Source organism: Suricata suricatta, chromosome 2 (genome assembly GCF_006229205.1).
Source record: "Suricata suricatta isolate VVHF042 chromosome 2, meerkat_22Aug2017_6uvM2_HiC, whole genome shotgun sequence".
Taxonomy (NCBI): Eukaryota; Metazoa; Chordata; class Mammalia; order Carnivora; family Herpestidae; genus Suricata; species Suricata suricatta.
Genome location: NC_043701.1, coordinates 47,551,816 through 47,695,994, shown reverse-complemented (window position 1 = coordinate 47,695,994; position 144,179 = coordinate 47,551,816). Strand labels below are relative to the sequence as shown.

Below are 144,179 nucleotides of genomic sequence, written 5' to 3'. Positions count from 1 at the left end.
GTCTAACATCTCCGTTCCCACCCCCCCACTCCTTGCCTACAGCCAAGGCAAGGCATGCTTTGCAATCCCTTTAATTAACAGTTTGTTTTTATTTTTCAATATTTGGTGGTCGATTTAGTTTAAGGTCCTCGGGGAATTTACACGGATTAAACAAGAGCCGCTGGCACGTGGAGAGTGTTTGGGCAGAGTTCCCTTCCTCTCTCTTTTTAATTGGTAGCTGCACAATCTGTAACAAGGTGAGTCTAATTCCATTCTGCTGAGAGAGGAAGAAAGTTTTATCTTTATTATCCTTCCAAGAATATCTAGCAAATTGGCAGGGTTGGGTTTTTTTTTTTTTCTTAATAAAATGAAAAGGAGAAAAAGCCCAGTTTCTGTCTGTTTCTGAAGAATCACCATGTGTGGGCATCAAATGAGGGCATTTGATGGCTGTGATGTGTCTCTTTCATTCAAACCCTGCCCTGCTGCAGAGCCCGATGCTGCTACCTGTTCTACCCAGTCCAGCCCGGGTTGGCTGTCCCTTCTCCCCCCATCCCAAAGCCAGCTTGGTCCTGCTCCACTTGGCAGTGGGTAATACCGTCTCCCCTCCGGCCACTCCGAGAAGCCTCCAGTCAGTTCTCTGCTTCCCAGCACCTCCTCCATAAAAAGTTTCCTCACCTACTGGACCAACTATCTGCTTTGGGGGCATCCCTCAAGCTTCACCTCCTCCATGAAGCTCTCCCTAACACAAACTCACAAGATTTCTTTTCTGTGAATTCCATGCAATCCTTCACCGTTGAGCATAATTAGCCAGGTGTGACCACAGCAGCAGGGACAGCAAGCTTCAAGCTGTCGTAGACACAGACTGTGGGTGCACTGTTAAAACTACTTTTACATATCCCCAATTCTTTTATACCGGTCCGTTGAAAAGCAACTAGATACAGCCTTAATGGAAGGCAATTTGGTAGTATGAATCAAAAAACTTAATATTTTGTCAGCCCTTTGACCCACCAATTATACCTCTAGGAAAATATCCCCAGGAAAAAAACACGTGGGAAGGAATGCTCATAAGAATTACTTATTACTTCTAAAACTTGGAAACAATCCAAATGTCCAACTATAGAAAATGGCTAAATAAATTATAGAGCAGTTATACAGTGGACTAGTCTGGGGTCATTACAAATACGATATAATAATACTTAATGACAGGGAAGGTTATTCAGGGTTGTATTGTTAAATTTTTAAAAAGGCTTCAAATTAATGGCAAATTTACTTTTAATCATCTAGCTGAAGTTTAGAAGATCTGGAAAGATAAACAGACAAGTCATAAAATTAAAAGGCAGAGATTCCTTGATGCTCCCTTCTCCACACATTAGACAATAATTTTTAGGGGCGCCTGGGTGGCTCAGTTGGTTGAGCATCTGACTTTGGGTCACAGTTCGTGAGCCTGAGCCCCGTGTCGGGCTCTGTGCCAACAGCTCAGAGCCTGGAGCCTGCTTCGGATTCTGTGTCTCCCTCTCTCTCTGCCCTCCTCAACTCGTGTTCTCCTTCTCTCTATAAAAAATAAACAGTAAAAAAATTTTAAGATACAGATAAGCAAAATAAAAATTAACCAGATTGCTTCCACCACTTACAACCACAGTTAACATTTTGACGGACACGCCCTGTCTTTTCAATGTGTGTGCACGGGCACATGGGGCTGATTGCGTGTATCACCGATACACGTTACACTGTGCATCTTTGTGACTATAATATACATCTTTGACTTATCAAACTCTAATTTTTCTCTGTATTTTACACTGATTTGATAATACAAAAACCTTAGTACATTAATGTACCCCTGCTCCCCCTTTCCTGAATTTACATGACATTCTTGCCATGCATTTTAATTCTATACGTATTATAAATTCCATGAAGCGTATCACAATCAAGTTTATGTTTCCTACATAAACTACATTGCTCTCATTTCCTCATTTCCAGTGCTCTTTCCCTTATTTCTTATTTCCTCTGCTCTTTATTCCTTTCTTCATCTCTTGTTTCCATGAGATCACTTTCCTTCTCTGTAAAGAACACTCTTTACTTACTTCCTTTTGTACATGTGTGCTGGTGACATGTCCATCAATTTTTGGCTGACAAGTTTTTATTTCCCCTTCATTTTTGAAGGATATTTTCACTGAGAATAGGATTCTAAGGTGGCAGTGACTTTTTTCTTACCAATTCTATGAAAATATTTTGAATAGTTTTACTCTTATGTGCCTAGTTCTGGGGTTTGTTTTGTTCTGTTTTGTTTATTATTCCTGCTTGGAGTTTGTAGTGATTCTTGAATCTGTGGCTTGATCATCTTTCATCAGTTTTTCCAAGTTCCCAGCTACTATCCTTTTAATGTTGCTTCTGCCCAGTTTTTCTCCTCTACTTTTGTGATTCTAATTAGGCATTATGTTAGATTTTCTCATAGAATATCTGTGTCTCTTATTCTTTCTTCTGGTTTGTTTGTTTAAATCAAAATAAATAAATAAACAAACATAAAAATATAAAAAACAAAATACCATTTCAAATATTTTTTCGTGATCTGTCAGTTCACTAATTTTCTATTCGGCTCTAATCTTCTAGTAAGCCCACCCAATGAGTTCTTCATTAGGGTTGCTGAAATATTCAGTTCTAGTTTTCTTTTGATTTTTCTCTGCCAAAATTCTCACTTTTATCTTTTATATCTTTGAACATATCAAACATGGTTATAGTAAAGTCTTTCTTAATATCTCCATGGTCTGGATTCCCTGGAGGTGTGTTTCTTTTAATTTATATTTGTATATTTTCTTCCCTCGAGTGCCTGGTTATTTTTGATTGAGAGCCTGAAACTGGGTAAGAAAAATTGTAGAAAAATTTGAAGTTTAAGATGATGTTATTCCACTGGGGTACCCGGTGGCTTAGTTAGTCGAATGTCCGAGTCTTGATTTCAGCTCAGGTTATGATCCCGGGGTCATGGGCTCGAGTCCCGCATAGGGCTCTGCACTGATTGTGAAGCCTGTTTAAGATTCTCTCTCCCCACTCCTCTGCCCCTCCCCCGACTTGTCCACTTGTGCTGTCTCTCTCTCTCTCTCTCTCTCTCTGAAAAAAAAAGTTGCTGTTATTCCTTCAGAAAGGATTTATCTTTGCCTCTGGATGATAACTAGGGATATCAGATATCTATAATCCTGTTAATCCAAATCCATGAGAGGATTTGAAGCTGGGTTTCGGACTGTTTGAGACTTAGTTTACTTCTGGTCATCTTTACTCCCAGGATACAGATATTTAAGGGTATCATCCAAATTATTGAAGACTTACTGGGCTCTCTTACCCGAAGAACCGTTAAGACTCCAATTTTTGCCTCCCTATGCCTTTCAAGAGTAGCAGAGCCCTGTTTAGCTTCTTGACCTCTCATCCATTTCTTCTGCATTTAGCAGAAGTGACCCTTGGGCACCTGGGTGGCTCAGTCGGTTAAGCGGCCAGCTTCGGCTCAGGTCATGATCTCACGGTTCATTCGAGCCGTGCGTCGGACTCTCTGCTGACAGCTAGCTCAGAGCCTGGAGCCTGCTTTGGATTCTGTATCTCCCTCTCTCTCTCTGGCCCTCCCCTGCTCACGCTCTCTCTGTCTCTCAAAAATAAAAAAAAAAATAAAATAAAAAAAAAGGAAGTGACCCTTAGACCACTGAGTTTCCTTCCATTGCTCTGGGTTCTATCTTCTTCCAAGTCTTACCTGGTCATTCTTTCCTGCCTTATTAGCTCTCTAATGTCTTCAGGCAGATTTTTACAAATGATTTTGTCCAGCTTTTCTAATTGCCCTCAACAAGTATGGTGATCCACATTTCCTAGTATGCCACTGCTGAAAGTAGAAATCTGATGCCCATTATGAAACTCCATTTCTAGAGGACTCCTCTATTTTTTACCCATGTTATTGGATAAATAATGGTCACTGTCCATTTCTTATCATTATTATTGAATTGGTTGTTCTTTGTTTCTTTGCATCTAAGAGAGCGACCAACAAAAGGGGCAGAAAATTACTCCTGTCTGGGATGGATGTAGTGGTAGATAAATGTTCGAGGATTTTTTCTTCTCTAGTTCATCTACTTTCCCCCACTTTCCTGGTCAGAAACCGATCTGTGCTATTGCCTGGCAAGCCAAGGCCCCAGGACAGACCACACTATCTCTTCCTCCCTGAGGTCTGATTCGAGGGGCAAAAGCCTGTAGTGACCCAGGACTACTGTTCTAATTCTAATGCATTGCGGCTGTGAAGAAGAAGGAAAACACAGTCTGCAATTCCACACAGCAAATCCCCGGGAAATAAAGCTGAAGCATCCGCAAGATAATATTTTAATTTGCCTTTGCCTGCGTCTCATTTGTATTGGTGAGAGTTGCAGCTCCCAGCCCCGTTGCTGTCAGCGACATACACAGTTTTGTTGGTAGTGCTGAATTTCCCAGCTACCACAAAGAGGATCTAATGTTTCTTTTTCAAAGGTCAAGTCTATCACAGTTATTATTTTCCTGTTTGAGCTCATTTTAAGAACAGCCTTTGGAAGGAGGGAGGACGAGGTGGCATTCTATAGCAGTATGTCCCTCTCCAGGGCTCCTGATGAACAGAAGTGGAGGCTGGGAGGTGGTCTTCCAAGAGGCAGCAATGCCAGCGACCTCAGGGCACCGAGCTTCTTGGGCTCTGGCTTCCTAGAAAGTATCAGAAGCAAGGGCTACTGATACTTGTGCCCCATAAAGCCTGCATGAGCTAGTGACATTCAGACACCCGACTGACTGGTATGTGCCATAGAACATTTCGAGAACAGGGGGTGTCTAAGTCTGTCAGAGAGGGCTCCGTTCTAGTCCTATCACATCCCCTCCATCTTTCTATGCAAGGCAGACCCTCCAGGCTCCAAGTGCACATGGATGTACCATCTCCCCACCTTGGCTTGCACAGGATTTTTAAAACACTACCCCCCACCCCAGGCGAGTTCTTGGTAGCTCTTCCTCCACCCTGACTTGCCTTCCACACCCAGGAGATCTAAAGTAAAGGATCCAGGAGAGTGAACTTTAGAAACTCAATTCCATTTAAATCACCTTTAATGAATTCTTAGGGCTGAGGTTATAGGAAATATCCAGGGCAATTTCTGAAATGCCAATAGTCTTAAAATACAGTAACCTCAAGATGTCTGTCATATGCTTTTTTGGGGGAAAAAATGATCCATGTTTATGAATCCATTTTAGACAAATAAATAAACAACACATTTACATATAATGAAATTATGGCATATACATTTAAAAAATCTGAAAGGACATACAAGATGCTGTTAATAAAATTAGGAAGGGAGGACTTAGTTTTTTTACTTTACATACTTTGTTTTTTGTGGGGGTTTTTATATTTTACATTTCTTAAGTAATCTTTATGCCCAATGTGGGACTTGAACTTACAACCCCAAGATCAATAGTCACATGTTCTACTGTCTAAACCAGGCAAGTGCCCCTGTATACTTTTTCTTTTTTCTTACAAGTAAGACTTAGTTTTTACTAAAGACTAAAAAATCTTTAAGTAGAGGCTCTAGAAGAGTTTTATGAAAAATAAAATTATAAGATATACTGGAATGTTCAGAATTTTAAGTTAGATTTAAAATTCTGTTCTGCCCTTTTGCAGTGCTGGTGGGAATGCAAACTGGTGCAGCCACTCTGGAAAAGTGGAGGTTCCTCAAAAAATAAAAAAATAAAACTGCCCTAAGGTCCAGCAATTGTACTACTAGGAATTTATCCAAAGGATACAAAATGCCAATTCAAAGGGGCACATGCACCCCAATGTGTATAGCAGCACTATCGACAATAGCCAAAGTATGGAAAGTGCCCAAATGTCCTTTGACGGATGAATGGATAAAGAAGATCTACCAGCAGTCAAAAAGAATGAAATCTTGACATTTGCAACAACATGGATGGAACTAGAGTGTATTATGCTAAGCGAAATAAGTCAGTCAGAGAAAGACAAATATCATATGATTTCACTCCTATGTGGAATTTAAGATACAAAATGGATGAACATAAGGGAAGAGAAGAAAAAATAATATAAAAACAGGGAGACAAACCATAAGAGACTCTTCAATAAGAGACTCATAGAACAAACTGAGGGTTGCTGGCGGGATGTTTAGTGGGGAGATGGGGTAAAGGGGTGAGGGACATTAAGGAGGTGCTTGTTGGGATGAGCACTGGGTGTTATATGTAAGTGATGATTTACTAAATTCTATTCCTGACATTATTATTACACTATATGTTAACTAACTTGGATTTAAATTTAAACAATATACACAAAATTCTGTTCTGTAATGGATTCATTTTTCACTCCTTGCACATATTTTTGAAAATCATAGTACTTAGCATTTTATCACTAGGTGATTTTTAGAGTTAAAACAGATTGGGTTGGGAAACGGAATTGAGAGCAGGAAAGAACCATGAAAAAAAAACCAAAATGCTAGAAGACAAGGTCCTGTGCTTAAATTTAATTAATTTATTCATCTTATCTATCCATTCATCCATCCATCCATCAATTCTCTTATTGAATATATACTCACTAGATACTACGTGTAGGAGCCTATGCTAAGTAGGATAAAGAGATTCAGGGGATAAAGAGATTTTTAAAAATTACTCCTACTGGTAAGAGGTTTATAACCTACCAGATTGCACTGTCATGGCCCTAAAATATTTGTAGTGAGTTGTGGACATAGTAATGCCCTTCCCAGGTGCTCTTTCAACAAAAGATCTGTTGTACCAGCTGCTGGGAGCATTAGGCAGGCAGCCTTCAGTTGTCAGCCCCTTTGGGGATTGCCTCAGCTCCAGAGACCCGTCTCACCCAAGGTCTGGCCCATTCCCAGGTGGCCAACATCCAATAACCAGTTGATGCAGGAGTATAAAAGCCCAGAAATCTTAGCCCAACTCAGGAGCACTGTGAGGTCACATGCTGGTTCCAGAGCTCCCTGTGGAACTGGCTGATCTATTGCTGGGCCTGCATCACTGCTTGGCTTCTCGCTGTGTCCACTAGACCCCCTCCCCATGTTCTGCAAGGGTTGATACAAAAGGCACCCCCAAATGAATAGTCTACACACTAAACTCATCTCAATGTCTGCTTCCTAGGAAACCCAACCTGAGACACACTAGACCTTGAAAATCTAATGTTTACAAAAATGCTAGAATAAGTCAGGTTCATCTACTTCTTGGCATTAGTCTAGCCAGGATATAGAAGCATTAGACTTGGCATTAGTGATAGCACAGGGGTTGGCCTTTTAAAGGGCCAGTGAAGGGCCAGATAGTAGGGCTTTGCTGACACATAAAATTCCTGTTGCATATTCTTCCCTGTGTGTGCATATGTGTGTGTGAGTTCACAGCACTTTAAAATGTAAAGCTCATTTTTTTTTTTAGGTTTATTTATTTTGAGAGAGAAAGAGCACACAGGGGAGGGGCAGAGAGAGAGGGAGACGGAATCTCAAGCAGACTCTGCTGCAAGCATAGAGTCTGACACGGGGCCCGAACCCACAAAACAGTGAGATCATGACCTGAGCCGACACCAAGAGTTGGACACTTAACTGACTGAGCCAGCCAGATATCTCTATGAAGACCATTCTTAGCTCACTGGCAGTAGAAAAACAGGCTGCAGGCCAATAGGCTGTAGTTTACTGATCCTGGTGTAGAGTATGAAGTAGATTTGTCCATGGGTCTTTCATATTTCTACACAGCTAGCAAAGCAGAGCTGCTGAATGACACTGTTCCATACTACCTTTTTAAAGGATTTTGTAATGTATTACAGCCTCTGAAGACAGAATATCTTTTTCCGTAAAAGAGCTTAGGCATGCTTTCTGCTCACTGCAAAAGATTCAGGTCCTCTAATCTTAGGGTTCCTTTCCTGTAACTCGACCCACTACATGTACAAGTGTCAACTGGCCCTCTTCATGTTGCCCTGTGGGGATTAAGGTTCAGGAAACTGGTACAAGATTGCTTCTCAGCCTTTTGGCTAAGATCAAGTGAGGAAACTGGTACAAGAAAATGTTGATACTCTGGCTATTGCTATTCTATACACAAAAAACCAACAAACCTTTGTCTCTGACTCCGGAGTATCACGTCTATGGCCAGCCACCATGAAATTGTGGTAGGCTCATTTGTTAGCCTGCAAGTAGAATAAAACTGCAGACCCTTCACAGTTCTTGATATCTGGGGTTCAGATTCTTTCTCCATCACTAATAGGCTGTGTGATGCTGAGCAAGTTGGACAACTTCTCTGAGCCTATTTTCTTGTCTGTAGAACAGGTATGGTGATGCCAATAACAGCCTCTGTCTCACAGGGCTCCTGTGAGGATCACATTAGGTAAAAGAGCCCCTCCATAATATATTATAAAAGCTTGATAAAAAGGAGCTCTCTTAATTATTATTAAGGATTATTAGGTGGCCTAATTCCCAGGAAGGCTCAGAGATAGGGATGGGGACCATATCGGGGGACTGACTACTCAAAAACTCTTAACAGATGACTGCATGTCAGGCCTGCCCCCTTGCACAGACTCTGCAATGTCTTCCAAGCAAGTTGCATTTCCTTCCCAGTTCATGTGACAGCAACTGAGCCTCAAAGTGTGGCCACCAGACCTGCAGCTGAAGCATCACCAGAGAATGAATCAGAAATGCAAATTCCTGGCCTCAACCCAGAACTTCTCCATTGGAAATTTAGGGGTGGGACCCAGCGGTTGGTTTTAACAAACCCTCCAGGTGATGGGGATGCAGCTAAAACTTGAGCACCACTGCCTCAGAGCATCCGACTCCTCCCTGTCAAATATCAGTTCTGCCTCGCAGCCAGAACTCACTCACACCCACCAGAGCCCCAACGGTCCTGAGATTTCCAATGAGCTACTGTGCCTTTCAGGTGAATTTCACCGCTTCTGTGTAATTCAGACACCATCCAATGACATGTTCTTTTTTTTTTTTTAATGTTTGCTTATTTTTGAGAGAGAGACAGAGACTGAGCAGGGGAGGGGCAAAAAGAGAGGGAGACAGAATCTGAAGCAGGCTTCAGACTCTGAGCTGCCAGCACAGAGCAAGATGTGGGGCTTGAACCCACGAACCGTGCGATCATGACCTGAGCTGAAGTGGGATACTTAACTAATTGAGCCATCCAGGCGCTCCTCCAATGACATATTCGAAGCACAAAATTAAAGAATCATACATGCTTCAAGGTCAAGGGCTTCCTGTGAGCAGACAACAAACTCAGGCTTGAACAGGTGTAAACCTCTAGGTACTCATTTTTCCCCCTTTGAAAGCTCATTAACAAACTTCTCCATGTGTTATTATGAGAGATAGCCCAGGCCCCTTTGGTAAATATAAAAATCTCAAAACTTTTCTGAAAATGTTTGAATTATAAAGATCTTGACTTAAATAACAAAATTTAAAAAAAACACGTGTTATTTGTAAAATGTAGGGCTGTAAATACACAGAAAAGAAATACTTTACTTAAAGTGCCAAGTGTCTCTCTACTGCCAATTAAAGAAATGGAGGGCCTGGGAGGTTGGCACAATGCCTGAGAGACCAGCAGCTAATTGGTGGCATCGGGGGCTCCCACCAGTGTCTGCTGGACCCTGAGGCCTGTGTTCTCCGTGCAAGGTCCTAGCTGTTCCTTTGTTAGCCGGTCTCCAGCCAGGCTGAACTAGAATCACCTGGAGAAGCTTTAACAAATATGGCTGCCCAGGCCACACCCCAGACTAATTCAGTAAGCAACCCCAGTGATGGGTCTGGGCATACACATTAAAAAAAAAAGAAAATCTCCTCATGTGGTTCTCATGCGCAGAAGAGTGCCCTTTCCCTGGTGTGAGGGCTCTTGGCAAAGCCTGTTCCTTCTAGGCCTCCTCGTCTTGCGCCCTTCAGCCGATGGGGGTGGGTGTGGAGGGGGCTCACAGGAGCCAGGGTCTGCTTCTGCTCTTCCCCACGCTCACAGCCAGCTCACTGGCTTCCTAGGTGTCTGGGAAGCTGCCAGTCCTGGGTCTGCCTGCTCTGGCCGCTGGCCCTGGAACAGAAGACTCGTGTCCCTCCACTGCTGATGGCACTCTTAGACTGGCACTTGCGGGAACACCGTGTGGCTTAATATGTCTGCCAAGAAGGTGATCAGTAAAAATAGAACCTGCCCAAGAAGAGAAAGAGCAGGGATGCCCATGGTGGAGGCTGGAGGGCTGGAGGCTTATGGTTAGAGAGAGGCCCCATCTGGGCTTCTTTCCAGGTCTCCTCTGGAACCAGAGCCGCCACCCTGGGTCCGGTACAGTTATTCTCCTCTTGGTGCCAAGGGGGGCTGAGTGGTGGGCTCCTGGCCGACTGTGGGGCCACACTTATTCAAGCGCTGATTATCTAGCAGGGCTCCTGGGCTGCTCCCTCCTCCATCTCCTCTACAGCCCACCTTTTGGTCATTTCGCTGCTCATTAGCACCTCCTCCAGAAGGTGACCTGGTTAGGGGGAGGAGGTGAAACTCAAACCCAGCAATTCTCTGGCCTGTTTGCAGCTCTTATAAAGGCCTTGATGAACGAGCAGGTTAATGCGGTTGGCTAAACCTGGAGCCTCTGGCATCCCCATCGTCGGAGGGCTTGGCATTTACTGGGCACCTACTGTAATCACCAGAGCAGCAACTGAAGGCTGGTGTGGTGCTCAGGAGTTAGAGAAGCTCTGCAGAAGACGTGAAGCCAGGGGCGCCTGGGTGGCTCAGTTGGTTAAGAGTCTGGCTTCAGCTCAGGTCATGATCTCACTGTTTGTGGGTTTGAGCCCCGCATTCAGCTCTGTGCTGACAGCTCAAAGCCTGGAGCCTGCTTCAGTTTCTGTATCTCCCCCTCTCTCTAACCCTCCCCTGCTCCTGCTGTCTCTCTCTCTCTGTCTCTCAAAAATAAATTAAAAAAAAAAAAAGATGTGAAGCCAGGAGGTCCTCCAGTCTGTGAGGTGGGCACATTCTTGTTGTATTTTACAAATGCAGAAGCTGAGGCTGCGACAGATGAGTGACTATTCAAGACCACACGAACCACAGCAAGTCTACCAGGAATGTGAATTACGACAGAAGTCAGAATCAGAAGTCTCTGATTTTCTACCTGACACACTCAGCATGAGGTTTTCAAGTCTCCATTCTCAAGGGACTTCTGACCCAAACTGAAAGGAATGGCATTTTTCTTTCCCTAGAGAGACAGAGAGAGCAGGGAAGGGGGTAGAGGGAGAAAGAGAGAGAATCCCAAACAGGCTCCACGTTCGCCAGAGAGCCCGACTAGGGGTTTCAATCCCATGACCCCGGGATCATGACCTGACCTGAAATCAAGAATCAGACGCTTAACTGGCTGAGCCACCCAGGTGCCCCTGGAATGGCATCTTTGAATTAAAAAAAAAAAAAGAAAAAAGAAAAGCAAACCACAAAAACAAAAGGGGAAGTGGCATGTAAGAGTCACTGAGAGGAGGAGAGCCCCCACCAGGTGGGAGAATGAAGAGGGGTCCTGCGGGAGGGGGGCATGGGCAGACCAAGGGTGCACCTGGAAAGGGGTCAGTGACCATCAGTGGAGACCGGAAGCAGGGGCCGGAGTGGTGGGGCCGGACAGAGTCAGGAAGGGGCGAGGGACTTGGGCTGGGCCGTGCAGTGGAAGTACAGTGCAGTGAAAATACCCGGCTTGTGACTGTGCTCCATGAAAGCCAAAGTGGAAACCTGTGTGGGGTAGGCCTGAGGGGGGGGGGGGGGCGTCGCCATAACCCAGGCTGAGCCAGGAGGGAGAAAGTGGCAGGAAAGGGGGGCCTGGCTGGCAGAGAGAAGGCACGCAAACCAAATCATCCCCTTTCCAGAGCTGTAACCGACGCTCGGCTGCGCCAGTAAAACAAGGCCATGAGGCTCCCATAATGTTAGGTTACCTTGTTGCAGCATCGGATGATTTGTTTTCGGTCCCCAGACGGCTGAGATATCTTCTCTGGATTCACAATTTTTCCTAGAAATACTCAAACTCTTACAATTCTTAAAGATGTTAAATCCTTCCATATTAATGTTTAAGCACTCATATTTTCTCTAGCAATTTCTTCCAGGCTTCATGAACTCAGCTGTGCATTGGGCTCTTTGAAGAGAAGTGAGGGCGTGTTTTCTAAATAATCCCCCAGCAAACGTCAGCCAGTGGGGCCTTCTCTGCCCAGGCTCCCACGTACGTAGTTCTGCATCTTAACGTGGGTAAGTCTCTAAAACTGGCCCACAGAACGCCTTAAAATGAATGTTCCGTTCCCCACACCCACCTCTCCTTTTTTCCTACCCTGGAATAGGTCTGGCAATAAATGAATTTAGAAACACTTTCTATTTCCTTGGCTCAAACTGACATTGGCTTTGGGAAGTGCTTTTTCCCAAGTGTATTCAGAATTTCATGCTGCGGTTCTTATAAGCTGTGATGAGATTTATGAGTGGCCAGGAACCTGTCTCGGGGCTCTCTGCCTGCTTGCCAATTCAAGGGCAGCCTTCATGCAGACCACTTGCCCATCCCTGCCCCTGGCTGACCCAAGAGCCCAGTCCATAGGCTGGCCAGTGATCTATGGGCGCCTGGGAGAAAACAGTGTATTGGGCCAGATTCTAGTTCCTGGATATGATGGGAGGGGCCCATGATGGGCCAAGTAGAAGCCAAGGTTATGAGGCAGCAGTAGCAAGGGGTGGCTTGTCCCTGGTGCTGCCTCTGACCTTGCTTTCAGATTCCAGATCAGGTCCATGTACATCCCTTCAGTAAACCCTCTGCTTCTTGAGGTGCCCCTAGTCTTTTGTTGTTTTGCTCCCAAAGAACATCTGTTCAAACTAAAAACTTGCCAATAATACCCTTACACAGCATGAGCCATGCTCAGCTCTGAGCTCTTCCCAGATCTCAACGTGAGACAGAATTCTCTGGCAAGCCTGTGATTCTGCAGATCCTGATTCAGCAGGTCTGCACTGGGGCTGAGATTCTGAATTTCTGTCCTGCTCCTGCGTAACGATGCCACTCCTGTTGGTCCCCAGCCCACAAAAGCAAGAGGATGGGGGACCGCTGTTACATGAAAAGAAAGAAAAACCTAAACCAAACAAACCAACCCAAACTAGGTTTCCAACCTGTCCCAAAGATAGGCAGTAGAGAGGCTAAACTGGCCATCCTTTCTAGCTCTTTTCCTTTCTATGGCATTTAGAACAGAGGTGTAGGTGGTCAAAATTGAAAAACTAAAGGGGCCGCATGGGTAGCTCAGTTGGTTAAGCATTCAACTTTGGCTCAGGTCATGATGGCAGTTTGTAGCTTCAAACCCCACGTAGGACTCCGTGCTGACAGCTCAGAGCTTGGAGCCTGCTTTGGATTCTGTATCTCCCTCTTTCTCTGCCCCTCCCCTGCTCACATTCTCCTTCTTTCTCGAAAAAAACAAAACAAACAAACAAACAAAAAGATTGGCTTAAAAATTTTTTTAACTAAAAAAACCTGAAAAACTAAAAATACACACATACATGCATACATACATACACAGATGCAACAATATAAGGCCAAAACCAAACCAAAACAAAACAAAAAACCTCACATGACCAAGGGCCTCTGAAGTTTCAGGACACTGTAAAGTCTTAAGGCAGTCTGCCTTCTTTAATGTCTTTGAAAACACAACTCTTGGGTTTTTAAATAAATCTGTCCTCTGGACTCAATAAATCCACTCATTTTGCTAACCAGATTGGTTCTAAATAACTTCTACGACTTACACAAACGTAGATTTCACTAGAAGGCGGTATGATGGAATTCGGTAGTCATTCTCAACTCAGCAGGTATGTTTCCTCCTGCGCGGTTTCCAGCAATGCTTTCTGTCTCTGCGGACATCTGCCGGAAGCAAAGCCCCCGCCTCTTGACTGAATGTAAGTGCTATCACATCATTTTCCTTCCTGCACACCCTCTTCAGACACCAGAAAAGCCCCACTGAGACAGAGGTTGCAGTGAGATGTATAAGGTAAAAGGAAGACAAGGGGTACCTTACTACAAATCTGAAAGCCAACCCTGGATCTGGCGTAAAAAATTTTTTTTCTGTCTTTTATTTATTTTTGAGAGATAGGGAGAGACAGCACAAGCAGAGGAGGGTCAGAGAGAGAGAGGGAGACACAGAATCCGAAACAGGCTCCAGGTTCTGAGCTAGGTGTCAGCACAGAGCCTGACGTGGGGCTCGAACCCACGAACCGTGAGATCATGACCTGAGCCAAAGCCAGATGCTTAACCTACTGAGCGACCCAGGCACCCCCCTGGATCTGGTTCAATGAAATTCAAAAGCATAGAGTATAAAGATGAGCTCTAAAAATATCCAGTAGGCTGCACACTCACTCATCTTGAAAAAAAAAAAAAAAGGTTTTGCCTCAGTGGTGGTGTTATCATGTAGGTCAAAATCTTGGGCAATGGCTCCTTTAGTCCATTACAACTTGTGAGCATTTACTGCCTGTGATAAACTGGAAGCAAGACCATGAGCATTTAGTGCTTCAGGTAGGGTGATCACAGCTTTCTGAACTGTAAATTACTTTAGCAACTACTCTGGACTAAAGGAAAAGGATGAAACAGAAGACTCAGGCTTAGAGGACCACACTTTACTCTTTCTCTACCCTGGTGCTTATCTGCATGGGACACTTAGGAAAAAGCAGGCTCTATACCATCCCCCGTCCTTTCCCTGACCAGCCTTTTTAGTTGTATCTTGAGTAAATCTCAAAGCTCCCTGCTAGTCATGCAATAGATATGAACACAACTCAACATGATGATAGACAGGTGCTATTGGAGGGCTAACTGCCTCATTTCATGTAATCACATTTTTTAAATGTTTCTCTTGGGAGCACCTGGGTGGCTCAGTTGGTTGGGCATATGACTTTGGCTCAGGTCATGATCTTGCGGTTTGTGACTTGGGACCCCGCGTCAGGCTCTGTGCTGACAACTCAGAGCCTGGAGCCTGCTTCAGATTCTGTGTGTCCTTCTCTCCCTGCACCTCCCCCACTCATGCTCTGTCTCTCTCTCTCTCTCTCTCTCAAAAACTAATAGACACTAAAAAATGTTTTTAAATGTTTCTCTTGGCCTTACTAATCTACCTCTTCATTATTCAACCAACTTGCTGCATCAATCAACAACAGCATCTTTAATCAAAAAGGTGAATACAAGGGTAAATGCTTTAAAACCCCACTAAGGCCATGAAAATGATGCCATCTATACAAATCAGACCATTCGTATCTGAGCCATAAAATAATTTTAAAGATAATCACACTGATCAGTTCCTCTGAATTCAAAATCAACATATATAGCACACAGGTTTCTTAAAGAGACAGCAGGACAAAATACTTGAAAGCAGAACTCACTTTAAAAAAAAAAAGATTTTTATTTTTACGTAATCTCTACATCCAACCTGGGGCTCGAATTTACAACCCCAAGATCAAGAGTCACATATTGTTCCAACAGAGCCAGCCAGGCACCCCAGAACTCACACCCCTACATTCTCATTTAATTCTCGTTATAGCTCTCTGGGTTGCTTTTCCATTTTAGAGATAAGAAAACTTAAGCTTCGTGAATAGTTTGCTAACTCTTGACAAGGCTGGTATGCAAATATGAGTATTCCAAAGCCCCGCCCCCCCCTCGTCTTCCCAGATACTAGCCAGGCAATGGCAGTCCCCCATCACCTCTCCTCCCACACTCCCGACCCCTGTCTTCTCCTGGTGCGCACAGCAGCTCTATTTACCTCCCATGGCTCTATTATGCTAGCATCAGGTTTGGTTGCTTGTAAACAACCATTTATATTCCCTCCCTAACAGTGAGGAGGGCTACTGGTGGCTAGAAGCAAGGATGGATAGATAACTTTCACTGGTCATGCAATGCCTCCATTGACAATTTAACACAGGGAACATTCTGGGGTTCCAAGCATTTGGATAGCTCCTCTTCCACTTCCAAAGCCAAACCTCATCACCAGCAGACTCCAGTCTTGGCAAAAAGCTGGAAAGAGCTTGATAAGGAGACCAAGGCCCAGAAGAGGAACTGAACCACTTGTTACTACACTAAAACAAAGATGAATGAGTACACTTGTAAATATATCTCTATGTGTTTAGTTATAAATGTTTTGTTATTTCTTTACGATGCATTCCTAGGAATGAAATGCTGGGCCAAACAGTTTACTCTGTGGCCAACGCTGTACCATGCACAGCATACAGGCTGGTTTTTTTGAAGCCTTTCAATACCTCCATGAAGTAGGTACTGTTATCCCCATCCTAGAATGAGAAAACAGGGGGCGCCTGGGTAGCTCGGTAGGTTAAACATCCATCTCTTGATTTTGGCTCAGGTCATGATCTCACAGTTCATGAAATCAAGCCTGGTGCCGGGTTGTGCGCTGATGGCTCAGAGCCTGCTTGGGATTCTTTCTCTCTCTCCCTCTGCCCTTCCCCCACTCAAGCTCAGTCTCTCAAAATAAATCAATAAACTTAAAAAAAAAACCTATCTCATATACAAAAACCCAGGAAACCAAGATGAAGCAAACTTCTGGCTTCCCACTACAATGGTTTCCTACGTTCTCTAAGCTTGGTTAATATAAGCAGCATTTCACTGCAACAGGCTTGTGACTCTGGTCACAGACCTCACCTGCCAGCATGCAGCCATGGCCACTGAGATGGGAACATTTATTGAATATCTACTCTATGTCTAGAGCCTGAGCTAGGAGCTTCACAGGTGTACCTGGGACCTTTCCGGATGCCTTGGAATTGGCCTTGGGGGCCATAACAACAGGGGCTAAATGTTCTTGGTTTCTAGCTCAAGAAAGCTTCCAGCTGCTGGGGCCAGATACCATCCATATTGCCTCACCCCAGCCTGCCTAAGAACTGGCAAGTTCTCAGGAAAGTGAAACAGCCCGGATTCCCACTCTTGTGTGTTGATGCAGCTGCCGCCATGTGCCAAGAGGACCCAGATTGCAGCCTTCTTGTCAATGCCCACCTAGGGGGCTCCTCCAGGCAAGCATGCCAGCCGGGAAGAGGTCCTCGGGTATCTTCCCATATGGAAGCTATGAGAGATGTGGAAAAGGATAAGCTGGAGGGAGATCTCCCCATTAAGAAAGAATGGAATGGGGGGTCAGGGAGGGGAACTGCAAGGCCCTCCAAGGCCTCACCCATGTTCCCTTGAAAGACCCAGGATTCACGTGTCTCAGCTTTCCTAAGGAGTACACTTGTCTTACTTGGTCACACATGGATTTTACTAGAAATCTCTACCAAGCAGTCTGCACAAGCAGGCAACCCAGCATGGCCCCCTCTTCTTCCTCAGCCTAATCAAATCCATCTGGAGAAACAAAGGGCATGGCCTCCCTTTACGCCCCCATCCATCTGAATTACCTGGACAGGACCTGGAGTTCTGCCCAAGTCAGTATGAAATCAGGTCCAGCCTCTCTGCTAACACTTACCAGACAGAGCTGGACCCTTGTTTTTTTCTGAGTGGAATGTATTCAAGGTGACATTTATAGGAGTGTGCTGACTGGATATCGCTTCTAGGAAGCCGTCCAAGGCTGAGGTCCTTGGTCTTGACAAGGCAGGACACAAAGGCTGAAGGTTGGTTATTCAAACCCAAGTTCCCAACTGAGCAACTTAGTGTCTCCAATGTTTACAGTGCTTAAGAATATCTCTCCCAAGCATAACGATGCGGCAGCAAGCCAAAGACATAGACCACCGTCCACTCCCAACTCCCTGCATTTTGGCAAGGTCAGAGTTGAAAACTTCCTATATCGTCTCATTTTCTTTAGAAACTGCTCCTTTTCAAAGTTACCCTCTGTCTCTACTGAACTGCTCCTCTCGTTCTCTATTGAGTCATCAGAGGAAGCTAAGGTTTTGATATTCTCTTTCCTCCAAAATTTACCAAAAAAAAGGAGCTATTCCTGATCACTGACATCAAATTGATCACGGACTATTTTGAAAATCAAAAATAAAAGTGGAATTCTATTGATCAGAGGGCTTTTTTTCCTCTCTCTCCCCCTAGATACACTGATCTTGCCATCTCTCAAGCACATGGCTGCTAACTAGGGAGAATTTCAGAACATGCACTTACCCTGGCCCATTTCCTTCCCTCTATGGCTCCCATTTCTCTACACTGGTAGCTTTGGATGGTAGGCTCCTCGAAGGCAGGGCCTTCATCTGCCTTGAGCGCTGAGGGAGGCCCGGCCCAAAGAACACAACCCAGCTCCAAGGAGGTCCTCCATAAACATCTGTAGATGCATAAATATTTGCGGTCTGAGCCTGCAGTTGCATGTTACGCCTTTATTATAATTTGGATTAATCCTCCTTTAACTCTCAAATAACAGAGAAAGGGAAGAAACTAATTTGAAACTCATAACCTATTTCCTTCATTATGTCTTTCACCACTTAGAGCAAGCAAAACAAGTCTTAGGTCATCATTTTCCCATTAGTTGAGGACAGCAAGGATTCATTTTATATGAATATTCTTTCCCTTTCCCACAAAATAATTACCTACGATTTCCAGCTAGGGGGAAAAAAAACCAAAACCACAGTGTCATTTCCAACCTGGAAACGGCATTGCTCATTAAGGTTGAAAAAGTGACTGGGGTTTGCTGAATCCTATGCAAATCAGTCCTGATGAGCCCTTAACTAATCTGTTTACAAACCAGACCTGCTAGACAGGCCTCAGTGATTTTCTATCAAAGCCAAGCACTGCTCTTTATGGACATCTGGCTGTCCCTGAATGGGCAGTTTAAACATAGACCCTTTCCTTCAAAGTAAGATCAAAGGCTTTATTACTCCTAAATGAGAGCATTATTTCCACTTACTACCTTCTTGTTTGCAATTTGTGTTTATTAACAGCACTGTCTCAGGTTTACTTTGAATTACTAGTTTCTGAAAACAGGATGGCAGTTTTATGGACCACAGTGTACATTTGAGGAGATTATGTAGCATATAATACATAGAATGGCCCATCAGCTAGGACATTTGGCAAAGAAAATTCTCTGCAAAAATGACAATACCTGACCATGCAGAATTTTTTGATTTTATGATTTTTTTTTTTAAGGAGAGGAAGCCATCTAGCATAACAGGGCTAACACAAGAAAAGATTCCCCAACTTTGAAGAGCTGGAGATTAGATAACTCTTCGACCGCCTTGAGGAGAGTTTTCTTTGAAGTTTTATTTCTCCTGAAGAGAGCGAGTACGTAGAGTTGCATGGTGGACAACTGTTCCAGGAGAAGCACAACGAGGTGTTTCCAGAAAGGAATAAGCAGATTGTTTTCAAAAACAGAAGCTCCAGCATGTGACTGGGGCCCTTCACTGAACCCCCCTCTCAGAGCCCCGCAGCCAGCAGCCTCCTGGGGCCCGTGTGAGGGTGGACAGAGGTGCCCGCCCTTCCTGGTCCTTACACGGAGATGGAGACAGAGCCCTGTCCTTCACTCCCACCCTCCTATTCAGCTGAGGGGGATGATGCTGCCAAGAAAATTGCATCGGTTAAGATTTGTGGTGACACAGGTGTGTACACGTTGGAGGGTGTCGCCGACCTATGGAAGGAGCCAGACTGAACTGCTTTGAGTGCAGGGCAATGCAGGGAACACCCAACCTCGGAAGGGGCAGGTTTTAATGTCCCTAGCTGGCCAGCCAGAAATTAAATGGCATGGCCAGCAAGGGCCATAATCAGGATCGAGCCACTGCTCAAAGTCATCTCGCTTTTTAATAGTTTTTGTTGTTGTTGTTGACACTGAGGCAAGCATAAATTCACAATGATAAAAACACATTTGTCAGAACCCCATGGTCAGATCCCTAACCGGCCCAAAATGAGTTGGGCTGAGAGCGGTAAGCCCGACGACAGGGAAAACTAACTCTATCGTAAATCTCTCCTTAAAAGTCTCTTCCAGCTTATCACCTTCTACGCGTCCTTGATGGCCCAGTTCTACCACCATTAACATTGGGGAATAAAAAAATAAGTAATCAGAGAATATGATATATTAAACACGAAGTCAAGAATGCATTCCTGCACAAACAGTTATCAGAAATGGGGTGTGGAGGCTGGAGACATAAGACATTCAGACTACAAAGACACAAGCACCAAAAAATTTGCAGCTGGTACACATTTTGAGTCCTAGAACTCTGGAGGGGCGGAGTCGTAAGCAGTAGCTCATAACATATGGGCTCAGGGAACACGGATAGTGTGCCTGTGATACTAGTTGAGGCAGAGAATATAAGTCTCTCCTGTGCTCCAGCCGCGTGCTTTCTCCGCCCTTCCAGGGTAGTGTGTAGACGCCTGCGGCGCGTGTTAATGTTCCAGCTTGACACTCCTTTGTCTAAAACGTGGACCTGGCATCTCTGAGACAAAGGGTCAGCTCTAGGCCAAAGTAAGAGCCAAATAAACGAGTTAGGAGTTAACTAGGGGAGCATACTTATATTAGCACAAATAAGCTATCAGGGCTCCCTGGTCATCTTGGCTCATTAAAGGGACAAAACTAAATCAAGCAAGGGGAATGAATCATGTTTGGCACTTATAGAGAGCAGACCTGGGGTCAGGGTGAAGGTCATTAAGAGGAGGAGAGAGACAGGGATTAAAGCTACATTTGCTCTTTAGAATCTTTAGAGATCAGAACTCTGATGTGAAATTTCTGGGAAAGGCCTCAAATAGTCTAAAATTACCATAAGAGATTTCAAATTTGATCCATAAATGGAATGAAAATTAAGTTCAACAGGCCCAAAACAGATGTAAAAGAATAGTGAACTTGATATCATCTGAACTCCGCTCAGAGGGGCTGAGATGCCCCATCTGGAGGAGGATTAACTCTTTCGAGGCCCAAGCTATCTCTTAGTGGTGGCAGGAACAGTAATTCACTTCCAAAAGGCTCAGACCATTCATTTTTATAAGGAGTACTGGCAGCAATTATGCCCAGTTTCATATGATTTAATGCGAACATAACGAAGGATTTTTTTTTTAAATTTTCCAGTTTGACAACGTCACTGAGAAGTTCTCAACTCTTAAGATACCGTTTGGTACTGAAGCAATATTTGTTCTAACCTACAATAATCCCAACTCTGAAGCATTTTTAGGCATTTATCATTTTTAATGACTACGGCAAATGCCAAATTTTGTCCTTTTGAAGATAAAATGCTACACTCAAAAAGTCATGGGATTTGCATATACAGCCAGGGCTGGGAAACACACCCCAAACCTGCCCTTTGATTTTACGAGTCTGGCTGTGAGGAAGGTTTCCATCGTCTTTCCCTCTGCCAATGTCATTATTTCACAGAGAGGCCTGCCAACACGCGGCTCGTAGCTAAGCTTGTAGGTCAGGTTTATTCAAGTGGCTCATTCTAGATGAGCTCTCTTGCCGTCTCTTTACCAGGCATGACGGACTATCATTAATAAAAATGTATTGATCTCGGAATCTATTTCGGCTATAAAAAAAAAAACCCTAATAAATGAGATGGCTCTAGGAGCCATAAATAATACCTAACCAGAGAGAGTCCAAAAACTGTCAGAAGCACATGCCTCACATTTTCTTAAAGGCTTAACTAAGAGGAATCAGAATTTGAGACCTAAAACAAACTTTGGAGATCGGTGCGCTGCTCTTGATTTAAAAAGAAGGGAATCGCCCACAGTATCGCAGAGGTTAGTGCTGACCGAGGGCGCTGGTCTCTTGTCTCCTAACCAGGGACAGTTCTGGTGACTGAGACACTTGAAGGCACTCCCTGCAGACTGGTTGCAAAGTGCTTCTGCTTTATTGTATTTTCCTTTTAATTTTCTCAAAGAGCCTAATTCTAGTCCAAATGAAGACGTCTTCATCCCATTTAGGTATTCCTGAATTCTTAAATTAAATACTACCACAATTAAATACTAAAAGGTCATCTTCAATCTCTCAGCCACCAAAGAGAGCCGATGCCATGAGAGACAGTGCCACGTGCGCACTGGCGGGATGGACACGCTAGTTTATGGGTCTGACACCTTGGATGGAACATTACAAATCCCTACAATGTCCTTAAAGTTTCCTCCTCAGTTGAACTGAAAGATGGCTAAGAACCCCAGTCGGGCAGATGACTCCCCATTGGCCGGCCATTTGAGAATGCAGCTGAGGTGGGTAAGAACGTGGGCTGTTTTCCTGGCAGCAGCAGGCTTCTGACAGCAGCCTGGGTAGACCTGAGGCACATGGATAACGCTGGCCCATTCTCTGCTCATGTGTGCCCCTCTCCCTTGCCTCCCGCCCCCCATAGGACATGGACAGGTCACACACATCTCTGACTGCCTGCGGGAAAGTCAAGACCAAAATTCGTGCAATGAGAAAAGTGGCCAAGGAGCTGGCCCAAGACCACTTGGAGTTCACTTAAAGTTGGACTCAGCCGTGGCCGGGCAGGCATACGCTTCATCATCATGATATCAGGTCAACAGGAGAGCAAAAGATTTTCCCAAACATCTAACTGTTCATGGAATACCTTGAATAAGTCAAACCTGCATTATGAAATTCACTGTACACCTCAAGGTCCATGTAGGATGTTATAAAAGATGATGTTTGGAACTGCTGTGCTTCATGAAGGGGGAATGTGTACATGCTTTATGTGCAAGCAAGTTGGTGTTTAAAGTAGATACACAAAGATAGGCGTTGGGTGGCTCAGTTGGCTAAGCATCTGACTTCCGCTCAGGTCATGACCTCACAGTTTGAGTTCAAGTCCTGCATCGGGTAAGCTTGAGCCCCACTTTGGGTGAGCCCTGCTGCTCTCTCTCTCTCTCCCTGCCCCTTCTGGGATTATCTCTTTCTTTCTCCCCCCCACCCCCCGCTCACTTGTGCCCTCTCTCTCAAAAAAAATACATAAACAAAGAGACAAAATATTGCTGCCAAAAATGCATATTTTTCCCCAGAAGTTTCTTTAAACAGTGTAAGCTAATCTTTCAACTAAGAAAACTTTATCAAAGTCTCACATTCTGCAAGACATCTCAGCAACCATGTGGAGCAAACCACATCATCGATAACACAAAGTAAAACAAACCTGACCTGCTGAGGAAGAATTTTTTTAAAAAATGTTTAAAGTTAATTTATTTTGAGAGAGGTGGAGGAGAGGCAGAGAGAGAGAGAGAGAGAGAGTCCCAAGTAGGTTCCATGCTTCCATGCTGTCAGTGCACAGCCCCATTCAGGGATCGATCTCACAAACCATGAGATCATGACCTGAGCTGAAATCAACAATCAGATGCTTAACCAACCGAGCCACCTAAGTTCCTCCTGATGAGGAAGACTCTTTAAGAAAAAAGTTTACGCAGTTAGTTCACAAATGCAACATCATAGCTTCCATGACTCAGCATTCACACAGCCACACGTTAACTCAGCTTTTACTCGATGCAAGGTGCTGAACTCAACACAGGGACTCAAAGCAGATATGACACATTCTGTGCCCTCAAAGAGCTCATGGACTGGTAGGGAAGACAGATAGGCAAACCAGAAAATACAGTGTAACAGAATGAGTCCTATGACACAAGAGAGATCATCAAAGAGCTATCTCTGCAAACAGAAGGGAAGTGACTCAGCCTGAGGTGGCTGAGGAAGATACGGCAGATATCTTTCAGAAGACATGACGCAACCAGGAGTGGAGAAGGGCACGTCTGGTGAAGGCAGTGGTGTGTGCAAAGGTACTGAGGTGTGAGAAATGTGTCATGCTTGAAAAATGGCAAGTGGTTCACAACCTTTGGCACCCAGGGTACCATAAAGAAAGCCAAGGGCAACAATGCTAATGAAGTAACATAGGAGCCAGAGCGTGAAGGGCCGTGAACACCATGCTAATGGATTTTATGCAGGGAAATGACTGGACTGGATTTCAGTCTTAGAAAGATCTCTCTTGTAGTGTCATGAAGGATGAGTTGAAAAACCAAAATGGTGGCCCAGAAACAGTTGGAATCTATTGAGACAGAAAGTTGAATGGTTGCGTCTGGCTGGAGAGGGTGGGGTGAGAACCGTCAATGATGGAAAATGGACACAAGAGATTGGACAAGGTAGTGACAGAAATGTTCTAAAGTTGGATTGTGGTCATGACTGTACAACTCTGCAAACTTTCTAAAAGCCATTGAATTGTACATTTAAAATGACAAGTTTTATTGCATATAAATTATACCTCAGGAAAGCTGTTAGGAGAAACAAAAAAAAGCGGGGGGGCGGGAAACAACTGCAAAGATACTCAAGTATCCTAGACAAGAACCAATGAGCGCCTGACATAGGCATCAGACGTATAGACTTCACTGTGGAGAGCGGATGGAGGGGACAGGGGGCTCAGGGATGGTTCCTGGGAACCTGGATGGGACAGGGACCTGTAGGAGAAGCAGGTCTGCTGGGTGGGAGAGCGGGGAGCTCAGGTTTTGATACACCAAGTTCGAGGTACCTGTGGAACACACATTGGAGCAGTTTCTCCAACTCTGCATCATGGACATTTGGGGCGGGGTAATTTCCATTGCAGGGGCTGCCCTGTGCATTGTAGGATGTTTAGCAATGTCCCTGACATATGCCCACCCACTCAATGCCAGGAGCACCCCACAGTCCCATGACACCCACATATATGCCCATACATTGCCATACGTCCCTCAGAGCAAAATGGCCCCAGTTGAGAACCACTTATGTAGAGACTGTAACTCATGATTTTTTTCCCTTAGTTTTTCTTTTGCATAGAGACGCAATTCACACACCATAAAATTCACCATTTCAAAGTGTACGATTCAGTGGTTTTTAATACATTCACAAAGTCATGCAACCATCACTATCTAATTCCAGAACATTTCCATCACCATCTGGAACAGCAATCACTCCCTATTTCCTGCTCCTCATTAGCCTCTGGAAACCACCCATCTACCTTGGGTCTGGGCATCTGCCTATCCCTCCCATCCCATGCAGAATCATACAGTATGTGGCCTTTGTGTCTTGCTTCTTTTACCTGGCATGGTGTTTCCAAGGTTCATCCATGTCATAGCCTGTGTCAGTACTTCATTCCTTTTTATGGCCACTCTTCCGTGGTCTGGATACGCCACTTTGTTCATGCAGTCGTCAGTTAGGGGGCAGTTGGACTGTCTCTACTTTTTGGCTCTAATGAATAACGCTGCTATGAATATTCGTGTACAAGTTTCTGTGCAGATGTGGTAACTTCATTTCTCTCAAATATTTATCTATACTCAAGTACTGAGTGGAATGGCTGGATCCTGTGGAAACTCTGTGTTTAATTTTTCAAGGAACTGCTGCACTATTTTCCACCACTGTATGGTCCCGGCAGTAATAATGTATGAGTGTTTTCCCTTCTCCACGTGCTCGCCAACACCTGTGATGGTCCTTCGCTCAGATTTTTTTTTTTGTTTCAAGTTTCCAAGGAAGCATTTAATATTCAGCTACATTGTTTATGACAATTGTGTTTATTTTTACACTTATTTGTTTTGAGAGAGAGAGAGAGAGAGAGAGAGAAAATCCCAAATAAGCTCTGTGCTATCAGTACAGAGCCCAACCCGGGACTTGAACTCACAAACCTTACGATCATGACCTGAGTCAAAATCTCGAGTCAGTTGCTTAACTGACTAAGCCACCCAGGCACCCATTTATGACAGACCACCTTATAGATGAGAAAACTTATGGTCAGAGGTGGGGGACTTCAACGTGCTGAGAGGCCTTTCCAGCACTAATATTATTTTATGCTGAAACTATACAGGGGCACCTGGGGGCCTCCGTTGGTTAAGCATCTGACTTTGGCTCAGGTCATGATCTCACAGTTCCTGAGTTTGAGCCCCACATCAGGCTCTGTGCTGACAGCTCATGGCCTGGAGCCTGCTTCAGATTCTGTGCCTCCCTCTTTCTCTGTCCCTCCTCTGCTCACGCACCATACCTCTTTCTCTCAAAAATAAACATTTTAAAAAATTAAAGAAAACTGCATAATTAATTTCAACATGCCTCTGCCCTTCAGGCTTGCAGTCTCACATCTGATCTGTTTGTACTGGATTTTTGTTTTTAGAGATCCAACCTCAGCTGTCTGCCTCCCTCTCCACTAAAAGATACTGCTTGGCGGGGCGCCCGGGTGGGTGGCTCGGTTGGTTGAGTGTCCGACTTCGGCTTAGGTCATGATCTTGCGCTTCATGTTTGAGCCCTACGTTGGGCTCTGTGCTGACAGCCCAGCGCCTGGAGCCTGCTTCCGATTCTCTGTCTCACTCTCTCTGCCCCTCCCCCACTTATACTCTGTCTCTGTCTCTCAAAAATAAACATATATCAATCAATCAATCAATCAATCAACAAAAAGATACCACTGGGCAAGCATCCTTTCTTCCATGCACTACTCCTCCTTTACTGGACCATTCCATTTCCATCAGCATAACCCCATAGTTTCTCCTATCTTATAAAACATAAGTAAAATTTCCCTTGACCTCATATCCCTGCCAGTGTTTATCCCATATTTTTCCTCTTACAGCAAAACTTCTTGAGAGCTGTCTCTACTCAACACTTCCAATTTCTCTTCCCCTTCTTCATGCTCAATGTCATTTCCCACATGCCCCAGAACACCTATCAGAGTCACTAGTGACTTTTATTTTGCCAAGTCCAAATCATTAATTCTCAGCTTTTACATTTGTTACTCAACTTATCAGTAGCTTTTGATACAAATAATCATTCTTCCTCAAGACACAATCTTCATGTGGCTGCCAGGTCACGACTCCCACTGTTTTCTTACCTTACTATCCCTTATCTCATTTGCTGGCTCGGTCTCATTTTCCCAAACACTGAAAGTGAGAGTAACAGAGGGCGTGGTCTTGGACCTTTGCTTTTCCTCCCCCTGGGTGGCTTCCAGGCCACCTAGGAGTGTTTTCTTTCTAAACTTCCCACATCTTCCCCAGAATGAATGGTAACTCCTTTCCTCCACTTTCCCCACCAACCTTGGATTCTTCCCTGACTCCTCACTTTCTCTGTCACCCAATCCATCAGTTACTGGATTTGTCTTTTATGTTGAAATCTGACCGTTTCTTGCCTGAGAAGGCAGGAACTTCCTCATTAACATTCTGGTCCCAGCCCCCATGGCTTCTGGTCTGGATTATTACAATCCCCTCCCACCTGGTCTTCTTGCTTTCTGCCTTGCCCTACACTCTCTTCTCCACGCAGCAGCCACAGTGATGCCTTTTATGGGTGGGTCAGACCACATCAACCCTCTTAACAAAATCCCTAATGGGCTGGCTCTGACAGGATGCTTGCAAAATGGCCACCCTAATGCCTTTCTTTGTGTCCACGCTCTCTGTCATCCCCTCCTACATGGACTCTGGGCTGGGCTATGTGACTTGCTTCGGCCAAGGGGGCAGTACAGCCATGAAGCAAGCAGAATCCAGCAAAGTGTTTGCTCATTGGCCTTGTCCTGTGTGGCCGCTGAGAGCCCTTCCGCCACCATATGAAGAATCTCGGATTAGCCTCCTGGACCCTGTGGAGAGAAACCCCAACCATCTGTCCCAGCTGGGGGAGGCCAAACTAGACCCTCCATCTCCACAGGAGCTGGCCCAGGGGAGGAGAATAATATAACTGACCTAGAGAAATCTTGAAAAATAATAAACATTTGTTATTTTAAGTCACTAAATTTTGAGGTGGCAATGTATCAGTTAGCTTACGCTCGGATACACAACCAATCTTGCTTAGAATAAAAGCCAATATCCTAACAGCCCACCCGGCCCTACAAGTTCCGGCCCCCCTCATCTTGGGACTTCACTTACAACCTCCTTGTTTTTCCTCATATCTAGCTTTACTCTACCTCTGGGCCTTTGTACTTTCTGTGCCCTGTTCCTAGAATGTGCTTTCCTCAGATATCTGCATGGCTTGTTCCCTCACTTCTTATTTCTTATATTCTTATTCTCATTCCTATTCTTATTCTTATACTCTTATTCTTTCTTATTTTTGCTCAAACGCCACCTCACCACCATAATAAAATACCCTGGGCACCTCCCATCCATCCCCCTTGTCCTGCCTTTCTTCCTTATTATTAACTAACATATGCATTAAACATTTATTTTTTGTCTGTCACATCCCATCGAACACACACATACATACACACACACACACACACACACACACACACACACACACACACGAGACACCAGAATCTACAGTCTACAAGGGCATGACTTTGTTCTGTTTGTCACCATAGCCCCAGCACTTAGAATAGTGCCTGGAATTTATCACCAGGAAACTGATGGAAGTAGTAATACTTCTGCCAGATTTGGTGTCTAGGTCTATTACCAAGAATATTTCCAGGGGCTGTGGAAGTTTATACCGGGGCATAATCCATTTCCTGCACGTTGAATTCCTATTGCACCCACAACCAAAAACATTTAAATGAATGCCCATTAAGGACTCAGACCGAGCCGCAGGAAGCCGGCTTGCCACTAGCCGAATCAGACTCAGTTCCTTGTGAGCCCTCCTCTCTTCCTCTTCTTCCCACTCTTTCCCCATCAGTCTGGAACACCAGTTTGTCAGGTCATTTCACTGTTCACCAAACGGCTGGGAAGACACGAAAACTCCAAGAAAGTATTATCAGCATAGAAATTTATTTGAATTCAAAATAATATGGTTATATTTAGAATAATGTAATAATTATCTAAAGCAAATATCATCATTGGCTCTGAAACAGTTCTAAAGATGTCATTCTTTTAAAGTCAAAAAATATGTAGTAAGAATGTACAAGGAAGCAAAAATATAAAAAACAAGTTGGCTGAGTATTGGGAGTTGTAACAAGAAGGACACGGTAAGATAATGTAACAGAGTCCAAATTATAAAACATCCAGCAAGGAGTTCATTAGCTTTACCGACTCCTTGGAGAATAAACCAGTAACCTCGGCCACGCAGAATACCACCCCCTGGTTAACAGGACAAGCGTCCCGAGGGACGCAGGTAGTAATTCACTGTGCTTCCCCTCTTTCTAACTCCTTTCCCTACACCAATTTCTTTTCTTTAAAATAGGTTTCATTCTGTTGAAAAAATACTTGGTTTTATTTGTAAAGCAGAATAAATCATATCCTGATTGAAGTATGCAATGATTTGGTTGAAGATGTTCAGGGACTTTTGAAAACGATCAATCAGCTAGTTAGCAGAGACCATCAGTGGCTTGCAGGAAAAAAAAATGGTGATAACACAGGTTTGCTAAATAGATAGAAAGAATAAGCAGTTAAAAATGGGTGAAAAATCCTAGGGTTTACTGGGACCTACATAATCAAAAGCAGACAGGTGACCTTTGATTAAGCCCATTTACTTGTGGAGTGAGCTACAAGGTGGCTCCAAGGTGGAGGTTGGTTTCCAACAGTGTCGATGCCCAAAGGGTAAACTCAGAAGGTTTCTTCTTCTCGTAGAAACTGGAAGATGGAAGAGAAGTCTTTCTTTGAGTAACCCTTTGCACACATCATCCTGTAGATCTGATGGGCCTGACTGCCCAGAAGGATCGGAGTCTTGGTGCTGGTGGCAGAATCCTGTGCTAGCCCCAGATCCTAAATCAAACAAGGGCAGGAGGGAACACATTGAGACTGGAAGTGAAGACTCACTTTGGAAATGCAGCTCCTAAAGTTTTGGATTCAAAGCAGGAGAAATGAAGTCTGAAAAAATAAGACACTTAAATACTGCGGCAGGTTATATATCCTTTAATAAATACTTTCACATAGAGCAAAACTGCTCCAGACAGAAATCTCAGTTTCTGAGTGGCCTCCCTACTCCTCCACCCAGACCGGTCTGTTCTGTTTTGACCTTGGATGGGTTACTATAGAAATGAGATCACATAAGCCACAGAACCCCATAATGGAATTACTGAATACCCACACAACCTCTTTATTCCACGAGTATTTAGCACTGTCCCAAGTGCGAGTGACACGAGCATGACTAAGTCAAGTTGCGTTCTTGTGAAGCTCGGGGGAAGACAGACAACAAATACTAAAAATTCAGACAATGACAAGCACTGTGAAGAAAAATAAAGCCAGGGAAGGGGTTGGGAAGTGGTGGACAGCAAGGGTGGTGTGGAAGGAAGAGAGTTCTGATAGATGAAATGTTTAGGGAAAGCTTCTCTGAGGTGAAGACACTGGCCTATGATCTGAATGTTAGGGAGCAGTGAGTTCTTGGGAGAGCGGGGGGAACAGAGTTGCAGACCGATGGAACAGCAAGGTGAGGCGCTGTGCCGGGACATGGCTTGGCTATTCAAGAAATAGCAAGCAGGCCCGGGAGGCTGACTGAGTGTGAGCAACAGCACTGGGGAGAAAAATGAGTCCGGGATGGGCACAGGCAAAACACGGGAGCTTTAATATGTTCAGTGAGGAGTTTGGATTTTACTTCAAGTGCAATGGGACATCCACCATCACGACAACCCTTCCACATCTCAGCAAGCTAATGCTTCATCTTGAGAGTTTCAGAAAACTTACGGCTGTTTAAAAATAGGCAAAAGTTAACATTGTAAATCTTTTATATACCATAGCTAACGAAATGTTCACTGCCATTAAAATGGAATCTTGTCCAAACCTGACGTATCTGGGGTTGATGGAAGACTAGGAAGACTTAAATAAGTGAAATAAATATTCCCCATATTTCATTATATTTGTGATTTTATAAGAGCTGCAAACTAGTGACAAAACCAACTAGACCTTCTTCTCAACATTACCATCCTCACTCCCCCCACCAATGTGGAAGTCACCAATGGCCCCCACAATGGAAGGGGAAAACAAGAAACAAGACAGAAAATATTTCTAATCTCTGAGGAACATCTTTTTTAATGGAGCACTTATTGAAACCATCCACTCAAAGGAGAAAATTACTCAAAGAAAAAACAAAGCCAAGTTTAAAGAATGAGTTAAATCTCTAGCCTCTTAAATATGTATGATGGTATAGGTGCAAACATTGTTTTGTGCTTATTTGTTTAATTTTCACATGTAGACAACAGATCTGAAAAATCTGCTTAACCTTAAATTCTTCCTTAGTTTCCTAAAAATAAAAAGCAAGTTGAATTGTTACCTACGCAGTCAACAAATATACAGCTACATTATTGCTTATACCCAGACCAACCTTTCTTGTTGACATCATTTTGAGCGAATCTGCAGGATATATTTATTTTCAAATGACAGAGAGAAAATCTACATAGACCGCATTTAACTTTTAACCTAGTTAACTGGAATGCAGACTGGAACTGAAGAACTCAGAGTTAACATAACATACTGAAGAGAACATAATACTATTGAGAAGAAAGGTCTAGGGTCTTTCAAAGGGGCAAGTACATACCCAAATACAATCTGCCCACGCCAAAAAATAGAAAGTGAAATAGCTTTGGTGGCTGCTCCCTTAAAGGATGGACATTCTAAAAGCAGAGAAGTGCTTAGTCTGAGAGGCTTTTGTATCTTGAAATGTTAGAAGAAGAAGGCATCCCTTGAAGCTCATAATATATCATTTAAAATAAATAGAGTTTTCACTTCACTAATCAAATAAACTATTTATGAATCCGTGAGCTAAGTGAGTAGTTCAGGAAAAAATATACAACAATTGCAACAAGTTAAGGTTAAGGTTTCAACAAGTTAATGGAGGACTGAGTTGTTATATTTTACAAGGAAATGAGTATACTGAGGGAGTACCAAGAATCATCGTGATTTTCCATATGCTGTTCCCGTAGCGGCCATCAGAAACAGACAGCTAGGTTGGAGAGTTGAGAAGAATGATCTAGTTTTCATATTGACTATGTTCTGATTATATACACACAACATGTTAGAATTTTATGATGTTAAGACCTAGAAATAAATGCACTAGCCTCTACTTCAACGACATCCCCTAGCTCAATAAAATTTAATGGCAATTGAACAAAACATGTCTTAGCAAATAAAGCCTGGATCTGTCCAAGCACAATCACAATGGTACAACTGCTTTAATCAACGTAGCATCGATGGGGAGTTCTTTAATCTCCATCAATTTCTCTATACAAATCTAATTAGCTATGGTGTGTTTTTGTTAACAGCAATCCGAGGTGATGAAAGATTTTTTTCAGTTCCTTCCTAAGTATTCTCATTCCAAGCAAAATTAAGATGTCTCTCACTTTAGAAGGGAGATCACAACTATCTTTCAGAGACAGAAGGACAACAGTAACATCCATATGTTTGACTCCTGCACTGTCTCATGCTATTAGTTGAAAACACTACCGTTTATGATCATGAAAATCATTTTATTTATCTTTAAAGTTCATTTATTTAATTTTGAGAGAGAGGGAGAGAAAAAGTACGAGCGGGGAAGGGGCAGAGAGAGAATCCCAATCCCACTATCAGTGCAGAGCCTGACACGGGGCTCGAACTCCCAAACTCTGAGATCATGACCTGAGCCGAAATTGGATGCTTAACTGAGTCACTCAGGCGCTCCCAAAAAAATCATCCTAATGGGAAGGACTTTAACTGTGGCTGATTCTTCCTGGGCAGGGCCGCTGCAGAAAATGGCTATCACACAGGTGTGCCACAGAGTGAAGGGCAGCTCGGGCGGAGTTGCCAGACGAAGCCAGCACTACAAAAAGACCAGGAGGCCAAATTCATCTGATCCTTTTAATTAGACGCCTCCTACTTCTTATTACACTCTACTTGTTAGCCATTTCCTCTGTCTGAGCCGTTAGCAGTATGATTGGAACCGAATAAGCTAATAGCTCACAACCCACTTCACACAGACATAGAAGGGAAAACTGACCATAAATGCAATTCTTTCATTCTTCCATGCGCCCTAATGAATCACCTACAGCTTTGATGAAAGCAATACACTTAAGGAGCTACTTCCTGTTGCTAGCAACAGCCACACAGCACAATTACAAAAGCCAGTGTGGAGGATATGCAAACCTAAATACAGGATATAGACTGGCGTAAAAATAAATATTTTCTTAAAGGAAACATGAGGAGAAATCAAACTGCAAAATAAGAAACATAGTTTCAAACACTGCTTTATCTGATACATATTTAAAGCATGCTGGCGATATGCCAGGTACTGTGCTGGAAGCTGGGATAGAGGGGGGCAAGGACAAACTATGCAGGCAGAGGGAACAGAGTGCGTGGAGGTTTGCAAGTGAGAGACAACGACAGGCAGAAATGAGTTCAGGATGGCGGAAGCAGAGACGGACTGGGAAGGCAGAAACAGGCTGGTAGGGTGAGCAAAGGCCAACTCATGGAGGGCTTCATGAGGCAACTCACAGAGATGGACTTTAATCTACAAGTGTCTGGAAACCGTGAAAGAGACGTAGAAGGGGAGACGGCACACTCAGGTTCCTACACCTCCGGAAGCCCACTCTCCCCCACGGTGTGGAAAATGAACCGGAGAGGATTATGAAAGTCAAGGACACCCGTTAAGGGCTGATTTGGTATGATCTGAGGGAAACTCAGCCAAGGTCCTGGTGGTGGGAGAGAAGGGAACTACACGAATTCAAGGTACCGTCACGAAGTAGAATGGACAGGCGCCATGTAGACTGGAGGACAGTAAACTGAGTATGGTGCCGGGTGTATGTTTTTATTCCTTTTGTAATCAGGAAAAAAGTCAATTACGGGGGCAGGTTGGGATGGGAAATAGCTGAACAGTATTTTCTCAAGTTGAGATCACAAACAGGAGGCGGCCAACAATTTGCTCTTCAAACGACTTTACACATAAATACATTCATGTTCTTAAAGCAGGAAGGTGTATTTAGAAATCTAGTATCATGAGAAAGATATTTTCTTCTTCTGTGATAGGTGTATCCAATGTCAACGTATCATCAGAAAATTCTTGCCGCTTCCATTCTAAGGACTTAGTAAATTAATGAAAATTTCTCATGAGGAACGAAGTTTGCCCATCTCACAGTACAAACAAGCCCAAGCACAAATAAAACTCCCAGTCTATTCTTCTCATCTGAAAGGGCAGGAATATAAATGAACACGATAAGGATTTTTATCTGAGCTAAGTTTTAACTCATTTCCAGTGAGTAAGTGAATCACTATTTTAGTAATCTTGCCATCTAGGATAGACAGATGCTTTGTTAAAGGGGAATGAGCGATCAGACCACTAAACATCTGTTCCCCTCTGTCTTGGGGAGTCTCTGCATTTACCGTACCTTTGCCATGAGTGTTGTTCCAAATCCACCCTGATAGTTATTAGACGATGGGACTCCATCCATCACCCCAGGTACAGGATTGTAAGTGTCACTTGACCAACACCGTCCTGAGCTCATGTTCAGGATTTTAGCCAATAATTTTGGGTCAAGCCCTAACCTGTCAAAGGTCAAAGAAAAGCAGTGTTAAATGTCAAAATGTACAAGTCATGCATGACTTATTTACGTATGAGGATGCTCTATCTTCTTTCTCCATTTATTATATGTCTTCAAAAATCAAAGCACACTGACGAGAGCAAAGAACCCAATCTTCAATTATAGGGTATTAAAAGCTCGTGATTAAGCACTTCTGAGCCAGGACATTCGCACTGGGAGAAAACTCTCTGCACTATCTCCCACTTTTAAGAAATAACACATAATTGCGTAGTTGTTGGTTTATCACACACGTGGGTTTTCTAGTCCTTCGGATATTATTGCATTTATGTGTCACATAAGAACCTTAAAACAATATGATAATCTAAATTCTACATACTTTACTCACAAATGATAGATTTCAGAAAGAAATATTGACAGATAAACTATGCATCATGGCAGTCCGTGTGGTTGCATTTATATGCATGTTTATTTTTTTAGCTTTTATGAGAATGAATACAAGAGATGAGCCATGAGAGTAAAACGAGCTTAAGAGGAGTTATCATCATAAAAGAAGACATTTCTTGCCGCAAAACTTTTCCTTATTTATTAAATCTTCATTAGACGATCTTGCTTATGAAGCAAGTCTGCACAGAGCTGTGACATATGCTATCTATTCAGAGACATGCATTATAGTTCTGGGTCAACTGCTGAGAAGGTTACTGATCCTGATAAAACAAAGCTTGCCCAAGCGGAAACATCATTTGTTCTATCACTGAGCTGATGGCATCAACGGCTGTTCACCGTGGACCTGGAAAAAAATAAGAATCAAAATGCTATATTACTCTGATTCTGAGAATCTAAGTGCAGTTTGGGAAGCCCAGTTTTGCTAAGTATCACTGAATCAAGTTCAAATACATCTTTCTACTTGGCGATTTATTGGTTTCTTTCACACAAAGAGACATTATAAAACAATTGTCATAAAAGCTTTCTGCTTTTCCTTAGAACCTATCTCTTCCAGGGGGAAAAAAAAGGACGGAAAAGAGACATATCAATGTGAAACAAATTGTGCATTTGGGCTTGCTTAAGTTCTTGTTTACTCTGTGTGTCTGAAACCTGTGTCTGTTTATTTCCCAATGTGAGTGTCACGGCCAGTAGACATTTTCCCAGGGCTGCAGTAGGGGGCTAAGGCTGACAGCCAGGATATGTATGGACACAGCAGAGTACAACTGTTATGTAATCAGATTTTCAAGAAGTAGCTGTGGGGCAAGGAATAGATACAGCATGCCACATATGTGAATTCATATGGTGGACCATGTTACAACGGGGAGTTCTCTTAAGGATTATAACAGATGGAGAAGATTCACTCTAATCAGCTGTCATACATTCCGTTCAATGGTAGACTGCCAGAAAGAAACCCAACAGTTTCATTCATTCCTTTACAAAATTCCAAGTTTGTTACAAGTGTAGTTTGTTATCGATGCTTTCTTTGCACTTTTAAGTAAAAAGAGGCTATCAGTATGCTGTTATAGCAGACGACTTGGGAAAGAGAAAGCCAATGTGCATACTGTGAAAAGTAAAAATCACATATTAACAATCTGCTATGACTGCGAATATATTCTCTAAGCACAAATGTTCAAGAATGTCTATGTCTAATGTGTTCCATGAGTAGGGAATATTTTTAAGACCCCCAAGCATCGCTCTTCCCTTCCATCTGAAATGTAATTCAAGGGCTCCTGAATTTAGATTTTCTTTTAAAATGGTTCGTCATGTTGGAAAGCAGCAGAGTTACTGTTCTCTTTATAACCTATCTGATTGTATACTCAAGAGAACCTCACAACAGCCTTTACTGCTAATGCGGTTCATGCTCTAGGTCCAGTACTCACCAAAATGGCGAGCAAAGCTTATATCCTTTGTAAAACCCTACATTTCATTTTTCGTGAGTGTTCAAGGAAAAATGCTGGCACTGATTTATGGAACCCTGTTTGGCGAACGTATTACTATTTAGAAGCATCCTGAGGGGCACGCAAAAAAGCGAGGTGGCAGTTGTTTCATGCTCACTTTTCAAATCTGATGCTTCCCCACTGTGCGGACTCCCCTTTAGGAGCCGGCCAGTCCCTCTCCGCTTTCCCTCCCCCGATGCCCCACCCTACAGCAAAGTGTACCGTTAAAAAGAGCAAGTTAGAAGTGTTTTGCATTTCATCTTTCTGAGCGTTCTTTCGCTGGCAAATATATAACTGACAGTTAAAATTAGACATAATATTAAAATCAGTTACTGAAGTCCTCTGTCTTCCACTGTGCCTAAGGCTTGTAATGGTCTGAAACCAGCTAGAATACACAGTAATTGTCATTCAGGGAGTCTATCCTAGAACGTCATGCTTCACTGGAGAAGACTGAGTTTCCATTTGAAATCAACAAATTAATCCAAGACAGGTATCTGAAAGGGCAAGTTTAATAGGAAGCAGCTACTGGGCTCTCAACCATGATAAAATGTTATTGCTGTTTCCCTGTAAATTGGCTGGGAACATATGATACTTTCTGCATAAGAGCCCCATTGCTGTTCGGGAGATATACAGCTCAAGCCATCAAAAGGATGACAGTCTGTCAGTCCCCATAATAACTTGCCACTGGATGTGGTTCGAGAGTGTGCGCGTGCATGCATGTGGCTTTACAATTGCTGGAATGTTCTCTGATATAAACAGAGAATGAATTCATTGCTCTGACCGCATATATAATGCAACTCAAATAAACGTCACTGTGTCAAATCTACTCACCTTTAAAACACAAGAATTTTAAATGAACTTTTGAGAGAAGTAAAAATGATTGCATACACTGTACCAAAAAAAAAAAAAAAAAAGTAAAGAGAATCCAAATGTTTGCCTTCACGGTAACCAAAGCTTTTAAGGGCCAAAAAAGTTTGCTCAGTTTATATTCTATAGAAGTATCTATACTGTCTGTTTTTCTGTAAGAACAAAGCAAATTATGTCACTAAATTGAGATCTTTGTATCACAGGAATGGATGTGGAAATAAAACACCTAAGGCTATGTCATTTTTTTAAATTTATTTTTGAGAGAGAGAGAGAGCACACGAGCAGGGGAGGAGCAAAGAGAGGGAGAGAAAGAATCCTAAGTAGGTCCCACATTGCCAGTGCAGAGCCTGACAAGGGGCTTGAACTCACAAACTGTTTGTGAGCCGAGATCAAGAGTTTATTTTGTTTTGTTTTGTTTTTTAGATTAGTTTTCTTTTTTTTTTTTTTTGAGAGACAGAGACAGAGCAAGACAGCATGAGCAGGGGAGGGTCAGAGAGAGAGGGAGACACAGAATCTGAAGCAGGCTCCAGGCTCTGAGCTAGGTGTCAGCACAGAGCCTGACAAGGGGCTCGAACCCATGAATCGTGAGATTATGACCTGAGGTGAAGCCGGAGGCTTAACCGACTGAGCTACCCAGCCCCCCCCCCGCCGCCACCGCGATCAAGAGTTTTGGATGCTTAACTGAATGAGCCACCCAGGCGCCCTTAAGACTAAGTCAGTTTTAATAGATCATTCGCTTATTCATCAATGTTTAACAGATACGCCCAGGAGACATAGTAAGGAAGCTAAGAAGGGGCTGTGCCTGCCATCCAGGAATGAGCCAGTTAAGAGACACAGACACAGACACAGACAGACACACACACACACACACACACACACAACACACAACACACAGGTAACTTTTAGCTGAGGCAAGAGAAGTGCCTCCCTTCCCCCATGCCCCCCGTATCCATTTTACAAATCTTCACTGGGTGCCTACTATGTGCTAGGTATGTTCTTAAGACACAACAATGAGCCGATAAAGCAATTCCCTTCATGGAGCTTGCATTCTAGCTGGGGAGACAGGCAATAAACAAACACACAAATACATACGCCAGCTGGTGAGAAGTGTTATGTAGAAACCACTTTTAAAGTTACGATTCAATTCAAATACTAACCATCGCCACCATCAATCACATCTATAACTACCATGTTGAACAAGTATAATGTGCCAGGAACTGTTTTAAAAGATTTACACAGATTAACTCATTTCATCTTCACAACAACTCTGTGCACAGATACTATTATTTTTGTCATGTTATAGATGAGAAAAGCTCAAGTCTATGGCAGAGCTATGACAGACACCCACACTCCCGCCATTCTGAGTCTCACTGGGTCATGTGGGTAGGGAATTTAATGGTCAATAAGCCAGTATGATAGCGTCTTATCGGTTTAGTAAGAAACTTGGTCGGGGTGCCTGGGTAAGCATCTGGCTCTTGAGTTTGGCTTGGGTCATGATCTCATGGTTTGTAGGTTCAAACCCTGCATTGGGCTCTGGACTGAAAGCTAGGAGCCTGCGTAGAATTCTCTCTCTCCCCTGTCCTTCTCCTCGACTCATATACATGTGTACTCTCTCTTTCTCTCAAAATAAATAAACCTAAGAAAAAAAAGAAATGTGGTCAAATTTTTAGTATAAACCTTCTGCCACTTGTTATCTATTATGTATGTATTAGGATACACAACTAAGAGGCTTCAAGCCATCATGTAAGTGAAAACACACCAGTGTCTAAGAGCAGTAGCCAAGAAACTAGAAAGACACTTGTGGGAAAGTTCTCATCTTGAACAGCCTTCCAGAAGTTCAACTGTCCGGAGTTTCTTTTAAGGTGGAAGAAGGCAATATGGTTGTTGCTAGGGGCCTACGTCCTGACTGGTAATGCAAATGACCTGTGGTACCAGCAATACTGAAAAAAAGAAAAACAAAAAAGACAGTTCCCAGCGGAGCAAAATTTTATAAAAACAAAACAACAAAGCTTCCATTATCAACCCTGTTCCTTTGTGACGCACGGGAGCAAAACATCTCTAATGCAAGCAGGACATCTTCAGTGCCCATAAAACTAGGTTCTAACTCCTAATTAGAACCCAACTAGAAGGTAGAACGGTCTAACAAAAAAAAAAATTCAAAAATAAGTTGTATACCTGTATTTTTTACACTTTACTTTTTTTTATATAGCATTTAATATTTCCCCTATATCCATAAAGACTCACTGTAAAAGATCATAGGGGTCAACAGGAGTTTTAGACTGTATGATTTTATTCTTCTATTTTTTTAAAAATGGGAAATGGTGTTCTAGAAAAAACACTGACTTATGAGAATGAAATTAATCAGAATAATCACTTCATAGGAGTAGGTGACTCCATTTGTAAATGTTGACATTAATGCTCTAAAAAAATTCACTTCAGAGTGAACAGAATATAAATGTGGCTGAGCCACTTTGATGCTGCACTACTTTGTGGGAATTTACTACTTGGGAATTTATGCTGCCGATGCCAATTTTCTCTTTCACCTTGCAAAGCTCAATAAATCGTGGCTGCTCTCTATACTCTATTAGAAAACAATCCTGTCACTTTAAACCATGTCTGTAAACCATGGAGAAAAGACAATAGCAGAAGCAATCATTTTTAGGACTTTCAAACCACTGGGAATCTTTGTAAGATAAACTGATAAAATCCTAATATTATGAAAATAAGCAATTCATTAGTATAATCCGAAGCACCAAAAAGTTATATATTATTATAACAGTTAAGTAAAATTAGGGAGTTCCTACTTTGTGTTCATTTTTTATATATGATATATGCAAATGTTATATATATGTATTAGTAATATATGTGTGTAGAGTTTCAGAGGATTTAAACATTTAAAGTTTCATCTTTCTAAACCCTATTTTTATCATACTGGATCATGACCAATAATAAGGGGAAATCTATTTATTGCCTTCGCTCTGAACATTTCTATTTCGAATTTTATCACTTTTCATCTTCTCTTTGATAACTCACTGTAGTAGCCAATGTATATATTTCATTGTATATTTTATTCAATTCACTTGATTCAAGTAACTTTCAAAGTATTCTTTATTAGCTGGTGTTTGGAGTTAGACTTCTATCAGTACTAAGCACACAAAAAGTTCATTTTAGAATAGCAAATGGCCATCTACTAAGAGTTTTGTTAGGAAAATTATCTGAGGAAGGCCGGAGGATACGTCACTATGCCTAAGGAATACCCTGACCCAGGGACGCTCAGAGTAACAAGCAGGATATAAAACAAACTAGCGAAGATAAAGAGGGAAATTGCAGTAGAACATAGCCTAGGTTATCCAGGCTTTTGCTTTTTTTTTTAATTATTCATTTATACCCAGAAGAATGAAGATAAAATTCCAAAGATGCATATGCATACTGACGCTCTAATCCTACTGTCAACACCAATTAGTTTTGTATGTAATTTTGGTTCCAGAAATTTACATCTTCCTCTTCCATGAAATTAGTCTAGAGGATGGACATGAAAACAAGTCACTAGTAACAAGTTTTTCATTTATGATTAAGTGACCTATAGCCTAAAACTGGCTACAATACAGACACACCACTCTGAACGGCTCCCTGTATACTACCAGTTTTATTAAGGCTTCGTACAGATATGCCTTAGCCTCTTACAGACATTCAATTTTAAAATGTAAATGGTACAGGATATTGATAAACCAATTAGCACTGATGCAAAGCAAATTCCTCTTTTATCTCAATTACAACATGACAACTTAATAGGTCAAGATAGTTTAACATCTGAGACAAGGGCAATTCAATAAACAACAGCATCTTGATATGGTAATTAAGAGGAAATGTGAATCCATTACTGTGTTTTAAAAAATATCTCAAGCCCTTTGGCTCTCTTATTGCTTTTATCAAAATCTGTGAGATGAAACACTACTTTGATTTGTGATAGATCTGGTAAGCAGTTTGGGGAAACGTGAGGAAGACACCTGATAAAGCATTTTGCTAATTAAGCATTTTCTAAAGTAAGAAATGTATATTTATTATATTCATGAAATACAAAACATTCAAAAAACTAATTAGGTGATTAATCATATGTAACATTCCTAGCCCAAAAGATTAAAGGCTAAAATTAAGACATTAACCTTAAGCATTCTAAAAGATGATTGTCATCATAGGAGAAACAAAATTCCTGCATTACTTTCAGCAAAGCCATTTTATTTTAATGGAAAGACACCTCCTTAATGTAAAGTAACAAACCACAGGCCAGTTAAAATGAAAAGAGTCATGTACGTGAGTTGCAGCTTTATGAATCCATCCAGTTGATCCCAAGACTAAACAACCAAGAGCCCTTTTAGTGAGTAGATACATAAAACCAGTCATGTGGTAGCATAACACCTGAATTCGCCATACATTAAAATGGTGTTTTACCAAAATTTGTCCTACGCTGCCCACGTATGTTTAAATTTTATAGTAAAAGTGTTCCTTGCATTTGAATACAACAGAAGAAATGCAGCTCCCGTATAAAACGGATAATGTAACTTCAAATATACAGCACAAGTCATTTTATGGCTATGGCCTCTCTAGGGCCCAGTGGTCGTCAAATAAGAAAAGTCTATTAAAGTTCAATAATGAAGTACTTTCAAAATGTGCCTGGATCAACTCATTCATCTCTCATGAACACTCTTTTTTTCAACATCAGAAAATCACATAAAAATTGTTAGTACATGAAAATATACATTCGACCAACCTGATTCCAAGATTCATGGCTTCAGCAGTCCCAATCATGCTAATGGCTAACAGCATGTTGTTGCAGATCTTTGCAGCCTGAAAAGAAATGTACATATTAAACAGCTTTATTTTCAAGCTGTAACTCCCAGGAAGTTGTTCTTCACCTGCCCCACAGGTTTCTTTCTAGAAGTATGAGTGTGTAACTGGTGATACTCTCTCGTGGGGAAAGGAACATGGTGCTCCATGCCTCCTCCTGAGCCTGCCAGGCTACCTGGGAGCAGAATGGGGAGTCTCGGTGCCTGAGCTCTTCCTGTGGACTCAGTCTATTAGGGAATACTGACCTATGTGGCATGACTGCTCTTTTCCCCCAGTTTCATTGAGATATAGTCAACCTACAGCACTGTAAAATTTTAGACTGTACATCACAATGATGTGACATACACATATCATGCAATAATTACCATACAATCCATCATTTCATATAGATACAAGAAAATATATATATATTTTTTCCTTGTGATGAGAATTCTTAGGATTTACTCTCTTAACAACTTTCATATACACACTTTGGCAGTGTTAGCTCCAGTCATCCTGTCGTATGTAACATCCGTAGCATGCCTACTCTTTATGGAATGGCACTTACATTCTAATTCGGGCAATGGAGTAACACACTGAAGACAAAGGCAACAAGCAAACAACAATAATTAAGTGGAAAACTGTATGGCTGTAAGGCAGAGACAGTGGGAATTCAGAGAAACAAGATCACTGAGGGCAGGAGCAGAGAGGAAGTAGAACCTGAAACCATCTCTGGGAAGGCCAGGCAGGAATTGAAATAGGCAAGAGGGAGAAAGGAAGAGAGCGTAGGAAAAGGAAACTATGTAAGAGGGATTAAATGTATCAGAGCATGGGAGAACAGTAAGAAAGCTGACTCATGTGCATATGTTTTTAAGGAATGGCAAGGTATTTGATAGCGAAGATAGCAGGAGCTATGAAAGCTGGGGTGGAGGGTTACAATTTGACTGGGCGGGAACCAGGCATCTATTCCAAGTTTCAAAATGGGGAAGCCTATGATGATATAAACATCTTGATGGAGTTGATTCTGGTTACAGTGTTGGCAGAGTGGTAAACCTGGCATCCAGGCTTTCTGAGAAGTACATAAGGTGTGAGACAATGGGAGAAAGATTGGTCAAGTAATGTGAGGAATGGACAGACCGTCAACAAGGAGGGACACTGAAGCAAAAATCCATAGAACTTGGAGACTGGACAAAAGAATGGAGACAATAAGTATATCTGAGACATATCAAAGTTTTGAAGAAGATAAAGAGGGTGACTGCGACTAGGACCAAGCATTAAGAGGAGGGAAGACTAAGAGTCTGTGTGTTGGTGGGAGGGGGACAACTAGGTTGACTTCTGAGTTCAGTGCTGCCATTCACCTCTTTCTGATTAGAGAATTCATATATTTCTAAATGAAAATTCTTTGCTTTACTTTAAAAAAAATTTTTTTTAGCGTTTATTCAGTTTTGAGAGATAGAGAAAGACAAGAGCGTGAGTGGAGGAGGATCAAAGAGAGAGGGAGACACAGAATCTGAAGCAGGCTCCAGGCTCTGAGCTGTCAGCACAGAGCCTGACGTGGGGCTCAAACTCACGAACTGAGAGATTATGACCTGAGCCAAAGTCAGACGCTTAACTGACTTGAGCCACTTGAGCCAATTGTCAGCCACCTGACAATTACTTGCTTTTCAAGAAAAAGATAAAAGTGTACAGAGAACTTCTTCCTGACTGTATTACAAACAAAGCTGCAGCACATAATCCGATGGAGGGTAACAGCAGTGCAGACACCGCGGGTACTTCCTACGGAAGCAATTTTAAGGCTGATTTCAGTGGCCACTAGGAGGATATATCAGAATGGGAATGATGGAATTTCCAGTATCTTTTTAAATAAGTTAATTGGCTGATGTCTGCTTCATTCCAACAGGAATGATGGAAAATGAATTTATTCCCAATTTATTTAAGAAAATCTGAGCAAACAAAGAAACAATAGATTGAACAGTGTAGGGAGGAATCATAGTGTGGTCAGAAAAGACAAATGAACCTTAGCCAATTTTATATCATCAGGTCGGGGTCATTAATGTGAAAATGTTACCTGCCCGGTCCCAACAGCTCCACAATACAGCACGTTGGAGCCCATGCACCCCAGCAACTCCTGGGCAGCAGAAAATTCATCTTCGACTCCTCCCACCATAAATGTGAGGTTCCCAGATCGAGCGGCTCCCACACCTGAATAGTTTGGGGGTAAAAGGTCAGAATAAAAGGATACATTTCTTCAAGTGTTTAGGGAGACAGTAAAATTAGAGAAAAGTCCCCAAACAACTGAAAACATCTTGCCTTCAAACTGTATTTATGTTGGGCATGTAGAAAATGCCCTAAATCTCTCCTAGAAGAGATTTTTTTTTTTTAAGTAAGCTCTACATACAACGGGGGCTTTAACTCAGGACCCTGAGATCAAGAGTTGCGTGCCCTACCGACCGAGCTAGCCCCTCTCCTGGAATATTTGAAAAATCAAGTATTGTGGAGTTTTATAGTAACCCAAAGGGACATACAGATTCAAACTCTTATTCTCAATTCATCTCAAATATCCGGCATAATCATGGCAAGAGACATGGGAATTTGAAATGTGCAGTTTATTATTCATATGCATCTTTTACTCTAAGAAACCTATTCAAGCAATAGAAAGTATCTGAAGAAGGTAACTTGTGCCCTGACCAGCTCAAGAATAGCCGGAGGTGGGGGGGTCTGCTATTCTGGGGGTTTGGGGGTCTCTGGCCCATTTGCTTGCTCTCCACATGTAGATGAGATCTACAAAGAGGAAGACCTGGCTCTTTCTCCCACAAACAAGTAGGCATTTCAGATAGTAAGAGTCTTCTTTTAAGCTAAAAAAGTTGCTTATTTAGACTGATTATTCTGATGTGCACTTTCCAATATTGTTTGATTTTTCTTTCCCTTCCTGCTATACAGCATTTGGGCAATTCATTCCTCGTGATACGAGCAGGAAGAAATGAGCTTTGGCTTGGCTACTCCTTCACAGCTCTTTAGAAAGGTCTGATGCAGGGTCATTGATTGAAATGAATGGTTAGCCCACAAAACATGCCCTAGACTTGTCTTTAAAATGGAGGGGAAGCTTCATTCATCTAACTTTTTATTAACTATAAAAAAAAAAAAACCAAGAGTATTATTGCTGCTTTTAGTATTAAAGAAATTTTAATTCATAATTTTCAAGTTAGGTTTTGTTGATCAAAACCAGGAAAGTGTATGGAGGAGCTAGCACAGTTTTTGCCTTTACACTTTACCTTACAGGACAGCTGGGAGTGAAGAAACCATCATTATCTATTTCTCAAACCTGGCCAGTAGCATAGATAACTGCAAATAATGGCTTACTTTTTAATTTAATTTAGTCAATGAAATACAGTTTTTATATATATAAACCCCATGAGGAGATCCCTATTTCATTGAAATTGTGAATATTTTGCTATTGCCAAATCAAGTAGCCTTTCTATTGCAGTTTATGTGATTTTAACTAATTATTAGAAGCAAAAGAGGTCAGCATTATGTTAACCAAATAATTGTCATAGAGGAAGTACCCACATATTATGAAAGCCTCAGCTACTCACACGTAAGGTTAAATTACATTATTTCACATTTTCAGACACACTTCAGAAATGATTATGTACAAAAATGCAATTATAACAAATGCTTTTAATTAGACAGTCTGTGTCTTTTGAACACTCTGATAATGCTGAAGTTTAAGTGACTGTCACTTTGTTAGTTTCTAATTTACCTCACTAAGATGGTAGGTCATTACTCTTTTACAATTATTTTGCTCCATTTCTATTGCCATTTTTATTCGAACCACATAACCATCTTTACTCCTAATCCTGTTGATCTGACCTAGGAAAATTAAGTAGACGATTTGAGGCAAAGCTTACAAACAAATCCAGCACTATCCATCATAGGTCAATAGCTTTATATCTAGATTACAGATTGCTAAGTAGTTTCAGAGAGTCATTTATTAAAGGAAAATTAATGCTGACAATGGTTCTCAGCTGGTTAATCTTTTGACAGGTGTACTTTCTCACTTGTTCAAACACATATTTCAAAAAAAAGAAGTAAGTTACTTAAGCACCAGAGGATCGCACAAAAAAAGAATAATTCATCTTTTAATTCAGATGTCTGTGGTATTTCTACTCTCCTCTGAATGTGGTAGCATAATTATTAGGACTTTTGCATAACCTACGTGCCAATGTAAGGGTATGACTAACCTGGGTAATTCTAAAGCTTTGGTATTCCTTGGGGCCAAACCCTGTCTTTCCATACATATTCCCTTACGTGTGTGACACTATGAAGCCCTGTCCCATGGCGAAGGCAAAATTAAGACCTAAGTAATCCTAAAAGAAATGTAACCATTTTAAGCTTAGGAAATAATATCTAGGAAGGCGGAACTCGGGGCGCCTGGGTGGCTCAATCGGTTAAGCCTCTGACTTCAGCTCAGGTCAGATCTCATATTCATGGGTTTGAGCCCCGCATTGGGCTCTGTGCTGACAGCTAGCTCAGAGCCTGGAGCCTGTCTTCGGGTTCTGTGTCTCCTTCTCTCTCTGCCCCTTCCCCTCTCATGCTCTGTCTCTCCCTGTATCAAAAATAAATAAAGCATTAAAAAAATTTTAAAAAAATAGGAAGGCGGAACTCTAAAGTATGTAAGACATCCTACAGATTTCAGAAGACATTGTACAGATTTTGACGGCTATCAATAATAAACAAAAAACTTATTATAGTGCCGTGCCGTTTTCATTCAAATCTACTTCCCCAACGCACACTCGGGCAGTTGCTAGAATCCTGGGAGAGGGATTTATTGTGACCTTACATTTTAGTAATTGTATATGCAAAATCGAAATATATCCTGTGCTTAATTCTATTACAGCATTTACAACACCTTATTCCAATGTTTGATTTTCTGACCTGAGTCCTCCATTACACTACAGGCTCCTACAAGATCAGGACTAAGGTCTTGTTTCTGTCAGCATTCCCATTATCTGCCACAGTGCATGATACATTCAATAGATGGTTGTTTGAGAAATAAATTCACACAAATTCACAGAAAGAGTCATTCAAAAGTTCATAGAAAGAGGAAAAATCTGGACATGTAATATCTGGTTTAGGGGATGTACCATTTGCTGGCTGTGTGATTCTCAGTGTATAAAAGGGGAAAAGCATTAATAACTTCTTCATAGAATGGCTGTGAATATATGAACGCATATATGCTGTAAAACAGGACATGCTATTTAAATGTCAGGCCTTACTACTTTATGCTTCGGGTTTGTGTAGTGGGAGTTTTATCTTTACCTACATAAGGCCTCGAGTCCTCTCCTATCTGCTTACCTTAGTCACTGTCTTCTCTGGGAGAATTTTAGCCTCTCTGGCTAAACACCAGTGGGTTTGGACTACATTTAGAACAATGGAAGGAGGCTGGCCCAGGTGAGGAAGTACTAAAGTGGTCCATGGGCCGTGATGTTAAAATTATAGTGCGGATCTCTATGAAACCTTTTAGTGGCAGCAGAGTATGTGGGAAGGTGACAGGAATGCTGCATTTGTTTTACTCATTCAACAGAATTAACTGAGAACCTGTTAAGAATCAGGTCCTGTGGTAGGTCCTAGAGTTACCTATGAGTAACATGTGACCCTGCTCCTAAGAATGTACGTGCTTGTGACGCACCCACTTCTCTCCTCACCCGTCACTGCCTCCCTAGACTGAGCCATCACCATCCCTCACCTGGATTACTGCACCAGCCTCCTGCTTGCTCTCCCTTCAGCCCTTGCCTCCATTGTCTATCTCCCATAAAGCAGCCAGAGGGAACCATTTTTTAATGTTTATTTATTTTGAGAAAGAAAAACAGTTTGTGTGCATGCAAATGGGGAAGGGGCAGAGAGAAAAAGAGGGAAAGAGAGAGAATCCCAAGCAGGTTCCATGCTGTCAGTACACAGCCCGATGCGGAGCTCAGTCTCACGAACTGTGAGATCATGTCCTAAACCAAAATCCACAGGTGGACGCTTAACAGACTGAGCCACCCAAGTGCGCCCAGAGGGAACCTTCTAACACATAAATCTAGTTCATGTTTCTTTCCCACTCTCAAGCCTCCTAATGCTTCCCGTCACTCCCAGGATAAAATTCAAAGTCCGACAAAGCCCTACAAAGCCTTCTATGACGCAGCCCTTGGCTACCTCTCCCATCTCATCTCCTACCATTCTCTTCATCACTCAGTGCTTTCCCACCATCCTGGACTCCTACTGTTTCTGAAACAAGTGAAATACATTCCCATCTCAAAGCCATGCACTTGCGCTTTGCCTAAAATGCTCTTCCCCTAGATATTCATGACTTGTTTCCTTCACTGCATTCGAAATTTACCTCTTCCGAGAGGCCTTCCCTGAGCACTTGATCTGACAATCCAAAATCTACCCCACCATTCTTTTGCCCCTTCTCTTCTTTAATTTTATTCACACTACTTATTACCACCTATTTATTTGAATTCTTCTCTTTATCTGATTTTGGTCTGTATTCCCCACATGAACAATCGGCTCATGAGGACAGTAGTTCTGCTGGCTTATTCACCCCATATGCATGGTGTCTGCCTCATCAGATGCTCAGGAAATACAGCATTTGTTCAAAAAGGAGGAGTGGGGGAGGCAACGGCGGAGGGAAGAGCAAGGAACACATGAGTGCAGTGCTGGGTGATAACTGCTCTCCCAGAGACACAGAAACGCCTAAGGACTGCAGACAACGCATCTGCCAGTCTAGTAAGTTATTTACTAAATGCTCCTCACTCTAAGTTGTTTCATCTCGAAAGTGAGATGATGGGATAAAATTTCACTGAATTGCTTTTAAGCTTTTGAAATTGCATGATTTGAACTTTTCAAGTTCACAATATATCGACCTTCCCACCACATTTATCATATTAATACATAAAACCAAGGCATGTTTCATTTTATATGATATATGAACAGCTCCGAATTAGAGAAAAGAATTAGAAAATGAATTTTCTCGTGGAACTACATTAATTAAATCTAACAAGCTTACATACTTGTGGTTGTCCTTAATGCTTTTATCTAACACTTTTCCTGTGATGATGCCCCTAGGGCTTCTCTCCCATGACCCCAAAATCAGAAAAACTCATTTGTACAAATGGAAAAGCAAAGGCCCAAACCATTCAAAATAGGTGCCCGGACCACCCTGTTTTTAAAGGGACAGGCATCTTCTACTTCTCTTTGAATCTGCTTCAATTCAATCAATGTTAGAATGGAGACAGACTTTAAATCTAATCAAAGCCTCAAAGTCAGCCTCTCTCTTTTTCTCTCTCTCAAAAGTATCACAGGAAGTCTCCATTATCTAAACTATCTTCCTTCTTCCTTTCCTCCCCCTCCACTTAAGGTGGACATAAAACATTTGACTACCGGAGATCCATTTGTCTGTGGTCCTTAACCCTGGGGAATAAGAAGAAACAGTCCTTGTCCTCAAGGAGTTTGAACCTAGTGTTTGTGGTGGTGGAAATGAGTGCATACATGTATATGGAGACGGGAGGAGAGAGAAGGCAAAGAGACAATTATAAATAGTAAAAGACAGATGTATACTCCAGGAGAGGTCTGCATACAGACACGTGGAGGTGCAAAGAAGAAAAATATCGTCAGCAATGATCTGTTCAGTGCCTTTAACAATTTGCTCGATCCCTTATGCTTAGGAGAATATTTGAAATACAACTATTCCAGAAGGCCCAAAATATAAGGTCACAGTAGGTATAAAACACAGTCTTTTCCCTCAAAAGGTCTAAAATATAATTAGGGAAAAGAGACATATACTCAGAAGTAAATGCCAAAAGGTAGCATCATATACCTAGTGTCATGGATGAGGACAATCACCACCAAATCCTGATTCCCTCTTTCCTTCCATTTTTTGAGCTCCATCATTGAAAGAATAATGAGTTCTCAGAAAGAGAAAGGGTGAAAAAGGAAACAAATGATTCTCAAACAGTAACGGTCTTGCTATCAACTGTGAGTAGGCTTTGAAAGCTTTGAAAAGAATACAGGTATTCTGAATCTGTTTGCAAATCGTGTTCGGAGCAGTTTAAAACACGAACGGAGCAAATAATTTTGTATGGTTTATATGTAGACACTGAATTCTGCCTACTATCTAAATGCATACACATAAAAGCCTATCTCTCCTCACAACAAATGTGAGTTTGCTTATTAGAAGAAAACAATTAGAAAACTGAGAATCAGAATTAAGAACAAATATAAAAATGAAACCGTAAGATTTCACAATGAATTTCAAGTATGGGTCTGAGTATCTTTGAGGTCTTGGCAAACACCACTTGGGAGAGGAGTAAAGGAGGCTCAAGGAAAAATTCTTCCTTGCATCGAGTTACATGTTTTTAGAGAATTCTCATTTGGAACTTCAATTGGGAAACAGTAATGAAATAGCATGATGTTCATCACAGTTTCACAATAAAAGCAGTAGTAACCTTTTCTAGATAATTCTTGTTTTATATCTCTTTCTAAACTTAGCCTATCCGCAACAGAGCTTAATATTAACAATAATCACCTCCGTCTAAGATTTATATTTATCTGTGTCCCAAAGTTTGGCAGTTTTGTTATGAGAACCAAAACAGGCTTAAGTCTCAAATTATGCATCGACTCAAACATGACCAGCAGATGAAGGCATGATTCACTATCACTCTGCATTTCTATATGACACCTCTCTGTTGTTTTCTAGTAGGTAAAAGTTATTCTTGCTGAAATACTTGCATGTTCATGTTCACCAAAAAGAACTACAAAATTCAATGTATCTGCCCTTTCATCTTAAGTCATAGGGAGAAATGAGCTTTCTCTTCTTTGTCCTTAAATGGTTTCTGAGTTTTTAAATTTTACTTTTCTTGTCAATGGACTCTAACCACTTCTCTGGTTTTCTATCTACTCCCTGCAACAAAACCACCACGCTATGCATACTGAACTATTAACAGTAGCTGGAATGTGCAATTTTTTCTTTCATGCACCCATGTCTTTCCCAAGCAACTCCCTTGTATGAAATTCTCTTGCCTTCCTTTGCCTGGCTAACTGCTGTTTATCTTTCAAGTCTCAACTCATGTGAATTCTAAGAAGCAACGCATGACCATAATCCCCTTTCTCTATCTTTGTAACATTTCTAGTGATATTTGTAATGAAGCACGTACACTACTCTAATCAATGATGCTTCTGGTATGTCCTGTAAGGATTCTTATGGGCAAGAGCTGTTTGAATCTTAGCACCCGGCATATATCATATGTGTGATAAATGTTCATTGTCTGTTTAGGAGGTAGGCAGAGAAGAAATTGATGACTACTACAATAACCAAGAATACTAATTAAGATAAGTAAGACAATGTTTTCTAGCTTATCAAAGAAGCCCAACTTTGGAGTCGGCTTGTGCTCCGTATGTGGTAATGGTACGTTCACTTACTGCCGCACAAACATGCAGAGGCACACGTGCACATGTACAGAGACATGATGAAGAAGACACAAAAAATGAAGAACATGTATTCTGAGTTAAGAGACCTGGAGCGAGGTCATAATTCAAGGCTGCCCCACTTGGACAAGTGAAAACACCTCTCAATCTTTGTTCCTCCATCTGAGAATGGTGATAAAACTACCTGCCAAACTAACTTTGCAGCTCAAATGGAAGAATACTTTGGAAAGGTATTTTACGTGGTTATCACACATACGCTATAAACAATTTTAAGTATAACAACAAGTAAATCTACTCAGCTTGAATACCTCAAGGTCTTTGGCTTAAGAGCAGCAAAGAAGTGAAATTTGGGATTTAGCCTCACTGAGAAACTGAACCAAGGGTTATGACAGAAAATCCATTACTCAAGTGCTGATAACTTAGAATAACCATTTACGCGTCACAAATAAGGAGATCATTTTCAATTCTAGGACTATCAAAGAGAGGCCTTCAAGTCCAGAGAGGGAAGAAATCTAAAAAGTACAATCAAATTATATTCGTGTACGATACTGTAAAAATCCGGCCTCCAAAGCACTCTCCTTGATATACAGCAAAATGTAGTAAATCACTTAATTTACTCAAAAGAACTTAAATGTTTTAACCAGTCTGCCATCAAAAGAGATCACGAAGAGGACCAATGGGACTTGGGCTGCAATGTGAGCCGTCTTTAAAATGCAATTGTTCTAATCATTTTCTACAGATGCAACCTCACAAGGGGCTGCTGTCACAGGGACCATTTACGACTTGTTATGGTGTCTCTATTGTTTACCAGCTACATTCGCTGAAAAAGGCGACAGCTGGGACAGAAAGCTGCTACTCAAGGAACAATATAATCCCGTGAAAGTAATCAACAAATTTAAGGGTGTTAATTAACTTTACACTTTATCATGTTCAATTAGTTGTCCTTTCTCGAAAAGATTGCCGTGTACAATCAGTTTAGAGCGTGCCATGTTTGATTTGTAAGTGATCACTGTTTCTGTTTCAGAGTCCGTGTCAGATGTTCTCTTGGGTTTTGGTGACACAGATGAATGGCTCTGCACATGTTAGGGGGTGATCTGGTTTAACAGAAGCCAGCATAACATAACCCCTTGTTAACACTATTTCTGGCATCAGCCATGCTGGAAACAGAAAAGCAAAAACACTCTCAAAGCTATGCTAGAGTCAGACAAATAAAGTTTCGTTAGTGTTTCCTGAAATAAACATGGACACAAACACAGGGGAGAAATAAACAATTTTTCATCATTATTTTTCGAAGTAAGACTTGTCTTTCAGGGGCATGTTTGGGATCATTTCCTCCCAGCAAGACCTCGAAGTTCTGCTGTATTATGCACAAAGCGCCACCGTACCCTCGTGCTTTACATAATGCAGATAGCCTTTTCCGTGGCAGGTGAACAAATGCTACGGATGTGTTGTTAAGTACTGGCTGGTGTTAAATTCTAGAATGTGGCTTTTAAATCCTGAAGCTATATTTTATAAGTGTGGGAAATCTGCAGTAAAGCATATTAATCTAGGAATACAAGGTGCCTTTTCTCTTACTTTTAATGCACCTGTCCCTACTTGCTAACAGGACACGGAAAAGCTCATGATGGAGTGACAATTTATTCAGTATCGTATTGTAATGAAAGTCACTGAAGTTTCTCCACATTGACAGAGCTTTGCACCAAAATATTTCAGAAGTCACCGATGAGGTGAACAAAACGCAAAACTGAGGTGTGGCAGCAGCTGTCTACCTTTAAAAAAATAAAGCAAGGGGCACGTATCTAGCTCCTAAAAACAAAAAACAAAAACAAAACATTCACATAGCGTTTTGAAACATGTTCATAAATCTATACCTTGTTCTTCGAAGACTCTGTTTCCTGCATAATATGAACGAAACGCGTATAAATGAACTACAGCTGGTTAGCTAGTTCTAGCACGCAAAAGGACAAAGCTGAACTTCTTCAAGATAGAAAAGTTGTTAACTCTGAAAGCTAATGATGTCCTAAGTTAAATATTAAAGAAGGAAATTATAGGCTATATCTGAAACAGCTGAAACCACAATACACAGCAGCAGAAAACATTAGTTTTCTGCAGAAGATCTGCAGGGAGAAGGGAAGCGGTCGATAGATCCTTAAATTGGAAGCAATAGCCGTTCTTCTATCCCAAGTTGGCAGCTGCTACATTTGCAGGCCTGGTTCATTATTTACCCATAATGACCATCAAGCTGCAGTCAAAGTCAGATCACAACAACTGTCAGCAGCTCTTTTAATTAGCCTTGTTTGAATTCAGATAAATATCACAATAGACCTGCTTATGCTGAAAGAGCAACAGAACGTTCCGCACGGAGCGGGGCTAGTTGGAGAAGGACCAGTGAGTGCAGGATGGAAGCCATCACACAGAAACAGGAGGGTTTTTAAAGGGTGGGGTAAGACAGAACAAAACGTTTGCTTTCATTTTGAAAATCACTGTAAAAACCAGCTCCCTGACAGTCACCCCAGATGAGGATGGTGCGCAGTGTTGGAGTGCAGTGAAACTCTGGGCTTCTGAAAGCTCAACGTCTGGAGTCCAAGGAGGAGGTTAACTTAATGCCTTTGGAGAATGTGATTTTAAAAACTCCATTTTGTAGACGTGTACCTTTCAGCTTTAAAAATGGTTTCTAAAAGCTAAGTAAAAAAATCTTTCATTACATAGCTTGCAACTTTAAGGTCCTTCTGTTTTGCCTTCTTTAGGAGTTGCATAATTTGCAACATTTTTCTGTGACAGGAATCTATTTTCTATACACCCCTTGCATTCAGCATTAACAATCACAAAGTAAACCAAGGCCAACAACCAAATTCTGAGTAGTTCAACGGCTGCCATATTCCACACCACTACTCTGGGGTTGTCCAGCCTACTTGAGAAGAAAAGCAAGCGCCGAGATCAGCTGCCCTCTATTCACAGAAGACTGGCTGTTCACATAGACTACGTTGTGTTACAGCTTTGGGGTGGGTAAAAAGAAGTGATGGCTGACAGAGAACGGAGGGTAGAGAGTAAGAAAGAGTAAGATGACAACCTCACGGCACATGGATTAAACTGAGGACAGCAAGAAACTAAAGAGAAGCTAAAAATCTCCACGTCGCTGACAAGGAATTATCATCTTCGGGAACTGCTCGGGAGTCCCTGTGAGATTCTGGACTCCTGATTTTGGAGTGGGCAGAGTTGAAGAAGTGGCACTTCTAAATGTAAGCTGGACTTAGTCCACTCTCGTTTCTTCGAAGCCCTCAGCTGTTACATATGTTTGTGCAACCATTTCTGATGTTGCACAACATAACATTAAGGAAGAACAACTAACCAGATTTGCATGAGGATCAAGGACATGCTGCTGTTCACCCGGTTTGGACCTCACTATTTCCTTATTGAGGAAAGAAACGCTCCCATAGGAAGTAATAAAAGAATCACCATATTTGTGGTTGACTTCAAATACTAAAACCTGTGTAATAAAACTTCTACAAAGTGTTGTGAGACTAAATATGTGATAAAGGCAACTGCTGAATGTTGACAATATACGTAGGGACGGGAGAACCCTTCATCTGGCTTCATAAGAATGAATCATAGAAAAAAGGAGTATTTCTTGACCCCTCCTTGTTTTTAAATAAAACTAAGCCATGTGCATCACCCTATCATAGATGACAGCCTTCCCTCCTTACCCTGTAATACATCCTATCTCCTGTCTATATGAACAGCCAATAGTTGTAGCTTGGTCAGTGTGTCAAGTACAAAGACAACAGTCAACTTGTCATTCCAAGCCTAGACTCCAGCTCAATATATATGAATCAGAATTTATTCTGTAGGAATCCCAAAGGAAACCTCATACCCATTATGAAGGCTACTCTAAAGCAAAACTGATCATATAACAAGTATTGGCGAGAATGTAAGAAATCAGAATGCTTGAGCACTGCTGCTGAGAATATAAAATGATGCAGCTTCTATGGAAAACAGTATGGTAGTTTCTCAAAAAATAAAAATAAAAATAGAATCACCATATGATCTAGCAACTCCATTTCTGGGTATATATCCCAAAGAACTAAAAGCAGGGTCTTGAAGAGATATTTATATACCAATTTTCATATCTGCATTATTCACAATAGCCAAAAGGTAAAAACAACTCAAATATTCATCAATGGATGAATGGATAAAGAAAATGTGGTAAATGCATAGAATGGAATATTATTCAGCCTTAAAAAGGAAATTCTAACACATGCTAAACATGGATGAACCTTGAGGACATGCTAAGTGACATAAACCAGTCACAAAATTACAAATACTGCATGATTCCACTTATATGAGATACCCAGATGGCCAAATTCACATAAAGACAGAAAGTTGGAGCTCCTGGATGGCTCAGTTGGTTGAGCATCTGACTCTTGATTTCAGCTTAGGTCATGATCCCAAGGTTAAGCCTTGCACTGGACTCTACATGGAGCATGAAGTCTGCTTAGGACTCTCTCTCTCTCTCTCTCTCCCCTCTGCCTATCTCCCCCGCTCATGTGCTCTCCCTTTAAGATGAAATAGAAAAAAAATTTTTATTTAAAATTAGAAGATAAAACAGTGATTCTCAGGCGCTGGGGGAAGAGAGAAATATGGAGTTGCTGTTTAATGAGTACATAATTTTAGTTTTGCAAGATAAAAACAGTTCTGGAGATAGATGGTGGTAATTGTTGCACAAAAATGTGAATGTACTTAATACTACTGAACTGAACTGTATACTAAAAATGGTTAAGATGGTAACTTTTTAAGTGTTGTTTTATTCAAGAGAGAATGTGTGCACATGCATGTGAGTTGGGGAAGGGGTAGAGAGAGAGGGAAAGAATCCCAAACAAGCTCTGTGTTATCGGCAGAGCCCAATGTGGGGCGCAAACTCACAAACCATGAGATTGTGACCTGAGTCACCCAGGCGCCCTTAATCACAATGATTTTTATGAACCCTTAATGTTGTTACCTGGAAAAATCCTATAATCCTATAGTCCTATAATCTCCATTTTAAAAATTACAGTTAATGGGGCACCTGGTTGGCTCAGTTGGTTAGGTGTCCGACTTTGGCTCATGTCATGATCTCATGATTCTTGAGTTACAGCCCTGCATCAGGCTCTGTGCTGACAGCTCAGAGCCTGAAGCCTGCTTCAGATTCTGTGTCTCCTTCTCTCTCTGCCCTTCCATGCTCACACTCTGTCTCACTCTGTCTCTCAAAAATAAATGTAAAGGGGCGCCTGGGTGGCTCAGTCGGTTAAGCATCCAGCTTCAGCTCAGGTCAGATTTCACGGTTCGTGGGTTCGAGCCCCGCGTTGGGCTCTGTGCTGACAGCTAGCTCAGAGCCTGGAGCCTGTTTCAGATTCTGTGTCTCCCTCTCTCTCTGACCCTCCCCTGCTCCAGCTGTCTCTCTCTGTCTCTCAAAAATAAATAAAAAGCATTGTAAAAAAATTAAAAATAAATAAATAAATGTAAAAAATTTTTTTTAATAAAATAAACATTAAAAATTTTTTAATAAAAAATAACTGTTAATAGACAATAAGCAAATATATGCAGTTTAGGCATATAGGTAAAACTAAGATCCTCTGATTTCCAATAGTATGCTCACTTCACTAGGCCAGCTTGCTTCCCCAAAGACAGGATGCATACATTCTGCTGAGAGATCATCTAGGAGTTAAGTTGAAAAAAGCAAGAGACTGAACAAAGCACAAGAACTACAATCAAGAACTGGTTAAACCAAAAGCTTAGGCTAAAGAAAGAAGCAAATGATTCTAAACCCATAAGAAATGGTATTTAAACTTAAGCCACAAATATGGTAGTAGGAAGAAAAAACCCAACATGTTATATGCGCCACATATACCCATGCCAACATTCATAAAAATGAGATACCACCTAGGGTCCTGGCATTGGTTGGGGTGAAAGGTGCAGGCGTAAAATGAGAGGATGTAAAGCTAAGTGAAATGGCTCTAAGATTTAAGAGAAGGCAATAATCCCAAAATAATACTTGTGAACAAAGTGAGGGTTGCTGGTCTGCCTAATTATGAAGCCAGATTTAGGCCAATGGGCTAGGGTTATTTAATTTCCTTTTTCCCTACAGGCATGAGAAATGGTGGTGCCTTTGTACAAGCTGTAGAATGTTACAATTCAAGGTAGACCAACTACAAAAAGGCAGCCTCTTGCATAAGCAAATCAGCAAAAGGCTTTGCAGGCAAGTAGGAGGAGGTAAGAAGACCAAGTCTGGCATGTGGAGATCAAGCTGACTTTCCCCCTCAATTCAGGTCTCTTCAGCGAGGCACGGCCTGCACAAGTGAACACAAAGACCTCAGTTCAAGCCTTGGTTCTGACACTAACAGTATTATTCTGTGCAACTCAGTGGCTTGGAGCCTCAAGGCCGTCACCTTTAAACTAAATCTCATCTCCAATTCCACAAATCTGGGAATCGATAAATTTATCTCAGCTAATTCATATACCCATTCAACCTTACTGAACTACAGCACAGGCGCAATGCCAGGCCCTTCAAGGCAGGATGGTACTGAATAGTCTCTAGGCTCAAAAATCATCCAATCTAAAACAAAACAAACAAAAAACACCAATCTAATGAGCTCCACATGTTCAAACAACTTTTATCTTCCCATTCTCTCCTCACGCAGACCCCAAACTTGTTCTTCCTCCTGCGTGTCCTCTCTCGTTTAAGATATTACTTATTTTCCACAAACACTAGAAATCCCACGGTAGCATTTCTCAAGGTCAATTCCTCAGAATATGACTGCCACAAGTTGGTAATGGATATTTACAGTGATGTGGTAGCTGTGTTTTGTTTCCAGCTGATAGGGTTCCCATCCTCCCTCTGTTAACAAATCCTGCCCCTCTGGCCAAAGAGTTGCACCGATGAACAAGGGCATCCCATCCTTAGGGCAACCGTAACTAGTCCACGGGGCCAAGCAAATCCAACAAAATCAAGAGTTCTGCCCTGGGATGCTAAGTTATGTCACTGAGGGCTTACGTGAAGAGCATGTGCAGTAAGACTACAAGGTTGACATGCAAAGCATGGAGGAAACCGTTAGAAAAAGGATAGTGCTTTTAGCAGCAGCAGATGCTCAATTCCTGGTTCCTAAAGTCCTTTCTATTTGAGAGCTTTCCTAGGCATTTCCAATCCCCCACCCAAAAGTCCCTGAAACTGATTAAAGAGTCTGTAGTTAAATACACACCTGGCTAACCGAAGTTAAACAAATATCTAAGAATTTAAGGACTTATTTTAAACGCAAATTTACACCTTGAATATTTCTGAGAAGGAGATAGGAAAATGCACCATTTCTCAAATTTATTTGATCACAAAATTCCTTTTTTCAAGGAACATCTGCAAAATTAGTTATTGCTGGGGCTCTGCTTCAGGAAATGCTACTTTAAGAGTCATTTGAGGGGCTCCTGGGTGCCTCAGTCGGTTACGTGTCCAATGTCAGGTTATGATCTTGTGAGTTTGAGCCCTGCATTGGGCTCTGTGCTGACAGCTCAGAGCCTGGAGCCTGCTTCATTCTCTTACTCTCTCTCTCTCAAAAATAAATAAGCTTAAAAGAAAAAAAAAAGAGTCATTTGACTCCTTCCTACCTTTTTATAGCCAGCTACTAATTTCTGTTGATTCTGATCAGAGATTTCTCTTTGTGTTAATACTTTCTCAGTGGATTATTTTCTTTCCCTTTAGGCATAGCTTTTCTTTTCTTTTTGAAAGATGTTTGGGCATGTCTCATGAAGAGTAGAGACCTGGATTTTTAAATTGCAATCTCATGAAAAGTGAATTTAGGGGCACCTGGGTGGCTCAGTTGGGTTGTGTCTGACTTCGGCTCAGGTCATGATCTCACGGTTCCGGGTTTGAGCCCCATGTCAGGCTCTGTGCTGACAGCTCAGAGCCTGAAGCCTGCTTTGGATTCTGTGTCTCCCTCTCTCTCTGCTCCTCCCACACTATCTCTCTCTCTCTCTCTCTCTCTCAAAAATGAATAAACATTAAAAAAATTTTAAGTGAATTTAATTTGCTTACATTTATTGTGATTAGACATATTTCTAGCACAGTTTTGGTATTTACTTTCATTTTCCCTTGAATTTATTGTGCCTCCTCCTTTGCCTTCTGCTGAATTGATAAGTTTTCTATGTTACTTTTTATTTTCCTGTGGGCTTTGGAAGCTGTAGATCCCTTTTCTATTCTTCTAAATGCAAATCCTTAAAACCTTTAAACATATATAACTAACTATAAATTTTTCCATTAACATCTGAAGTTTTTCATGATTCTATTCTCCTCTCAAACATATGAACCCTAACATGCATTAAGCCAGAGGACACTACTCTACTCCCCCCAACACTGTGAACCTTGTTGTTCAGAGTTTTAATCTTTTTTTAAACACACACAAGAACAGGTGTTTTAAATAGTACTTACAGTTTATAATTTTATTTTAAAACTCATTTTGTGTTCCTGATTATTTCTGATATTCTTTACTTTCCTCCTTAGAATGCATCTTTCTCCTTACTAAAGCATATTGTTTAGTAATTCCTTAGGTATGGTTATTTTGTGACTATTTGTGTAGAACTTCAGTATGTAGGCTCACTGAGAATGGAGGACTTTTTGTGTATTCCCTACCCCCTACCCTAGCCATCTGTGCTCTCTTCTCCCTGTGTATGATTTTATAGTTGTCTCTTCCGGCTTCCCGGGCCTCAGTTTAGGACCAGATCTTACACTGGCTGGGGGGCTGGGTGACTGTTCTTTCTGGATATTAGGGAAATCACAGATCCAGTCAGTCATGGAATCAGCAGATGGCTTGGTTCAGGGCCTGGTCTTAACCACTGTAATGTCTTTCCGTGTCCTAGGTTCAAAGCTTGCTGAAAACTGCAGCCCCGGGCAATGGTCATCGGAGGATTTGAGCCTCACAGTGTGCCAGCTGTGTGCCTGGGGCCAGTCCCCATTACTCACCTGGAGAACTTTTTACCTGGAAACAGAACTCCCAGACACTAGTGGACACAGAGCTTAGCTAGCTGATGGCTTTAGTATCACTCAATGTACTGTATTTCAACTCTGGTTTTGGTCCATGGAAACATGTATCTTATCTGGGAGCACATCTGTGTCCTATTTATTTTCTTATTTATTCTACTGCTGTATTCGATGATCTTCATGTACTTAGAACAGAAAAGGTGCATCGTAACATGAATTTATAGTCTTAACAAAAAACATTTTTCTCCAATTTTTCTTTTCTTTCCATTCCCAGCTATTGGCTCTAGTTGTGGCTCTGCTAGTCTTTCACCTAAAATATTACAATACCTTGGTTGGTCTTCCTCTGCCTGCACACTCTCCCTTGAACCCAAAACTCACCAATGCCATGAGGACTATTCATCTTATCTGTCTCCTTGAAATCTTTCAATATCTCTAACTTACCTCAAGATTAGAAGATTTTCAGCAATGAATGCAAGGTTCTTCTAAGCTTGATCTCAGCTCACCTTTCTTGATTAATTTCTCAGCCCCTGACACCCAACACCTGGCACTCTACCCAGACAAGAAGACCCCTGCTTTTCCCCCACATACAGAAGATGAACTTCATCCTTCTTGCTTTCCTACACTCAAGCTGTCTTTTTCTGGTGTGTTTATCCACATTTACTCCCTACTCCAGCACCCATCTCAGGCTCTGCTGAGCTAGCAAAAACCCACCTATTCTTCAAAAATTCAGCTCAAATGTCATTTCCAACCTCCATCCCACGTTCCGTGCATACTCCATACACATTTTATTCGTATCCCTGTTACTGATCACATCACTCTCTATCAGACATGTTGACCTGTTTGCTTCCCCTAGATCATGTGCTCATTGCATAATAGCCATATAATAAAGTGATAGTAAGAAATTTCCAGCAAGAAGAGAAGGAGAGGAACTCTTATAATGTAGAAAACAATGAATACCATTTTGTTAAAAATTTCTTCTTGATTTGTTACCAAAAATAGAAGGTGCAGAAAACCAGAGAAATCTGTACAACACGATTTATAAAATTCTTTATAAAGAACTTCTACAACTCAACACCAAAAAATCAAATACTCCAATTTAAAAATTGGCAGAGGACCTGAACAGACATTTCCCAAGGATGAACACACACACACACACACACACACACACACACACACACACACACAGAAATATTATGAAGCCATAAAAAGGTTCAAATCTTGCCACTTGGGACAACATGGACGGACCTAAAGATTATGCTAAGTGAAATACATTGACACAGAAAGACCAATACCATATGATTTCATTCATATGTGGAAACTAAAAAACAAATAAATAAACAAAAAGCAGAATGAGATCTATAAAAAGAGAACAGACTGACGATTGCCAATGGAGGGAGTGGTGGTGGGGAGAAATCATACACTATTTTACCCTTTTATGTCTGGCTTATTTCACTTAGCATAACATCCTCAAGGTTCATCCATGTTATAGCATGTATCAAAATTTCATTCCATTTTAAGTCTGAATAACATTTGCATGTATACACATTTTGTTTACCCATCCATCCATCAATGAACACTTGAGTTGTTTCCACTTTCTGGCTACTGTGAAAATTGCTGCTATTAACACTGGCATACAAAGATCTTTTCAAGTACCTTCTTTCAATTATTTCAGGCATATACCCAGAAGTAAAACTGCTAGATCATATGGTACTTCTGTTTTTTGATGACCCACCACACCATTTTCCAAACCATTTTCCATATGAGTACACCATTTTATTTCCCACGAGCAGTGCACAAGTTTTCCCGTTTCTCCATATCTTCACCAATACTTGTTTTCTGTTGTTTTTCTTTTCATAGTAGCCTAGATTCTTTTTGTGTGTGTGTTTATTTCTGAATGAGAGAGAGAGACAGAGGGTTATCAGGGGAAACACAGAACCTGAAGGAGGCTCCAGGATCTGAGCTGTCAGCCCAGAGTCTGACGTGGGGCTTGAACACACAAGCCGAGCTGTGATACCATGACCCAAGCCAAAGTCGGACACTCTGAGCCACCCAGGAGCCCCACAGTAGTCTAGATTCTAATGAGAGCGAAGTGGTATCTCATTGCGGTTTTGATTTGCATTTCTATAATGATGAGTGATGTTGATGATCTTTTCATTGTTTTATTCGCTCTATGTATACTTATTCAGAGAAGTGTCTACTCAAGTCCTTCATCCATTTAATTGGGTTATTTGGTTTTTGTTGTGGATGTTGTTGAGTCGATTTTCTCCTTCAATATATATTTTATTTTTATTTAGGAAATTTTAATTTTTAGGAGCTTTTTCTTATACTCCACTTGCTTCCTTCTAATATACTTGCAAATCCCATTCAAAATTTGCAACTACTTTTTCCTAGAAGTCCTGTGTGAGATGCATCCCCATTTACCATATATATTTAAGTTCTAAACATTTTTTCTTATTTAACTTCTTTGACTAGATATGAAGTCTTTAGAAATGTGATTTTTAAATTTCAAATATATAGGTTTTATTTATTTATTTTTGCTATTGGTATCTAATTAAATTGAATTGTGGTTAGAGAATGCAATCTATAAAATATAGATTAGTGTTGAAGACTTGCTTTGTGGTCTACTGTGTGGTGAATTTTTAATAATTTTTCCAAGATTTGTTTTTTTCTTTTAGTAACTCTACACCCAATATGCAGCTTGAGTTCACGACCCCAACGTCAAGAGTCACATGCTCTTCTGACTGAGCCAGCCGGGTGCCCCTAGTTTCTCCAAGTCTTGAGAAATCTATTTCTTATTCAGTGGCTGGGTAAGAGGTTCAATATATGTCCTCCTGATCAACTTCTTTGTGTTACTCAAAGCGATCTCCTTAACATTTTGTTTTTGTTGTTTGATCATTAGTTACTTAAGAGAGATATACTGAACTGTCCCACAATGACAGCATCCCACACTTGTCAATTTCTCCTTCTGGTTCTACATTTTGCTTTATACATTTTGAGGTTATTCTATTAGGTGTAGTACCTAATGTTTTTAGAGTAGGTCTTCAGGAAATAAATTCTTTTAGTTTTCCTTTAGCTGAGGCTGTCCCTATTTTACCTTCATTCCTGAAGGATATTTTTGCTGTGTACAGAATTCTGATGTCAGCACTACACCGTGTCATTCCTCTGCCTTCTGGTCATCATTCCCTTGTAATGAGTCATTTTTCTCTGACTGTTTTCAAGGTTGTTTTTTTCCTTTTTCTCTGGTTTTCAGCAGTTTGATTATGATACAACTGGGCATGGGTTTCTTTGAGTTTATCCTTTTTCAGGCTCACTGAGTTTGTTGGATTTTAAGTTTGTCTTCCGTCAAATTTGGTGAGCTTTCAGTCATTTTTCTCTTCAAATACTTTTCTGCACCACACTCTCATCTCCTTTTAGAACTTCAATGGCACACTTTTTGATAGTATCCCAAAGGATCCTGAAGCTCTGCTCATATTTTAAAAGTTTTTCTCTGTATTGTCCAGAATGGATAATTTCTCCTGTCATTTCTGCCTCCAAATTCACTGACTCTTTCCTCTGTCAAAACCACCCTTTTAAATACATCCAATGGTTTTTTAAAATTTCTAGTTAACTGTATTTTTCAGTTATAAATTTTCTCTTTGGTTCTTTTTTTATTGCTTCTTGTTCTTTCCTTCTTAGAACAGAGTTAGTTATAATAGCTGTTTTAAAGTCACTGCCTGGTCATCTTAGGACTGGCATCTTAATTTTTTTTTCACTTGAGAATTGATCAGACTTTTTCCTTGCTCTTCCTAGGTCAAGTAATTTTTCTTAATAGCACAGACATCCAGAATATTATGTTATGAGACTCTGGGTCCTATTCAAGTTCTATGCAGAATATTGTGTTTGGGGCTTTGTCTGTTTGTTTTACCAGGCAATTGACCAGATTAGAGTCAAACTAATTGCAACATGCCTTTTGTGGGCAGTAGTCGCAATGTCAGGTCAGTTTTCAAAGGCTTTGCAGTACTATTTGAGTCTATTCCACAAGTGCATCAGTCAGGGGCTGGTCTGATACTTGGAAGGCTGTCTAACCTGTAGTTAAATTCTTATATCCTTGGATATGCTATTTAGAATGAAATCCATGCTGTCCAGCTCCGGGAAAGCCCAACACTTTATACAACATACAGGCTCCCTTTCTTGAGTTCCCTCCTGTGAACTCCCCCCCCCCCAACTAACACTCCAGTATGTCCACTTCCAATCTTCCCTTTATGGTCCCCTGACTATAAAGTCCTACCATTCCTGAAACCAGGTATGTATCTGGGGCGAAGGAAAAGAAGAAGAAAAGAGGTAAAAAGCAACTAGGATTCCTCCCCACTCTTTGAACCACAGTTCTCTGAGTCAGAGAGAAGGATTCCCCTGCTCAGAATATTAAGTGCATGACAGCCACTGCTACCACAGAATTGCAGCTCACGAGTAAGGCTTGTCAATGTGGCAGCGCTGGGAGTAAAAGTGAATTTCCATATGGCCTCTCTTCCTGCTTCTTAGATTAGAAAGATCCTTTCTCTTAGAACTTTTTTGGTTTGTACCCATGCACAGTTCCAGAACTCACAACTGCCTTTGAATCCAGGTAGGGAGACACAAAGGTTAGGGGAAGAGTTTCAGTTTGTTTGCTGGCAGAGCTTTTGTACCTTCTCCAATCCACCTGCTACCATCTAAGGTCTCGAATAGCTGCTTCATGTAACCTGTCCAAAGATTTTCAGATACTTTCAGTAGGAGAAAAAGGGCAGTGTTGTTGTTGTTTTTAACTCCATCTTAACCAGAACTGCAACCTACCCATCATTCTTGAAGAATAGTTTTGCTGGATGCAAATTCTAAGTTGACAAGTTATCTGTCAGTCCTTTGACAGTACTGTTCCAGTCCTCTGGCTTCCACTGTTGCTCTTTAGAAGTCTGCTACTTAGGGGCGCCTGGGGGATTCAGTCAGTTAAACGTCCAACTATTGATTTTGGCTCAGGTTATCATCTTATAGTTTGTGAGTTCAAGTCTTGTGTCAGGCACTGCAGAGCCTGTTTAGGATTCTCTGTCTCCCTCTCTCTGCTCCTCCCCTGCTCTCACTCTCTCTCAAAAACAAATAAACATTAAGGGGGGAAAAAGCTCTATTCATACACAAGGCTAAATATTGCATGAATCCCTCAGGCATATTTACATGATACTGTTACATATTCTAGAATAGACAAAACTATAGTAAAAGAAAAGGCAGAAGTGATTTCCTAGAGCTAGGAGGAGGGAGTGACTGCAAGGGGGCATGAGGGAGAGGGCATCAGCCTGGCTAGATCAGTGGAATGAGGGAGGGGGCAGCTGGCTGGCTCAGTCAGTGAAACAGGCAACTCATGATCTTAGGGTTATAAGTTCAAGCCCCATGCTGGGTGTGAAGATTACTGAAAAATAAAATCTATAAAAAGGGAGAGGACATGAGGGAACTTTCTGGAGTGATGGAAATATTCTATATTTAATTGTGATGACAATTACGTGGCTAAAGTTACCAATCTCTAAAACTTAAAATGGGTAAATTTTATTATACACAAATTATACCTCAATAATGGTGGTAGAAAGTCTGGGATCACACTCTTCCTTCGTAAGTGACCTGTCTTTTCTTTCTGTTTTAAATCTTTTTGTCTTCATTATTGGTATTTTATACTTTTACAACCAGGTACTTAGTAAGATTTTTTTTTTTTTTTTAACTCCTATTTAGTATATCTTGTGCTTCCTGTTTCTGTGGATTTAGGTCAATTCTGGAAACTTCTCAGACATTATCATGTTGACCATTCCTCCCATTCCATCTGGAAGTCTACTCTGATGCACGTCTGACTTTTTCTTCCTAGCCCTGTATCCATGTTTCTTAACCTTTCTTTCATATTTTCCATCACCAAATCTTTCTGTATTACATTTGAGTTGTTTCTTTAGATCTCTCTTCCTATTTGTTAATTTTCTCTTCAGTGCCCACGTACCATTAAATGCATCTATTGAGTTTTAATTTCAAGGTTTTTGTTTTCTAAATTTCATTAGTCTTTTCTGATATTCTTTTCTTCTTTGTTCACCTATTTTTGATTCCATCTTTTATTTCTTCAAAATACAAAATATAGTTATTTTGTATTTTGTTTATAGAATTTCAGTATCTGTAGTTCTCAGGCATTAAATTTGTTTGTTCCTATTGACACTTGTTCTGGTGACTTATCTTGTTATGTGTCTTGTTTTATTTCCTTTCCTTTTTTTTTCCTTAGTGAGCTCATATTTACTGTGCTTAGTATTTGTGAACTCTGAGAATCCTAGATTGAGGATGATTTTCTATAAAAAGGGTACTTTATTTATTTTTTTTTAATGCTTTTTATTTATTTTTGAGAGACAGAGAGAGACAGTGTGAGCAGGGGAGGGTCAGAGAGAGAGGGAGACACAGAATCCAAAACAGGCTCCAGTCTCTGAGCTAGCTGTCAGCACAGAGCCCGACGCGGGGCTTGAACCCACGAACCGTGAGATCTGACCTGAGCCGAAGCCGGACGCTTAACCGACTGAGCCACCTAGGCGCCCCGAGAAAGGGTACTTAAAAAAAATTTTTTTTTAATGTTTATTTTTGAGAAAGAGAGACAGAGCATGAGCAGGGAAGGGACAGAGAGAGAAGAAGACACAGAATCTGAAGCAGGCTCCAGGCTCTCAGCTATAGGCACAGAGCCTGATGTGGGGCTTGAACTCACAAACAGAGAGATCATGACCTGAGCTGAAGTTGAATGCTTAACCGACTGAGCCACCCAAGTGCCGCTAGAAAGGGTTTTTATTCTTTTTCTGTGGGTTACAGGCCCAACCAGCCCTACCAACTCAAAAGCCCTTTAATTTATTGGTTGAATGTTCTCCCAATTAGGTGTATTGTTTAAATCTGAACTCTACACTCACAAGCTCTGACCTACTGTTACAAAGATTCAGGGGCGACTGACTTTATTTATTTCCTATAACCTATAACCACCATAGACAGAATTACCAATTAGTTCCCTTTACCAGCAGGCAGATTATCTGCAGGCCACCTTTTACCCTGAGGGAATAGCCTCTGGGGATTCTGGCTTTGTGGAGGGAGAGAATAAGATGCAGGGATCAGCCTACTGACTCTGTGAGCACAAGGCCCAGTTTTACGTTAAACCCATGATTCTTCACCCATGAACGTTAATACCCCACACCCCTGGTTCCTGGAATCAACACTGCCCCCAGAGCAGCCAGAGTTTCTGGGTTTATCACTCTGATTTCAGGTTCCTATTCAATTATTTGGTCACTGATGATTTCCCTTATTTTTTGAGGAACCTAAAACCCATTTAAAAGTATGCTTGTTTTGCTTTATCTAGCACCTGGGTGTTTTATGATAGGAAGGTATTTTAACATACCTAATCCACCATACTGCCAGAAGCAGTAGATAGTTATGTAAAGAAACAAAATGGGTCCTTAAATGTCAAAGGAAAGATTGATCTCCACCTAATTTTTATGCCAGGATATCTTTAACTCTTTTCTGATAATAAAACAGGTTTCATCTTTACCATTAGTACCTGTATTACAGTAAAAATTTACAACGGAATGTTGCTTTTATGGTATAGGCTTTTACAAGTAAAATCAAGAAATTTCATTCCACTAGATATAGCAGTCAATCAAGTTTATGAATACTTGCTGTGAAAGTAATCTAAAAGGAACATTAGGGACTGGGAATGGCTAGATCACTTTAATTTTGTGCTTTACATATTTATTTTTGTTTGTCTTAAACATCTCATAAAAAATATTTACTATACACAAACCAACTTACTTACTGAATATCTTCTATATACAAGGAACCTATTCTTGGCTCTTTGGGTATACAAAAATAATTAAGACAATTCCTGTTCAAATTAAGTTTTGTTATCTAAACAAGTGTTACTGCACTATAAAATTAACAAATGGTCAAAATTCTGAGGAGGAAAACATCACAGTCTTTTGTGGGTTGAAACTAGGAAAAACAAGTAGGCAAAACTTTACTGAAAAGATCAGATCAATATGGGCCATGAAAGATGATTAAGATCATGACGTGTTGACAGGGAGTAACTTAGGGCAGAAACAAATTCCAGGCAAAGTAAACTGTGAAAGCAAATCATAAGAGTATAAAAGTAGGGGACCTGTTTAGAAAATATTAAGCAACTTGGGGCACCTGGATGGCTTAGTCAGTTGAGTGTCCGACTTCAGCTCAGGTCATGATCTCACAGTTTGTGAGTTTGAGACCTGCATTGGGCTCACTGCTGTCAGCATAGAGCCCACTTCAGATCCTTGTCCGTCTCTTTCTCTGTCACTCCCCTGCTCATGCTCTCTCTTTCAAAAATAAACAAATATTTGATGGGGCACCTAGGTGGCTCAGTCGGTTAGGTGTCTGGCTTTGGCTCAGGTCATGATCTACGGTTCGTGGGTTCAAGCCCTGCGTCGGGCTCTGTGCTGACAGCTAGCTCAGAGCCTGGAGCCTGCTTAGGATTCTGTATCTCCCTCTTTCTCTGACCCTCCCCTGCTCGAGCTGTCTTTCTCTGTCTCTCAAAAATAAATAAAAAACAAAAAAAAATTTTTTTAAATATTTGAAAAAGAATCTTTTTAATAGTAAGCAACTGAATTTGGAATAATTAAAACTCCAGAAATACTGATTCTTTATCTTCTTCAAATATGCCATGCACTTTTCCAATTTTAAGCCTTAAAAACTACCTCTTTTTCTTGGAACATCCTCACCCAACTCCACAATGCATGAGGAACACCTCTCAGTCCTTCAGGAAAGCAAGTGGCCTAGAAGTCAGATGCAATAAACGCAAATAACCCAAGCTACAGCATCAATTTATTGTGGAACTCATTTATACTTCTCCTATGGCAAGGATCAGTCTGCACTGTAATGTAGGATCTTTTTCCATGTCTACCTCACTTACCAGAGTGTGAATTCCTGAGACCAGGGACCATGACTTACCCTAACACAGTATATAAAAAATCCTCACAACAGGAAGAGAAGGATAGAAGGGAAGGAAGACAAGCCTGTAAATTTCCAAATTTCCATGCCGGCACTGAAATAACCTGGGCAATGAAGAACCACAGCATGCCCCAGGCTGATGAGAAATCTATGTAACAGACTGCGGGTATGTAGGGTCCAGTAATAGTAGCTACCAGCCACATGTGACTGTTGAGAACTTGAAATAGAGTTAGTTCAAAATAAGATGTGCGTTGGATCTAAAATACACACCAAATTTCAAAGACTTATTATGGAAAAAAAGGATATAAAATATCTCAATAATTTTTATATTGATTATATAAGGAAATTATAATATTTTAGATATACTGGGTTAAATAAAATAAATTATTAAAATGATGTTCAGGGTGCCTGGGTGGCTCAGTTGGTTGAGTGTCCGACTTCAGCTCAGGTCATGATCTCATGGTTCATGGGTTCGAGCCCTGTGTCGGGCTCTGTGCTGACAGCTAGCTCGAAGCCTGGAGCCTGGAGACTGGTGCCTGCTTCGGATTCTGTGTCTCCTTCTCTCTCTACCCCTCCCCCACTCATGCTCTGTCTCACTCTGTCTCTCAAAAATAAATAAATATTAAAAAAACTTTTTAATGATGTTCAGGGTACCTGGCTGGCTCAGAGGGTAGAGCACATAACTCTTGATCTTGAGGTTAAGAGTTCAAGCCCCACATTAAGCACAGAGACTACTTATACACAAAATCTTTAAATAAATAAATAAGTAAATAAATAAAATTATAGTCAGTGGTATTTCTTATTACTTTCTATTGTTGCTACTAGAAAAATTTAAATACCCATGTGGCTTACATTATATTTCTCTTGAATAGTGATCTCAGAGTTCAAACTTAAAAAATCAGAAAATTCGAAACTACAGTACGTTATAATAAAAGAATCGAAAAGGAAGAACTGGTTTTATAGAAAAGATGAGATTGCTTAAAGAATGAGTTTTACTTAAGGGGTCCAAGAGATAAAAATGCAAGTCTAGGGGGCACCTGGGTCGTTCAGCCAGATAAGCATCCAACCCTCTTGATTTCAACCTCAGGTCATGATCCTGAAGTTTGTGAGACTGAGCCCTGCATCAGGCTCTGCACTGACAGCAAGGAGCCTGCTTTGGATTCTCTCTCCTTCTCTCTCTCTCTGCCCCTCCCTGGTTCTCTCTCTCTCAAAATAAACAAATATACTTTTTTTTTTATTTAAAAAATGCAGGTCTAGAAAGTAGAAAAGTCTATGATTGGAATACAGAATAGGAAAATGATACAGGGATGAGACAGTTGAAATTTTCGAAAAGTAGGTGAGTCCCCATGGAAAATTTTACAGCTTAGGAGGAGGAAAAAGAGGGTATGTAGGTTTTATCAAAGGGTTCGAGGAAGGGCTAGCAACCTAGCTGGCGTCCTATGTTGGATATCTGAAATGATTAATTTCAGCAGCAACATAATCTTAATAGCAACATAATATTAATTATAGCATAATTTCAGAATATCCAGAGTTGAATATATTTGAGGTTGAAATAGGGACCTGAATATATTAGAAAATGTTGCCAAGGTAAAGTACATTCTGAAATCAAACAGGTAAACAAACAAAACCTCTGCAAGTTGGTTTCTATTATAATAAAGTGCACACATAGGGTTAGGCATGGGACACTTCTTACTTATTACTCTTCCACAACAGATACTTCTCTAATAACATGGAATTTACATACTACATTCAGGCACAGGAAATAATTGAAAAACAGCTGGAAAAAAATAGTTCAGGTTCACGATCCACATGTTCTCCACGTTTTTTATTTTTATAGAAACACAAGAAATATATATTTATAAAAAAAGTTATTTTTAACTAAACTCTCAATTTCTTCAAAACAGAATTATGCAAATATAAGGGGCATCATCCAAAATATAAAATGTATTTTTCTCCCAGGAGATTTCATAAAGAACTATCATAGTCCCAGTAATACTATAAAGTGGGTCATCAAGAAAGGCAAGTCGACTATTAGTTTACATGTGTTCAGAAAGAACTCACTTTAATGGACAAAGGCCTGTGTTTTGTGAAGAAAAAAAAATTTCCAGCAAAGCATATCCCACAACTTATAAACCTTGGCATTATAAAAGCTAGACATCCTGCCAAATGGGTTTTTTGCTTGGGAACTGTAGTATTTTTAATTTATTTGCCAAGAATCCCTGGAGTTCCTGGAGATACAATGTAGCGGAGAGAACACAGGTGCATCTATCACTGGTATCATTACAATGCGTGCGACGGCAAGTGCCCTACATGTCATGGCGATTCACATGAAGGCTCACCTTTAGGAAGACCTAAAGAGGAAATCACAGGAAGTGGCATCTATTTGGGCTGAGTTTGGCAGATAAAAGACGAAGAAGAGATTAAAATCCTAACAGAAGAAAAACATAAACAAGAACGAGAGATTTGAGTGAATGAGATCTGCATTTCAGAAATCGTGAATGGTCTGGTTTCGCTAGAAGTTATGGCACGTGGAGAAAAGTAGTGAAAAACAACAACAGAAAACTGAATCGGATCCCGACTGTGGAGGGCCTTGACCGGCAGGGAGGGATGACTGGGCAGGCTGCGGAAACAACCATCAGCTACGCGTCCGATGCAGAAAGTGGATGTACGCACACAGCACAGCCTGGCAGCAGGCGTGGTAAAGGCAACAAGCAGCACAGGAAGCCTGAGCGGCAATGTGCTGATGGACCTGCTTTCTCAACAGAATGCATCACAGTGTCTGCAAGAAAAGGAAACACAAGTGCACGTGTTCAGTTTTCCCTAGGTTTCAGGGGCCACCTCTTGGGCAACTAGCCTAACCTTTACAGAAAAAAACAAATTTTTATCACATGGGTAGGGAAATCTGCCTTTTCCTGAATGGATTCCAGGCGGGTCGGCTGAGCAGAGCCATCTGCTTGCAGCAGCAGCAGCGGCAGCGGCAGCAGCAAGAACAACAAGGTAGTGCACTTGCTCTCACGCATCCAATTTTCCCTTTGCTGGCTGGTCCGCCCAAGCTGCCTGCCCTGGGACTCCTTTAAGATGTACAGTAAGAGTCACATTCTACTACTCACCATATCAAAGCTGGGAAGCTTGAAAAGAAACATTCCAGTCACTGAGAAAACAAAGCAGCTGATTCACATTAAAATGGAAAAAGAACTCAAAGGAGGGAGGGAAGAAATCATGTGAAACACAGCAAAGAGCAAGAGAAACCAAGAATGAATATGAAGACTTCAGTTAGATGAGGGAAAGGGGGAGGAATGGACCAGAACCATTACACCTGTATTCGTGTAAATGTAACCCTCATTTATAGTGAGACTTTAGGGGCACCTGGGTGGCTCAGTCGGTTGAGCGTCCGACTTCAGCTCAGGTCATGATCTCACAGTTTGTGGGTTCGAGTCCCACTGACAGCTCAGAGCCTAGAGCCTGCTTCGGATTCTGTGTCTCCCTCTCTCTCTGACCCTACCCTGCTCATGCTGTCTCTCAAAAATAAATAAAAAACATTAAAAAATTATAGTGCAACTTTATTTTTAAAAGAACTTTTGGTCCATGAAAGGGGTGGAGGTGGTAACAAAGTTAATTACGTCTCATAATTAGTCATTAGGACTAGATAACAAAGCCTTAGGCAATGTACTACTCTAATGATGGAGGACCAGCCTCTGAGAAATGTAACAGTATATTAGCATAACCACATATGCAAAATACATAGACCCACTGCCACAGTTAACCTGTCATTGAGTGATTAAATATGAATTCATAATTAGAAAAATCCACACCGTAATTTATTGGCTTTCCTGACTATTCTGGTTCATTAAAAGTTGATTACTAAACAGTGACCTCTAGTGGCCCATAATTTTCTAATGCCATATTGTTTCTCTTAAAGGATCAGTTCAGCATGCATTCCAAGAACTTGTTTACTCTAAATAAGACTGTTACTTTGATGATGTTAATATTCCTTTCCTCTATAAAGGGAAATAAATGCATTCACTCAATCTTCTCTCTTTAAAATACATTCTGTGTGACAAAAATAAAGTGCTAAGAAAGCTCCTTTGCTTCCACACATTCCTTAACAATCATGACTGAGCCCCTATGTGTAGGACCCCAACCTGGGTGTTTGGGGTATTTTATTAATACTTGGGACACTGACTTCATTCCTTCCATATTATCTAATTAGAAACTAAATCAAAATTAACACGACAGTCATGCTACTATCCACTTATTGCCTCTAAACAAGGGACATGCTGAAAACATGTTTTAATTTAAAATTCAGATCCCAGTAATTCCAGATCACCTCATACCATACTACTCAGGTGTATCTTGAAAGGAAATTGACCAATAAATATATATATTTTTAAAAACCTAGCTCATTTCTCAAAATTTTCCTAGAGTTAAAAAAACTTTAAATGTTCATTTATTTTTGAGACAGAAAGGGAAAGAGCATGTGTGAGGGATGGGGCAGAGACAAAGGAAGGCAAAATCTGAAGCAGGCTCCAGACTCTGAGCTCTCAGTACAGAGACCGACGTGGGACTCAAACTCACACGCTGTGTGATCATGACCTGAGCCAGTCGAATGCTTAACTGACTGAGCCACCCAGGTGCCCCTAGAGTTTTTAAAATAATGACGCTTCTCAAGATATCTACTTCTATAACCCAAAGCAAACTTTCCAAGCATCATCTTTCTCTTAGAATGATTATCTTTTTAAATTATTCAAATGCCTATACTAGTACTTTAAATTAAACCCAACTTAGAATGCTTATTACTTGCTACCCAGGTATACTCATTGTTAAAACAAAGTTTCAGAAAGGCTCACAATATGAAAAGGAAGACTTTGGGTATGTTATTAAAAGAACTATATGAATATACCTTCATCCCCTCAAATCAGTCAGCGTAATGATCCTGGTTCTCTAAAGTAGTGGCAATGTTGTAGCTTCCTTAGATCATGTGATTAAGCTTCCAAAAAGTTTAAGATGTAAACAAAAGAAACATATATACTGCTTCATGTACTATTTCTACACAATATGTGGGTATGGGGTGCCCATTGTTTCCTATGATGATTTAAGATAGTAGCTGGATAATGAGTTATACCTTCTGTAAGAACCGAATCACCATTTAATGCTATTATCAACAGTTCATGACCCACCAGCAAGAAATGTCAACCTGATTAATATAAACACTGCTGACCTCAAGAGAAAAAAAAGAGAAAGAAAACTCACTCCTAAATGTTATTAATGTCCACTGTTCTTTAGTATGAAATATAAAAACCAAATCTTTAAATAAAAACTACTTTTAGAGAATTCAGTATGCAAATTTTGCTAAGAGAGTTGGTAAGGTTCTGAAAAGGTAGAACTGAAGATGATACATTTAAATCCACACACTGGTTACAACTAAGGAAAACACTTTTTTGGAGACGCATGACTTTATCAGTTCATCGTGTCACTTAAAGTATTTCCTTTATCTTTTTAAATTACAGACAGCATTAACTAAGGTTAGAGTAAGACATCATTTTGGTTACAAAGCTCACTAGTAAACTTACTTCTTATACATGAGTTTCAAAAATAACCAGAGATAAGATCAGAAGGATCTAGAAACAGAGATTTTGGAATGTCCTATTTCCTTCCGTGAGCACTGGTATAAGAATGTTGGTATGAAAGATTCCTTTTTCTCGGTGTAACTATAGTACATCCACTTGTAATTCAGCCTGTTTCTGTTTTATACAATGAGCCATTTCTGACTGTATGTAACCCTGAAAACCTGGAATTTCAGAAGAGATTATTTAATGCTATCATTTTAAGATTCCTATAAGGTAAGAAAAAGTACACATTCTATTATCAGCTTTCATGAAAACCCATTAGATCACACAATGGACAGCTGATTTTTACTAAAAACAGAACCAATTTTCCTCATTACAGTAAACTAGGTTTTCAGCATCTACAGAAAGTAAATCAACTCCTGCTTCTTTGTACCTGGTTGAAAGGCTGGGACTATATGAAAAGCATGTGACAACAGGCAGAACAAGCCAAGATTCTCTACAACTGAATGTCAGCCTTTGAAAATTTTTATTTAAATCAGGCTATGGTAACCAAAAGAGTTTAACCTGAGACCAATATTAAGGCAATAATTAGACAAAATTGATCTAGGCTCCAAAAGTGTCAGCACCAAAGATTTTTTTAAAGGGGAGTATATGAAAATTGCTTTAAAGAACGCTGAAGAAACATGACCATGAAATGTAATGCATGAACATTTACTAGACACTGGATCGAAAACAAAAGACCCACTTATTTGGAGGATAATTGAGAAAATATGAATATGGACTCTTTATTAGATGACACTGATTCACTGTCAAATGTCTTGAATATGATAGTAGTCTTGTAGTTACATAGGAGAATGTCCCCATTCTCAGGAGACTTAGTCAAAGTGTTCAGGTGTGGGTGAACGGTTCAGCCAAAGAGAAAAAGTTTGAGTTAAGGGGAGAGCCTATAAATCGAAATTAGAAACAGAGCAATTAATTAGATAGCAGAGCACTGATCTCTATATACTGGTTATTTAGAAATGTTCCATGAATTCTACTTTCATGGTCTTTTAAAAAGGCAGGAGGTAAGGAAGGAAAAATTTTGACCCAAAGACCAATGTTGATAAATACATGCATCTTGATTTACAAAAGATACTTTCTTAAAACATCTGAGTCAAAGTCCTATACACTGAAAAGTTCTTCATTAATTTGCCTTATTGTATTGCTGAGTTACCCTGTATCTCCATTTTTACCATCAGGTTTATATGCATTCTGTCTCTAGTAGCTCTGAGTTTTCCCTGGCAATAACTGCCCAAGTAAATGAGTAACCACACTAATGGTATTTGTTCTTGGGTATCTACCAGGGCATTATGTATGGAAATTACCTAGCTGAGTTCCATCTAATAAAAACTCAACTACCAAAAAAAGAAGCTAGGTATTTTTATCCCACTACTGTCTGAGTCACATTAGTAAGAAATACTGGAGGGCTGACAGACTGTTTCTATGACATACTGCAGTCTACTGAGTTACAGCTCATGTAAATCCATAATTCTCACTTCCGTACTAAAACTACACTGCATGTGTCCATTTTCAAAACGCACAGAAGTCTGTTTGAATAGCCACATTTCTATAAATTAGGGCTTGGCGACAAGTGATATACAATCAAATTAGAATATATGTGGTGGTTTTTCCTATGACTTTTCATGTGAGACACCTGGGTGGCCCAGTTGGTTAAGCATCTGACCAGCTCAGGTCATGATCTCAGAGTTCATGAGTTCAAACTATCAGTGCTTGGGATTCTCTCTCCCACTCTTTCTGTCCCTCCCCTAATTGTGCTCTACTCTCTTTCTCCCTCAAAATAAATTTAAAAAAAACTTTAATAATAAAAAAAGTAAACTTCCCCTGATTTTAACAAATGAAATGCAATCAATTATACTAAGACCACCACAGACATAACTTAACAGATGAGAAATAGTGATAGAGAAGGTATTTGCACCCAGGTCTTCTGAGCAGCAGTGCTGGGTAAAAAAGAACATTGGGATTTCTACAGATCTTCTCATTTGTAAAATTGCCACCCGTGAAATCCATCTGAAAAGCTTGAGCACCTCAGCTCCCAGTAATCAGAAACCAGTATGCAGATAACTAGAATTATCAGATAAGCATATTTGTAGGAGTTCAGTAGCAAACTCTTGAAACCAAATTTTTGGTGAAGAAGGTTTAGCTTCCATTTTGGTAAAATATAGGAAAAATAATTTATTGGGCATGTTTTGCACTCTTTCAGAGTTCTACTGTAATTTATATCTTTTCTTTTCAGAAAGATTCATGTATCCATTCACTTATCTACCCATTCAACTCAAGTCTGCCTACTGTGTTTTAGGTATTGATCTAGGCACCAAGAATATGGCAGTGAACAGAACAGAACCAATCTCTACTTTTGTGGAGTTTATACTCTAGTAGTTATTGACTCAAAATGCATTTGAGAAACAACTTTTAGATATTCTGATTTAAGTGGGGAGAAAGCAAGAGAGGTAAACAGAGTGGAAGAGATTAGTTCTAGATAAACCCTTGTCGGTTCATGCTGGCACAGGAAGGAAGGCAGAGTACATGCAGGCTAGTAGCTGTGGTGGTAAGATCACGTGGAAGTTCTTCCATGACTATTTTCTCTGTAAAGAAAGAAGGAAGATCATCAACTGAACATTGGGGAAGGGTACCAGCGGCTTGAAGAGAGAAGAAAAGGCATGAAATATTGTTCAGGTAATGGTAAGAGTAAATGAACAAGAACATGGAGAACTGACCCGCAGCCTTAGGGGCCCACCTGAGGTCAGTGATCATTCATTTAGAAGTGAAATCAGGCCAACATGGCCACCCACCTACTCCACCATGTTCACTTACTCAAGGGCAGGTACAGGACAAATGAATAGTTGGATCTGGTCAGAGATGGGGTCAAATTCAACAAGGGGAAAGAGGAACAAGAGAGCTAATTATGTATAATCATACCATGGAACATAAAATGGATAGGAAAGGAAATGGGGAAGACAAGCATAAAGAAGAGGCTGTTTTATTATTCTCCTTCAGGCACCTGACGTTAACTATATTGCTTATCCTTTTAACATTTGAAATTCCCTTCTTTCAAAATTACTCAATTCTTTTTCTTTTACAAAAGGTAGTATAATTACTTTTGTTTAGGAATGACCAACGGTAACCTATAATCATATTTTTTCTTTTATAGTTCAGGACAAAGACAGCATTTGCAGGTCTTTCAGCATTTAAAGACCAAGACCACAATATCATTTTTCCACGTTTGCCCAGAAAAAAAGAACATTCTATTCTTAGTAGAGATCTGGAGAAACAGGCCAATTCAAACAAATTTGGCCTCTGATGGTCTCTTGGATAAAGGTATAGCCTTTAAAAGAAAAAACGTATTTGGTTTTGTCCTCAGCTTTAAAGTGAAGCATATTTATTTGAGAGAAGATGAAAGAAGAGATACTTATGTTCCCTCTTGGGATAAAATTAGTATTTGAGCTTAGGGGCCACAAAGACATATCACTATGATTTAGGATTTAGGGTCTCTTCTGAACAGAACTTGGCTCTCTGTTCCTCAATTGGTGGGTAATACATGTCTTACTCTCCTTGAAACATTATTGTATGCCTTATCCCCCTACGATCCCTTTCCTACAACTGTTATATAAAGAAACTCTAAAAGCAAAAGCTTTTTCTATACTCATTTTACAGCAAAACCTCACCTGAACTGTTGTGAAGTTATTTACAGTCTCCAGTCTCCTACTACTAGGGATGTTACATGATATATGGTAAATATAAGGTTAGTATCTTCCCTAAAAATCAAAACCAAAATTCACATGGCTCTAAGAGTTTCAGGGGCTTATAGACCTATAGTGATTTTTTTTCTTATTTTAGGAACAGGAACCCAAACTTCTGGCTTTGTCACAGTTATAATAACTCACTTCCATTGACTGAATGATGGTGATGTGCCAGGCACTGTTTTATATAAGTTATTTTAATTTAACTGAACACGGAGGAATGAGTCTTTAAGTCCCAGACATCTTAGAATTTATGAACCTTAATCCAGGCTCTTCCCTGCCTCAGAATCCATCCAGCTGGCGTGCCAGAGTGAGGAGGTGGGCCAGCCGGGCCTTGTGCTCATCTGCTGGTTTTCATTTCTCTTTCCTCAGAGGTAGCATGTTATTACAGGGGTAAAAAGCACAAAACTTACAGCTTGGATTCAAATTTGCTCCACCTCCACGAATGGCTAGGGCATGTTCCTTAACCTCTTTGTCCAATCTTTACATTAGCAAAATGGGGGAGGTGGGGGGTGGGGGGTAAGCAGTACTTACCTCACAGGATTATGAGAATTAAATGAGATAATGTCAGTAAAGCACCCAGCTATTTTATAAAAGTACCTGGTTGAGGACTTATTATGAAACTGCAGCTCATAAAATTAGTTTCCCTTACCTCTCTTTAACAAAAGGCAGGCATAGGATGCTACTTACTTTCTGTAGCACAGCTGTTATTCCATAAAACTTTTTTCGCCAAAATAAAGTGGTATTCACATAATATACGCTTTTCTTGTTTTCAAAGGACCCTTATTTTGACTTCAAGAAGAGCTTTCCTAACCACCGAATATCACAGACACACTGCTGGCATAGAGAATTTTAGAGCTGAGACAGATGTTAGAATGAAGTGTATATACTGAGCAACTATTATATCTCAAGCATAGTATACCTCAATTCTTTTAACAAGCCTGACAGGTAGCTACTGTTGTCCCAATTTTTAAAATAAGGGGAGGGGCACCTGGGTGGCTCAGTTAGTTAACCATTTGATTCCTGCTTTCAACTCAGGTCATGGGACCGAGTCCCACGTTGGGCGTGGCACTGAGCATGGTTAAGACTCTGTCTTTCTCCCTCCGTTTGTCCTTCCCCTGCTTGTGCATGCTCTCTTAAATAAAATAAACAAACAAATAAAGGGACAGTTTTTAGTTTAAGTAACTTGGACAGTGTCACAAAACTAGTTAAGAACTAGGTGTCTGCATCAAGAGCCAGGAGGAAATGCGTCTTGTGACGCAGCCTAATCTCACAACATTCTTAAAACTTCTTCTACCTTCTTCCCCAGAGAAAACTGCTTCATACCTTAGTGTCATAGAATACATTTATAATCAACACAGTTCTATAATAATTTTTTACAAAAATTGAATCATAGTGTATACATTGCTTTATAACCTCCTTTTCCTAACACTGTAAACGTTTTTCGTGTCAAGTATTCATCATTTTGATTCTTATTATGTAATTTAATCCCTAATTATTAATTCCTTCCTATTGGGCATCAGGTTTTTCCAAGTCATCATTACTTTAAATCAGTGGTTCTTAAATTTTTGGGGCTTAAATATTATGAAGGACCCCAAAGGTTTTGCTTATGTGGATTATATCTGTCAGTATTTACCATATTAGAAATTAAAATATAGACAATTTAAAAATATTTCGTAATTCACTTAAAAATAATAAACCACATGTTAACATGCTTTTATAAATAACAACAAGCATTTCCAAAGCAGAAAAATATTTACTGAGAAGAGTATCCCTGTCTTACAAGTTTGGAAATCTTTTTCATTCTGGATTAATAGAAAACAGCTGGATTTTCATAGCCACTTGAATGCAGCAGCAGATATATGCTATTTTGGCTGAAGTATATGAAGGAAAAGCTGGCTTCATATGGAGATGAATAGGAGAGTATATTTTCGGGTAATTGTGGATATCTTTGATATTAAACCAAAACTTAGTTTATTAAAGATGAGTGCAGTGTGCAATTCTAAAATTGGTATCAATGAACAATTTTTATCTGTTACATTAAAATCTGTCTATTTTGCAACTTTGAGTGCATCTTCTGTTCAAGCACAATTCTGCAACATTATACAATGGTCTTTTGGAAAACAGTGGTTCAGGGAGTCACACAGATCTTCCAAACTCCTAATATGTAATAGGAATTCACGTTCTTTAAAAGCAGAATTCTCGTCGCAAGTCTCGACCATTAGGAAGCTATCAGACTCAAAGCATCAGATACAAGTTTTCAAAAATTCTGATCTTTGCTTCCAACATCCAATTTTATCATTGGCCAACAAATACGTTCAGTTGATTTCCTTGAAGGAAGAGGCTCACTTTGTTCTTTTTCTATAAAATGTCTTGTCTGTTATTATTTAAAATAAAAGCGGTGTTCCACAAAAAAGTGATGCCCCAGCTGGCAAGTCAATCACAAAAGTACTTTCTCAAGACAACCACAGTATCTACTGTAGCAGAAGCGTTCTGTGCATATTTTCCACCTCTCATGAGAAAAGCAACAAAAAAAAAAACACCACATCTATGCAAAGGTCAAGATTTAATAAAATTAGTACATTTTACTGCTTCATCAAGGACATCCTTCAGTGAGACTACATGGATGTGACAGTGGAGAAGACGCTGACACTGTCTTGATTCATGCGAAGGGCTTGTAGTTTTACCCACCATTCCATTTGTTCTGTGAGTAATACTAGTATGTTGACCCCCGCAGGCCTCCCTTGGGGTCCATGAGAACACACGCGGTCCATGAGAATCAGTGTTCTCAACAATGTTAAAAGTACATTCATAGAGCTACCTCTTCACATACATTCTTAATTTGGGAGATAAAGTCTTAGAAGTAGAATTATTAGAGGAGTTATTTTTTTATATATATGGTATAGGTTTTTAAGTTTTGATGCACACAGCCAAAGTGTTCTCCCAACTGGCTGAAATAATTTACATCCCCAACAGCAGTCTATGCAGCTACATATTTCCCCTACCTTTACTAAAAACAGACCTCTGTACCTTTGCCAATTTGAAGGTTAAAATGGTAACTCTTCTGGACTGTTCTTGCTGCCATAAAGTCCAAGTTGCCCCAGGATGAACTGTTTTGTTTCACTTAAATTTGGTTGTGCTAAAAGTGAGCTTGGAGGCTTCTAACAGCAAGTTTCTCACTTTACTGGAAAATGCTTCAAAGTAGCATTTTCCTACCCTTAATAAAAAAGTTGTACTGTCCAGTTACATGATTTTTTAGAGTAGGAATGTTGTAAGATGGCAAAAGTCTCAATTTAAGAACACATATGTAAGCTTTTTAACAGCAGTCACAAAGATGGACTTCTTCCATGTTTATCCTAATCTGGGGAGATGGGGTGGTTCTAGACCCTCCACATAAACACAGTCCAGCTGGCCACAGGAGGGGGCACCGAACACATCGACCTCATACCAGTTCCCTTATTTGCTTTGCAGTTTATTCCTTAAACAAGTCATTCTTTCCTATGAGCAATAAATCCGAGATAAATTGTTAAATTATGACCTATGTTTCCCAAAAAACAAATATGCCTTTGTTACAAATACGCAGAGACCCGGGGAAAACATGAAAAGCAATCTTCTTCTCCATTTCAACTGACGGTCAGCATGGGCTCTCAGGAAGGAGGCCAACTTGGTTTCAAGATTTTAAGAGTACAACGTAATCCAGAACGCCTGCAGTCCAGAGCCAATGTGTACAAACAGGTGTGCCGCCTTTCCACAGGAGGGGAATCACTCTGGGAGGTGTTACCTTTGTGGCTGTCACGGTGACCAACCTCTACTTCCCTGGGACGGATTTCTTCAGCTTAACAACCCTCACTGGTGACTTGTGACATTCTCGTGCCGGTCCCTGCAGGTCCAGTACCCTGACAGGCCATTATGAAAAGGCTCTCTAACAGGGCCACTGGCTGTCAGAAGCCACCAGCTGGCCTGCCACAGCCCTGCAGTCGCCAGGGTCCAGCTGCCAGTCTGGGTCGTGCTGTCCATGCTGAGCAACGTGCCACCCAGCTGCTGCGTGGTCACGTCCATCTGGAGCTCTCTAGCTAGACAAATCTCTATGCCTGTCAGATCTCTTCAGCAAGCCTTGTTATGCAAATTCAATTACTCAAGTGTGCCCTATTACTGCTGGCTAACTGCTCCTAGAACCAATCTCACACTGACAGTTAGTTCACATTTTTTGCTCACCAAAAAGTACCTCATTTATTCTTGCTTTGCTATTCCCTTGTATCATTAAGCTGAACAGCCAAAGTCCACGGTATTCTAACCTCTCTACAGTGGGCTACTGTTCTCCACAAAGAGCACAGAGGAAAATTAATTACAAAAGAAAACCTTCTAATCAGACGTGAAGTGGTGTTAAATAAAGCTGCAGCCTCCCCACACTTGACAGAGACGGTTTTACTACCAGAAATAGGAAATTTAAATCTTAATGACTGAGAGGAAAATCTGGTATTACAAGTTATACTGGACCAAAAAAAAAAAGAGTTATTAGGAGAAAAATGCTGTAGTAGTACTTTTACTAACACCCACATTTAAATAAAAAGGAAAGAAGTGACAAGAAATTTCAGGTAAAGTTCACGTTGATGGCGCGCTGCCTTGTCTACACCCCCCACTCCCTTGCGCCCTCCCCAGCCGCGCCCCCCACATGCACTCCCTCCAGGCATTTTTCCGCCATTTCTTCCGCGTACCCTCTTCACTCCACCCTACAATTAGGTTTCTTTCTCTTTTAATAATTCATCTTTAACCAACAAATACTTTGGAGATTGTTTGGATATGAGTACTCAAAGGTATTTTACTGTTTCTAAGTGCAGCTTAGCAGGAAAAGAGTCTAAGTAAATGTTTGCTTATGAATCATGCAATGATACAAATACCAACACAAATTTAGCTAAAACAGGTATCACAGAGTGACAGAATGATATTTGGACCCCAGTCCCCAAGGAATGTTTCTAGCACAGGAATGTTTAGAATCTTTACTCTGAAAATAACAAATCATTGTTGATTGTAAAAGTGAAAGAATTAAGACAGTTGGCCAGGCAAAGCCAAATTTGAAACATATTTCAGGTTTAGAGCCTGTCAGATAAGGGAAGGAGTGTTACTGGTTTTCTCAGTTTGCTTCATGTTCTAACTGAACCTGGAAATAAATAAGGAAAGGAGGTCCAAGATAAATACAAGGCAAGGAATTTTGTTAAGTCAATATACATGTTACATAATATTTTTAACATAAGTACACAAAGTAGTTTTGTATCTATATATAGTATTTTAAATATATATATTAAAATATATAGTACATTGAACTATATCACAAAATCATCATTACCCAATAATTTACTAATTCATATTTATTTTGCTTCCAGAAATTACTAACATTTCCTCAATTATATCCAAGGAATAGAAACTCTAAAAGCTTAAGGTGCTATATTCTCTAATTACTTTTACTTTTTTACCCTGATCTTGATCAAATAAGAAAAAGTATAGTGCCAATATGTTTGCCGTCACAACCCTAAAATCAAATTATTTTTAAAAATCGCTTCTCAAATGCTTCATTTGTAATGACTTTAAAAACCAAGTGTCTTTTAATTTTTGAGAAATGAAGGTTTAATAAAATTTACACAAGTTAAAATCGAAAGAGAAAGCAAATTATTCCACTCAAGTATGTAAAAGTATAAATATAGTATGTATACAAATTAGGAACCATTCATATTTGTAAAAAAAAAAAAAATAGCTACCTCTCAGTTAAGACATTTTTTCTTAATGTGGGAATGACAGTATTAGGAAATGAGGCAATACTGAAAATGTGTGTTTTTAGCTAATGAAATATTTTTATCAGCATGTTATATTTCTATATATTTCTACTCAGAAATTCAAATGAACAAAAAGCGGTAAGTATACTTTTATTACATTTAGAAATCACTAAAATGCTTACACTTTCACTAGAAGAAACCTAAGATTTATTTTAATTGTTTAATTTTACGGTGGTGATAGAGTTCAAAACACACTCTACCAAAACACAGCACCTTGACATATGACAAAATGAGAGAAACCGCAGATGCAGAAGGACTCTCTGACCTTCCCTTTCTCCCCTGACGCAGGTCCTGAGACCCTCATGGGAGAGGTGCCCTCCCTATACCTAGAGAAAAGGAACATCCTTATCTCCAAAGACAGAGCGGCTCCGAGAATCCCAGTCAATGAACAGGCCTTGTGAAGCTTTCCCCAGTTTACTACCCTCACCTGATACCGTCTGTCCTATCGTATTTTTCCACTTCCCACTTTTTACCAAACTTTGTCTAAAAACAGCTTAAATCATGAGGGAGGGGGTGTCTTCCTTATGATGCCTCCCTATGATGTAAAACTCATATTACATAAACTTGGATGCTTTTCTCCTGTTAATCTGTCCTTTGTCAGTCTCATTTACAGGGTCCCAGCCCCAGGAGAGTGGAAGGAAAAAATATTTTTTTTCTCCCTACAGTGAAGAAAATCTTTCTCCCAAATCTTGATACATAAAGTAGAAAATGAGTAACGAGGACCCATCCTTAAACCTACTCTGCTAGATTCTCAAATTCTTATCAACTGAGAACTTCATTTTTTTCTCCTTCATAATTCTAACAGTGATCTAAATAATAAGAGTAATTAACACTACTGAGCATATACCATGGATCAGATAGATACCTTTCTCTAAAAGCAATCCTATGAAGTAGGTCTTATTTATAATGTCCATTTTACAGATGAAGAAACCGAGGAACTGAGATGTTAAATAACTTGCTCAAGGTCATATAGCCAGTTTGCAGCAGGGAAACTAACTTGAACTCCACTGCCTCCAATCTATTATAGAAATTAAGAGAAAATTAGAAAGCAACCACGTGGTATAAGTCCATCACCAGAATGTAAATGTAGTCTTGGGAAATATGCCTCTGAATACAAATTAAACTGAAGACAGATAGGACAGTGGCCTTCTCTATGACAAGGATTCTATGGTTCATTTCTGGAAATGAGTGAACTTGCCCAAGTCTACACAACTAGTCGGCATCTTAAACTTGAGTCCTGACTCCAAATCCCATGATCCTTTTGCATCACACCACACTGCCTCATCTCAAAGCTCTAAAAGTCCTGTTTTGCGAATCAGAGTTCCAATTTGGGTTTCAACATTCCTCAGTGATACATCTGTTCCCACCCTGATTATGTTTTGATTACCAGAAAATTCTGCTAAAGTCAACCCTGAAGGTGGGGTTTTGATGAGAAAAAGAAAAGGAAAGCTAGAAATCCCATTATCTGATTTTCACAAAAAGGAAAGGCCTTAAAAATGGTGTTAGAGTAAGGAATGTGCTCCCTTGGGAGATTCAACGGTCATCTTTTTGCCTATCATTAAGAGTTTTCATCTTCTATGTTATTTCATTTAAGCCTCAAAATAACCAACACAGATAGACTTGGTATTAATATTCTAACCACTTTTAGCTCCACCTAAAAAAGTCAAGGCTCAGAGAAATTAAATAATTTACCCAAAGCCACACAACAGGTAGTGGGAACAATGAGCTCAAATCTGTCTTCAGATTCCTAATATAAAGTGCTCTTTTTACTATACCCAATTTGCTTTCATACTGTAGTTACTTTGCTGCCCCATTAGTTAATCAGAACTTCCTTCCTATGTAAATCTGTCCACTTTACAAAGCAAAAATACTGTTCACCAAATGCTAAATCATCTGCAGAGATTCTTCTTCTTTCAGAAAGCACAAAGCACAAACATAAAGGTTTCCCACAGAACAAAGTCAGCCCAAAACAAGCACAGTACTTCACAGATTTTAAAAGGAACATCTGCTTTTACTTAGCCACCACCCATCTGATCCCTTTAGAGCTCCACATCTACACCTCCGCTGTATAGTTCTGACGGTATCTGTTAATTCCTGCAGAGTCCTAGATAAGGGTCTCACGTAATTATGTACACTAGAAATACCACTTTCTTCAAAGTCTGGTTATAATATTAGCATCTGGAATTAGCAAAGCACTTTCTTACCACACTTAAAACATGCTACCAGGAATGGCCAAGTGAAATTATATTTCCAGCCTTTCGGTGAGGCAGGCTAGTGGTTTCAATCCTGGAATATCTCCCTCACGGATCAGAGAAATGGTTAATGGGAGGAGAAAATATCTCAGGAAAAATGCTAATACTGCAAGAGAACCTAATTAGTTTTTCTTTTCAAGGGACTTAAATGATAACACCATCATATTTTGGCACCAAATGGTCTCATCAAGGTCTTCTATTTTTAATTTTAAGCTTAGCTTTCAGCTTTCCTAATCAGAGACACCATATGAATTCTACTGAGTGCAAATCACAATTATCATTTAGGCACTTCCCTATGAATCTCAGGTCTCTCCCTGGAAGTAAATTATAAGTTTGGTGAGGGCCTGAGCCCTCCCAGCTCATTTCTATGTCACTCAGCTGCAAGTTCTGGCTCCCTCCGTGAGCAACACAAGAGCTTTCGTCCTTTACTTTTATTACCTGCAAGTCTTTGCATAAGACACAATGTACGGCATTAACAAAGATGGTATTTTTCTAAAAAGTACAACCAAGGGACGCGTGAGTGGCTCAGTCAGTTAAGTGTCCGACTTCGGCTCAGGTCATGATCTCACGGTTCGTCAGTTCGAGCCCCACGATGGGCTCTGTGCTGACAGCTCGGAGCATGGAGCCTGCTTCGGATTCTGTGTCTCCCTCTCTCTCTGCCCCTCTCCTACTCATGCTCTGTTTCTGTCTCACTAATAAATAAACATAAAAAATAAAATAAAAACCACAACCAAATCCGTCTTCTTGAAACAGTCTAACAACTTGCTTATTAGCCTAGGAAAAGAGACATTATTTTTTTAAAATAGAGTTATGGGCTTCAAATACTAAATGTATTGCTCCCTAAATTTTTCATACTACCTTTTCTACCTGCTCCCCCCAATCTATGTAAATGCTTTTATGAATACAGTGATTCTGGAAGAAACTTCCTGTGTCTTGCCAACCTGGCCCACATCATTCTTGCCACTTCCCCGACCCCTTACCACCAGAAACATCAAAATTCAGAAATACCAAACTGCCATGGTTTGTTACTGCAAGTTTCTGTGTCCTTGCATATGTTGTATTCCTGGGGCCTGAAAACAGGCCACCTTTTATCCCCTTGGCAAATTTCTATTTATCTTTTACAATATAATTTAGACTTCATCTATTCCAAAGAGTCAATCATGAGATGCCCTAACTTCATTTTGAATGTTGTGTATGTTACATTTACTACAATGTGTTGATTTATGAATATGCATCTGCCTCGTCTAATACATTATGACGACCTTGAGGGCCCATTCATCTCTTTCCCAGTACTCAGCAAGAGTACAGGACACACACAGGAACTGCTCAGTAAATGCTTGCTGGATGAAAGGACATGGAAGAACAAAGAATAGAAATGTGATGAAAACGGATTGGATGTTTAGTCAGGAAACAAAAAGAGAAATGATAGGAAGAAATGGAGGACAGGAGTAAAAACAATAAAGCACACTATTGGGACCCCCAAAGCAGTACCTCTACCTGGTCCCATCCAAGCTAGGAGTTACTCTCAGGGAATTTCATGGGCTGACCTTGTAATGCCTAAGGAAAACCACCAAATACACAAGCATATGACCACTTTTCCCAACACCACGACTCTAGCTCAAGCGACCACCCTCATGTGCCTGGCCTACTGCAACAGACTCCCAGTTAGTCTGCCAGCGTTTACTCTCTTTTAGAAAATCCTAATCTGATTTTGCTGCCTCTCTGCTTAAAATGTTCAAGGTTCCCCAGTGTTGTCAGTATAAAGAACAAAATTAGTAGCAAGACTCAAAGGGTCTTGCTAGGCCAGCCCAGCTCTTTGGCCTCATGCAACACCACGCTTCGTGCAAATGTGCCGCCTACTGTTTGGAATATTCTTCTCCGGTGCCTAGTTCATCCCGTTGAGGGTCACAAATCAATGGTTACTTTGTCCAGTGAGACCTTCCTCGCCTCCAAGAGAATCTCCCTATGCATATAACTCCTTTAGCCCCATGTAGCCCCACTGTATCACAGTAACAAAACTATGTACAGCTTTTCATGATAAAATTAGCATCTGTTTCCCTTCAACTAGATTATAAATTCCATCAGGGCAGGGACTGTGCCTATCCTGATTGTTCACTTGCTAGTGCCATGTTAATGTCTGCCCATACGAGAAACATAGTAAATATCTGTTGAGGAAATGAATAATGAAAATACACATGAAGTAAGAATCATGGCAAATTTAACATAATTTTTTTTAATCTCCTTCAAACCAAATGCTACCATTGTGTTTATGATCAAAGCCATAAAAGCATTCTTACTAACATGAGGAACATGACAAATGTTATTATCACTACTATTACTTAAAATTGCTCTAGAACTATCAACCAATGTAATTACTTATGAGAGAAATCTAAAATTTGGAAAACAAGAAGCAAAGTATCATTTTTAGAACTGGAAAATTCAAGAGAACCAACAGAAAAACTATTAGAAACATAAGAGAATTCAGAAAGGAGGTTGAGTTCAAATTAATATATAGAAATCAATACTTCTCATATTTATAAACAACAATGGGAAATATTTTTCTTTTTAAAAAAGGAAAAGAAAGGGCTCCACATATACCAACAACAATAATAAAGATAAAAAGACTTTGGAATAAACTGCACAAGAAATGTTTAGGATATACAAGAAGAAAACTTTAAAATCTCAGTAAAGATATAAAAGATACCAATAATGAGTAAATGTTACTCTTAGACTTGCTTTTGTAGATTTATCAATTTTCCATAAATCAATCCATATACTCAATGCAATCCTAATCAAGATATTAATAGATTTGGGGAAGAACATGATAAAATGGCTCTCGAGTCTATTTAGAACAATAAACAAGCAAAAATAGCCTGGAGAATTCTGAAAGGAAGAAACAGCCAATAAAAGATCACCCTCCCACATAGGGTAAACAGGAAAAGAAGGCAACACAAAATAAAAATGGCCTACTTATGAAAGAATCAACAAGGAAATATAAATACAAAAACAGAGCTCAGAATAGACCCATATGCATATGGGAATTGAGTGTATGAAATTAATGGAGGTTTTAAAATTAATGGTGAAAGATGGGTTTTTTGATAAATTGACTTTAAAAAAGAAAAAATAATCTAGGGGTGCTTAGGTGGCTCAGTCGGTTAAGCTGCCAATTCTTGGTTTCAGCCCAGCTCATGATCTTGCGGTTCATGGGATCAAGCTCCACATTGGGCTCTGACAAGTGCAGAGCCTGTGTGGGACCTCTCTCCCCGTCTCTCTCTGGGCTTCCCCCACTAGCTCTCACTTACTCTTTCTTCCAAAATAAATAAACATTTTTTAAAAAATAAAAACAAAAATAGAAAAAAGAAAAAGTAATCTAGATCTTTACCCTCATTCCTTCCACCATAATAAATCACAAATGAATCAAAAATTTAAATGTATAAAAATGAAATCATAAAGCAAAAGAAAGACGTGTAAATCTTTTTTTTTAATTTTACAGACTTGGCGAGGCTGTTATAAAAGCTAAACAAGTTATAAAAGTCAGAAGCCCTAAAAACGACTGACTGACAAATTCAATGACATAAAAATTTAAGACCTCTATATTTCAAAAAGTACTATAAACAAAACGAATAAAGAAAAAAGAACAAACTGGCTGAATAAATTTGTAACATATATATTTCCCTACACATATTTTCATTAAAATATAAAGTCCCTAAGAGCAGGAATGTGTATGTGGTGTTGGGGGGAGGCGGGACTTCTCTTCGGTGTTTTCCCAGGCCTAGACTAATAGTACATGGTAGATAGTCAATAAATATGTGTTGAATAAATGAATGTGTATTTGATGCTCATACACATCAACTGGAAAAGATCAATGCCTAGCAAAGTGTCCAGCACACCCTAAGTACTGCTTAGGCCAGGAAACAGTCTTAAAAAGTTCAAACTCATGATTTACAATTAAAAAAAGGAAAGAAAATCAAAACCACATTGTACCATTTTTTAACTCTCAGACTGGAAAGGAAATGTAAAGATAGTGTTGATAAGAGCATTAATAAATAATTTTCCTGTATTATTAATAGATGATTAAACTTTGGTGAAAAAATTGGCAACATCAACCAAAATTTAAGATTTACTTTTATCCCAGTAATTCCATTCGTTAGAATTTCTCTTACTGATAAATTCACATCTACTGTACATAAAAAGATGTATGTCCAAGAGTATTCAGGGTAGCCTTTTCACAATAGCAGAAGTCTATCCACTTAATAGAATGCTTTATAATAATTAAAAAGTATAAAATAAATCTTTTATATATTATGACACATTAAATTACATTAATTGAAAAACAAGTTGCAAAAAAGGATCCTACTTTTGTCTTTTAAAAGTGTGCATATGCATAATCATGTAATAAAATATTTTAAAATATTAAGATGCAGTCTTCAACTAGAATATACAAAAGTTTTAGGAAGAAAAGGGAGATAAGAGTATTCATTTCATTGAAAAATTTTGAAGGGAAAAAATAAGCAAAGAAAACAAAAATAAAAGTAGGAGGAATACAGGTAGACAGAGGAAGATTATTTAAAGAAAAGTGGTAAGAAAGGCTGATAGCCCTGGGAATCCATACATTAATTAACATTACTCCATATTGATGCATAGCTTTACTTCCAAAAAGGATTCTGAGATAGTTTATAATACAAACACGTAGACTAAAAGCACTAAGAGGAAGGAAAGCAGATCTTTCACACACATGTATCCTAGTGCTTAGCAGAAAGTAAGGACTAAATAAATACACAATGAGCTAAAGCTACAAGTGAGAAGGGACACCACGCAGGAAGAGGGAAGGCTGGGAAAATAATGATTATTAGTGGGTGTCAAAATCTACCTCTCATTTCCTAGCGGCATCAGTAAAAAGAAAAAGTCGATACTGCAAGCCAATATTCTTCCAACAGGTACACAGGCTGTGCCCCACTGTGGGAGGTGCTGCCAGAATAAATCAGATTCATTTGCATCCTCTACCTCAGGTGCTATAACACAGTCAAAGACCTGAGTACACTTCAGACACCAATAAGACCCCCAAGTATTCTAATGATGGTTCACCACTTTTCCTAAACACTGGTGAAAAGAAAGGGCTCAAGACTGTGGACACGCCTTTCCTTCACTGTTGCTTCTATTAAGGCTATGAACACATAAAAGCTAGAACATAAAAAATAAAGCAGTTGGAAAAGGAAATTTCAGATACAAAAACCAGTCAGCTTTTAATTCCCTAAATTAACACTTCATTAATGCAAATAACTGAAACTGAGGATGATAATTATTTGCAAATCACCCGATAGATTCAGTTCAGGTTACAACTTTATGCCCAGATTGCATCCAGTTGATCTAGGATGAGAATCCCTCAAGAAAGAAAAAAAAAATGTCTGCAAATACCAGGTAGTTATGTTAGAATCTCCTGTATGTTTTTAGAAACAAGTTTATTTGCCAGAAGGATTTGATCTAACATTTGTTTCAATACAATATCTAAGTGGTGGCTAGTATCTCTCAACTCCAGCGTAGATAAACCACAGATGTGCATAAAGGCTATTTGAAGTAGATAATTACAAAAGTTATACAAGTCAAATTCACCAGAATTAAAACTAAAAAAGTATGGCCAAAGAGAGACATGCCTCTTAGAATATTAGAAATATGCACAAAGTAGTCTCTTTAGCAGTAAAACTACGGACATATATCCCTTGAATAATCCTTCTGTGAACATAAGAGAAGTGCGTAACCTCTTCGCTTCCATTCTTATTTTGCAAAATAGGAACAATTCTTCATCATGTAGACATCTCTCCCTGTGGGCTCTGAGGGAAAAGGTTTGATTGTTTCTACCATTTATATTATTTCCGACAAAATTGATCATTTCTTTTTTATTCCTAAACCTTTTTTAAAAAAGAGGAAAAAATCCAAGCATCAATGAAAAGTGCCTATTATTATTGCTGATCTGCTGATGGGCTTGTTGCCCTCCAACAGTCTGAATACTAGGATTCCATTTTCTTCAGGAAACTAAAAAAAAGGAAAACCCAGTAATCTTTCCAGATCAAACTTCCACCAAGCAGTTTTAGTACAACATTTATCATACCTGGCAAAACCACCAGAGGACAACTCCATCTGCTACAACAAAACAGAGAAAGATAAAGGTCTCCAAACACTTAATAGCACTTTCCAAAAAAAGGGCCATAAACCTAACACCACTGAAAGAGAAATGCAATCTGCACTTTGCAGACCTAGACAGGAATTGCTTCAATACTATCTTTTTCCCTCTTCCTCACCATAAAAACTACCCAGCCCTGGTTGTGATGTACACATCTACATCCCAAGACTCTTAGGAGATTAGGAACCCACAAGTGCCAACAAAGACAGGAAACGAGGACTTCTTTCCCACACAAGCTTTATCGGCATTTTATTTCAATAATTATGTATTGAGTGAACACTGAAAAGTAAAGCAAAGAGTAGGTGCACTCAGAAGCACAACTAAGAAAAACTAAGTACAACTCAAACTAGACATACAGCAACACAATCATCCCTGTCAAACCAAGATCAGATACAGAACATCGTAACAGAAGAGAATGTTCCCATTCATTCATTTTAAAGCATTACTGGGAAAGAATAATTAAGGAGCCCAACATAAAGCAAACATGATATCAGAGACATGGGTTCACATTTGAGTAGATGACCTTAAGAGTCCATCCAAGCTATGGTTTGGGGTCCAGAAAAAAAGTTTACTAATGCCTTCCTTGGGTCCAATATAAAGTAGGGTCAAAAGGAAGGAATTTCAGTAGGAAACACAGAAAACAAAAATAAAGAAAACCCAGAGCAATTAGATAAAATTTTCATCCTAAACTTTATTTTGAATTATGTTTACTTTTTTTTAGTTTTTAAAATTATGATTAAAATTCAGCAGGTAAAAGTAAAATAATGCAAATAAAATTACTTATCGGTGACTCAAAAAATGAGGGGTGGTTTCAGAAAGATCTTTTTCTCCCTTCAAAAAAATGTTTGCATGAAAAACTGTAAGTAGATGTTTGTTGGTCCACTTTTTGTGCATATTGTGGTATCCTATAAATAATTCAAGAACGTTTCAAATTCAGACATAAGTTAAAGGAGAGTCTATCAACCTTCATTTTTGTTATTACTGGGGAAAAAAATTCAGCTTAAGTTACTATGGGATGTAAGGGAAGTAACAGAAAACTAGCCCCCTATTTCTTACATGCTAACATTTTATCTTGGCAAGGTAGAGGAGTGCCAGGTGAAGATTCACATCCACACAGATGCACGTCTGTGATTCTCAATGAAAAATACGTGGGAATACTAAATGGTTAGAGCGTGAACCACAAACAGCTCAATTCCACAGCACCTTCTCCCAAAACTCATTCCCCAGCTGTGATCCTTACATCCACATGACACATACTGCAAATTAAAATAAAAATCAGCAACTCCTTACTTTGGACTTTATTTAGTTTATTTTGGTGTTCAACTGTATTGTAAATTTACTTAATAACGGTGTTCAACATGGACATCAAAATAAGCATTCTAAAACGCTTTCTTTCCCTAATTTTTTTAACTTTACATTCGCATACAACTGATAGTACCTATATATTCTCTAGTTCTCTCCCTTAAACAACAAAAACAAAATGGGCATTTTTCTTTTAGGGCCCTTACTTTTCTTTACCCTCATTACTACAGTTTTCCCATATCACCATCCCTTCATAAAATCACTGCTATCTGCTCACATTAGCATACTTCCTGAAATATCACAGTTCACCCTTTCAAAATCTCAACCTCAATCTTCAAAAACCACATCACCATTTAAAATCGATATAAACATAAAGAGCAAGTAATGCTCATATTTTTTTCTGATGAAGAATCTCATTATCGTAGGCCACTTTGGTTAGAAAGATAACATCACTGAGGTTAAGCAAAACTAAATTTGACCTTCATCCTGTTATAATCAGATGACCCACCAAAGGTCCCTTTCAATACAACCATAAACAGGAAAAGAGGAAAAACACACAAAAATATATTTGGCTGAACTCCAGTTTTCATCACTACCCAGTTGGATGATTTTCTGACCAGTAGTAATCCTTACTCCCTTGGAACTTAACCCCAGTAAGGGCCAGGGTCAGAATAGCTTTTTTTTCCTTTTTTTTTTTTTTTTTTTTTGCCAGAAATTTCTTGCCACTATTTTCTGCTCTGCCTTTCCTACCCTTTCCTTTTACAACAATCTATCTAGTAAACATTTCTAGAAACAATTTGGATAGAACAAGCTGGGAATATTAAGAATGAAGAGAAAAACTGAAATGAAAGAAGCTTCACATACGTCTACCCAAAAAACCTAAGCACTGGTACGAGGCTCTTCTTTGGTTCTCTGAGCTACGGTGACAAGAATAGCGGCTTGTCTATCCCGGTTGAACACGCCGATATGAGGGAAATGGCTCCTCCTCTTCATTCTTCCCTCCAAACCTGCCAACCATGGTTGGAGCTAGAAATCTCTAAGGATGAAATCAGACACATCAGACCATTTAAACACTTAAAATCCTCAGGCTTCCCTTTATTTTCCAAATAACGCACTAGCGTTTCAAACTTCAGCAAACTTCATTTCTATAAAATTCTGAGAAAAATTGGCAAAGCAAGATGTTCTAAACCTCAAATCTTACAGCCTTCAATGAAACCTATGTTGTATAGTTAGACTATGATGAGTATGGGTTTGTTTGTTCACTGTTTTTTTTTTTAACATAATCTGAACTAGGCATAGAAAGTATCTTTCATAGAGTTACCTTTAGGATAAAACTATAAAACACACACACACACCTGCTGTACTATTAAAAACCTTTTTCTAAAGCTGTTGAGAGGGATTTCTTTAGTAATATGACTGAAGAACTGTGCATATTGAGAAAGATTTAAAATATTGAGACGATAAAGACTGTCAATTCCCAACACATTATAATTCAGTAAAACACCAAGTCTTTATGTTGAATACTATAAATATATCAAAAAAGGCTACATGCACACTGAAAATTAATATTTTATAAAGGCCAACTTCTGGCATTTAAAAAGTTGTGACTAAATAATTTATTTTGGAAAATAAAAAATTTAAAACACAACTTAAAAGAGAAAGCACATGTGAAACTGTCCTGTATACTCATGCTCTATCTAACTAAATAAGATATTCTTTTGCTCTTTTTAACACCCAACTCCTAAAAGACCTTCCAAGGAAGTTATTTTAGGTTTTAAAACTGAACAGTTTTTATTTCCAGTTCCACATTTTCTTGTCTCTTATTCCTATGGTTGACTAGATTCAAGCATATGAGACCAAAAAACAAAACTGCTTTCAATTACCTGTATGGATTTTTTTCGTTGACTGGTAATTCTTTCTTTATTTTGATTTGGGGTGGAGTATGTCACTGAATGGTGATATCAACAGAGCATGACATAGTATTTCTACTGATTCTGTTTTTAAATAAACAAATCAAAGCCCAACTACCTAAACAAGTGCCAGACTTGAAGATACTAGTCCTATGACAATATTCTGAAATCTTCTACCTAAAATGCCTTCTTTTTTGTTACATCAGGCTAATTCTTACAGTAAGTACATGTTGTCATGTGGTCCCTTCCTAAATAAGCCTCAACTTCCTTACTAAAAAATGAGGATAATCTGCATTTCATGAGGCTGCTGTAAGATTAAATGGCTTAATGTACATAAACTTCCCAGCATGATAGCCTGAAACACCAAAGGTACTTAATAATAAATATCAGTTGCTTTCTTCTAGAAAATTCTATATTATGAAACTTTTTTAAGGTGATTAAAGCAATGCTACTTTGAATCCATTTATTGATGAGGTATGTACAATTTTATGCTTTCCACCCTAAGACGGTCACATTTTTTTCCCAAGGAAGCTGCAGGATGGGGGCAGGGCTGCGGGAGGAGGAGGCAAGAGAAGAAAACTGAAAGAGAAAAACAACACAGATGTTGCCCTTTCATTCTCTTAAAGTGTTTTGTTGATAAGCTTGACTGTATCGCTTTTATTATCTATTTTTCCAAGAAATACATTTTTAAAGGTTTTTTTGGTTTTAAGAAGTCTAAAACTAAGCAGACACCTATGCCAAAGCACACCTCAAAGTGGGTATCTTGGTTGTTGAACATTTTACAGTCTCTTTAAAGATTACTGACAACTAAGCATTCTCTCACAGTTATGAATTGTTTCATACCTATATGCAAACATACTTCCTCATTCTTTATGCTCAACCCCACTGTTTTCCACCCCACAGAATCCCCTGACCGCTACACTCGTCACCGCCTCTCCCTCCCTACTTCTCAACACCCTCTTCTCCCTGGAAGGGACGCCTGGCATTGCTGGCGCTGAGTTGGAAACAATACACTTCCACTGCGGTTAATTTACATCAGATGCTGCCTGGCCTGGAGAGCAGAGTGCTGTCTTTTTTACCCTCTTTCTTCTCGCTTCCCACCTTCCCTTTCTTTTTAATTTAAATTAGTCTTTTTATTTTAAAAACTTCCGGATGTTTCATTACCTTAGCAGCTTTACTTTCTCTCTGGACGAACTAAAAAGGTAAGTTTCAACAGTTTTTCCCAGGTTAACGTCTTGTCTTTTCTTACACGTGTCTCTGACAAGCAGAAGCCACAGTGCTTAAAGTACAATGATGATGTTGCACTTTTACCACGCTAACTCATGTTGGGCACAATGTCACTGTTCTTTGTCATCTAAATATACAAAAAACAAAAATGTTATTTTATATGCAGTGAAATTGGCTGTTCTCTAATCATCTTTATTAACAGCAACACACGTGCTTCTAAAGGACAGGAAAGGTTTGATGCTTGCTTTTGCCGTTTCCATTCTTTTTTTTTTTTTTTTTTTTTAGAAAACCATACATTATACATGCAAATACAGTAAGTCATTGTTTCCTTGAGTACTTAAAATTATATAAATTTTGAAATATATTATTAAAAATACTCTAAAGCCAGCTTTCCTTTGAAAGCCAAATATCTCCAAAAATTAAATATCTGGAAAAGAATTAAGTATGATGATTATATTTAATAAATTTATAATTAAAGCCAACCCAGAGACCAAAATCCTAACCTTCCAACCAAATTTCACTTTATTAAGTATTTTATCTAAAATCAAGTAAGTTAAACATGTTCCATCAACACAGTTTAAAAATAAGGTATGCAAAGACTCCCAGTATATGCAAATGACACAAATCATTAAGAATCTTATTTCCAATCTGCAACACTTCCATCCACTATGGGATTCCTTAAGCATGAGTACACGATTTTAACTTCTAACATTTACTTTCTGCACTACATTTCTTCTCTTCTCAAACTAGCTCCCCCTACACCTCCAACATACATATAAAATAGATCATTTAGGCCAGTGGTATTTTAGTACATCGCCCCTCCTCCTCCGCTTAGACAGTCTTGCCTTTTATATCTATGTGGAGGTTCCCATGGCAACACTCACTTACACCAATACTATTTCCAACTGAAATCAAAGAAGCCAAAATCTAAATGCTCCATTGCCAAATTACACATGCCCTGAAACGTGTAAGGATTTTTTTCCCTATAATTTTTTAATGAAAAAGTAGGTTTTGGGAATTTCTGCAAAAAATAGTCATTTCATATTATAGGAATAACTAGAAGAACAGAGACATTGCAGACAATTTAATATATGCATATTATTACATTAGATTTGCGTGGGCTTTCATTACATAAAACTGATATGCTGATCCAAGAGGTTTACTCAGTTATCATTATAAATAGTAAGCATAATTTTTACTAATTCAGTCTACTGTATCAAATTCTTCTTTTTTTTTTTTAATGTTGGCTACATAGCTCACAAAAACCCTGGTGAGAAATTCTAACAAAACAAGCCAAGAAGCAATTCACAGACAGCAGGAGGCAATTCCAGAACACAGGCACATCTATAAAGAGAGACCACTACAGCTTTTTGATGTTAAATAAGTAGGAATATCAACATACCACAGAGCCAAGAAACAGACTGTTGTATCAAGTTTAAAAGTAAAATATTCAGGGTCAAATGTCTTGAGTACCTTTGTCTAGACTATTTTCAAATGTACCACTTTCAAATTTTTATGATTTTTAAAACATAATTCTTTTTGTAATACTGAAGTTTGTATAGATTTAGTTTTAGTACAACACACATTTCAATCAAGTGATTCAAAATACAGAGAAAGAGGGGTTATGGGCGTGTATGTTTAAATGCAGAAACAATAATGTGGGGGGTCAAACATTTTCTTTGAAAACATATACATTTCTTAAAAAGGTTATGCACACTTCTAAGAAGCCTGGACAGAAGAGGCAAGAATATAAAATGAGTAAAATTTCATAAAGCTTTTTGATAAATGATCAAAGCTAAGCATTAAACATCTCTGCATGGTGAATACATTTTTGAAAAGGGTAAAAATCAATAGGGTGTACACTGAACCTTATTTATTCTGACAACATATCATAGCACCTGGAGAGGTTGTATTAAATAATGTGTTTCTGTACAGTTTATTAATATGTGCAGGTTCATAAAAGTAGAACAATGTATATTTTAAATATTATACTTTTATGAAATTTATAATGAGGGTTTTGTTTTTCTTGCTTTTACATTATCGCTTTCTTAAAATGAGCTGTTTCAAAAGACTATAAAGACTCCCTCAAAACCAGTACAGGAAACTGCAAGAATTTACTTTCCCAAAAGCAGCTTTTAAGACATGAGCATGAACTGCCTAATGAATCTCAGTTAGGCTTGTGAAAAGGACCGACTTGCACCTTTCAGAGGTCTTTCCCTCTTTTTAAAAATTCCCATACAGTGAAACCTGCTGACACTTTTTTTTTTTTTTATAAGGGCTAGGGCGGGTGTGAGTGTGTGTGTTGGGGGAAGGGGTGATTTGCCAGACTGGGGAGTTTCTGCAACATTTGTGAGGGTTTTTATAGGCAGGATCCTCTCTCCAGTGTTTAGAAAAGTAAAACAAAAATAACCAACTGTTAAATGTTCATTGTACTTAAAAAAAAAATAGCAATCCTTTGCACATGTTTCAAGGTTTTACTTTCAATATTAACCACCTAAAAGCAAACATTTGCAGCATTCAGAAATCTTTTCAGGTCTTTGGAGACATTTGATCAACCTTGATATTTTTTAAGCCAACTTCAAAGGCAAAATCTAGAAAAACTATTATGACCTCTCTTGAACAAAAAAGAATTTAATTTAAAAACCTCCCTCTATCACAAGCAAATTTGGACGCAATGCCACCTGGTGGCACAAGAAACTCTGAACTCGTCTTAGGTTTTCAGAAACGGAGCTGTGAGAGCCCAACCATCGCAGGGACCACTCTACCCTCTCCCAAACAAGTTATTCACCGCACAGTTTAAGAACAATGATTAATTTTTATTTAAAAAACTTTTAAATTTTTAAGGAATTAAACACAAGTGACAATTGCTTCAATGTTTAAATACCATAAAAGCCGCAAAATATTTCTTCAAAAACCTAAATTATACCAAAACTTTAATTTTTAAGAGATGAAGTGTTTAAGAATGGGGGCAGGGGGATGGCAAGGATGGAGTAACCGAGCTGCTTTGTAAAATTACACTGTATAATTAATTCCATGGTAAGAATGTTTTTATGGTGTGTTTTGGTGACCTTTTATTACCATCAAGTTCACAATGCTGGTGGGCTGCCTTTTAATCCCTCCGCAGACAAAGGCCCTAAATAAACACAGATCCCTTCCTGGGAAAAAGTCCACTCTGGTTAAATGGTAAGGAAATGAGTAAATCATTAGTAATCTTTAAAGCCAAAGCTATAAACTCAAGTTACCTTAAGTTGAAATGAAAGTGTCCTGCAAGAGTTTCAAAGTTCTGTCACAGATAGAAATCTCCAGCTCTTGACTCCAGACTAGGCGCCAGCTGATAAACAAACAATTTAAGTCAAGAGCTGGAGAATTCCCAGCTTTTTCATTTAATGGCTTTGGCCAAGAGTATTTATTGCCTCCAGTTTTATTCTCACTTAGCTCTAAGAGGAAATTTAAACTCATCATTATCTGCAAGCCCCATATGGGTAGCAGTCAGTTCACCTGATAGAGCTCCTCTTTCTCTGTACTAGTTTGAGTCTCTACTAGAAGTGATGTAATAATGTAAACTAATTAGCTATAGTTTTAGGTGGACTTTTTAACAGGCTAAATAAATTTTGTTCAATATAGTTTATATTCCCACTTGGAGCAGTAACAATTCCAAAAAGTTTAACTTTATAGTTTTACTCCGAACCACCAGCTAAAATGGAAAAGGACCATGTCATCTCTCTCTCCTGTTCCCCATGTGCTCCTGCCTTGCCTCCCTCGCTCCCCTCTCTCTTGCCCTTGTCCACTAGCCCTTGAATGTTATAGAAAGTAACTTTTCTGAATCAAATATGGACTATTCCTATTAACTGTAAAATATCCAGGGTTGTGCCATTTACTTCCTAATAGAGCCATACGCAAAATTTAAGATGCAAATGCCTTATCATGAAAAGCTGTTGATTTTACACAAGTACTAATAAGAACATAAAAATATAGCCCAATAAAAGATTATGAGAAATCATCAAGTATTTATTCTTAATGCTGTTTTTAAAACTTCGCTGTTAAAGATAACAGATCTCAAAGTCATTATTATGCTGTTGCTCGTATTCCTTTCTCAAAATTACCATTTACTTTTAGGAAAAAATCTCATCTCTACTTAAGATTTTATGTCAGAATAATTCCTCTAACTGTTGGAATGTTTGCAGATATTTGACAATTACAGCAAATCAACTATTCTTCTTCCTCTAGCTGCCTATCTAATGAAAAAGTGCTGTAGGAAAATGTTTATAGCCTAAAAATATGCTTTGTAGGTAAAGGGTTAATAAAATATAGCATGCAGAAGAAAAATTCTTTCCCTCCCATATCTTAATTTTCAGAAAGTTTTACAAACCTATCGTGGCTGGAAAAGCCAATTAACCATTTCAGTGTCTGCCAAGACTATTTTTCTACTCCTTTAATATACGTACACAGTACATTAAATATGTTGGTCACTTGAGAACAAGTATTACCCTAACATATAAGAATTAAGGGAAATGAAGTGTAATTAATGATAAAACTATTTGTATGCCCAGCCTCATATTGTGTTTCATTTTAAAAATAACCTAAGAACGATGTCGGCTCAGAGACCACAGTGGATAAACATTCTGATGACCCTAATAGTCAATAATTCAATAAAAAAGATGTCAGGGACAAATCTTAAAACTCTTAATACTCTTCTAAAAAAGTCCACATCTCTCATATTGATAAAAGTAATTTGACCTACATACAAACAACAAAAACCCTCTACCCTCAGGTCAAGTTAAAATCACTTAGAAGGAAGAAGAGAAGGTAATAAGTCTGCTACCATCCCTTCAGTGGCCCTAAGGAAGGGTCCTTAGTATGAAATAGCCTCTAAATTTAAAATTTTCATGACTGAAACACCCAAAGCAATGAAAAACAAAACAGAATCATACAGCAAATACAAAGCAAGAAGGATTTAAAGTCAACTTCCTATACTTTTCATTCACTATCATTATCAAAATTTAAGAAAATCAGACATCTAAAAAAGAAAAGAAAATCAGACGTCCAGAAAACCACAAGTAAGTCTGATAATGGTTCGATGGCAATGGCAAAGCCTTGTCAAATCCTAAATTCCATTTCCTCCTCCCACTTTGCCCCCAATGCTATCCAGGGATCCCAAGTGAAAAAAAACAAAGACATAATACACGAGGTATACTGGAACTAATTTCACACTGCTTAGGCATCAACAGATGTTAATAAAAAATAAATTATATATAAGTAATAGCTTCAGGGGATTTATTTGCTAAATATACCTTACCTTTATATAAACACCAGAAGGCAGTTCTGAACTGTGACCAGACCCAATTGTGTCTGGTCTGACTTACATCCTGAATGGCAATTAAAGGACATTAAAAATACCCTAGGATTACTTCAGACAGGACCCCTGCCTTATCCATGCACTTTCCAACATAAGCATGTGAAGAGAACACAGTGTCCCTCCACCACAGGACAGAGCCTGGCAGGATCAACCCTGGTAATGGTTACCTGACTGAAAATGTCAATGCAATTAAATCCACCGCAATTAAAACCCAGCCTGCAGATTTGGAGATGGGGGAACTGCAAACTGCAAGAGTAAATTCTTAGAAATAAACTACATTGTTATTAATAATAATAATTGTAACTAACAATAAATGGTAACAGTAATACAAGCACTGAGAGAACTGATCACTGGCTTTTCTAACCCATTCTTCTACTATTTTTTTAAGAAACACATTGTTAAAGCTGCCCCAACTAGGCTACCTTGGGCAGTGAGGCAGCAGTCTTCTCTAAACGTGTTAAGAACTCATTAACACCTTATATAAGGACTCCTGTCCGTGACATGTTGTAGGGGAGTCTTAAGCCTGCCAAAGAATGTAAAAAGAGGTTTTTATAGGCACCTCTTCTTAGGGACTAATTTCAAAGAAATCCTTGGAATTTATTTACCAAACATTTCTGAACTACTTATGCAAACTGGAGAAAAATCCTAGGCAAAAAAAAAAAAAAATCCTAGGCCCCAGAGACAAAAAGGATACTTAATGAATACAAGGTGGTAAGTAAAATTATGGGGAAACGTAAACAGCTGGCATAATTAACCCATTTCTAGTGTGTTGGTATTGATGAACCTTGGTCACTTTTAAGGAAATAGATTTGTCCATCAAACAAAGTTAAAGAAAACTTTAATTATTTGAGTTACTAACATTTTAAATACCACAAGAATAGACCAAGCAAAGGCCTATTGTAGCTAATATTTTTCAAGACAGAGTAATTCAAGTCTCTCATACAAAAGTCAATACCATAAAATGCATTAAAAAAATTTTTTAATGTTTGTTTGTTTATTTATTTACTTATTTATTTAATTTATTTTTGAGAGTCAGAGAGAGACAGAGCGTGAACAGGGGAGGGGCAGAGAGAAAGAGACACAGAATCTGAAGCAGGCTCCAGGCTCTGAGCTAGCTGTCCGCACAGAGCCTGACGCGGGGCTCGAACCCACGAATGTGAGATCTGACCTGAGCCGAAGTCGGAGGCTTAACCAACTGAGCCACCCAGGCGCCCCTATTTTTGAGAAAGAGAAAGAAAGAGAGTCAGACAAAATAAGTGGAGGAGGGGTAGAGAGAAGCCGGCTCTCCAGGCACAGAGCCCGACAGAAAGGTTGAACCCAGGAACTGCAAGCTCGTGATCTGAGCAGAAGTCAGATGCTTAACTGACTGAGCCACCCAGATGCCCCAAATTCTTTTTTTTTTTTTTTTAAGTAATCTCTATGCCCAACGTGGGGCTTGAACTCATGGCCCCAAGATCAAGAGTCACGTGCTCTATCGACTGAGCCAGCCAGGCGCCCCTGCCACAAAATGCTTACAAATTTTATAACAGAAGCTAATAATGTAAAAAGAACTAAAAATCATAGTAGTACAATTCTTTAAAAGGAAGGACTCATGAAAACAAATTATCTTAACCATGTTAAATCAACTCATTTCAAAACATTAAAAAAATTAAATCTTCCTGAGTTAAGACTAAGATGTAAGAATAAATGCTGCACATAATACTACTATTTAATCAATCAGCTTGTGAGAACATGAAAAAAAGACCTCTTCTGATAGCCCTTCCCTCTCCACACATTATATAGCAACTCAAATTCAGTTATATGAAATTTGGTAAAAGTATTTACTTTTGGAGAGAAATAGCAATGTTTCAGCCCAAAGGCAAGTACATTTGCCAAGTTATAAACCTCTCTAAGAAAATGTTTTAATGAAATGCCAACAAATCCTTAACTATAATGGTGTTAGGTGCCAAAACAGAAATAATTTTTGTTTTTGTGATCCCTTTACCCTAAATTAGGTACAGATCTAGTGGAAAAACAGTGGATACCCAGTTCACTGAGCAGTTAAGGCCAAGACTACACACTTGATTTTAAAAACAATAATGCAGTGTGTGTGAGACTTTCATTGAGGAATTGAGCAAACAAGTCCAGGACTCCTAACAGAAATCCCTTAATAGGTTTTGTGTTCACTACTCCATGTTCTAAGAACACCTCCAACAAATTACTAAAACTTAACCCAGCCAAATAGAGTATAAAATTTGGTTTCCTGGTAGGTAAATACATACACACCAGTTCAATTATTTAATTTTGACATTAATCCCTAACTGGAGCGATACAGCGCAGCAAATCAATGAGGCTTGCCGGCTCGGACAGCCCTGGGCTAAACAAGTGCCACTTCAGAGTCACTTCAACTCAAGGTCTCTGGGCAGTCAGTGAGTTTATTCTTCAATTATTCAAGCACAGTTAAGTGCTGTAATTATGCCCCTGGAACAGACTGAACAGTATTTGGTCATTAGTCACAAACAATTGTTTTTCATTTGTTTTATGTCTAGCATTCATTACACACAAGAGCTGATCAAATTGGAACTAACCTTACAGGAACAGACCCTCTCAACAACAACAACAACAACAACAAAAAAAAAAAAAAAAAAAAAGGAGGGGGGCATGTATCCAAAATCGTGTGACTAAAAGATTACAGCTTTCATAAAGATGTGATTTGTGCAAGACAGATAAATAGATTTCAGGAATCCTACCTGAGGCCAGTGTCATAGGCTAACTTACACAAAGCCTAGGTAGCTTTACTTTGATAACCACAAACAGATAAACGAAGGCATGGCGTTAGACACATGGGGAGTCAATTTAATAAACACTGAGTGCAATTACCTGCCAAGTACTGGTGATACAAAGACAAATGTTCCACAAACACACCACGCTCGTTCATACCTCCTAGCCCTTAGAGCAGCTTCCTTCACTGAACACCCTTCCCCTAGGCTTGTGCCTTCCTGTCTCTGCCTAACTGCCACTTCCCCAGAGAAGGCATCCTGCCCATTCTATGTAAAATACTTTCCCCTTAAGTCTCTGTTTCATTACCTGTTTACTCTGCCTTTTTTTCCTTCATAGCACTTATCATTGAAACTATTTTTGTTGGTTTACTCTCTCTATTCCTAACCCATAAGCTCCATGTGGCAAAAGACTTGGCCTATCTTCAAAGCACTAACCCCAGTGCCTAGACCATACCCACCACACGAAAGTACTCAACAAAGGTTTGTTGCATGAAATGAAGAGCACTGCATGACCCTTGCAATCAAGTACTGTCATCATAATAAAAAGAAAAGAGTGTATAGTCAGAAAACAATATGTAATCTTGCAGGAATTATATAATAATTTTAAGGACATTTCACTGAAGAAAAAAAAATAAAGGTCTCTAGAATAAGATTCTAGTTCTAAATTGGCTATCAAGCTGGAGAACCCAAGGCAAATCCCTCAACGTCTTTGGATCTCAATTTCCCATGTATAAAATGAGAAAGTCAAATTAAGTTATTAGTGAAGTCCCTTCTACTAATAAAACTCAATTCTAAGGGAAAAAAAGACACTTAAAAAAGCTAGACCTACTATTTAACTCCAGCAAGTCCATGAAAACACCATAACAAGTCTTACTGAATTTTTATCAACTTACTTTTCTAGATCTTAACTGAGTACAGATATCTCATACCAGCTCACCAGAGTGGCTACTTCGGCAGCGTTTAGGCAAACATTCTCCTTTGTGATCAGGTATATAGAGATGCAAGTCAGAGACCGATCTGCAACAAACAAAACTCTTTTCTGGACTGGCTTAATAATAAATTTTATTTTAGCGACTTAGCTTTGGCATTAAAGTTGGCCTTTATGCTAACTGTGGTACTGTCATTCTTCAGGAAGGCTTTAGAACACTTAGACTACATAAGCACAGGCGGCACACTTATCAATATGTTAGGCAATAAACACATCTACATAATAACGGAAATATCAGCTATACTGGCTCCATCAGTTATCTATTGCTGCATAACACCCCAAACTTAGCGGGTTTATTTGCTCACAATTCTGTAGGTGAGCAATTTAGACTAGTATAGCTGGGCAGCTCATTTGCCTGAGGTCAGTAACAGAGCTGCAGTCCTCTGGGAACTGGACTCTGGCTGGCTGGTCAAGATGGTCTCACTCGGATGCTTGGTGGTTAGTGCGCCTCTAGGAGGCTAATCCAGGCTTCTCTATGTGACGGCAGAAGAGTCCCCAGGAGCAAGACAGAGCAAAGTGCTTTTCAAGTCTATCCTTGTGTAACATTTGCCAACACACCACTGGCCAAAGCAAGTGAGATAGTTCAGAGTCAATGCAGTGCATGGATACACAGAGTGGATTCAGAGACGTGAGTCATTAAATGTGATTACCATTAGATGTGGTAACAATGTACCACACTAGCTGTTAGCTATTTTTAGCACTATAAGGAGATGATGATTTCATAATTTAAAGGATACCCTTCCATTTAGCCATCTTTATTTTCCTCCTTCGATTAAATTAGAACTTTACAGAAAATAATTTTAAAAATCTAGTCTTCGTCTTGAGCAAATGACTGGTTTCTTCAGTCCAGCCTTTCTAGAAAGTCTCCAACTAGAAACAAATCTTCAACCTCTAATTATATGTGTATATTTATGCACACGTGTATGTGTTTGTGTGTGTGCATGTATGTACATGGTATACATATACATTTTGATTACATAGTAATTTTGATACATTTTGATTACACAATTTTGGAAAATTTGGAAATTATGGAAAATCATAATACCTATAAAACTATCATTCCCAGATACCCACTCTTAATATTTGATATAATAATATGCTTTTAGAATTTTATTAGTGAGAATCCTTGTCTTCTGATTGAAATGATTATTTGATTTTTAAGTATGCTAATATGGTGAAATATATTTATAGATTTTCTAATATAAGTCATTTGTGTACATATGAGATAAAACAAACCTGACTGTAGTGTTTGGTCGCTTTTAGTGCTTGTTTCAGCAGCACATATACTAAAATTGGATCTCTTTTATACATGGTTGGATTTAGTTTGCTAATATACTTTTTAAAACTTTTTACTTCTGTATTCATGACTGATATAGACCTAAAATTTTTCTCTCTCATTTCGCTCTCTTTCTGTTTGAAGTATCAGAGTTACACAGGTCTCCAAATGAGCTGCGCAGTATTTCCTCTTTTTCTACTGTCTGGAAAAGTTCATATGAAAATGGAGATGACCTGTTCCTTCGAATCCTGGTACCATTCATCCGTAAAACATTAGCTGGGCCTAAAGTTCCCCATGTAAAATGATTCTTTCTTTTTTACCATTTACTCAACTTCTTTGACAGTTAAAAGATGATTCAAACTAATTACTTCTTGAATCTGTTGTAAAAAGTTAAATTTTCTAGGAATAGCCGTATTTCTACCCACAGCAGTTTGGACCAAAAATTCACAACTCTTCAAAGTTGTGACATCCTTTTGTCTGAACTTAGAAGAACAAGCAATGTATTTTGAGTGTACTAAATACCAGAAGTGAGTTTTGTTTTTGTTTTCGGTGAGGAAATGAGACTCCTAGAACAGGTTTAAAAATAACTGGATATGTCTTTGGGTACGACAAAATTGTAATTGCTTCTTCTGACAAACAGAAATAGGTGTGCATAGATGTTAGCTGCCACTTACCACCAGAAACGGGGGCATCCATGAAAACTGCTCCCATTTTCTCAACTTCTTTGGCCAATTCCTTTGAAACTGCAGGATCAATAGTACTGGAGTCTATTAATAGTGAGCCCTTCTTCACTTTTCTAAGTAAATAGATAAAAATAATAGTTTAATTATAGGTTTCTCATTTGAAAAATAGTTTGCAATTCTGAATAAACATTTTATGCAACTACCTTCAGAATTAGAATCTACTAAAAGCTGCCAGATATCAAGGAGGTCTTTGGTTTGATATTAAAAACCTTATTAGAACTGGTTAAAAATCTCAAATTCATTTTCAGATCAATTAAAGTTCAAAGTAAACCTAAACTCTTTCAAACAAACCTAAATAATCTAATAAACTACGTGCTATAAATCCTGGCTTCAGGTGAAATACACCATACCATAATAATATAGGTAAGCAATTTAAAACACCTATTAACTTTAAAAGGTCTATTTGATAAGATTTAAATTTTTGTTTGTAAAATAGCTGGGCTCTTTAAAAAGTATTTTATTTGTCTTTAATAAGGCATCTTGCCAATTCCACATATCCGTGTCCTTTCCACTCGGCAGAATAAACACAAGCCACTGAAATTTAGCCATTGGCTCCAGGGTGGCATATTCTTGAATAATTAGAGCTTTTTAAAGATAAAATAAAACATCAAAGAGGCAGAAAGGAAAATATAGGAATGAACCTGGAAATCTCACAAATAGTTTATGTGCTCTTTATGGTAAACTTACATATATACATTGGCAAAGCAGGGCAACTGTCTTTTCCTCTATCCTATTTTACACCAATACTAAATGGCATTCTTATAATAAGACAATTTTGTTCGCATTATAAGTACAGATTATATCTATCTATGTGGCTCCCTTATAATCTATGTCTATCTTTACTGGCTAAAACACTGACCTAAATTATAGTTTATTTAAAGGGCTATGGCTGGGGTGCCTGGGTGGCTCAGCTCAGGTCATGATCTCATGGTTCGTGGGTTCGAGTCCCGCATCAGGCTTTGTGCTGGCAGCTAGCTCAGAGCCTGGAGCCTGTTTCAGATTCTGTGTCTCCCTCTCTCTCTGACCCTCCCCTGCTCACAGTCTCTCTCTGTCTCTCAAAAATAAATAAAAAACATAAATAAATAAATAAATAAAGGTCTATGGCTTACCTTTCATTGAAACTTCCCAAAGTCCTTACTACAGATCAACTAATCATAATTATGACTGAAAAATTAGAAATGAATAAATATAAATACTGAAGAAATAAACAGAAAATCATTGCTAAAAAACTATTAAAAGAAAGAAAAATCTTCCTTATTAAAAAAATAGCATACAAAAACGATATAAATGACCATTTTAAACATATGAATTGATCTGGTCCAAATGCAATGATATATTCCATAAAAAAGAAATAGTATGTTGTATTATAGGTCACTGAAGTAATTAATATTAATTATGTGACACTAATACTCTTAAGGTCTTAAATATATATTTTTTTAATTTGAGAGAGAGAGAGCACGCAGCAGGACAGGGGGCAGAGGATGAGAATGAGAACCTCAAGCAGGTTTCACACTCAGCATGGAGCCTCATGTAAGGCTTCATCCCACAACCCTGCGATCATGACCTGAGCTGAAATTAAGAGTTCGATGCTCAACTGACTGAGCTACCCAGGCGCCCCCAAGGGTCTTAAATCTTGAAGCAAATGCGAAATATTCTTCAAAAATTACATATGCGCCCTGGGTATGGGAAAATGATCCTGACCCAGAAGAAAACAAAGAACCATCCATAAAAAATAAATTATAGTTCAATGTAAATCCACAATATATGAAAGCACTCCCTAGACAAAACTACTCTGCTAGTTGGCCACCATATTCCTTAGTAGAGAGTATTAAAAAATATTTTGTCTCCACACAAATTTTTAGTGACTTTTCCTGAAGAGGCAAATAAGCAGGTAATTAAGCAGGGCCGTAATTGGAACAGACTAGATAATGAGACCACTAAGTCACCTCAGGACCACACACACCATGGGCCTGACGGCTCAGTCCAAAATGAGTGTCTTTCAACCTTCTCTGAAACCTAAACATTTATCTTATCAGTTTTCTGCCTAATATCCAACTGTCTTTTGTTCGCAAGTTAGTTTTCCAAAGTAATTCAATTTCCAAAAACCTCAAATTTCATGTATTACAGTTTCACAAAAGTAAATTCTTTCTTTTAGCCCTCTGTATGTCTACAGGATCTACCAGTTTGTTCTCTCCCTACTGAAATTCAACAACAAAACAAGTTAGAAACAGGATATCAGTAAGACCAGAAAATTAAATTGGAAATTCAACCAGTGTCATTCTAACACAGCCACAAGGATTCGGCAATAGGCAGAAAGTAACCCAAAAGATTCTCAAAGCCAGGGAAGCTAAACACTGGCTAGAAAACTCTGACCCAAATTATATTTTATTTAAAGAGCTACTGCTAACCTTTAATTCCAGCTTCTCAAAGTTCTTACTACAGATGTACTAACCCAGAGGACATACAATAACTTTTTATAATATAATAAAATGTTAAATAATGGTGTTCTTTCCAATGTTTGGTTTTATTTTTCATAGAAACCTTTTCCTGAATTTCTATAAACCATAAGAAAATTATGCTTGTAACATTTGTACGGCTTAAAATGCAAGCTTTAAAAGTCTCTTAAATATGTTAGCAATGAAACCATAAGTTTAATGCAAGAGTTAAGGAAAGAAACAGAAGCAAAAAAAATTATTCCCCAAAGTCACATACTTGCTTTCAATGAAAAAAGAAACCCTTTACAATAAGAGAGAAACCACACCATTCACTTTTCAGAAAACAGTGTAGAAAATTTAAACAAACAGCATTGTAATTTCCTAAAGTGTTAACAAATGCAAAATTCATTAACTATCATAACACGAAAATTTCCATGGTTGAGAGATACATACTTTAGAATTCCATTTGCTCCAGAATAAGCTTCTATTGCATTGATACTGGTGGGCAACATTGTAATAATTCTGTCAGCTTTTTCAGCTACATCTGCTGGGCAAGACACTACCTTTAAAAAAAATTACAAAGGCACATAAATTAAATTAAAATGGAGGCAGTTTCAAGAGCTCGAGTAGGATTCACACTCTGGAATTCTGACTCTACAGAATCAAATCTACTGTTTATTTTAAAAAGTGTGAAGTGAGTTGAGGGGGAAAGGGCAAAACCCAACAGTCCTGGGAACAGGCGTACTTCTCATGGATTCCTCCAACTTGGATTCTTAAACAGCATACTTTTTGGTAAGATGCTTTGACTAAGAAAAAGATCCTAGTGCAACAGGCATGGTAGGTAGCTAAAGTATAGGATTCACCAGTGATTTCATAGGCAGCAAAATCCCCTGGTAAAATTTTAAGTCCAATTTACCACCATTCTCTAGTCTCCATTTTCAAGGAAAAAAAAAAATTAAGCCTAAAAAGGAAAAGGTCAGGACAAGGACATGAGCACTGACTGTAATAGCTCTAAGTACCACCATAAAGGCTGAGCCTGTAAGCTACCAGGACTCCAGTGGAAACTACAGATAATGAGACATACAAATAGGCATCAGGGTACGCTCTCACTTCTGCCCTCATTTCTGCCTTATGATGACCACAAACATACCGTAAAGGACAGTTACTGTCCACCCTGTGTGCGTGCAGGCATGCACGGATGTACACGCCCTCACGTTCCCCCAAACCCCCGCTCTCTCACACATGCACCCTGATACACCTGGCAAGTGAAGAGGTCAGAAGAGACTGGGAGCTCACGTCTTGAGTCAAACTCTCCTTTAACAGAAAGAATCTATCACCTCAATTGTTCTATTTAAAAAAAGACAAAGGGCTACCAGGAGGATAACTGCAGATTTCTGTGTAGATTCCTGTACATAGGTATTAACGATGGACACATTTTCTGCTAGGAAATGTGAAAGAAGCATAAGCATCCTGGAAGTGGGAATGCCTCTGCTTTTCGTATGGCAGAATTATACTTAATCTTTCTTTTTGTCTTCAATGTGCAATTGATGAGAGGGAAAGAATGGGAAGGCTAACAGTGTGTCATATAAATATTGTGAGCTAGAGGTGACCACAATTCAATTTTCTCTAGAAGACTATTAGCTCCTAAATCAAATTCTAGATAAAGTTTTAGCATAATTTCCTTTTTTTTAATTTTTTTTTAATGTTTTCTTTATTTTTGATACAGAGAGAGACAGAGCATGAGAGGGGAAGGGGCAGAGAGAGAGGAAGACACAGAACCGGAAGCAGGCTCCAGGCTCTGAGCTAGCTGTCAGCACAGAGCCCGACGCGGGGCTCGAACCCACGAACGTGAGATCTGACCTGAGCCGAAGCCGGAGGCTTAACTGACTGAGCCATCCAGGCGCCCCTAGCATAATTTCCTAAGTTATATTTTAAAATTTCAGGCGATCAAGAATCCTAGCATTTTGTGTATTAATAATAAATAACACAAACTATCTCAGACCCTAAGTCAAAAAAACATATATTCTCTGTCCTTCAATGTTTCATTCTAAAGGCAATATGGCATTTTAAGAGAGTCTACAGTGCAGCACATTCAACATGTACATTTTGATACATCATCAAGATTTGCCCCAAAAATTCTGGAAAAAAAAAAAGTTTTTTTCCATGCAGTTATGAAGAAATACTTCAGTTCAGTAAAAACTAATAAATACTGAGATTCAAAAGGAGGCAACTATTTGCTGACAAACAGTTCGAGTTTACTCAAGAAAAGCAGCGCTCAATAAGATGAGTATTAAAAAAAGGAAAAGTTGTAGGCGCCCTATTTCTCTACTCCTGGATTGCATCAAATATATGGGTTACACAGAGCGCCTCCTCTTTCCATCCCTCCTTAGAAGAAGTAATGCACACAGTGCTGGCTGATGGCATACCTCTCAGTGGCCTTTCCTTCCATTACCAGCTCCATTTCTCGTGATCTTTCAGGGACTGCGGTAAGCCCTGAGGTCACAGAGTCAACTTCGGACTTTCTCTCAGGAATTCAGAGAGTCTCTTCCATTGAAGGAAAGTCAATTCCACCTAGATAACTCTTTGGGAGGTGCCCTCAGGGACACTAACAATTAGTTCCCAGATCTAAGTGCACTTCACACCTCCAAGCTTCTCATACCCAGGAACTGGCAGTGCCAATTCATATAACTGCCAAGTGCATGGGGTGCCCAATCAGCCCCCTGCGTCCCTAGCATCTGCTTCTTGGGATGCCTGGGTTGCCAGAGTACGGCTGGCCCCGCAATTACATAGCAAAGTGGTGTCAAAGCTCACAGGTCCGGAAAAAAACACACAATGATAGTGAAAGCTGGGATGTCACCATGCACTGGCCACAACTGCTCCATGTCTAATGACTATATACATTTGGTACATTATAATAACACGTCTCTAGTTTGCACTACAGAAGGCATGTTTATCAGACAGATAGACAGACAAGTGTGTCCAGCTATTCAAATCACCTTCACTCCCATGTGAGGTCTTCAAGACTCTGAAATAATTGACTGACAAAATTTGGCCACGATTCAAAAGCTGGGGGTGGCGGGGTGGGGATGGGGATGAGGAGGAGGACAAACCTTGTTGCCAGTCTGACACTAACCACAGAAGCCTTTAGGAGCCAAACTAATTAGAGTCCCTTCAATTACACTTACTAATTGAATGGATAAGCAAAGACAGCATGGATCACTGAAAGCAATACTAATTTTAGGAAGCCAGAAACCCAGGTTTAAATTTTTTTTAATGTTTACTATGTATTTTTGAGAGTGAGAGACAGAGCACAAGCAGGAGAGGGGCAGAGAGAGAGGAAGACACAGAATCCGAAGCAGACTCCAGGCCCTGAGCTGTCAGCACAGAGCCTGACGTGGGGCTCGAACCCACCAACTGTGAGACCATGACCTGAGCCAAAGTCAGATACTTAACCAACTGAGCCACCCAGGCGCCCTCAGAGCCCCCAGGTTTAGCTGCAGCTCAGCCACTAAGCCAGTGTATGATTTTGTGCAGATCAATTAACCTCTCAGGCTTCAGTTTCTGAACCTATGAAATCATTTGGGTTGTCTTTAAGGGTTTCTATTTCCAAAGTAGAAAGGAAACTTAGGTAAAGAAAATTTTCACATTTAGTAACCCTACGTTCTCAGAAGGTATAGCCTCTGTGGAGAAGGACCCCTGGGACAGGCTACATCTACAGCGGTCGGTACAAAGGCCCAGCATTAGCAAAACGCTTCTACACCTCGCTGTGTGTGCACAGTCACTGACCACCTGCTGATGCAGGGCCATGGCTCCGCCCTGGCACAACCATGCAGACAGGTCTCTTGCTAATTCCAACTGCCTCACTCTTAAAGTATTATGCACTAAGATGTCTCTATTTTTCCATTATCTCAATTTTAACTACAGGAGAGGAGTTCCCTTGTGTATCACAATAGCTTTAGTCTTCAATAATTTTTGTAGCCGATGGCTCTGGATTTAGATTCATCTATATGCCAGTACCCATCACTGGCAGGTATATAATACGGAGAGTAGAGGATCGGATGAATTAAAAACAAAATCGGCTTTGCTGAGTAGCGGGAAGGAGGGAGGATGAGAGTATCCAGGCCCAGAATAATCTGAAGGAAAGGCACCTCCTTTTTACATATCCATCAGAAGCAGACAACGATCCACTCCATGTTTCTTAACTTTCCAAATAGAAAAGTACACTGTTACTTCAAAATTGCACTACACTTGAAAAACAGACAAAAACAGTTGTGCCTACATCTTGAAACATCTGGCCAACAATGAGGGAGCCCACTCAGCAAGAGGCTCTTAAAGCTCTCATTTAACAAGACTCAAGTGGAGGCCAACGTAGATCCCAAGAGAATTACTAAACCAAACATCCTCAGCCTTCCAACCCAGAACAGCAAGATAGTTTCCAAGTTTTTCAAGAGAAAACAAAAGAAAAGACCATCTAGTTAAGCCTCGTTCATCCAGCAGGAAACTCACACAGAAATGGTGTAAGCCCCAAGCCTTTTGGCATAGATCAATCAGCAGCATCTCCAAGGAAGTTCCTACACAGCAAAAATGAAGATGAAGCACAAGTCGTATGCCCTTCCTGCTAATGCTTAGTAAGAGAAATCAGTACCTTTTGCAAAATAAAGTGGGACGAAAGGGACAGCATAGAATATGTCCTTAAACTGGGATGCTATGAGATCACTTTATCTCCTAGTTTGGTTTTAATTTTTCCATCATTCTCTCACTTAAAAGTATGTCTCTAGCTCTCCTCCAAAGCACTCTGGACTTGGAAATACACCACTGTCATTGTGTCATTACCATATGTGGTGTTGGAGAATGAAGATTTGGGAGAGAGATGGTAGGGATTTAACAACCACCACAATGGCAGCAAAAACAGCACTTCCTATGTGTCATGTCCTCCAGGTTTAAATAGGTAGTGCTATTATCCCCATTTTGTAAAATGAGGAAATTTAAGTAGAGAGAGTTTAAATAAACAGTCTGTCCAAAGTCACACAGCCAGCATATGCTAGAGCTGAGATACAAGCCCAGGCAGTCTGGTTCCTGGGTTTATATTTTTACACCACTGTGCTCACAATTTATCAAGTCATGATTTCCAACATACAAAGGCTTGATAATTGTAATGGATTACATTCTTATAAAAGATTCTAAAAGCTGAAATGATCTATCTTTAGGTTAAATGATGATTAGGTTTAACCTCAGCAGGTTAAACCTGAGTTTCCAACAGAAATAAGGGTATGATAAAAGGACACTGAAAGAGGAATGCCCACATTGTTTATGGAAATGACCACAAATAACATACTTAACCAATTATAAATGCCCTTTCAAAATAGGTTAACCTTCTTTTCAAATAAACTCTGTGCCCAACATGGGGCTTGAACTCATGAGCCCAAGATAAAGAGTTGCACGCTCTACCTACTGAGTCAGCCAGGCACCCCTAGAATAGGTTAACATTTAAAGGCACATACTGATTAAATACCATCACACATGTCAAACATTTTTATCATGCCAAGTTTTTGTTTCCTTCATAACCCAGTTAGTATGTTCTACTACTAGCTAAGGCTTAAAGAAAAGCTCCAGCATCAGAATATTCTAAGGCATCTCTTCACCTCAACTGCAGGTGTCCACTTTGCACCTTGAGGGGAGGGGGGGGCTGCAGAGCAAAGACAGAAAGGAATCTGATCACATCTGTGCCCAAAATTCGACTGTGCCTCAGTCAGATCACTCCCCAACTCTTCCGTTACATCAAACAACAAATCCTCACTTTTCATTTTTTAAAAAAGAAAAAGCACTTCTTAAAGGAAATGTCCAAAGATCTTTAGAACCAACTGCTTCCCTAATGATCCAGATATCCCTATCTGATGTTTCTCTCCCTGCAAATTTCCCACTGAAAGCACAGTCAACATTAGAAATCAACTAGCCGGTCTGTGCAATCTTTGAGGGAGAAAAACTTGTTTTCTTCGGCTGCCATTTTATCAGCTTTACCTGATACAGTGATATTGGGAGAAACTAGGGGATGTGTCCTCAAAATGGAAGTGTCAACACACATTGGCTCTGAATTGTTGAACCATTAAACCTTTCATTACACTCTTGTGCACAATGGCAGGAAGTTTCAAGATTTTCACCTACATTTTTCCATCCCATTCCAAGTCTGGTCTTTGCCTTTTAGTAGCAGAATGAAACTCAGTTTTTCTGTTACCCAATATTTTACAAATTTAAACATAGCTATGAAATAATAATACTGACATTTCAATATACCAGAACTTATTCATTCAAACTAATGTTACCGTTTAAAGTAGCACTCTTAGGAAATCACACGTGTTCAAATGACACTGCCACCATTCAAAATGTGACGCTAGCGTATCATTTATCTACAAATGGTTTCATTTTATTATAGCATGGTACTTTCCTCACAGGCCCAAAGCTTTCTTAGCCTTTATTTTTCTCCCTTCATTCCCCCAAGTTTTACATTCTCCTACCATCCACTGCTCTTCCAACCAACACTCAGAGGATTCCCCAGAGCTAAGGTCTTAGGGGAACCAGAGATGTGAGGGAGGTAAGATGTGGGAAAAGAGCATTCCCTCTACCAGGCTGCTGTCTGCGTCTGAGCCAGCCACGGGACTTTTGTCACCAAGTGCCAGGGGCAGGGGTGGGAACTGCAGACAAGAAGCTAAGGCAAGTCTTCACTCTTCAATAATCTGGGAGGAGCAGCTACCCAGAGTCCATTTTCTTTCCTTCCTCATACCACTTACATATCTCAAGGAAAAAAAAGGAAAATCCGATGACTGAGTACTCGGTCCTCGAATCTTCTCACTTTTTAAAAATTTTTTTTTTTGTTTTTATTTATTTTTGACAAAGAGCACGAGTTTGAGCTGGGAAGGGGTAGAGAGAGAGACATACAGAATCCGAAAAAGTCTCTAGGCTCCAAGCTGTCAGCACAGAGCCTGACACGGAGCTCAAACTCACGAACCATGAGATCATGACCTGGGCGGAAGTCTGATGCTTAACCGACTGGGCCACCCAGACACCCCTTCTCATTTCTATTTAGCAATCTGAGAGATCCTATCTTCGTGACTTTCATTTCAGACTGTGCCACTTCTGTCTGGAGGTAAGCAAAGATTTATATACAATGTTTTTATAGTTCCTGTGCGAAATGAAAGGACTCTTTACAGTAAAGATAATTATTCTTTCCTCATCAAAAACTGCTTCAGTACTTTATTATAGTCAAAATACAATTTTAAAGAAACTCCCTTGTAATATTATTTAGTCTTGCCACCTGAAATACACCTATTACCCTGCCACATCCAACTCAACCTGTTTCATTCTCCACAGCCCTATGTGCACTGCTCGACGTATGGTAGGTATTCAACCTATTATGTGCTGCCTTAAAGTAGAAATCTCTAGAAACCTAAACTTGCTCTATACATAGGCATTACATTTTTTAGTATTTACTTCCAGTCTATCATCCAGAAGTAAGCTATTTAATTTTCTTTTTCCTCTCACAGTTTTCTGTATTTCTCATGAACTTTTTAGGATTCTCCCAATTCTGGGATTACACTCAGCCCTTAGCACCATCCTACAACTTGTACAAGAACTTCCTTCACGTCTCAAATAACAAAACTCCAAATTCAGTTACTAACACATGATCTCCTGTCATGTGAGTTACTGAAAAAGTTTAACAGATCCAAACAAGACCTGACCAATGGATGCTATCATCCAACAGGATATATTCTAGTCCAAAATTTCTTGAAATGACAGCCTAAAAACCAAACACTAGAGGTCTGTCCTAAGTCAGCCCTGTAATTCATTGCGGCACACAGTGTTTCTAGGTTGTCTCCTGGTTCATGGCCAATAACATATTTATTCATAAAGTGCTGCCATACTATATTTATGAAGTACATTCACATATATTCTCTCATTTAAGCCTCATAATCTAATGACATAGGTTGTCCACATTCCTATTTTACAGCTGAGGAAATCAGCGGAGGTGAAATAACTTGTCCCCTGTAATACAGCAGGGAAATATCTAAGCTGGGATTCAAACTAAGTTTCCCATCCCTAAACCAATTCGTGTGTGTGTGTGTGTGTGTGTGTGTGTGTGTGTGTGTGAAGGTATTTTATTTACTTATTTTTAATTTATTTACAAGTTAGCTACTAGACAGTATCATCTTGGCTTCAGGAGTAGACTCCCATGATTCATCACTTACATACAACCCCCAGCGCTCAGCCCAACAAGTGCCCTCCTCAATGCCCATCACCCATTTCCCCTCCCCCCCAACTCCCACCTCCATTAACCCTGTTTGTTCTCTGTATTTAAGAGTCTCTCATGTTTTGCCTCACTCTTGCTTTTATTTTATTTTTCCTTCCCTTCCTGTATGGTCATCTGTTAAGTTTCTCAAATTCCACATATAAGAGAAATCATATGATATCTGTCTTTCTCTGACTTATTTAGCTTAGCATAGCATAAAACCCTCCAATTCCATCCACGTTGTTGTAAATGACAAGATTTCATTCTCTTTAATCACTGACTAGTATTTCCATTGTATATATAAACCACATCTTCTTTATGCATTCATCAGTTGATGGACATCTGGGCTCTTTCCATGATTTGGCTATTGTTGACAGCGCCTAACCCTATTCTCATCCTAAGACAAACTGTGCCTCTCAATAACATGAGAAGCTATTTCCACCAAACTATCTGGTTTCACAGCACAGTCCATAGTTCCTGAAAGAAAAATAATACATAGCCAAAGCAAGCCCCTTTGACCTAACCTGGGAAATGTTCCAAGTCACCTGCCAAAGAACAGATCCCCCTCAATCTTTGTTGCATACCTGGATGTTGGATGAAAGTTAACAACACTATATGTATAAATACATATGTGTGTGTGTATAACAAATACATAATACGTATAAAATTAACAGTCGAATAGGTTTACAATTCCATTGGGTATACTCCTAAGTTGTCACTTATTGGAACGTAGATTTATTTTTAAACATCAAAATCTGGAACAAATATAAAGAAAAGGCCTTACCTGTTCACCTGCATCTTGAAACTCTTTGCATGCATCAGGGAACACATCATAAATAATGAGTGGATAGCCGTGTTTCATGAGATTTTTTGCCATTGGATTCCCCATGTTTCCCAGTCCAATGAATCCAACTGGAGTCTTAGATGCCATTGACCTAGAACACACTGATTTCAATAAATTACTTTCAATAGAGGCAGTGACATTTTGTATTGTAAACATTCATTAAATATTAGAAAGTCAACTGTTATTTAGATGTTTTCTATTTATTTTTTAAATATTTACTTATTTTTGAAAGAGAGAGGGACAGAGTGCAAGCTGGGGAGGAGCAGAGAGAGAGGGAGATACAGAATGTGAAGCAGGCTTCAGGCTCTGAGCTGTCAGCACAGAGCCTGATGCAGGACTCGAACTCATAAACAGTGAAATCTTGATCTGAGCCAAAGTTGGACGCTTAACCGAATGAGCCACCCAGGCGTCCCTAGATGTTTTCTATTTAAAAAAAGAACCTTTAAAATGCTAGTTTTAGGGGCGCCTGGGTGGCTCAGTCGGTTGGGCCTCCGACTTCGGCTCAGGTCATGATCTCATGTTCGTGGGTTCCAGCCCCATGTCGGGCTCTGTGCTGATAGATTCTGTGTCTCCCTCTCTCTCTGCCCCTCCCTGCTCATGCTCTGTCTCTGTCTCAAAAATAAATAAAACATTAAAAAAAATTTTTTTAATGTTAGTTTCAAGCTAATGATCACATTTTTTTTCAATTTTCTACTATTGTTTTATTTTTTTTAAATAGTTTATTGTCAAATTGGTTTCCATACAACACCCAGTGCTCTTCCCCATAAGTGCCCTCCTCCATCACCACCACCTCCTTTTTCCCCCCTCCCCCTTCCCCTTCAACCCTCAGTTCATTTTCAGCATTCAATAGTCTCTCAAGTTTTGCATCCCTCTCTCTCCCCAACTCTCTTTCCCTCTTCCCCTCCCCCTGGTCCTCCATTAGGTTTCTCCTGTTCTCCTGTTAGACCTACGAGTGCAAACATATGGTATCTGTCCTTCTCCGCCTGACTTATTTCGCTTAGCATGACACCCTCAAGGTCCATCCACTTTCCTACAAATGGCCATATTTCATTCTTTCTCATTGCCATGTAGTACTCCATTGTGTATATATATATACCACATCTTCTTGATCCACTCATCAGGTGATGGACATTTAGGCTTTTTCCATGTTTTGGCTATTGTTGACATCGCTGCTATGAACATTGGAGTGCATGTGCTCCTATGCATCAGCGTTGATCTAATCATATTTAAAGACATCAACCATGGGGGCACCTGGGTGGCTCAGTCAGCTAAGCATCTGACTCTTGATTTCAGCTCAGGTCATGATCTCATGGTTCGTGAGTTTGAGCCCCATGTGGGGCTCGGCACTGACAGTGTGGAGCCTGCTTGGGATTTTCTCTCCCTCCTTCTCTCTCTGCCCCCTCCCCTGCCCTGCTTGCTCGCTCTCTCGCTTTCTCTCTCTCTCTCTCTCAAAATAAATATATTAACTTTAAAATATAAAGACATCCACCATATACAGACAAATGTATTTAATTCTGCAGGAAAGAACTATATAGTTTTAAGCAATCTCCCCTGCTTTCTATCTCTATAACATCCCTTTACCATTTTAAACAATAAATCTTATGAGGTTATTGTTTCTAAAATGTTATGTACTTTACCTGTTATATGAAGTATTATAGATTCCCCATTCTGTATTATCTCCTTTAATAATGTGTATGAAAAACTGAAAATATTCAATAAAACATCTATCTTGGATGAGGTCCAAGAATGGAAGAGTTTTACTTTACTACACCCACATTTATGGAAAGCACCCCCTCCAATAGTATTTTAAAAATCTTAATAAAATGTTAAATCCAGGAGAATGTACTTCAACTAAATTACCAGTTTAGAAAGTGGGTTCTACGAAAGAAGACGGGGAGGCTTCCATGGACTCTGAATGGCCAGAGTAAGGGTCTCAGTGACCAGGGCTAACAACTCCATGTGCTTTCAGAGAAGGGGCACTGCCATTTATAGGAAAATAAATTGTTAAAGAGCTGCATACGAGTTTTATTTGATTTTTTTTCTTTTTCACAAAAGGCCTTTTGAAACCATACTGGGGCCCACAATTCAAAGTAATGCATTTTGAAAGAGAGCAAAGGGCTTTGCATTGCCATGAGAATAACCTTAGATGATCTTTCTTCATTTCTAGATTTAGAACTCCACTCAACAAATAGTTACTGCATGAAGGACTATGACAGAGCTCAAACAGAGACAGAAGCAAGACACATAGAGTCCTTGCCCTCGAAAAGCTCCCACTCTACTGAGAGAAGAAACTCCACTTGCCCTTTCCCTGGTCATTACCAGCTTTATTTTTCCTGTCTTTCAAAGACTCCCATTATAACACTTGCAGTGCACCAACTAACCACAGTTACCCTTTTAGTTTCAGCTCCTCTCAACTGATGAATCCCTGTTCTTCCTTCCATTTAATCTAAATGCAATTAGATTGACTAAAAGCAAGTTATTTGAAGCCCTAAAGCTTAAGATAAAGAGGTCTTCTGGGGTACCTGGTTGGGTCAGTTGGTGCAAAGTGTGACTCTGGATCTGGATCTTGTGAGTTCAAGCCCCATAAAGAGATTACTTAAAAAGAGAATCTTAAAAAAAAAAAAAAGAAAAAGAAAAAGAAAGAAAGAAAGAAGAAATAGAGGTCTTCTTGGGTGAGAAGCATATGTAATTCCTAAACTTGATGGGTGACTTAACATTTCCATTAAATATGCATGTTATTCTTGTCCAATATCACCTTACCAGTGCTAAGTGTAACACAGTGGGTATAATAGGAGTCCTCTGACTTTTTCTGGTCCACAAGAGGTTCAATGACAGAGAAATGACACCTAATTGAAATTTTATTTTGATATTAAACAGAATGAGAAGTATACTTTGAAGAGAACTGTAACACTGATAACTACTATGCTAATAACTATTGTGCCAGGCAATGGTATTAAGCTTGGAAAGGTATAATTTAACTAGAAACAGAAATTAGGAAGAAAAAATTAGGAAGACTGTGATTTACAGACAGTTTATTTAACAGGCAACTCACTCTAGGTCAAACAGTAAGTATGGCAAGGTAGAACCACAATTCATTCACACATACGAAGCAACTCTTATGTACCATGCCAGATGCCACAGGAGACACAATGATATATAGTCCTCGCTTTCAACAAGCTTAAAACCCAAAAGGAAATAAACTATGTACACAAACACTAATACAAGAAAGTCAAGGGTGAAATATAAAAAAACAGTGTTGACAATAAGAATTCATCTGGTTGGCACTTAAAGATAGCATTTGACCTGAATATTCTAGGATTTCAAATGGTAATGCGAGTAGGAAAGAAGGGAATTCCATATAAAAAAAAGAACATGAGGGCGCCTGGGTGGCTCAGTCGGTTAAGTGGCCGACTTCAGCTCAGGTCATGATCTCATGGTTCATGGGTTCGAGCCCCACGTCAGGCTCTGTGCTGACTGTTTACTCAGAGCCTGGAGCCTGCTTCTGATTCTGTGACTCCCTCTCTCTCTGACCGTCCTCCGCTCACACTCTGTGTCTCTCTCTCTCTCAAAAATAAATAAATGTTTTAAAAAAATTTAAAAAAAAAAAAGGAACAGGAGTGTATGCAAGGAAATAGGAAAGCCAAGAAAAAATGAGTTAACAGTAAAAGTTAGTATTCTTGGCAATTTGATTACTTTCCAGATACTTACTAAGCACATTATAAATAGCACTGTCATCATATCTTATCATTATGTCTTTCAGTTGAAAGCCGTGTCACTTAGTGAATTTAAATAAAATGCCCAAGACCTTACTAAACTGCAATGCCAAAATTCAAATCCAGTCAACTCTGACTATAGGTTCTTCACTTTTAAACACTGTATGACACTGCCCACCATTCTTCCTAGAAGATCCAAAGAAACAAAACAACAAAAATTAAGATTGAAGCAAACAATACAACCATAATGTGGAAGACTGGGAAGCATGCTAAACAATTTGACTATATTTTGTTAAGCAACTAGTGCCACAGGCAGCAATCTCTCTGACACTGTCAGCCTTAGTGACATTTTTCTAGATATGTCTCCTCAGGCAAGGGTAACAAAAGCAAAAATAAACTATTGGGACTAATATCAACACTACTATAAATATAATAGTAATACTACTAAAGACTAACATAAATATAATAGTACTACTATAGGTTTGTCTTTGTCCATTTGAGCTGCTATAACAAATATACCGTAGACTGAATGGCTTAAACAGCTAACATTTATTTCTCACAGTTCTGGAAACCAGGACATCCAAGATCAAGGCGGCAACAGCCATGTGTCTGGAGAGAGTCCACTTCCGGGCTTGCATATGACCATCTTATATCCTCACATGGCTGAGAGCAGAGAGTGAGAGGATGAGCTCTCTTGTCACTGAGGATACTAATCCCATTTGTGAGGACTCCACACTCAGAACCTTTACTTCCCAAAGGCTTCAACTCCTAATACCATCACATGGAGAATTAGGATTTTAACTTATAAGGGGTGGGGGTGGGAGGAGGCAAACATTCAGTTCATAAATAAGGTCAGAGTTAATAAAAGATAATGGCCATAGAAAAGACAGATATGAGAAATATTTCAAAGGCAGAAGTAAAAGGACATAGCGATAGATTGGCTTATGGGCTAAAATAAGGAAAAGATCAAAGATGACAGCAAGAAAGTAGTGCTATCAATAACCTAAGTGGAGAAATTGTAAAAGAGCTATCTCCATTTTAAATAAAGTAACTGTGAACTGTCAGTGAGCTGAAAAATGTCTCACAAACTTAGAAATATTATAACCAATTATAATCATCTCAGAGATAGAATGAGAAAAAGAGATGTATTTGGTAACAATCTACTTTAAGGTGAGACAGAAATTACGGCAGTTGATAAAATCGCCAAACGAGAGCAGAGTTAAAGAGACTGAAGAACAGGATGGCGTCTGGATGGCTCAACTGATTAAATGTGTGACTCTTGGTTTCAGCTCAGGTCATGATCTCATGGTTGTGAGATCGAGACCCATGTCAGGGCTCTGAGCTCATAGAGTGGAGCCTGCCTGGGATTCTCTCTCTCCCTCTCTGTCTGCCCCTGCTATGGACTCTCTTTCTCTGCAATATGTACACTGCAGAAGCCCAAAGGAATGTCAACATTTGTAAGTCAAAAGGAAGAAACTGAACCTGAACTAACAAAGATGTTAAAACTAGATGATAAGGATATTAAAAGTTGTAAGAAACGTAGTTTGTATGTTCTAAAAGTAGAGATATGGAAGATACAAAGACTCAAAATTGAATTTCACAAGATGAAAATGACTATGTGAAAGATGAAAATGAGTGTCACGCCTGTATGGCTCGGTCAGTTAAGCATCCAATTTCGGCTCAGGTCATCATCTCGTGATTCAGGATTTTGAGCTCCACATTGGGTTCTGTGCCAACAGCTCAGGGCCTGGAGCCTGCTCCAAATTCTGTAACTCCCTCTCTCTCTCTCTCTCTGTCCCTTCCCTGCTTGCACTCTGTTTCTCTCTCTCTCTCTCTCTCTCTCTCTCTCTCTCTCTCTCAAAAAGAAATAAAGATTAAGAAAAAATTTTAATGTCCAAATTTTATGAAAACTATAAATCCCCACCATACAAAATCCAAGAAGTTCAATGAACCCCAGCACAAGAAACTTAAACACAACTATGCCAAGACACATCATAATCAAAATCTTGAAAAGCAGCCAGAGGAAAAAACATTATATAGAGAGGAGCAAAGATAAGGCAGGTTTCTTGTCCGAAACAAAGCAAGTGAGAACATAGTACAGAAGCATCATCTTTAAAGTACTAAACAACAGTTGTCAAGGTAGGAATCTATATCCAGTGAAAATACATAATTACAAGTATTTGTGTATGAAAAAGGGCAGGAGGAAATTTGGAAGAGTGTCAGATATGTTCACTATCTTGATTGTGGTGATGATTTCATAGGTAAATACATATGTCAAAACTGATCAAATTGTATACTTTCAATATGTACAGTCTATCATGGATCAACTATATTGTAATAAAGCTTTTTTTACGTCTATTTTTACTTGAGAAAGAGAAAGAGAGAGAGAGAGAGAGAGAAAGCATAAGCATGGGAGGGGCGGATAGAGAGGGAGGAGAGAATCCAAAACACACTCCATGCCCATTGCAGAACCTGACACAGGGCTTGACGCCCACAACCGTGAGATCAGGACTAGTGCCAATATCAAGAGTCAGATGCTTTACTGACTGAGCCACCCAGGCACCCTGCAATAAAGCTGTTTTTAAAAAGCCAACATGTTTAGAGGACAAACAAGACAATTCTCAAATAATAGACGCTAAAGTGATATATCAATCAAATGTAATTGGTGAAGTTTGAATGGATCATTGTCTGTTTCCGCCCCGGTTGGTGGGGCAGTAAATGGGGTCACAGGTTCCTGAGGGAGGGAGAGAGAATAGGGCAGGAAGGAGCACAGAGAGTGGGGCAAGACAAGCGTTTCTGATCAAGCCCAGTTTATTGAGAAAATATCCACACCTTTATAGGGTTTGGGGCGGGAAGCTGACCTGGGTTGGTTGCTAGGAAACAGGGTCAAATGATTATTAGAAAAAGGGGAAACCGAAACTGAAATTTCAAACACAGCATCTAAAGGAGAGCCCAGACTTGCGTCTGTGACGCTGGGCAGGGGTGCGATTGACACTGCATAAGCCTGAATGCGGTAGATCTTTTGTTCAATTGGCTACTTCCAGTCTGGCCATCTCCAATCCCTGAATTGGGAAATACACATCCCTGGCGTCTAGAAGGTTAATCCTGTTTTTCTGGCCGCACCCCACAGGGAGCGATACTTCCTTGCCTGAGGCTGCCGAACTTGGCAGCTCCCTACAGATCATGATTTGAAAAAAAAGAAAAGAAAAAGTTGTAAAAGATATTCTTCTTAAGAAAATTATGGAATTTTAAATATGAACTGGATAGAAAAGCATGCCATGGAATTGCTAATTGTCTTAAGTGATAGTTTGATTATGTAGGAGACCCTCGTTCTACGGAGATTCACTCTGCATTATTTAAGATTGACATGTGATGATATCTGCATTTTACTTTTAAATGATACAGGCAGGATATGAATATATTTGAAAGAGATAAATATGGCAAGATGTTAATAATTGTTGACTCTAAGCAAAGAGTACATAGATACACATTGTATAATTCTTTCAATATTTTTGCTTGAAAATTTTCATTATAAAACAAAGGGAAAAAACTTAGCATATCTATATGGAAAAAAATGTCACAAACATGACAAAATATAAATAACTAAGAAAAACACTTGCAACACAAAATAGAAATAGCATTACCTTAGTTTATATGCAAATAACTCCTTAAAACCTAGAAGAAAAATATGAATAACCCAATTTTAAAGTAGACAAAAATCACAAAATAAGTTTACAGAAAATACGTAGATAACAAAATTTTAAAAGTACACTCAATTCTGTCATAATTGGAATAATATAAAACAAAGCAAGGCAATACCATTTTCACTTATCAAATGAACAAACTTGCTTCTCTGGAAAGACTGCTGGCAAGGAAGCACAGACGAAAACGTGTACTCACATGCACGGATGACATATTAGGTTAGCCTGCTGGATGGCAATTTGACAAAAATGATCTACAACTGAATTTTATTATGAAATTTAAATTTAAAATGCATATACTCTGACCCAATAATTCCATGTCTAGGACTTTATGCTATACTGTGGGCTCAGCACAGTTTTTCCTAAAGGGTCTGGTAGAAATCCAGCTTTCTGGATTCTGAATTCTGTCAAAGCTACCCAACTCATCCACTGTAGTTTTAAAGCAGCCAGAGGCAAGCTATGAACAAATAATTGTGCTCATATTCTAATACAATTTTATTTACAAAAACAGGGGCCCAGGTATAGGTCATAATTCGCTGATTCCCACTACAGATAAACTCTGAACAACACAAAAGTGTATTTTATTATAGTATTATTTGTAATAGCAGAAAAACTGTAAGCTAAATACACATTATCAGGACACTTAACGACTCATAAAAACTAAATATACATTAAAAGGGCACTTGATAATCCATAGAAAAGCAATACTGTGACAGAATGAATATACAGATGTTCAAAAGAATGTGTTATCTAAAAGTATGATGAAAAATTCCCCAGGATAGTTTATTAAGTCAAAAGAAGATAAAGAGCATTATACATAATAACATGCCATGTATAAGGAGAGAAAAGAATACATATGCATTAACTTTTACTAAATTTCTGTAAGAATATGTAAGAAACAGTAGTTACATCTAGAGAGGTGGAATGATGGGTCAGAGTTAGAGAAAAGACTATTTTTTACAATCTTGTGAGTTTTTACCAAGTGCATTTAACTTTGTAACTATTTTTACAATAAAATAGATGAATTGGCATACAGTGCATGTTTAATAACGTTATATTAGTGAATGACTAGAGAGAGGTTTCATCATATGGCATATGAGGATAAATGTTAGTCCTGAAGCAATTATAGCGTGAAGACAGTGATAAAGTAGATCCAGCAAAGATAATCTGTGTTGTAACAACTATTAAACACTGTAGGTTGACTCTCTAATATCTCTTCCTCCCTGACCCAGGATCAAGTTCCAAATAACCTAAGCCAATCTGGGTGGCTCAGTCGTGATCCTGCAGTGTTTGAGTTCAAGCCCTGCATCAGGCTCGCACTGGCAGTGTGGAGCCTGCTTTGAGTTCTGTCCCTCTTTCTCTCTCTCCCTCTCTTCCTCTCTTCTGCCCTCCCTCACTTGTTCTCTCTTTCTCAAAATAAATAAATAAGCATTAAAAAAAAAAAACAACTAAACCAATCATTGTGATCCCATCTTTTTTTTTTTTTTTTTTTTAAAGAGAGAGCACTGCAGGGGAGGGGCAGAGAGAGAGGGAGACACAGAATCTGAAGCCGGCTCCAGGCTCCAAATTGTCAGCACAGAGCCCGATGCAGGACTTGATGCAGATACTACACTTGATCTCAGCCAAAAGGCCAAGACGCGATAGGACTTGATGCAGAACTCAAACCCATGAACCGTGAGATCATGACCTGAGCCGAAGTCGTACGCTTAACCAAGGGAGCCACCCAGGCGTCCTCCATCTATCTACATCTGACTGGTTCCACAGACTGACAGCTCTGAATAAAATATTTGGAAATGCTGTGGGTAATCTGAATATGGAACATAGAAATTAACTGGAAATGAACTAGAAATTAACAAAAAGATTGTATCTAATCAGCAAATTTCTGTGACTCTCAGTAACACTACTTAGTGGCAGCCAAGAGAACACAGACCACAGAAAATAGAAGTTAACCAAAATAAGAGCAGGAGGTGGAGAAAAAATAATACCCAGAATGCTATCAAAGGCATTGCTGAAATCCCTGATTATAAATAAGTCTGAGGTCTCAGCTGGAGATAGACAAGCCTAGAGAGGGACTTAATGAAATGAGGGAACAGAAAAGTATGTCTATGTATTCAGGGGAAGAAAAAGGGGTCACAGGACCAAGTGTAATGATGATGATATATAGCATGTCGGTTAAAAGAATGGTGGGGTGGGGGGGTATTAACCAGAAAACTAGTTCAGCTTTTGAAATATTGGCAATATAGCAATTCCTGGCAATGGTATTTTGGAAGAGCTGAAATAGAGTGTTGATGCAAGTTGTACAAGTTGAGGCCCAGCTTCGGAGTGGCCGATATGAAATGAAGGTAAAGTCTTGAATGATGGGCTCAGTTTTTCTCTTCATTCATCTTTGTAGCAAAGACAGAAAAGGATAGTGTAATTACATTTTAATATCAAAAGAGAAGAGAATATTTACTGATGGTGATCCTATTTAAGAACTCTGAACGCAGAAGACCTAGGTTTCTACCTGGGCAAGGTCACTTCTTAGATGTATGCCCTTGAAGTAACAAATAACCTACCTAACCCATGAAGTTTTATCAACAAGAGAAACTAATTTAGGTTACCTGAAGATACTTAAGGACTACTTAAGATAATACACATAATGTGTCAAATGGTGCCTGGCACGTGTTAGTCAATGCGTATTTGCTACTTCCACTATCAGTAGTCAAACAGCAGCACTGGGGTACAAGTCCTATGCCAAATTCCCATTTTACCTAGCAGGTAAGAAGAGCCAGAGTGTTAGGAAAAGGGATAGAGAGTGTTTTAGGGGATGCTCTCTATCTAAGGAAATAAACTCTTAGTTAGGTGAAGCATTAGGAGTGTTTATAGACAATATAAAATGTGCTTCTGGGGTGTCTGGATGGCTCAGTCGGTTAAGCATCTGACTTTTTTTTTCCTTTAAATTTTTGAGAGAGAGAGTCAGCATGAGCAGAGGAGGGTCAGAGAGAGAGACACACACACAGACTCTGAAGCAGGCTCCAGGCTCTGAGCTAGCTGTCAGCATACAGCCTGACGCAGGGCTCAAACCCATGAACCATGAGATCATGACCTGAGCCTACGTCGGACACTTAACCGACTGAGCCACCCAGGTTGACTCTTAAATTCAGCTCAGGTCATGATCTCATGGTTCATGAGATCAAGCCCTACATTCATGGGATCAAGCCCTCTGTGCTGTCAGTGCAGAGCCTGCGTGGGATTCTCTCTCTCCCTCATTTTTTGACCCACACCTGCTCGCACAGGTGTGTGTGTGTGTGTGTGTGTGTGTGCACTCTCTCAAAACAAACATTTAAAAAAAAAAAGATATGCTCTCAAGTAGGAAGATATTCAAATGAGTATAATAGAATTATTACCCTAAAAGCTTTCAAACTTAAATAATATATCTTCCTTTAAATAAGCCACACACATTAATGTGTAGAAATAGCAGAATTAGACAAAAGCTATAATTGGGCTGGCAGAAAATCACTCAACACAATATAGAGGTGACACTGATTGAATGATAGAGACTAGCTACAAAATTTGGCAACATTAGTTTCTAAATCCCAGATGTAAATTTATAGATTATGTTCTTTTTCTCCAATGAGACGGGGCAAAGCTATCCGTGTCTTAGTAAAAGTCAGTACTCCCCAAAACCAGGCTACTCTAAATTTCAAAATGAAAAAAATTGCAGAAAACTGGAAAAATATGAGAAGTCTCATGATAAGGGAAAAAGCTAATCTCACTACATAAAAATAATCACTATTAGCATTTTGAATAGCCCTTGCAGTCTTTTAAGTGCATTTCCTCATTATATTGTGAGATTACATGGTGTATACGACTTCATATTCTACTTTACCACATAATATTATTCCATAACTATCCTATTTGTTTTAATACTAGGAATTACCAAACTAAGAGTGACAACTTAATCTCCAAAAACCTTTATTATTTCAGACAAGATATTTTAGAAATACATATCCTCCCTATGTAATCTTACAAGTTTAAAGTCAACTTGTGGTCCAAGGACAATATGGAGCTTTTCAGAGCTTCGTATACAACCCTACAGGTTTAAAGGGGAAAATACCACATATTTCATTTATAGTATGTGTTGCTTTGAAAGTAGAGAATATTTTGAAATTTAGAATTGAAAATAGTTTCATACAATAATTTAAAATTTTTATTCCCATTTTTGCACATGACGCTAGTTAATTTTCCCATTCCATCTTTGGTCAGGCAATCATTTTAAGATGATCTGATACAAATTATTTTTCCATGTACATGTTTGAGTCACAATAAATACAAAGGGCCTATAATTGGAGATTTTTTTGTTTGAAGAAATCTAAATAAATCTAATTACCTTTTAGGATAAAATACAAAACTTTTCAAAAAATCTTAAAAATTTATAAGCTTATTTATTTTGAGAGAGAGAAAGCACAAGTGGGGGAGGGGCAGAGAGAGAAGGAGAGAGAGAATCCCAAGCAGACTCCACACTATCAGTGCAGAGTCCAACGTGGGGCTCAAACCCATGAACTGTGAGATCATGACCTGAGCTGAAGTCAGATGCTTAACTGACTGAGCCACCCAGGTGTCCCAAAATAAAAAAACTTTTTAATAAATGGTGATAAAAAAATAGTAATATATGTATAGTCCAATATTTCTTTTATTTTTCCTTTTTGATGCTTTAAACATTTTAAAATTAAGATATGCCATTAATCGGCAACCTTTAGGTCTCTTTTTCTTTTAAGTAAATTGTATGGATTTTTATAATGGTATCATCCATGATACAACCATCCTAAACATAATATGAAAGCACACAATTCAGAACACTAAATAATGTTACTATTTGAACATGCTCTTTTTCTTTATGTCCTTAGACTCTAAAGTTGCATGTAAAACTTTTTTTAAAAAATTTTAAGACTCCAATTTAAAAAAAATTAACCCAAAAGTAAATTTAGTAAAGTTAACAGAAACATTCAAAACAATTTCACTGAGTAAAAACAACTGTTAAAGTGTTGGCAAAATGAAATATTTAAAACTTATCATAAACCTATATTCATACACCTTTGGGTCAAAGAACCCAAAGAACAAGAGTATGTATATGCCTAGCCAGCATTGTGAAGTAAGCTCATACAGTTTAGAGGCAAGTAGGACAGTTTTGGGCACTGGGCCCTTCAGCATGAATTGAAAGAACTTCCGTAACTCTAAAGGGTACATTGAAGGTCATTAAAGTATCATTAGGACACCTTGTAAAACCACTAAACAGCACATATGTCTTCCCTCACTAATCAAAACTGAAATAGCACATTCATGTGAAGTTGGAGAAGTGACTTAATATGTATATTATGTAAAATATACATATTACATAGATATTATATTTTTTATGTATCTCCAAAGTGGGAGGTATTTTGTGTGTGTGTGTGGCTCAATACATACACATTAGCTCAAATAGTGATTACACTCAAGTTTAGCAGATTCTGTAACTTTGTGTGCTTCTGTATCAGACATCTGTTCTCTTGAATCACAGGGAGTCTGCCTGTCTCAAGCCAGAGAGGAAATTCACTGTTCTGCTTAGGTTTTACTAAGCAGGAGGAAGGGGAGCTATTAAAAACTTAACCTGCTATTTTTTTAAGTTATCAGAAAAATTGAATACCAATGCTTAAAAAAAAAAAAATCCTGAGTATGAAACTGCTCAACAAGGCACTGTTAAAACTCTCAAACTTTTACAGAAAGACAATGGCGGTGTCCCCACAAATCAACCCATTTTTCAATTAAAGAGGAATCTTGGTGTAGTAGAAACTGCAGGAATGAGGAAGAATCAAGAACTACTTTCTAGATTCTGCTGGGGTAACTAATTCACTCCAGTTCTTCACCTGAAAACTCACAATGGTTAGATAGATCTCTGAGGATTTAACACCTGCCTCCTCCTAAGTCGATGATTAGCTGCCATCACTTAAAACGGTTTGCGGGAGAGGAACAGAATAGCTTCAGGCCACAATTCTGAGGACGTTGAAAGTGTCTGGGTTAATAATTTGACAGAAGAGCAAAGAAACGTGGGGGGAGGGGAGGCCTGCCGTGCTCGTCAAAAGTAACTTAAAACTCTGCTGGACCTGTCATCTGGTTTGTACACACAACCACTTGTATAAAACCATCCTAGGAGATTAAGGTGGTTAAACAAAAATCAAGTCCCGAAGCCCGAGGGCACGTCAGCCCGGGAGCACCCTGCGGGAGGTTGAAAGATCAGCCAGAGCTGTAAACCCAGGAATCGCAGGGGTAGATGCCGGTCACCCTCGGGAATGGGCCCTCCAAGGAGCCCTAACTCCAAAAAGCACGCCCCACAGCCAAATTCTTCTCCCTTACCCCAAGCTCTTGCCACCCCTTAAGTCTAGGAAGACGCAGAACGCCATTCATCTGGATCCCGGGCGGAGGTAGTAGGGGGGGAAGCACCAGCTGTGCGAGAGGTAGCCGCAGAAGAGGCCAGGCCTTGGGACCAGCCAAAATTGGGGGTTTTAAGCCCGGACCCAACCGCAGCGCCTCCCGTGAAAACACCTCTTCGGCCATCAGGGCGCGAGAAGCGGGCAGCCAGAGGAGGGACGGGGGGAGAAGGCGCGAGGTCCTTACCCACTGCAAGGCTGGCCACTGCCGGGCGCTGCCGGCGGCTCCAATATCGGAGGCCGGAGGCGGCTCCACGGAGCCGTAAGGAGGCTGCCATGCTGCCCCCGCCCCGCCTCCCTGCGGTGACCTCTGCGGCTTCCCGCTCGCCCACTGACGGCGAGAGTGCGCCGCGGAGCAGGCGGGATCCGCGCGGGCGTAGGGCCGCGCGCGCACGCGCTCTGCAGTTCGAGGTGGGAACCCACCCGTGAGGGGAGGAGCACGACGCCGAGAGCTGCGGCCAGGCGAGCCAGGGGTCGTCAGTCCCCTTATGGACAGGGGACCAGACCAATCAGATTCTCAGGTCCCCACTTCGCTAACAACCAATAGGAAGCCTTTTCGAACCCCACGCACATCAAAGGCCTGGCCTCTCCCCCGCAAGCGCCTCCCCCCTCTACAGACAGCGGGCGCCAGTCTCCTTGTTTATCAAAACGCAGCGGGGGGGGGGGGGGGGGCGGTGGCTGTCACTCATTGCCGCCTCCAAGGAGCTCTTGACAACCCCCCCCAGAACCGCCCCTTTGGAGAGTGTAATTGCGCGGGATCTCCCCTGAGACGGGGACAACATTTTAATTCGCAGCAGCTGCTGCAATTTTTAGGCATGTGCAGAAATTCATAGCTTTTCTAAGTATAGGGACCCATTTTTAACTTCACTAATTTGTGGATCTCCTGATGTTAGTATTTGTATTTTTAGCATCTGTTCGTTGAGAAACAACAGAAATCTACCATAGATGTAATAACTTTTAAATTAATTTCCTTTTATTTAATACAACAGTTTCTCCATAAATTTGAAAAATAGGAAAACAAGTTGATAACATTCTCTCTGAAGGGTAGAATTACCTAGGAACGTGTACTCTCTATTCCAATAAGTATTTCTTTAATGTTTGAAAATTCTGCATTTCGTAAGCAAAATCTAAGGTTAAATGAAAATCCAGAGAATTGTCTAAATGTATATGTGTCAGAGATTTATTCAGTGTTTGGTGTACATATTTGAATCTTGGAACCCTTTAGCAATAATTGCAGGGCTTCCCATCTCCACTGACCCCAGCAAAAGGTTGGGAGACCTCCAGAGCAAGACTTGCAACCTTTGCTGGAAAAATAGTACAGGAAGAAAAGCAGTGAGGAGTGGCTAGGAGAATAGAAATCTCAGAGTGCCCACTCCCACCCAAATTCATTTTACGTAATCATTTGCCTAGCTTGTGCTCACCCAACCTTTTAATCTAAGTAGCAGAATCAACAGATTTCACTTTGACCTTCATTTTTGCTTCTCTCCAAAGCACAGAGTTGGAGGTGCCCACAGGAAAAGGAAAGGAATTGAATCATTTCGAAGCAGGCTCTTGTCAATGTTTCCAGGAACTGGTACAGAGTGCAAGGTTCAGATTTGTAACTGGTACAAAAAAATTGCCTTCTTTGGCTGTCTCTCTACCCCAGGCCTCTACCCAACACCAACCAAAAAGAAGCCCTACAGATTTCTATAATTAACTGCTGAAATGTGCGCTGCCTTTCAACTATGTCAACTTACATAGCAGAGCTATTTGCAACACGGGACAACCTATCAATTGATCTCTAGCTCCTAAAGTTTATATCCCAGTCCTCTTGAGATTTTATACCCAATCAGATTGTTTTTGTCATTTTTATTGTGAGCTGTTTGTTTTTGTTTCTCTAGGTTGTTTATAGGGATCTTTTCTTGAAAATGAGTATTTCTTTACACAAGGTTGCCTCCTAAAACAGCATTTTGCTAGGACTCAAGGGGAAGAGGGGGAAGGGTTTCAGAAAAAAGGAGCGGACAGAGCTAAAGCTGGGCATGAGGTCTTATTAATGTGTGCTTTCTTTTTTAAAAAGTTAATCTGAGGGGCACCTGGGTGGCTCAGTCGGTTAAGCCTCCGACTTCGGCTCAGGTCAGATCTCACGTTCCTGGGTTCGAGCCCTGCGTCAGGCTCTGTGCTGACAGCTAGCTCAGAGCCTGGAGCCTGTTTCAGATTCTGTGTCTCCCTCTCTCTCTGACCCTCCCCCTCTCATGCTCTGTCTCTTCTGTATCAAAAATAAATAAAGCTTTAAAAAAAAAAAGTTAATCTGATGGCTTTGAAAAGGGAGGTAGTGCATTGAAAATTTAACTTATTTTTCCTCAACCAGACCCAGGGGATAAGTCACAATTTCTCCATATCCTTACATCGTGTAGTTCAATATCTCCTCCCAGAATCCCTATACTAATTCATAAATTAAGGCTCTGGGATTTTCATAGATGTTTATAATAAGCATTATGATTTTTTAAGTAATCACTATGTGAAGGTACTTGCTGATATTATTGTATTTGCAAGGGCTGTTACTGCCTATGGCTGGCTTTATTTGATTGCCTTCCTGATATCTTTGTTTCTCCTTAGATCTCTGCCATGTAGTTTTATTTGAAGTTGTGTTTCCATACACTACAGGATCTTCACTTCTGCTTCTGGGAAGAAGGAGTAAGTCTATTTTTCTCTATCTCTCCGAAAAAATACAATTAAAAACTCTGGACATTATACATTAAAACAAATTTAAGAGACTCTGAGAAGTGGAAAAAAAAAAAAAAAACAGCATACCAGCTAGGGACCTCAGGACTCCAAAGAGGAACACAGAGGTAAGTTCCTGGGTTTTTGTTTAGCCTTATGCTCCCATACTGGGTATTAGAGAAACCAAAAACTAGAACCATGGGGCACCTTGGTGGCTCAGTTTGTAGAGCATTTAGCTCTTGAGCTCAACTTGGGTCTTGATCTCAGAGTTGTATGTTCAAGCCCTGTGTTAGGCTCTATACTTTGTGTGGAGGCTACTTAAAAAACAAACAAAAGCAAAAACCTAGAAACCCAAAGATGCCAAGAGGCAGAGACAGAACCGCCCCAGTAAAAGGCTATTCTCTTTAGGCAAAGGATGAGAAACGGAGAGCTGAAAAAGTTAATCTGATGGCCACACAGCCATTTTCTTTCTTTTTTTTTTAATTTTTTAAACATTTTTTTAATTTTTGAGAGACAGATCATGAGCAGGGGAGGGGCAGGGAGAGAGGGATGTACAGAATCAGAAACAGGCTCCAGGCTCTGAGCTGCCAGCACAGAGCCCTATGCGGGGCTCAAAGCCACATACTATGAGATCATGACCTGAGCCAAAGTGGGACACTCAACCAACTGAGCCACCCAGGTGCCCCATAGTCAAAACCTGTTACCCCTACCCATTCCTACAAAGGCCAAGCAAGGAGTCTAGACTTGCACACTCTATAGGCTATAATTAAACACCCCAACATCCTAACACTACAACACCACGACACCTCAGTCCCACTGGTGTGCTGTCAGAGTTGGTAAAGTAGAGAGCCAGGACTTATATCCTGACTGCTAAATTATAACAAGTACCTCTCCACACACATGTCCCCACCCCTTGCCTCACAGTGCCATTAAAGACCACATGGGGAGCCTGGATTTCCACCCCTACCTGAGTAATGAGATACCCCTCCTCCTCCCTGCTGAGATGGAGTCAGAGGAGGAGCCTAGTGGAGAGTCAGGAGTCGGGACTTTCACCACTGTCTCCTGTAAGGAGGCCAGGCACCCCCAGAATGGTGCCAGTGGAGGCCACATAGAGAGCAGTAATGAGGCCCTCCTACCCCTCCCAACTAGGGAAGTATCAGTGGAAGCCTGGTGGGGAGTTGAATTCCTACCCCAACCCACCAATAATGAGGAGCCCCACCCCTACTCCATCAGTGTCCACTTGGGCAGAACAGGGAACCTACACTTCTGCCCTTACCTGGCATTGACAAAGACAATGCCCCCTCTATTCCTTTGCCAGGGCAGTGTAAGGAGAAGCCAGCTAAAACAGGTGGTTTAAATAGATACAAAGTATAATATACCAAACATCCATATTTTCATTGAATGCATTCTTCATACCAAGAACTACGAATATGTCAAACTGAATTTTTTAAAATGTCAATATGCCATATATCAATTATGACAAAAACACTAATAGAGATTTTGGGCTATGCTTTGTTTTGTTTTGTTTAAAGATATAATACAGATACTTATGACACAATTTTGGTAGCCTTCAATCACTCTGATATTTCCTGTTCAGATTATTTCTATGCCTGGCCCAATTCATCTGTAAAAAGTATAAATCAGTGGTTTGCAATCCCAAATGCATATTAAAGTGTTTTCAAGGGGCACCTGGGTGGCTCAGTCGGTTAAGCGTCTGGCTTCGGCTCAGGTCATGATCTCATGGTTCGTGGGTTCGAGCCCCGCATCGGGCTCTGTGCTGACAGCTCAGAGCCTGGAGCCTGCTTCAGATTCTGTGTCTCCCTCCCTCTCTGACCCTCCCCTGCTCACACTGTCTCTCTCTCTCTCTCTCTCTCAAAAATAAATAAAAACATTTTTAAAAAATTTAAAAAAAAAAAGTGTTTTCAAAATGCCAAAGCTCAGTTCTTGTCCGCAAGTAGGTTCTGGAGTAAGTCATAGAGCATTTGAATTTGTTTTTAATTTCCTCAAAGGATGCTTCTGGACAGTGAATACTGAGAGCCACAGCCATAGTAAAACCAAGGCATAAATGACGCTTAGGAACTACTCATGTTGGCGATGATGGTGGACATAGAGAAAAATAGACAGTGTGAAATATATCTGGGAGGTGAAACTGTTATTACCAGTTACTTCCAGAAGCTGAAGCATGCTTGAAAGAGAAGTAGTCTAAGTGGAACCCTAGGTTTTTGGCTTGGGTGACTGAAGAGATGTAAGTGACATTGCCTAATGTGGGGAACTGGGTTATGTTGAGTTTGAGGTGGATGTGTCCAGCGGCAATCGGCCAGATGGAGAATTTATGAACATAAATTTTAAGGGAACTTGGTTGAGGCGCCTACCTGGCTCAGTCAGTAGAGCATGCAACTCTTGATCTCTGAGTCATGAATTCGAGCCCCATGTCATGAGTAGAGTTAACTTAAAAAAATTTTTTTAATATTAAAAAATAAATAAAGGAACATGGTTGATAATAAAACTCCAGAGAACACCCTAAGGAGGAATTAGAGCTTATGAAAACAGAAAGAAGGGCCACAGGAGGAAAAAAAAACAGGGAGCAATATCAGAGAAAAGTCAAAGTGGGAGAAAAGTTCAATGAAGGAATCTTTCACAGTACCAGTTACTATGAAGTAAATGGTAAGATAAGTGCAAAGGTAACTCTTTGAAGGCTTTTGCAACCAAGAGTTAGTGTTGGCTTTAGTAAGGGAGAGCAATATATAGTGAAACCGTGGAGCCAGATCACAGTACATCAAGGAGAGAATGACAGACGCAAAATGGAAAAATCAAGACAGTGATTACTGTTCACTTTTTCAAGAAATGTGGCCTGTGACAGAAGGGAGAACTGAGAGGGAAGTTAATTCCAACGGAGGTTTTTATTTATGTGTTTTCATTTTAAAGAGGAAAGACATTTGAGTATGTTTAAATGCTAAGAGGAAAAAGTAAAGAGATTGAGTTGAAGGAGGGGGTACTGGTAGATAATAGTTCAGGGGTTATTACTGAATAACACTAAGATTCTTCCTCTTTAAAAAAAAAAAAAGCTTTCCCATTTAGTTTCTATGTAAGACCTATAGTCAAAATAAAGCATGCAGAGAGCCTCGGTTAATAAAGCTGTGGATTTTCTTGCCAGCAACAATCCTTCAAACACAAGTATAGTGAGGTATACTTTTTTTTAATGTTTACTTATTTTTGAGAAAGAGAGACAGAGAGACTGAACATGAGTGGGGCTTGAACTCACAGAGCATGCGACATCATGCCCTGAGCCGAAGTCGGACACTATCCAACTGAGCCATCTTGGTGCCCCTACTAACTTTTAAAAATACAGATCAAGTCAGGAACAGGCATACATTTAAGGTGACTACAAGGACTTTAGAGAAAGAAAAAGTTACTGCCACCTCTTCTCTTGTGTTTGAGTTGACTCTCTCCATATATGGGTATACAGTACAGTATTGAATTGATTCCAATTCTAATCAGAGGGACAAACCAGTTGCCAATTCTTGTTCATTTATGGTTCCTGTTTTCTATTACCCAATGATATGAAAATAACCATGGGTTGAGCAGAAGCCCCAGTCTAATCAATGACTTTCTGCGCTAAGTACTCATCCCTTAGGAAAATGAATCTTGACATAGGGTAACATTCTGGGTGCTCATTCAGATCAAAACTATAACTTTTGGTCAAGCATATATTGAGAATACATTTATCCATCACTCCATTTTTTTAAGAAGCACTTAAAAAAAAGCATACATTCTGATCCATAGGTTGTAACCCTAGAAATCTACCAGAAAGAAGTAATTATAGAAGGATATGTTCATAGAAGTGCTATTTACAAAAGGAGAAACAATAAAAATATACAAAAAGGAAGGACTAGACTAAACATATTCTGTTACATATATACTGTAGAACCCTCTCCCCCAATATCTGTGCTTCCTTTCTTTCAGGATGATAGAATTTCTAGCTGGAGATGTGGCTAACTAGCAGAAAAACTGAATTTCCCAGCTTCTGTTGCAACTGGGTTTGGCAGTATAACTAAGTTCTGGCCATTGAGACATAAGTATAGTAGAAACCATCCTGAAAAGGCACTTGGTATATCAAATTGTCCCTTCTTCCTTCATCCTGTTGATTAGGAGGTAGATGTGACCGTTGACATGCTATCTTAAACCATGAGCACAAGGGCTATGCCTCAGAAGTGGCAGAGCAGGGATAAAAGTAGTGTCCAAGTATACCTTCGTAGAGCATGGAGCAGAGCTGTCACAATGGCCTAGGTCTCCCACTTACATGGGAGAGAGAATTTAACTTCTGTCTTATTAACTCGTTATTTTGTGGCTTGGGTCACTCACAAACAAACCTAATTCTAACTTATAGATGTATGGAGGTTTATGAAAACATGTATGTATGTATGTATGTGTGTATTTAAGTGTTTGTTTATTTCTGAGAGTACGGATGGGGGAGAGGCAGAGAGCGAGGGTGACAGAGAATTCCAAGCAGGTTCCCACTGTCAGCACAAAGCCCAACAGGAGGTTCAAATCTACAAACTGTGAGATTAGGACCTGAACCAAAGTTGGAAACTCAACTGACTGAGCCACCCAGGTGCTCCTATAAAAACATTTAAAATAATGTTTCCTAAAAATTTTTAGTAGTATAGGAACATTCCTATAATATAATGTTAAGTGGAAAAAAATCATGATACAAATCTTTTCTTACAATATTTTACAATTTTGTGTTGTAGTAAGTGTAACTTATATGCATAGGAAAAAAAAGGATTAATGATGTTTTTTCTTCTCTCTGATTTTCTTCACCTTTCCAACCTGAGCACCCACAAAAATCAATTCCAGGTGAACAAAAACTTATATATAGAAGGAAAAACTTTAAAGCTATTCAGAGAAAATGTGGAAGAGTATCTTTGGAATAAGGAAGAATTTTTTTCTTTTTTTCTTAATTTTTTTTTTTGAAAGAGAGATCAGGAACAGTATAGGGGCAGGGGTGGGGTGAGGGACAGAGGATCCTAAGCGGGCTCTGCACTGACAGCAGCAAGCGCAACGCAAGGCTCAAACTCATGAACCACGAGATTATGACCTAGCTCAAATTCAGTGCTTAACCAACTGAGCCACCCAGGAGCCCCAGGAAACATTTTTTTAACAAGTCACAAAAGCACAAACAATAAAAAATATATTAATACGTTCAACAGCATTATAGTTAAGAACGTCTGCTCATCAAAATAAAAAATAAAGAAACAAACCACTGGGAAATGTTTGCAACACATAAAACCATTAAGGATCAGTATCTACAATATAAATATATTTTTAAAAATTTTTATTTTTAAGTAATCCCCACACCCAATGTGGGGCTCAAAGTCACAGACCCAAGATCAAGAGTCGCATGACCAACTCAGCCAAGCCAGGCACCCCACCACAATATATTTTTAAAATCCTACAAATCAACAGTAAACAGACCTGAGCTGAGATCAAGAGTCCAACAGTTAACCAACCTGAGCTGAGATCAAGAGTACAACACTTAACTGACTGTGCCACCCAGGCACCCCAAAAGTAAAAAGAGCTCAGAACAGGCAGAACAAAAAGTATTTCTTTGTCTGACTACGTACACAGGTAGTAAAAGAATGATAAAGTAAGAGAATGATTACCACCAATTTTGGTGTAGAGGTTACCTCTTATTGGGAGGAAGAGGACGCAGGATGATTGGGAAGAGGCACATGGGAACCTGCAAAGCTATTAGCAAAATTCTGTCTCTTTTTTTTTTTTAATGCTTTTTATTTATTTTTGAGAGACAGAGAGAGACAGTGCGAGCAGAGGAGGGTCAGAGAGAGAGGGAGATACAGAATCTGAAGCAGGCTCCAGACTCTGAGCTAGCTGTCAGCACAGAGCCCAATGCGGGGCTCGAACCCACAAACCATGAGAACCCACAAACCTGAGCCGAAGTCAGAGGCTTAACCAACTGAGTCACCCAGGTGCCCCCGTCTCTTTTTTTCAAGTTTGTTTATTCATTTTGAGAGAGAGAAAGAATAAGACAGGAGCTCTCCCTGTCAGCACAGAGCCTGACTTGGGACTTGAACCCAGGAACCGTGAAATCATGACCTTAGCCAAAGTGGATGTTTAATTGTCTGAGCCATCCAGGTGCCTCAGCAAAGTTCTATTTCTTAAGCTTTGTGATAGATACTAGCAATCATTTTATTCTTTTTAAAATAATGTCACTATTAAATGTACATATCATACACTCTTGTAGGTATATTTCATAATTTAAAAGTTACATAAACAAAACAACTCGGAGCTAATTTTTTAAAACTAAGCACATTCCCCTAGTGTGCCTGAAAATATAAATTTCTTAAGGCTAGACACACTTCATGGGGCTCATTTACAGGTTCAGACAAACTATTCAAAGAAATCAAGGTGTTTTGTATATTCTTGGTCACAGAGCATGACAATGAGCAGAACGTCCCAGTCTCCTTTGTGAATGAATATGGGCTAGTAGGCTATGAGCCAAAGTGCTGTGTGTCACTTCCAAATCTTTCCTTAAGTTGGACCTCCTTGCCCTGGACATTTTCTTTCTCATTCCCACATGTATTGAGTTTCAACCATGTGGTTGACAATAATACTCAGGGAGTGATAGAAAAAAACCCTAGATCTCTAATGGACCCTGGGCTGGGTCTCTGCCCTTATGGACCAAGATTACATGGACAGCCCTGAACCTCTTACCTAGACTATTTAAGTTCCTATACCCTGAAATCTTTCTTTGCAGCAGCAAGTTGTCCTTTGATTAATAAAGCCTTTATGTGTTCCTTGTAAACATCTGTAAATAAGGCATGACCCTGAAAACGGAACAGTGCACATGTGGTATCATCATGGAAAAGATCAGCTGCCTCCACACCTTAGAAATTTCATTTTCTTGCTTCCTAGAAGTTCCAGGCTCTGACATGATGGGACAAGTTGGCTAAAAACTACAAGAGACCAAAGTTGACACCAGAACGCAAATTGATTCATTTAGTAGGTAAATTAAAACAGCAACACCTGTGTAGGCATAATCAGCACGGTCAATCCCCCTACAATCAAGCTACCTGGAAAACTAATTCATCAGAAGTTGTTTCAGTGACTTGCCAAAAAACTGTAAAATTCATGTGGTAAACTCATTCTCTCCCCAGAGGGAGACCTGAATGGACCCTAGAAGGTTGCTTCATGAGCATAACATCAAAACAAGAGGTAGCAGTTGAGTTGGACTCTGGAGTAACAGGATCAGAATCAAAACCTAAAATCTCCTATCTTTATCTTCACATCTGAAATAGTGTTGCAGCTGGGAGCAAAAGCAGGTCAAAGGCAGAAGGTAAGGCTTCCTTTTCCTGACCCTAACCCTAACTTCAACTCCAACCCCACCCCAACCCCAACCCTAATCCTAACCCCAACCCTAACCCTTCCTTTTCCCTGGGCAATGGACAGGACCAATGTTTGCCTCTGTGACTTTTCTTTTGATCCCAAGGGCTAGTCCGCGAGAATGCTGCTTGTGTTTAATGAGATTTTCACGTGTTGGAGAAAAAAGAAAACCATATCTCCCTAGATAGTAGACTTTCTGGGAACCACTGGCTTTGTTCTAAGAATATGCTATTGTTATTTTTTGGTGGTGAACATCTTTTCTCTTATAATGGTGGTA

General features: G+C 39.7%; 1 protein-coding gene across 3 annotated transcripts; it reads right to left on the bottom strand.

Moving 5' to 3' along the window:
- Window positions 1–28,464: 28,464 nt before the first annotated feature.
- On the bottom strand, window positions 28,465–134,205 carry HIBADH (3-hydroxyisobutyrate dehydrogenase). 3 transcript variants are annotated; one of them, XM_029925857.1, is made up of 8 exons: window positions 133,989–134,201; window positions 119,885–120,045; window positions 111,273–111,382; window positions 108,316–108,437; window positions 43,834–43,967; window positions 41,710–41,786; window positions 34,003–34,159; window positions 28,465–29,416 (listed from the first exon to the last, which is right to left on the bottom strand). In XM_029925857.1, exons 1-8 carry the CDS (start codon window positions 134,077–134,079, stop codon window positions 29,258–29,260), a joined length of 1,011 nt encoding a protein of 336 aa, XP_029781717.1. In that variant the 5' UTR covers window positions 134,080–134,201; the 3' UTR covers window positions 28,465–29,257. The 3 variants fall into 3 exon arrangements, with proteins under 3 accessions (XP_029781717.1, XP_029781724.1, XP_029781729.1); XM_029925864.1 differs by lacking the exon at window positions 133,989–134,201 and adding an exon at window positions 133,728–133,921; XM_029925869.1 differs by lacking the exon at window positions 28,465–29,416 and adding an exon at window positions 33,391–33,800 and having other exon boundaries at window positions 133,989–134,205.
- Window positions 134,206–144,179: the final 9,974 nt, after the last annotated feature.

Coding starts and splice junctions, on each gene's coding strand:
- HIBADH (XM_029925857.1), bottom strand. CDS start 134,079: ATGGCAGCCTCCTTACGGCTCCGTGGAGCCGCCTCCGGCCTCCGATAT. Junction 34,160..41,709: donor GCCATGAATCTTGGAATCAG/GTTGGTCGAATG, acceptor GACCTTTGACAG/GTTAGGGCTTGACCCAAAAT. Junction 29,417..34,002: donor GAACAACACTCATGGCAAAG/GTACGGTAAATG, acceptor TGTTTGATTTAG/GATCTGGGGCTAGCACAGGA.